The sequence below is a fragment of the Diospyros lotus genome, chromosome 4 (assembly GCF_014633365.1).
Source record: "Diospyros lotus cultivar Yz01 chromosome 4, ASM1463336v1, whole genome shotgun sequence".
Lineage (NCBI taxonomy): Eukaryota > Viridiplantae > Streptophyta > Magnoliopsida > Ericales > Ebenaceae > Diospyros > Diospyros lotus.
Genome location: NC_068341.1, coordinates 18,399,745 through 18,543,923, shown reverse-complemented (window position 1 = coordinate 18,543,923; position 144,179 = coordinate 18,399,745). Strand labels below are relative to the sequence as shown.

General features: G+C 36.4%; 5 protein-coding genes across 17 annotated transcripts; 1 reads left to right on the top strand and 4 right to left on the bottom strand.

The window, feature by feature from the left end:
- Positions 1 to 26,729: 26,729 nt before the first annotated feature.
- LOC127798915 (probable serine/threonine-protein kinase At1g54610) lies at positions 26,730 to 30,206 on the bottom strand. The gene is made up of 7 exons (XM_052332560.1): positions 29,538 to 30,206; positions 29,068 to 29,352; positions 28,658 to 28,975; positions 28,216 to 28,437; positions 27,914 to 28,008; positions 27,580 to 27,685; positions 26,730 to 27,186 (listed from the first exon to the last, which is right to left on the bottom strand). The coding sequence occupies exons 1-7, from the start codon at positions 29,967 to 29,969 to the stop codon at positions 26,842 to 26,844; spliced, it is 1,803 nt and encodes a 600-aa protein (XP_052188520.1). The 5' UTR covers positions 29,970 to 30,206; the 3' UTR covers positions 26,730 to 26,841.
- A 10,833-nt stretch (positions 30,207 to 41,039) lies between these two features.
- Positions 41,040 to 52,370, bottom strand: LOC127800715 (uncharacterized). The gene is made up of 3 exons (XM_052335493.1): positions 52,206 to 52,370; positions 50,743 to 51,375; positions 41,040 to 41,616 (listed from the first exon to the last, which is right to left on the bottom strand). The coding sequence occupies exons 2-3, from the start codon at positions 51,294 to 51,296 to the stop codon at positions 41,547 to 41,549; spliced, it is 624 nt and encodes a 207-aa protein (XP_052191453.1). The 5' UTR covers positions 51,297 to 51,375; positions 52,206 to 52,370; the 3' UTR covers positions 41,040 to 41,546.
- Positions 52,371 to 55,857: 3,487 nt separating this feature from the next.
- LOC127799637 (uncharacterized) lies at positions 55,858 to 99,229 on the bottom strand. Of its 2 annotated transcripts, XR_008022655.1 has the most exons (4): positions 98,853 to 99,229; positions 74,576 to 74,653; positions 57,376 to 58,074; positions 55,858 to 56,186 (listed from the first exon to the last, which is right to left on the bottom strand). XR_008022655.1 is itself a non-coding variant. In XM_052333845.1 (3 exons), the coding sequence occupies exons 1-3, from the start codon at positions 99,009 to 99,011 to the stop codon at positions 57,670 to 57,672; spliced, it is 642 nt and encodes a 213-aa protein (XP_052189805.1). In that variant the 5' UTR covers positions 99,012 to 99,229; the 3' UTR covers positions 57,207 to 57,669. The 2 variants fall into 2 exon arrangements, 1 of the variants encoding a protein (XP_052189805.1); XM_052333845.1 differs by lacking the exon at positions 55,858 to 56,186 and having other exon boundaries at positions 57,207 to 58,074.
- Positions 99,230 to 111,105: 11,876 nt separating this feature from the next.
- LOC127800075 (UDP-rhamnose/UDP-galactose transporter 6-like) lies at positions 111,106 to 141,136 on the top strand. 11 transcript variants are annotated; one of them, XM_052334484.1, is made up of 11 exons: positions 111,106 to 111,382; positions 111,859 to 112,115; positions 113,624 to 113,808; positions 113,893 to 114,093; positions 114,395 to 114,556; positions 119,542 to 119,868; positions 130,636 to 130,789; positions 131,620 to 131,725; positions 131,810 to 131,867; positions 132,578 to 132,609; positions 137,841 to 141,136. In XM_052334484.1, the coding sequence occupies exons 2-10, from the start codon at positions 111,980 to 111,982 to the stop codon at positions 132,605 to 132,607; spliced, it is 1,359 nt and encodes a 452-aa protein (XP_052190444.1). In that variant the 5' UTR covers positions 111,106 to 111,382; positions 111,859 to 111,979; the 3' UTR covers positions 132,608 to 132,609; positions 137,841 to 141,136. The 11 variants fall into 11 exon arrangements, 8 of the variants coding, with proteins under 8 accessions (XP_052190444.1, XP_052190445.1, XP_052190443.1 ...); XR_008022718.1 differs by having other exon boundaries at positions 131,810 to 132,609; XR_008022717.1 differs by having other exon boundaries at positions 131,810 to 132,973.
- On the bottom strand, positions 121,275 to 143,074 carry LOC127800074 (protein GIGANTEA). Of its 2 annotated transcripts, none has more exons than XM_052334480.1 (15): positions 142,810 to 143,074; positions 141,567 to 141,920; positions 138,846 to 138,917; positions 138,620 to 138,674; positions 138,388 to 138,530; positions 137,893 to 138,149; positions 135,905 to 135,963; positions 127,782 to 128,019; positions 127,552 to 127,702; positions 125,453 to 125,662; positions 123,763 to 125,295; positions 122,915 to 122,983; positions 122,415 to 122,633; positions 122,129 to 122,221; positions 121,275 to 121,866 (listed from the first exon to the last, which is right to left on the bottom strand). In XM_052334480.1, the coding sequence occupies exons 2-15, from the start codon at positions 141,651 to 141,653 to the stop codon at positions 121,564 to 121,566; spliced, it is 3,489 nt and encodes a 1,162-aa protein (XP_052190440.1). In that variant the 5' UTR covers positions 141,654 to 141,920; positions 142,810 to 143,074; the 3' UTR covers positions 121,275 to 121,563. The 2 variants fall into 2 exon arrangements, with proteins under 2 accessions (XP_052190440.1, XP_052190442.1); XM_052334482.1 differs by having other exon boundaries at positions 141,567 to 141,888.
- Between the last annotated feature and the right edge of the window lie 1,105 nt (positions 143,075 to 144,179).

Here is a 144,179-nt window from a genome sequence, read left to right as displayed (position 1 = left end):
ATATTTTTTTTATATAAATAAAACTGAACTACATATTCTTGTATTATAGGAAAATTAAATAAAATATTAAGTGTGAAAAATAAGATTACACAAGCATTATCTATTATATATTATATAAACAAATATGAGATTTTGACTCATGAAGCCCAACAATAAACCACTTAAAAAGGAATTAAAGAGAAGAAGCTAACAAATTTTCTGTAATAATTATTCAAGTAAAAGGTGAAAATATAGATTCAAAAATATAAAATAAAAAATCTAAGGTAAGAATTGGATAGTCTAAGTCCCCTCTCTTTCTCCTTCTATCTTCTTTTTTCCACAAATTATATTTCTTTGTATATTAACCCCACGATTGTTTCTTACAGCCGGCTCACATTCTCAAAAATAAATTTACAAATTTCTTATGGAGATATAAAAAACTTGATGCAAAAGAACAATCGTTCTTTTGTTATCTTAATGATAGTTTGTATTATATGTTTTCGATTGATGAAAATAGATTGTTGTCAATCTTAAAGTATTGGGCCTTTACAGTGAAGCAGAGCATATCACCAAGTGCTTCAAGAAGTTGGTTCCCACCATGGAATTACAGCACCTTCAAAATGGCAGTTGCATGCAGTGGGATGGATTCTTTCACAAGTATTGATCTTTTATTTGGATATCCTTTTCATTGCAATATAGCTAGCTAGGTTGATTGTTTTGGTCTCATTTTGACAAAGATGTATGCATAGCCTTATAATTTCACTTTTGGTGCTTGGTGTTTAGTCTCTCTTTGATTCTATATGGGTCACACATGACAACTTTTTTGGTTTAAGCAAGAATTTTTATAAACATTAATTTGTAACTAATTATTGAGATTTTTTTTCAAAATATTTTATACCTCTTGTGTTTTTCCTCTATATCAAGTTGTTTCTAATGGACAAGAATTTATGATCTTTCTTTCGAGAGAGAAATTGTAGGTAAGAAACCAAAATTGAGGAGCTTTCACTGAAATCAAGGCACTATTTGAAGGAACCACAAGCACTTTGTTGAAAAGTTGGCACAAAATTAGTATTGCGGCATGTTATATTAATGCTAAAATTTAAATAGGATCTGTTAAATATTTTAATCTAGTCAAAGTGAATTCTTATTCTCTATCATGAGAAATTTGATTTGGTATATTTATACACCAAAAAGGTGAATGAGTCAATGAGAAATTGATACTCAAAATATATCCGTTGAGTTGAAAAAATATTAAGGGAATGCTTTTATTCCGCATAAGAAAAATAACATAGTCTCTTGATATTTATATAAATTTACATATTTTATGATGAGTGAGTTTGTTAGACAAGGGACTCTCTTTTGCGAGCGCATGCATGGGGGGTAGTAAATCTTAGACCCGACGAATCAAATTTGTGTGCGAGCACGCGAACTGCAAGTATGAATGCAACGCAAAATGAGTATCTTGGGATGGGCTATGTTTTGCTATTTTTCGATACTTGTATACTCTTTAATCTTTTAATAATGATATCAAGAGGGTTTTTTTTGTTGTATTAGCCTTTGAATAAGATACTTAAAAAGTCATTGTGTATGAAATCATCTGTCACATTTAATATTTTATTCAACTTCATTATACAATTATTTTTTATTTGTTATCTTATGTTATTTTACATTAATTTAAATTTTCTATCACAATTTTAAGAAAAAAGTTTCTTGTATTGAACAAATTCAGATTTATTTTTAGGAAAATGTGCGTTATATCTCTTGATATTGTGTGTTTTAGTTTTAACTTTATAAGCATAGTTTTTGAAAGATCACCCAAAAGAGAGGTTAATTGGATATGTTAAAAAAAATTGTTTTTATAATATAAAAAAATAGCATCAAGCCTTGTTTATAATGATGTTATTTTCAAAATGAAGTTAGAAATATGATGTATAGATGCAGGAATCACAAAGATCAATCTTGTTGTTTTAAGTTGCAAAATATACAAAAGGGTAGCTGCATTTTAAATGAGGAAACAAAAGCAGTTATTCAAACAAATACTTAGTTTGCTTTCTCTTTGTTATTTTTAAATTATTTTTATTTTTAATTTTCTAAAACAATGAAAGTGCGTTTATTTTGTCATTTTTAAAAATAAAAAAAAAAATTGTAAAGAAAATTCAAAATAACAAAATATTGTTTTCGTTGTTTTCAACTAAAACAATCTCTAAATTCAAAATATGGAAAACACAACCTATTTTTTATGTTTTGACTCTAAAAAAGAAAAATGAAAAAAAAAAGAAAAGAAGGAAAAAAGAAGAAAAATTTATTCTTAAATTTTAAAAATAAAATTATATATTTATTTAAAATTTTAAAAATATAGTATATCTATATTATAATTAAAAATATAAGATAACATATAGTATATTATTAAGTATATTGCACATATTATGTGTAATAATATTTAATATAAATTATCACTAGATGTTAATAATTTATTAATCAAATTTATTATTTTATTTTAATATTAAAATTTTATTAAAAGGAGTTAATTTATATCATTTAATAATAAAATTCATTGAATAAAATATTATAAAATATTTTTTTTCAAAATTCTAAAGTAAACGCATTTTTAAAATTTTTATTTTAAGAAATAATTTTTTAAAATAACAAAAAGAACACGTTTTTAGTTTTTTAAAAACAGACTATCAAAATAAAAAATTGAAAATAAATTTAAACTCAAAACTAAAAATTAAAAATGCAAAAAGAACGCAGTCTTACTTTTTTTTCAAGTGTCATAAATGACATATGCATTTGAAAAGTAAGTAGGAAAGTTGTAATGCTTAAAATAAAAATTTATACTTGTAATGAAGACGAAAACTATTATGATTTAAACAAATTAACTCAATTTATAACATGTAAACAATAAATAGTAAGTGAAAACCAATCATCATCAAAACATAATAAGCCATTCACAAAACACAATATTTATAGTGGTTCTATCAATCACCTACTCCATTACCTTAACTCCTCAACCATACATAGTTTTTACAAACTCAACTGAAATCTTCATTTTTCATGAGTTAAGTAAAAACTTCAGTTTTTGTAGAAGCAACCATAACCTTTACTTTTGCGAGCTAAGCAGCAATCTCGTCTTTTTCAAGTGACTCGATCGTAACTATTGCTTTTCAAGGATGAGGCATAACCTCTACCTTTATGGACAAATCAATAACCATACATACATTTTACGAGTTAAGGTAGAACCCTTACAAACACTTGTTGAAAGGAGAATTACAAAGTAAACTCACAAGGTTTTCCCTCGAAAGGATAACAAACAATGCTCACGAGAGTTATACCAGAATAAGTGAAAAGAATATGAATTAATCACTCCACTGGTAGGAATTATCTTCATAAGGCACAACCAGACTTCACTTGAGTTGATTGAAAGTTTGATTGTGAGAAGCAAAAACTAAACGAATAACTTGGCTGGAAAAACATATTCAGTTTGACTAGACCTCAATATAATTAAGCTCAACATTTTCAAAGATATGCCTAGAGTATCAACAACTTTATCTTGTACATTCCATGGCCTTATATAGAATCATGGAGTCTTGAATTAAACACTTGTTATCTACATATACTCACAACTTCTTTCATTTGACTGATAATAGTCAAATTAGTTCAAATAAATATGCATATTATTAAGATAAAGCATTTTACACACCATATGTAAGCATATTTATCATTCAATTATAAGATAATATAATCAGATCACATAAAATAATGAAATAAAGTTCAAATGGTCAAAACTGTCCTCTATGACATCTCTGAGGAATAGTGATTAGTGGTTAATTTTATAAAAATTTTATTATAATTATACCCTTCTTTTGATCTTAAAAATAGTTTAAATTAGATATTAATATATATTTTATGGTTATATGCAAGTTTAAATTGAAAAATGAATGAAATGAAATTTTAAAGTAAAATTTAATAATAATAATAATAATATATAAAATTATATATAATACATATACATCATTATGTGCATGCATGTAATATATATATAATATAATATAATATATATATGTGCCATGTGTAATACATATATATAATATATAATTTATTAATAACATTAAATTATTTTTATTTTTATTTTTTAGGCATGAAGAATTAAAGCCCATGAAGACTTAAAGTCCATGAAGAATTCAAGTCCATGAAGAAATCAAACCCATGGAAAAGTCAAGCCCATGAAGAATTCAAGTCCATGAAGAAATCAAGCACATGAAAAATTAAAGTCCATGAAGAATTTAAGCCCATGAAGAATTAAGGCCCAATTTGAGCAACCCATGGAAGATATTATTTGGAGAAGGCCCAAGGATTATTTTTAATCCTAATGAAGATTAAAAATCAATTTATAGAAATCTATTTTTATTTTTTATGTGAGAGCTTTATTAGGTGTGTTTTTTAGCTAAAATCCACTTAACTATTAGGTGGATATTATAGCTAAAATCCATTTAACTTTATGAATGCTTTATTAGGTATGTATTTTAGCTAAAATCCATTTAATATTAGGTGTGTATTATAGCTAAAATCCATTTAACTTTAAGTGTGTGAGTGCCCATTAGATATAATTATGTCTAGTTGAATAATTGAAATTGTGTGGTTTGTATTGCATCTTGTGGCCTATAAATAGGTCACTTGATTGCATTTGTAAGTGTGATTATTATTCTTGAATCAAAGTTTAGTTGTTTCCTTATAATTCTCTCTTTGAGAATTGTTCTTGTTCTTTCCCCTTTTCTTTAGTATTCTCTCTTGTGATCTTACTTCCTTCCTTTCTTCTTTTAAATTCTTATGTCATTTATTATTACTTTATTATTCACCGCCTAAATGGCCGGTTAATTTGTGCCTTTAAATTTCTGCAATTTTAATTCTTGTCATTTAATTGTTCACCGCCTAAATGGACGGTTAGTTTCTTGCCTTTAAATTCTTGCAATTTTAATTCTTGTATTTTAATTATCTACCGCCTAAATGGCCGTTTAGTTTCTTCTATTTTAATTCCTGTCATTTAAATTCTGTTATTTAAATTATGTCATTTAAATTGATGTCAATTAATTTAATAGAGATGAGTAGTTAAATCTAATCTTGGGTTAAGGCAAGGACAGTGTCTAACGCCAATGATTCCCAAAGAAAGCTACGCTTTAAATGAGTAACATTGGTTTAAACTTCAATATGAGTGTGTTTTGATTATTGAAAAATCACTAGGTTTGGATTGGAGCGTAAGCCTAACTTAGAGCTTTCATGTCACGCATGAGAGTTACTAGAACTGGAAACGCTATCATACCCAAACCCGGATGATTAATTTAGTTGTTTTGTGTATTAATTGTAATTGAATTTATGGTAGTTTCTTAAATTAGAATCCCGCATATCATGTATAGGGATTGCTTAAACTAGAGCTATCATTATCTTTAATTGCATTTAATAACAAATCCTCATATCTGAAATTAAATTAATGTTGCTAATCTTTTATGCTAATATTTGGGAATCAACGGGTTGGCACTGAAATTGTCTTAACTCAAGTACTTTCCAATTTCATATTCTCACGTTCAGTATTTATTTCAACTTCTGTCTTGCTTTATTTTCTAGTATTTGTTATCTAAAAAAATCATAAAAAAAATCATGTTATCAATCCATCTAAATGCGTGTGTGTGTGTGTGACATTCTTTTTTTTCTTTTACCATAAATAAATCTCTCAGTGGACGACCTGGACTTATCCAGAAAGTATAAATTTAAATTTGAACTACAACTGCACTCGTACACTGACGAGTATAAACCTCTTGCCTAAATAAATAAAAAAAATATAAAATTTTTATTGTGTCTTGTTTTGTGTTTTAATTGCAGGGTGAGAGTGCAGTCAAATTTTGGCGCCGTTGCCGGGGAGATTGAGGCAAAAACAAAAAGGAAAAAAAAAAAATATAAGAATAAGCATCTCCTGATAAATTCGGTAACTCTGTTTCTTTTTACTTTATTTTTATTTGTGCATAGTGTATGATACTTAGGTCAGGTAAAACTGTAGAAAATCAGTCACTCATGTCTCAACACAATGAGAACATGCCACTTCCACAGAACATGTCTGCACGTGGTAGTGACCACGGTGACCCTGATCCCATTGATCAGGAGATGATCAGACCCCTTAGGGAGTATCTTCATCCTCCTAGGCAGACAACCCCCTCATGCATTATTCTTCCCATCAATCATCATAGGTTTAACTTCAAACCTGGCACAATCCAATTGTTGCCAACTTTTCATGGCATGGATTCTGAAAATCCATATACTCATATGAAAGAATTTGAGGAAGTATGTAGCACTTGCATGGACCATACAGCAAATGAGGATGTCATAAGATTAAAACTCTTTCCATTCTCACTGAAAGATAAGGCAAAAATATGGTTAAGCACTCTTCCACCTAGATCTATAGGAACTTGGAGAGAAATGCAAACAACTTTCTTAAAAAAATACTTCCCTGCCAACAGAACTGCTACTCTTCAAAGACAAATCATGAACTTTGCCTGTAAACCAAATGAGAATTTTGCGCAAGCGTGGGAAAGGTTTAAAGACCTTCTTCACACTTGTCCGCACCATGCTTTTGAGCAATGGAGAGTGGTCAGTTTCTTTCATGATTCACTCACTCCCCAATTGAAAATGCTAGTTTCTACAATGTGCAATGGAGAATTCTATGAGAAGACTCCAGAAGAAGCTTTCCACTTCTTTGACACATTGGCTGAGAATACAAGGAACTGGGAAGTTGGTCCAACATCTGCTCTTGATTCAAGAGAAAATCCACAACCTAGAGGGAGATACCAACTGAGTGAGAGTGACGATTTAAATGCAAGACTAACTGCTTTAACAAAGAAAGTTGAAAACATGCAACCCAAAAAGGTGCAATCTGTTAATCAAGTGGAAGTAAAGTGTGCTGTGTGTGATGCAACAGATCATTCAACTGAAGAATGTCCTACCCTACCTGCTTTCAAGGAGGTATTGTATGGGCAGACTAATAACAATCATTCACACAACTTTGAGGGGAGACAAAATCAAAATCAGAGTGGAGCCTATTATGGGAATAATCAGAACTACAATTCATACCATCCCAATAATAGAAATCACCCCAATTTATCTTGGAGAAATGATTCTGGAAATCATTCTCAACCTCCCTTCCCTACACAACAACATACCTTCCAACAAAATCAAGGTTCTTCATCCAATACTTACCAACCTCCTCATAGGAGATCTTTGGAAGATACCTTGCACCAGTTCATCCAAAGTCAAACAGGTATCAATAATCAGGTTGCTCAGCTTGTCAAAAATCAAGACCAAACAAATAGAGCCATAGAAGACATTAGGAGCCAGTTGACCAAGATAACACAAACATTGAGTGTGAGAGAACCCGGAAGGTTTCCATCCCAAACTAATCCTAACCCAATTAGGCAAACCAACCAGGTAGAAGCTTCAAATAGTGAAACCAACACTCATGAACAAGTGCAAGCAGTGACTGCCCTAAGAAGTGGAAGAATAATTGAGAAACCAACTGATCCTAGGATAAACCAACATGTTGATGAAGAAAAAGAACCAAAAGATTATGAATCCACCGTGAAAAAAAATGAAAAAAATGAGAAAAATGAAAAACAAAAAGAAGATGAGAAAGAAATTCAATAAAGGCCCAAACTACCTTTTCCACAAAGGTTGAATCATTTGAAAAAAGAGCAACAAAATGCAGATATATATGAAGTGTTTAAGCAAGTGAGAATCAACATCCCGCTGTTGGATGCAATCAAACAAACACCTTCATATGCAAAGTTTTTGAAAGATCTGTGCACTGTCAAAAGGAAAACAAATGTGCATGAAAAGGCATTCTTGACTGAACAAGTCAGCGCCATTCTCCAATTGAAAACTCCTCCCAAATACAAAGATCCAGGCTGTCCAACCATTACATGCATCATAGGAAGTCAAAAGGTTGATCGGGCACTCTTGGATTTAGGAGCTAGTGTCAATTTGTTGCCATACAGTGTGTATCAACAGTTGGGATTAGGTGAGCTTAAACCCACTAGAGTGACCCTTCAGCTGGCTGATCGATCAGTCAAAGTTCCACGAGGAATTGTGGAGGATGTTCTGGTACAAATCGATAAGTTCTACTTTCCAGTGGACTTCATCGTTTTGGACACCCAGCCGCATCAGGGGCCTCAACCTCCTGTGCTAGTCATCTTAGGTCGACCATTCCTTGCCACATCAAATGCCATCATCAACTGTAGGAATGGTGTGTTAAAGCTATCTTTTGGGAACATGACTGTAGAAATGAATATCTTCAGGGTAGCCAAACATCAGGACACTGAGAGTGAAGTGGAGGAGGTAGACTTGATCCAAACACTGACCAATGACTGTTTTGAAGAGTTCATGAGAAGACCCAAAGAAGGAAATCAAGATCTTGAAGAAATAAAAGAAGTGGAAGTCATAAGCAAAGAAAGTGAGAAGCCTACATGGATGCCTGGTTTAGAGCCATTAAGAAACTTGGACAGTAAGCTCATGGCTCCTGATAGCCATCAGTCCACGCCTGAGAGAAAGCCATTGCCCAGTGATTTGAAGTATGTCTTTCTAGGAGAAGGGGAAGCATTCCCAGTGGTGATCTCTTCAAGTTTGACACCTCAGCAAGAGCAACAACTGATAGAAGTTCTAAAAGCACACAGGAAGTCATTAGGATGGACCATTTCAGATTTGCAAGGTATTAGCCCTTTGATCTGTACTCATAAGATATTCTTGGAAGAAGGAGCAAAACCAGTTAGGCAAATGCAAAGGAGATTAAATCCCAACATGAAAGAAGTTGTCAGAAAAGAAGTGCTTAAGCTATTGGATGCTGAAATAATTTACCCAATCTCTGATTCTAAGTGGGTAAGTCCAACACAGGTAGTACCCAAAAAGTCTGGAGTCACTGTTGTAAAAAATGAGAACAATGAACTGATTCCCACGCGCATCCAGACAGGATGGCGTATGTGCATTGATTATAGAAAGCTCAATTCTGTGACAAGGAAAGATCATTTTCCTTTGCCTTTCTTGGATCAAGTTCTGGAGAGAATAGCAGGCCAAGCCTACTATTGTTTCTTAGATGGCTACTCAGGGTACAATCAGATAGAAATTGCACTAGAAGATCAAGAGAAGACAACTTTCACATGTCCATTTGGGACATTTGCATACAGGCGCATGCCATTTGGGTTATGCAATGCTCCAGCCACCTTTCAAAGGTGTATGATGAGCATTTTCAGTGAAATGGTTGAGCAAATTGTTGAAGTGTTTATGGATGACTTTTCTGTTTATGGAAGTAACTTTGAGGCCTGTTTGGAGAATCTGAAAAAGGTTTTAGCAAGATGTGAGGAAACAAATCTGATACTCAATTGGGAAAAATGTCACTTCATGGTGAAACAGGGCATAGTCTTGGGGCACATCGTTTCATCTAGGGGGATGGAGGTAGACAGGTCAAAAATTGAAACAATTCAAAAACTCCCCATCCCTAGGAATGTGAAAGACATCAGAAGTTTTTTGGGACATGCAGGGTTTTATAGGAGATTCATTGCTTCCTTTAGCACCATAACAAGACCCTTGTGCCATTTGTTGTCTCAAGATGTTCCGTTTGAATGGAGTCCTGCCTGTCAAAATGCTTTTGATAAATTGAAAGATGCACTCATTTCAGCACCTATCATTCAGTCCCCTGATTGGTCCCTCCCGTTTGAACTTATGTGCGATGCTAGTGATTATGCGGTAGGAGCTGTGTTAGGGCAGAGGAAGGATAAGAAACCTCATGTGATATATTATGCTAGCAAAACTCTTAATGAGGCACAAAAGAATTACACCACTACAGAGAAAGAGTTACTAGCAGTTGTCTTTGCCCTGGACAAGTTTCGATCTTACCTCGTAGGGTCACTAGTGATCATTTTTACTGATCACGCTGCTCTGAAGTATTTGTTCACAAAGCAAGATGCAAAACCCCGTCTGCTCCGATGGATCTTACTCCTGCAAGAGTTCAACATTGAAATCAGAGACAATAAGGGAGTAGAAAATGTGGTGGCTGACCATTTGTCAAGGATTCCAAGTCAAGATCTCACACAATTTGATGAACCAATTCATGACAATTTCCCTGATGAGCAACTGTTTAAAGTAAATGTTATTCGTGCATCATCTGTTGTCCCTTGGTATGCCGACATTGCGAACTACCTGGCAACTGGTCTGATCCCAGACCATTGGAGTAAGCAAGATAGGCATAAATTCTTCAGAAAAGTCAGAACCTTCTTTTGGGATGAGCCCTACCTCTTCAAGTATTGTCCTGACCAAATCATCCGTAGATGCATACCCGATCATGAGCAACAAAGTGTCATCAATTTCAGTCATACTCTTGCATGTGGAGGCCATTTTTCTGTCAAGAAAACAGTTGCAAAAATTTTTCAGAGTGGATTTTATTGGCCGACACTGTTCAAGGATGTGTACAAGTTCTGTTCAAATTGCGATCGATGTCAAAGGTTAGGAAGTCTGTCAAGGAGAAACATGATGCCATTACATCCGATCCAAGTGTTAGAAGTTTTTGACTGTTGGGGTATGGATTTTATGGGCCCATTTGTCAATTCATTTGGTCATGAATATATTTTACTTGCTGTTGACTATGTGTCCAAATGGGTAGAAGCAATCCCGGCCAGAACAAATGACCATAGGACTGTCGTGAAATTTTTGAAAGAAAACATATTCAGTCGATTTGGGATGCCACGAGCAATCATCAGTGATGGGGGTTCCCATTTTTGTAATAAAGTTGTGGCAGGATTAATGAAGAAATATGGTGTACTGCATAAGGTTGCAACACCATACCATCCCCAAACCAATGGTCAAGCCGAGCTAGCCAATAGGGAGATTAAGCGCATATTGGAAAAGACTGTTGCTGCTAATCGTAAGGATTGGTCCTTAAGACTAGTAGACGCTCTTTGGGCGTACAGGACAGCTTAGAAAACAATTTTGGGAATGTCTCCCTATAGGCTAGTATACGGTAAATCTTGTCATCTGCCGGTGGAAATTGAGCATAAAGCATATTGGGCAATTCATAAGATCAACAAGAGTCTAACTGAAGCAGGCTTATCCAGGAAGCTCCAATTGAATGAACTTGAGGAAATTCGGAATGAAGCATTTGAAAATGCAAGATTAGCCAAGGTTCGCATGAAAGAGTTACATGATCGGCACATCATTCGAAAAAGCTTTCAGGTAGGGCAACGGGTACTCTTGTATGATTCTCGATTGCATCTATTCCCAGGAAAATTGAAGTCTCGATGGGTCGGCCCCTTTGTAATCAAGTCCATCTCAAGATATGGGGCATTTGAGATAGAAAATCTGGAGTCAGGACAGCTTCTAACAGTCAATGGTCATAGGTTGAAACCATACCAGGGTAGTGTTGAGGAGAATGAAGGAGTTGTGGATTTAGATGATCCATCATCATCTGATGAGTAGGGAAAGTTTCCTATCGTCTGGGAATCTGACGTTAAAAGACCACCTTTCCATTTAGGTTAAATGGATGTTTATAGATCTGAAAAAAAAATTAAAAAAAAATAATAAAAAAATAAATAAAAAAAGAAAAAAATAAAATAAAATAAAATAATAAAGAATTATATATATAAGTTGTTCATTTTCTGCATTACTTAATTAACTTTGATTCAAAGAGTGTTTCTCTGTGTGCAGTCTAAATAAAATTTTTTTGCATACAAGTTCATGCATTGAAGACCACCAGGTATGCCTATCTTCTATCCTTTTATTGTCGATTGAGGACAATGCGCAATTTAAGTTGGGGGGTAAGGTGTACTTGATTTTATTGGTGTTTGAAACTGATCCATTGTGCAAAAAAAAAAAAAAAATAATAAAAAAATAAAAATAATTAATAATAATAATAAGAATAAGAATAAAAAAATTAAAAAAAAAAACAATAAAATAATAATATAAAAAAAAAAAAAAATTTGAATTGAGAGACAGAATTGACGCTGGTGGTAGCTATCTTTTCTTGGGCAGTGCAATCACACTGCCCTATAAAGGATAAGGCACACTGCCAAATGTTGAAAAATGAGGCACCAAGCGTTGAAAAAGAGACGCCAAGCCTGACCCTGTAATTATGGCATGCCTCGAGCCGAGTGTAAAATAGTGATGGTCATTGCTCTATAAGAGACTCCATATCTGTATAAGGCAAGCCACCCTTCTTGAGCTCAGTCTTCTCTCCTTTGTGTTATTCTCCGATCAGGTACTCTCATCCCTTTTGTAAAGTTTATAGTTCTTTACTTTCTTCTTAGTATAGTTAAAAAAAAAAAAAAAAAAATGGATCTTTATCTCTCAAAAATTCACAAGTACTATCCATCTCTCCCGCAGAATGATTTGAAAAAAATTTATGTTGCTAGGTGTGAAAGACTTAGGTTGTTGATGCTTAATAACATCCCTGAAGATATTCGTTGGCTGATCGAAGCAAAAGTTCGATTAGCTGGTGAAACTTCACCTAGTTTTAAGCATTTTCCAGGCTTAGGGAAGAGTAGTTTTGCGAAGAAAAGAAGAGCGAAAAGAGTGAATGGTTGTTACAAATGTGCTCGATGGACCTGTAACACACGATGCAAATCTGTGGGGTTTACGTCCATAAATCGAGAAGATAAAATTAGTTTCATAAAGGATGGACTGAGTAAGGAGTCTCTGGATGATATCCGATTGACTCTTGAGACGCATCCGTGTGGAATAGTGCAAAGAGAACTTCTTGCTTTATGGACCCAGTTCAGAAGTGACCACCAACGCTATAGTCTTGGGAATCTGACTAAAAACGACCCTGTTTGCCAATCTATAAGAAAATTGGATGGGAAGCTTATCCCCACTTCATAGAAAGTGTTTAAGCCGTTTCTGGACGTAAAACCAGAGGAAGATGTGAGCCACAATCACAACTACTTATACATACGCATGATTTTTGTTTGTATTTATTTCTTGTTGAATTGTTGTATAGCTACTTTTGATCTCCAAACTTCTTTTCAGGACATACAAAAGAAACAAACATGGAAGGGCAGTTCGTTCGTCAAATTAAAACCATATGTGTACTTTGTGGCTCTCAACTTGGGAGTGATATTTGTTACGCACTTGCAGCGAACGAACTTGGTAAAAAATTAGGAGAGAAAAAAATTAATTTGGTATATGGAGGGGGAAGTCGTGGATTGAATGGTTATGTTTCACAAGCTGTACATCTTGGAAATTCATCTGTGGTAGGTATAATGCCAATCCCTTTAGCTGAACCACATATTTCCGGGATTACACGCGGTCAACTTATAGAAACGACTTCTATGTCTGAGCGCATGGCTTGTAAGATTTATTAGTCAGATGCCTTCATTGCTTTACCAGGAGGTTTTGGAACACTTGAAGAAATCTTTTGTATAATCTCCTGGGCCAAGAGTAATCTCCATACCAAACCCATTGGACTTTTAAATGTTAACCATTTTTTCGATGGGTTACTCTCTTTTCTTGATCAGGCTGTGGACCAACAGTTCATTTCTCGTTCAGCAAGAAAGATTCTCATTTCTGCATCCACCATTGATAAGCTGTTAGAGAAATTACATGCTTATGTTCCACAGTACGATCCTCATGAGCCTCGGATAGACTGGTCTAAGGCAATTAGTAACAAGCGCCCAAGGGGTCCGATTAATTTAGATTTATCACTGTGAGAAATGCTCTTTATTAAGATGGCTGAGTAAGGAGTACTTTTTGTACTCTTGAGACGCATCTAGTTATTGTACAACTTGCAGGATTTTTTTGGTTGTGTTCTTGAAAAAAAAAAAAAAAAACAAAAAAACAAAAAAAACAAAACTGTGGAATGTTGTTAGCAAAGTCTTTGATAAGATGGCTGAGTAAGGAGTACTTTTTGTACTCTTGAGACGCATTTTGCTTATCTTATGACTTGCATGAAATTTTTATTTTGGTGTGAAAATATAAATATATATCTATATGGTGTGCTCATTTGTTGTTTAAGTTTTAGCAGTTCACAGCAAATCTATGGACTTGTGGAGTTACATGTATTCCTAACAACCCTGATTTATTACTGCAATTCAAGTTGGGGGGTGTAAGGTCTAGTCATGAATCATCTGATTTATATTTAACTGTGAGTTTGTAATTACTAGTTTGTAGTCTTGTGGGAATTGATTGTCTTTATCTACTCTTATAAAAAAAAAAAAATTATTATGTGTTTTAAATAATGCTATTCCTAAAGCTTTAAAGTTATGCACTGATAGCCGGTTAAGTTTGCAATACGAAACATGAATGCATTGATTTCTCATTTGAAAACGTTTATGCATGAGAATAAGTAATTTACATTCATCAGGGATTCAAAATTTAGAAATTGGTTATCGGTCATAAAGTCAAAGGTAACAGTAATTAGCTGATTAGTACACTGTATGATCCCTCAACAGAAGTGGAGACTATTACCCAAGCAAGTGTTTGAGCCTAATAACCGTTAATTCTGAGTGAAATAACACTTACTCTAAATATGCTCTCTTGTTTATCTTATCTTTTCAATGGCTTCAAAATATCAATTCGCTTTGAATGTCTAGTATGATAGCGGATGAATTTGACTGGTTTCAAACTATGAATTAGATGACTGAGAAGCATGATAGGGGGATCAATTTCTTTCATTTTGAGCTTATTTTTTTTCTTTAAATCAACCTCTTGTTAGCCCATTTGAGTCATTTGTAGTACAACTTCTTTCGTTACCCTTGTTTAACCCATAACCATATGAATTTTATCCAATCTGGTGTGATTTTGGGAATTAGTCTGTTTATCTATTTTCATATTTAAAAAGAAAAAGAAAAAAAAAGAAAAAAAAAAGAAAAAAAAAAGTGAAAAAAAAGGGGGCAAATTCTCTTAGTTATTCAGCATAACTGTTTCAAAATGAATGCTAAAAAAAAAAAAAAAAAAAATTCCCGACACACCCTTTGCACACTCTACCTTTTCTTTGACAACCCGTATTAACCTTATAGCCCCATTACAACCCAGTCTGGTCCTTTTTCATGCTATAAATCATGTGATCTCAGAATTCGAGTTTGGAGTAGGGAATCATGTTTAAATTCAGAAGTTACTCATCTAGAGCATTATTCCAATCATGAAGCTATGTCAATTTCCTTGTTCTTTCATGAAAATACGTTCCTTGTATTTGGGATGGCACCGAGTTTTGAACTTGTTCTGCATTTACTCTTATAACGGTGCACCCCTTTGTGTGTACACCTGAGGAATCCTTTTTATTGGAGAGAAAATCCATAGTGAGATTTGAAGTCAAAACTTCGAGGGAGTAAGTCTGTGTGTTGGTTATCCTAATTTCCATTCCTGAGATTGTATGACCTTTAACCAAAAATCTGATTTAGAATGCTAAATTATTTATTTAATTTTATGCATTTCGGTTTCGAATTTGAAATTTTTACATTCATACAGTTATTGTGAATAAAGTTTGGCAGGTGTATAATCTGATTGCTAAGGGACTAGCAATGTTTAAGTTGGGGGGTATGATTAGTGGTTAATTTTATAAAAATTTTGTTATAATTATACCCTTCTTTTGATCTTAAAAATAGTTTAAATTAGATATTAATATATATTTTATGGTTATATGCAAGTTTAAATTGAAAAATGAATGAAATGAAATTTTAAAGTAAAATTTAATAATAATAATAATAATATATATAAAATTATATATAATACATATACATCATTATGTGCATGCATGTAATATATATATAATATAATATAATATATATATGTGCCATGTGTAATACATATATATAATATATAATTTATTAATAACATTAAATTATTTTTATTTTTATTTTTTAGGCATGAAGAATTAAAACCCATGAAGACTTAAAGTCCATGAAGAATTCAAGTCCATGAAGAAATCAAACCCATGGAAAAGTCAAGCCCATGAAGAATTCAAGTCCATGAAGAAATCAAGCACATGAAAAATTAAAGTCCATGAAGAATTTAAGCCCATGAAGAATTAAGGCCCAATTTGAGCAACCCATGGAAGATATTATTTGGAGAAGGCCCAAGGATTATTTTTAATCCTAATGAAGATTAAAAATCAATTTATAGAAATCTATTTTTATTTTTTATGTGAGAGCTTTATTAGGTGTGTTTTTTAGCTAAAATCCACTTAACTATTAGGTGGATATTATAGCTAAAATCCATTTAACTTTATGAATGCTTTATTAGGTATGTATTTTAGCTAAAATCCATTTAATATTAGGTGTGTATTATAGCTAAAATCCATTTAACTTTAAGTGTGTGAGTGCCCATTAGATATAATTATGTCTAGTTGAATAATTGAAATTGTGTGGTTTGTATTGCATCTTGTGGCCTATAAATAGGTCACTTGATTGCATTTGTAAGTGTGATTATTATTCTTGAATCAAAGTTTAGTTGTTTCCTTATAATTCTCTCTTTGAGAATTGTTCTTGTTCTTTCCCCTTTTCTTTAGTATTCTCTCTTGTGATCTTACTTCCTTCCTTTCTTCTTTTAAATTCTTATGTCATTTATTATTACTTTATTATTCACCGCCTAAATGGCCGGTTAATTTGTGCCTTTAAATTTCTGCAATTTTAATTCTTGTCATTTAATTGTTCACCGCCTAAATGGACGGTTAGTTTCTTGCCTTTAAATTCTTGCAATTTTAATTCTTGTATTTTAATTATCTACCGCCTAAATGGCCGTTTAGTTTCTTCTATTTTAATTCCTGTCATTTAAATTCTGTTATTTAAATTATGTCATTTAAATTGATGTCAATTAATTTAATAGAGATGAGTAGTTAAATCTAATCTTGGGTTAAGGCAAGGACAGTGTCTAACGCCAATGATTCCCAAAGAAAGCTACGCTTTAAATGAGTAACATTGGTTTAAACTTCAATATGAGTGTGTTTTGATTATTGAAAAATCACTAGGTTTGGATTGGAGCGTAAGCCTAACTTAGAGCTTTCATGTCACGCATGAGAGTTACTAGAACTGGAAACGCTATCATACCCAAACCCGGATGATTAATTTAGTTGTTTTGTGTATTAATTGTAATTGAATTTATGGTAGTTTCTTAAATTAGAATCCCGCATATCATGTATAGGGATTGCTTAAACTAGAGCTATCATTATCTTTAATTGCATTTAATAACAAATCCTCATATCTGAAATTAAATTAATGTTGCTAATCTTTTATGCTAATATTTGGGAATCAACGGGTTGGCACTGAAATTGTCTTAACTCAAGTACTTTCCAATTTCATATTCTCACGTTCAGTATTTATTTCAACTTCTGTCTTGCTTTATTTTCTAGTATTTGTTATCTAAAAAAATCATAAAAAAAATCATGTTATCAATCCATCTAAATGCGTGTGCGTGTGTGTGACATTCTTTTTTTTCTTTTGCCATAAATAAATCTCTCAGTGGACGACCTGGACTTATCCAGAAAGTATAAATTTAAATTTGAACTACAACTGCACTCGTACACTGACGAGTATAAACCTCTTGCCTAAATAAATAAAAAAAAATATAAAATTTTTATTGTGTCTTGTTTTGTGTTTTAATTGCAGGGTGAGAGTGCAGTCAAATAGCTAGTTAATGGCTATAAATTTTAATTTCAGTTCGCCGCTACTCAACTGATGAAAGGAAGTATTCAAGTGAATTAACATATTATGCAGATGATATTCTACTTGAGTCGATTAATTTCAAGTTCATTCGAATGGACAAATCTCTCACTCAATAACTTCATAGATTAAAAAAAGCCATTCTTTGTCAATTCTAATTCATTCGACTGAGACCAAAAATTTACTCGAATGAAATGATATTAGTTGCATATCAAATAGTTATCATTTGACTGGTAAAATAAGCATCATGAGAAACAATCGAATGAGGATTTCTGGTAAGTCAATTGAGCATGTCACCATTTGAATACTTATAATATCATTCATTCAATTGATGAATAAGATATAAAACCATGTTCTCTATTTCTTTCAAAGTATTCAATTGATGATAACACCTACGTTGATCCTTTAGGGTATGGTCGCTCAAGAGGGGGTGAAGTGAGTAATTAAAAATTTAATTATTTTAGGGATGAAAATTCGTGATAGATGATTTTATGAAAACTAATCTTGTATAAATATGTATAAGTGAGATTGTTTGATAGTGTTACTATTGCAAGCTATAAGATATAGCACTACAAGAAAATGAATAGTAATGGATAACACACAATAAATAGTGTATTTCAAACACTTAATCCACTCTCCCAAGACTTAACCACTCTTAGAGTTTCTATAACACTCCAAATTTTTCGAACATGTTATAACTTGGGATTTTAGAAATATAATTTTTTTTTCATACCACAATCATTGACATACATCACACAAATTCTCAAAAACCCTAATTTCACCTTCTCAGCCTAACAAACCCAATAATCGAATGGCTAAGACATGTGTTAAAATTTTAAATGCAGAAACTAGATCGAACCTGATATGATACATATGCATAACGCTTTATTTATCATATAGGAAATCGTTCAAGATGTCTACAAAAGATATTACATGGATATCATCTCTCGAAAGCGATAACTGAACGCCTCAAATATAACCAAAACATAATAAGGTTCGCATCAACTGAATTTCTCATACATACTTAAAGATATGCTAAACACATGCTACAAACAGTAAAACGAGCTTATCCTTCAACCATTTCTTTTCCCTTAGAGCTACTTGTCAAACCTAAAACGTTTGAATATTCCAGGGACACAGTCCAATTAGAAGATGAATATTCTAGTGAGAACTCCAAAACAGTTTATATAAATGCATGAACAGGTATAAAATGTTGGACCGGGAGGTGCTATAGCACACACCAAGAGGGGGGGTGAATTGGATATTTTACAAACTTAATTGAACTTTAAATCCTTTTGATGAAAAATTCGATACAAGTGAGGATTATTGAAATGCTTGAAATAATAAATGAAATAAAAGCACAAGCAAGAGATGAACACAAGGATTTATAGTGGTTCGGCTTAACCCAAGCCCAATCCACTACCTTAGCTCTTCACTAAGGATTTTGCAAACAATCCATTAAAATCCCCTACTTAAACCAAGTAGGCCCTCTAGCTACACAAAATAGGAAATACAAAAAGTGTATAAAAGAGAGTTTCTAAGAGTATACACTTTTAGTTTCAATGTCTCTCAATAAAGATAGAAGGCTTGAATAAAATGAAACAGATTTAGTACAAAGCCTTTTGAGAGAAAAGTTGAAGCATAAATGTAAATCGAGAAGTATGAAATAATCCTTAAGCTCACTTCACTTCATTCCCATCCATTAGCCTTTTCTTAATCATCCTTGAGTTGTATTTATAAGCATCCCAAGAGCCTTACCCAAAACTAGCCGTTTTGTGACCGTTGGAGAATGAAAAACTAGTTGTTACAACTTTCTGAGAAACAAACTGTCGACAGACAAAATAGATTAGTCGACTATATTTTCAAACAAAACTAAGGCATAGTCGACAGATGTTCAACCAAATCTACTGATAGTCGACAAATACTTTCACATAGTCGGCACATCCAAAAATACAAATGAAATTTATAATATCATACACATACATAATCGACATATGAAATTTCATAGTCGACAGAGCTTGCATAATAGTCGACAGAAGTTTGGGTATAGTCCACTATCCATAGGCATAGTCGACAGCACTTAGGCACATAGTCGACTATTCACAAGCATAGTCGACATCACTTATACACATAGTCGACTATCCATAGGTATAGTCAACAGAACACAAACACATAGTCGACTATTCTCTTTATAAAAACTGAACAGTTAAATGATAATATGAAAAAGAATATTTGAATCATAAAATTCTTTAACATTGAACTCTCTTAACTTTATTTCATCATCAAAATATAATTGTTTTTAATCATCAAAATTATATCAAAGGCAAAACATCATAAAACGTATGAGGAAACAACGATGACTACTCCGATGTGCCTAATGAACATGTTAGTGTCCTCCAACGAGAGCTTTCTCAATGGCACACACATAGTGCCTCTTGGGAGGTCCATAACCATGTCACCTCGGCCCAACCTCATAGAACTCATGCAAACACCACATCCGTTGTCCCTTAAACTCACGGTCTTCCTCACGAGAGCTTTCTCGATGGCTCACGCATAGCACCTCTCGAGGGATATCTGACTTTTGCATTCGACCAACAACATATAGGTATAACAGTATGGTCACGTGGATTTTATAATGCAACAGTTGAAAGCCAACATCATATATTTTTAGGAAAACACATTTCATATATGCAACATGATTTCATGCAAGAGAACAATAGGAGTTTGCGTATAGGAATCTCACAAAACACGTTTCATGTAATAGAAGTCTCACGTAAGAGAACAAAAATAGGATTTGGAGTATAGAAGTCTCACAAAACACATTTTATGTAATAGAAGTCTAACAAAAGAGAACAAAAATAGGATTTATAGTATAGGAGTCTCACCTTAAAGGTTTCTCTTGGAAGTTATGGTTTCACTGCAAACAACCTAGGTTTCTACAAAAACACGATTTTTGGTAAACCTAACCTCTAATATTATTGTATAGGGTTGAAGGGCATTAAATATGGGACATAACTGGAAAATTTCAAGGCAAGGGGACACCTTACGCTTCTTGGGAAGGTGGCCCACGCGCCTTCACGCGCAGCCTCTTCCCGACGCGTTTAATTCACATGTTGTTGTGATAACACTGCGTCACTTTTATATTTCAATCATATCTCCCTCATTTTAATTCCGATTTGACCCATGTTTGAACTTATGGGTCCCTTTCTTCCCCCTCTATAGGATTATTAAAAAAAAAATCAAACTTACCTTGCCCTTTTTCTAACTGTTTGGGGCAAACTCCGAAGAAGACCCGAAACTCCAGCAAGGCCCGTTCTCCTTTGCTTCTTCTCTGATTTCTTCCCTTCTTTTTGTAGAATTTTCTCAATTCTTTCAAGAATATGATCCTTACCTTAGAATCCCTCAATCCCCAACTCACTTGGAATTATTTGAGAACAACCCCATGGCCTTATTTATAGATTCCCCGGACCAATCACACATCACCACTTGTCCCTAGATAAGCTTTGGACTCCAAAGACTCAAAGCTAGAATTGAATGTTGCTTTAAATCCAAAACCATATTGGATTGATTTTTGAAATCCAAACTGACTCAAAACTATATTGGAATAAATCTTGAAATCCAAAGGGATTTATTTACACTAATGCCTCAAGCTTCTTCCAAATGCCATTTTGGCCTTGATTTCAAGTCCTCAAACTTTAATATTTTACCACATGAACTCCTAATTTCATCCTTATTTCTCTTAGGTAATTCTATAATTGCAATTACATCCTCAAACATCAAATTAATTTTCATTACGATACATAAAATGCAAAATTAATAACTCCAACCTTACTCGATAAGGACGATTTCATTCCTGCACCCTTACAAGACCTTTATTTCATCCCGAAACCACTTCAAGGTTGATCCTTACGTAAAAATGGAGCCCCCTCAGGGTTTCATTGATTTTTCGGAGGTCTCTTACGATCATTCAATTTTCTAGGTTAAATCACAGCTATACCAAAAACTGTTTCAGATTTGATTTCTTTCGATGCCATAAATCACGTCCCAAGATGCTTGTTAATGCCATACCCTTATCCTCAGGTATTTACGTCCGGGGCGCTCCCTGCTATCGATTCGACGATTTATTTTACTATTAAGCCACTTTTTGGATATTTTAAACTCACTTAAAATATATGACAACTTCACGAAAATATAAGGTATTACAGTTCCACTAAATCCAACACCAAGGTTTTCCCTTAGTTCACCTTGAAAACTATTACACACCTGGATTTAACCGGTTCTAGGCAACCAAACTAGTTCACAACAATGGTTTAAATGGATACAAATACTTGTCCACTCTTGGACACAAATGAAACAATTAATACACACAAATGTACAAGGCAATGATAAAAATTATTGCATTAACCTCAGTTGATGGAGATATTTGGATTTAGCTTGAGTAACTCTTCTTCACTTTGCCTTGAGGCTCTTGGATGAATGGACAATGAAGCTTGAGAGCCTTGGATTTGCTTGGAAATATGTTGAGCCGGGCTAGCTTAAGGCATAGGCTAGTTAGGCCTATGCCTAGGGCCCCCTAAAAGAGGGGCCTAATAAATATTTTTTTGCCAAGTTCAATAGTAAAATATTTAAATATTTTCATATTAAAAATATTTTTTTACTCAAAAGAGGCCCCAATAAATTTCTGATGATAAATATTGTAGTATTAAAAAGGAGCCCCAATAAAATTTTCATATTTTTTATTCTTTTTTAAAGGGACTCCAAATTTTAAATGGCCTAGGGCCCCCAACTCCCATGTGTCGACCCTGATGTTGAGAGAACTTGAGAGCTTGTGTGAGCTTTTAGATATTCAAAAATGCAAAAACTTTTCACAATTTTGAGCCCTAAATATTTATAGTTTATGCTAGACGATCTGTATAATGGTAAAATTTTTTGACCATTGGACTTGGAAAGTCGACTTTCCTAAATGAGAGTCGATTTCCATTTGAATGAGAGTCGACTTCCAAGATTGAAAGTCAACTTCTCCAAACAAAAGTTGACTCCTCAAAAGACGACTCTCAGTTGGATCGACTTTTCATAAAATGCTCTCGGCTGGGTCAACTAAAGTTATACAAAAGTCGACTTTTGGAAAACCTAGAATCGACTTTCCAAAGCAGAAGTCGATTTCTTGGTCCAGATTTTAGAAAAATATTTTTTTTATAAATTTTATATTTATTTAAAAAATAGTTTTAATGGAAAATAACAATTTTGATTATACATATACTATGAAAAAATATTTTATAAATTAATTAGAAATAATTAGGGTTTATAATTTGTATATTATTAAAAGTATCTTTTTTGAAAATCATCAAAACTTAAATTAGGGATTAAATGGAGTAAGTTGGCTCAACAACCTATTCGACTGAAATAGAGATACTCAAATGAGCACAAGGTGCTAGTCGATAACTACCATGATATAGAAAGTTTGGCACACACTAACCACTCTATCATTGGATTGGTACTTTTCTTATTTGACTGGATTATATATTATGCTATTGAAAAGTTTTATCAACCGATTGATGATAATGCATTGAAGCCTAAAGAATTTTAAACATATCATTCGATCAGAGGCTTTTTATCATTTGACTTTAAAACTTAATACATTCGATTGAGACATAATATCGAGCGATTGATATTTTACACAACATATTTTCTTTACTTGAAAAAAAGTAAGCCCAACACACTTCCTTACTTGATAACCTAATTCAAGTGATGGTTTGAAAGTTGAATAAACTAACTTGATAAGACATTCACTTGAATGACAAGACATTTCCTTACTTGATAACCTAATTCAGTCTTTATCAGCCCTTATATCTTCATTGGTTTTGAACTTGGAGAGAAGAGGAAACTCGAGAATGTGTCCTTTGTGGGGGAGACCTCAAATGAATCCCTGGCGTAGCTTCCTGGTAAGAGTCATCTTTTGGCACTCTTTTTAGAGTCTCAGGTGGCAGAGCTATTTTAGGCACAAACTTCCTTAAGGTTGATGACCACATACTGTAGGGAACCATGTTTTGCAACATCCAGGCCATTTCTCGAAGCACCTGCATCCCTTCCATATGTTGTTGTCAGGGCCTCATACTCTACCTAAGGGACCATTGGTGGGACTTGTTTCGATAAGCCTAGCTGATTAGAGAGGTATGTCCCATGTTGGGCATGTTATACATTGAGGTGTGAGACTTGAAGTTAGGTCTCCGATGAATGTTGCTGAGAGTCTTGTAGAGGTGTGTGAGTCTCAGCATTCGAAGAGGTCTATCTGTTTCTTCTTCTTCGGGCCATTGCGATTGGGTTTCTTGGCTTTTTGATCTTTTTCCAATGACGGTGCCAATTCTTATTGCTCGATTATAACAATAAATTTGTAATGCGAGAGAGTGAGATGCAAATGACCCAAAGAGTTGGGTATTGACCTCAATGATTTGGGTATGAGTCTTTTAAACTAAGTGAGCCAATGAGCTGGGTGGTGACTCTAATGGGTTGGGTAATGACCCTAATGAGTTGGGTGGTGACTCCAATGGGTTGGGTAATGACCTTAACGAGTTGGGTGATGAGAGAGTCCCAAAGTATCGGAAGAGTCCCCAAGTGATGAGAGAGACTCAAAGTGACAAGTGACCGGCAAGATGATGAGAGACTTGCAGGATGACAAAAGACCTGCCACTCTCGGGATGGCTTGTGGCTCTTGGGATGTCTTATGAGTCTCCTTGCGATAAGTGTCTCCCTTAGTGTCAAGAGTCGTGATAACTGAGAGACTTGAAATAACCGAGAGACTTGAGATAATTGAGAGACCTGAGATAACCGAGAGACCTACAAAAAAATAAGTAAGTTAGGGGCGCGAGTAAGGTTACCCATAGATCTTTTGATACTTAAGTCAGTCTAGCTCGAAGATGAATTAGAGTTTAAATGGCGTAGTGAGCATACCTTTGCTAGGAGGAAGAGTCTCATATTTATATAGAAAGAGGAGACTCGCACTTATTAGCGAGCATCTCGAGAGCTATTTCAACTAAGTCTCGCAGGGTTCGCATGGCCTAATTAGTATATGGATTAAATAACAATTAGTATATGGTTATAATTGAATGACCCCCCAACTCACTCGATTGGCTTCTAAGTCTTGTGTACAATGTTGTATAGTCATGTGACTTGACTAGGCATGGCTGGGGGATAGCAAGATGGCTTGGTGTGTGGCCGAAACAACTAACCAAGAGTGGGGAGTGGAGGAAGGTCACTCGGTTATAACTGATAATCCCTTGGCTCTTTACTTTTTCAGCCTATTTTGGTTGCTACGAAACCTCGAAACACTTCCATGGCCCACTTAACCCACTTGGTATTGGCCTTGATGGTCCACTCTAGTTCGAATTAATTTTTCAGCCTATCTTCGTAACTTGACCCGTCCTCTTAGATTGTAAACCCATTTTATCACACCCAAGCCAATTATTTGGCATAACGCACACTTTTTTTTTTTAAAGTAAAAGTAGGTATGGTTTTATTTATTTAATATTTTTAAGGTATACTTTAACATATTAGATATCTACTTAGTAAAAAAAACATACTATATTTTTTTAAGTATTATGAGATTTATGTGTAGATTCTATATATTTATTGGTTTATTTAAAAAATGTATATTAAATCTTATTATTAGAGGTGATCAAATTCTAATTTGGAGCTATAGGTTTGGTCTAGGATCTCATCTCAGGACTTCAATTTGGTCCATCAATCCTAATATTAACCACAACTAGTTTTTGGTCCAGTCCGATTCAGTTTCACTCTAAGATCGAAAATTAGTTATGGTTATTAAATAATAATAATAATAATAATAATATATTTTAATTATAATTTATAATAATAAATAATATTAAATATTAATAATAATTACATTAAATAGTAGTGCATAATATTTTGTATATACATAATACATATGATATTTTTAAAATATATATATATATACAAGAAGGAAAAAAAATATGGAACGATTTGAACTAGCACTGTCCCAGCCCTAACTAGCTAGTCAGATTTATTTTTTATTTTTTTTTTCTGTAAGTAACTAGTCAGATTTTTAGTCCATAACCTTTACAAATTTCAATCTTAGTTTGGTCTAACTTAAGATTAGTCTGATCTGGTCCAAACTGAATAAACACCCTCAATTATTCAATTGATTTTCAATTCTTAATTAGCAAAATAAATACATCAATTTACAATTTGGATCTTAATTAACGAATATGGTGCCCTTACTCATCCCCAATGGGTATTTTATATCTACTTTTATTTAACAAAAAGAGGTATATAAATAATGAATTGTTAAAACTATTTCTAAATTTGTATCAAATTGCACTCATCTTCATAATGATGGATGGGGTAATAGGCATTTGATGGATATCTATACTCGTAAATTTTATTCTAAAATTAATAATTTAAATATTTTTTGTTACTTTTTAATTTTTTTTAGGCTTTCAATCCAAAAAAAAAAAAAAAATCCATTTCAACCTTAAAATTAATATTATTAACAATAAAAAAATATAAAAAAAAAAAACAGAATTCAACCTAAAGGATCCTAGAGAGCATTCTCTAGAAATTGCAGTGTGCTCCCCATACACTCCAATTTGCCTGATGACTCGACCAATGCTCAAGGCTCATGGGATATAGAAAAAGACAACTTGTAAAGCTAGATTGTGTCATAACAAAGACCAATATCACAACATGCCAATATTTATCTGATTCTAAATGCCAAACTTATTGTGCTTGTTCCAAATTCATCATAGGGCGGGCCCTAGAGATGAATTGTGTCATTGGGTTAAGCCAGGCAAGGCAATGGGAGACGAAACCGAAGGGGCAAGGCCTAAAGACAAACAACAAAGAGTTGAAGGCAAAAGACAATCCATTGACATCTTTCAACAAGGTGAGATGAGATGAGATCCCGGACCCACAAAAAAGGCCAAGAAAGAGGAATATATTGCAGGCTCCAAACACCCGCAATCTGGAATGCATGATCTTTCTATGAAAGAACAAAAACCAGTATATATTTCATGCTTCAGTTCATTAGGTTGACACGAGAAGTAAAGAGAAAGGGAAAAATTGTATTGAATGAGAACATGATGATGATACAACAATTGACAAAATTCAAAGAACAAAATATTGGTCTGCTGTAGATAGACCATTACAAGGTTGCCTAATCGTTGGTGGCTTGCAGTTTGATGAATTCTCTTTGATCCAGCCTTCGGAAATCCCTTGTGGATATCGACCGCTGAACTTGACTCAATCTGTACACGTTGCCTTCGCCGTCTTTGCTTCTGAGAGTTCTTGTTTTGGCATTCGGCAAGGGAGGCCGGCTCTTGATGTTCTTCTTAGCATTTGGATGGGATTCACTAGAAGGAGATATCTTTTTACGAGATGTTACATCCGGGGAGAGCAAAGGGCACGCAATCTCTTCTTGCTGAGCTTGCTGCAGGCTAGATGAGCTACTAGGTCCACTGCTTCCCAGCTGGATGTTTGATTCTGTGATCTTCTCTAGCTCCTGAAGATGACATTATGTAGAGGTTTTATTGTTCCACCTTCATGTTCATCAGCTCCCCCAAACAAATGCAATTACAATTGCTTAACATAGTAGTAGAGAAGAGGAATGCAGTTCTAAATTGAGCCTAATACTGAGCCAAAAACTGACAACTCTTCGCAGTTTTAGGCATATATGACCATTTGATTGGCTTATTAGGAAACAAAATTAGACTGCATAGGAGCTAAATATATTGCAAGAAATAATAATAGAAAAGAAAAAGAAAGAAAATTGAGATGACTCATTGCGGCACAGGACAAGTAATGTTGTCGACTAGGGTATAGAACAGAATAGCTTAGCCTATGTTTTCCAAGGAAGTTAATATCAATTAGAGGCTTAAATGTGTCACATTTATACCTCTTTAGTAGAAATAGAATCTCCTATTGGTTTCTCCACAGCCAGATCCTCTTTCTGCCGCTCCCGTTGTGTTTGTAACCGTTGCCTCACTTTAAAACTGCGACGCCTACAGGAGAAACAAAGTCACTAAGAGACCTATTCTTGCATACTCAGGATCCGGAGGATGACAAGCATGAACTGTTCAAACAGCATGTTTCAATAAAGAGCATTCACATGAAAGTTCCCTACAATTACTCCGAAAATATGGTTCTTTTACTGTCTTGAGTTCTGAGTATAGAAGGCTGAACAGCTACAAGGTTGGATTTACCGCAAGAAAACCAGGGAATTAACTTACCTTCTTCGTTGATTGGTTTGAGTTGGTTCATCATCCTCTTTGTAGATTACGGGTAGTCCAGAGAGGTCACAACGCAGTGGACTCGAGGAAAAGAACTGCAACCAAAATGAAATTGTCAGCAGCATGTACGAACCACAGTATTATTCTCAAAAGATTATGTTAATGTAAGGCAGAAACATATGTATTTCAGTGTGCAGATTGGCATAGCCTCACAAGCCTGTAATTTACTAAACATTACCTAAATAAACCAACCCTATAATTTCATTCCCAGTGCACTAGTAAGGATTTAAATCTGCACTTACTTCATTTCTGAGAGCAGAAGCTGCAGTGCCTCGATATGCAGGATCGAGAGCAAGAAGAGACTTCAGCAGGCCTAAAGAAGATGCAGGGAAGTCCTGAAATACTTCCCGAAAACTAGATTTATATACATTTGGCGGTCTGAATGTCTTTGACGCCTTCAATTTTTTCCAATACTCTTCAGAGGGTGTGCCACATAGCTTGAATATCTTATGAATTTGCTCAACCTGAACTTAATTGAAAAACTGATCAATGGTGAGACTAGCCACTGGCAGTAAGATCATTAAACTCAATACCGTAAATGAAAGCCCAACAAGTGCTAATTTCATCATAACTTCAAAATCGAAACTTGAGTTGAATCTCAAGTTTGTTTCTTCCATGTGAAATTAGGATGAGCTAAAGTTGATGCCGAAAATAAACTCTAGATCATTGGTCAAACAGAATTACCTCGGTTCTACCGGGCATAAGTGGCCGCCCTGCAAACATCTCGGCCATGAGACATCCGGCACTCCAAAGATCGATGCCAACACCATACTCTGTAGCTCCTAAGAGCAGTTCGGGAGCTCTGTACCAGAGAGTCACAACTCGGCTTGTGAGACGCTGCTTTCTACGAGGATCAAAATAATTTGCAAGGCCGAAATCTGCAATCTTTAGCATCCCACTTTTGTCTATCAACAAGTTGGATCCCTTGATGTCCCGGTGCAAAATCCCCCTCTCATGGCAGTGTTGCAGACCTGAAAGCAGTTGATGCATATAACACTTGACCTGCATCGACATTCCAAAGTTAGCAATTAGGAAAATTTGTTAGTTTCTTCCAATAAAATTTTACCCGATAGCAAAACGAACAAGATTTTGACCTGTGGTTCGGTGAGCCTCTCCCCAGGCCGAGAGATAACTCTGGCTAGATCAGACTGCATATAATCGAAAACAAGATACAGACTGTACTGCATCCTCGACGTGGCCAAGCCTTCCAGCTTCACAATATTGGGATGATCTAGCTTCTGCAATATCATAATCTCTCGTGCCATGAACTTAACACTCTCGGGCTCCGAGGTATCAAACCGAACCTTCTTGAGGGCAACAATCTTTCCACTTTCCCTATCTCGAGCTTTATACACATTGCTATAAGTCCCCTCCCCCACCTGTGGAATCAACAATAATTTCTTTGCCTCAATAACAATTCAAACAACTGAAAAGCACTAAATTACTGAACATAAATGACTCTCCATAGGAAAATATACGAATACATCGTGTTCAACACTGCTAGCTAGTTAATTTGCCAATTTACTCAAATCTGTTATTATTTAAAAAGCGTATATATATACACCTTATCAATCTTGTCATAGCACTCTGCACTTCTTGGGATTAAACCAACCAGAGCCTCTTTGGGGATGTTATCAGTGAGCCATTTTGGCCAGCCATTGACTAGCTCCTCCTCTTCCATCAGCTTCAAAGATGCAGCAACCTTTTCTTTCCTAGTGATCACAATTTTTTCTTCTTGGCCGCCTTTACTTCCACGACTGCTGCCACCAGTACTACCACTCTGCCTAGAACTATTGCTATTATTGCTGCCAGTTTCAGGCCCGGCAACCAGGCCCCCCGAATCCTGCCTTGATACCCTCTGTCCAGTGGATCTCCTGGCCGCAATGATATTATTCTTTTCTTTGGCGCCATACCCATTTTCCATCTTCAACTTTGCCTTCCCCCGTGGAAGCGGCGGCGGCGAGCTTATCGACAGCTTTGCCTGAGCGCTCCCCATGGCTCAATGGAACTGCACCTGCACCAGCTTGAGGGAATTATTGTTGAAGATGGTGTTTTGGCAAGCGGGCGAGAGATACAAGAAGAAGGAAGATGGAATAAGAACAAGATGATGATGATCATTATGAAGAAGAAGAAGACATGTGGTGAAGGGAGAGAGGCTGGCTGGTGGTTGGGAGGAAAGAGATGGAAGAAGACGGTGACAAGGTGGCCGTCCTTGGCCGGCCCGCTTGACCTTGTAGGAACAATGCTATATTGTGTTTTTTCCCAAATCCAGCCAGTTTGAACTAATTATTTTCCAATAATTTTTTAAGCAACGGAAACTCTCATGTGATTCAAACCATTTCTATCCTTATCAAGATCGAAGGAATCATGGCTGTACCTGTGATACTGTTTTAATCATGCCAACAAATTTGTCGTCTCATACACATAATATATATATATATATATACATGCAAATCCCTTATTTTTATATATATATATATATAAAGTTTCTGTCACTAACAATTAATAGTTTTATTGTTTTACTGTCATGCATGCATAGTGGTATACAGTAGTGGCCGAGTCAAGATCATGGGTCGAAGGCATTACTTAATTGCCTCCCATCATTTTTATTTTAAAATTAACATAATTTTTTTAAATAATTAACATAAATTAAAAAATATAATAATTTATATACTTAACGTCAAGAGGCCAAACGACAATTTTAGAAGTTGGGGGGGCAATTCGCACCCTCACTTTATATAGTTCCGGCACTGCTGGTCTAAGTTGAGGATAATTTCCTTTTTCACAATGTCCTCCATTTAACTGACTACTCCAAAAAATCGATAATATATTTGAATTTGAACACACACACACACACACAAAATCGATAATATATTTGAATTTGAATACACACATATATATATATATTATATACAACTTCCATATATGATTTCAGTAAGAATAATGTTATTTTTACAGATAAGATTTTTACGAGTAGGTTTACAGATGACTTGAAAAATCATTTTACCTCTTTCTCTTTTCTCTCAATAACCATTTTGCCCATTTCCCCTCCAGCAACCTCTCCTCTTTCTCCCCTTTCTCTTGGCGCCGTCGCTGCAACCGACTGTCCGTCACCAACCTTTTTGCTATTGTTCTTCGCCTCAGTTGTCTCGCATGTTCTCAATGCCACCTCGTCTCCTTTCGTTGCTACAACATCGCTGATGTCGCCTTATCGCCTAGCCTCTTCTCCCTGTTGCAACCTTGTCACCTCACCGTTGTCGCCTCGCCTCCTCATCGCTACATCATGCAGCAATTAGCTCGCCTCTTACCATCGCCTCGCCTCTGCATCAGGGTTTCGATGTAGCGGTGAGAGGCGAATCGATTGCTGGAGGATGCAACGGTAAGGAGGCGAGGTGGCAAGGTTGTAGCGGCGAGAGGAGGCCAGGCGACTAAGGAGAAGAACGGCAGCGAGAGAGGCGACGACAGGCAGTCAGTTGTAACGACAAGAGAAGGGGAAAAAGAGGGGAGAGAGTGAAAAAGAAGAAGGTGAACAAAAATCGTGATATATCGCGATATTTTGATGTCAAAATATTGCGATATATCTTCCTATACACTCACTTGTCAAACTCTCTCATATACAAATAACATGATTCTTTGAGTAAAGGCCTTTAATATTAAGAACTGCTGGGAGTCTTTCCCTTATTCATAGTTGTCCCAAACTTAAATACAAAAAAAAAAAAAAGAAAAGGATACATTTTATAGATGATAATTAACATAAAACTTATTAAATTAAACGTCATAAATTTTAAATAGAATAGTAAATTCCCTATATACTTCCTAGTTTGGGCTCTTTGACCAAACACACCCTGTAATATATTTTTAGCTAAATAAGTCCCTATATTTGCCAAAATTGTCAAAAATCCCTTCTCTTATAACAGTAGTTAGAATCTAATTAGATCAAAATTATTCTTAATCTCTAACTAATTACAGAATATAAAAAGGTTTTTGAAAAAGAAAAACTGACACCTATTATCAAAATCCATTTAGTTTTTGTGATCACCCAAAATTTCTCACTTTTTCTTTTTTTAACCAGTAACATTTTTTCGTTAAGTAGTTGAAGTCATTATAAACATCGATATCACCATTTAGTTAACAAATTCTTTAAGGCCTACCCGCCCATACATCTAAAAATAGAGAGCACAAAATAAAATGCAAAATTAAGCTTATTTCTATTGCCCTTAACACAAACTCTCACGGATCTTTTAGTCGGGATTACTCTGTATACATAACTAACACATGTGAGTCAAACTCAATAGGACACGCCCACATTTATGACTTTTCTCTTACTTGGAATGATATGAAACAAATATGAGCTACAAGACCTAACAAGTATATACGTATATAATAAACGATAACAATAAGATTCAAAAAAATGACAGAATCAATAACGATAAGAGGCAATAACAAGGAATTTAGTTAACACAAGGGAACCAATAAGGAGAAAAACAATATGCTTTGCTCACTTTTATTGGACTCATCCATGACTTATCATACTCCATCGTAAACCCATACAAATTTATATTACATCATGTAATGATCCCTCATTATGTTCCCATATACCCTGTCTCATATCACATGCAATCATACCTACGTTATACTTTACAGCATTCCCCGTTCGTATGCATATGCTTTTCATCAAGACATATATCTATTCATTCCTGCCAATGATCTTTTTCTTATGGACCAAGTCCCACTTATCTAACCCCTTTCCTTGGTAGTACACACTTAGCCTACTCGAACGTAATTGGCATGGTCCGCTAGCAATACCCCCACTTAGTGAAGAGGTTCATATCATATACCAACTGCATCAACACAACCATAACATCATATTGTGAACCAATGTTATGCAATCCTCTGCTTGGAAACACACACCTAGCTCACTCGGACGTCACTGACATGGTCCGTTGGTAGTGTCCCTGGTTGCACTCTCACCCTGCAATTAAAACACAACAAAATTTATATTAGTTTTTTTTTTTATTTTGGTGAGAGATTTATACTCGCGCAGTGTTCGAGTGCAATTGTAGTCCAAATTTAATTTATTTTTTGGATAAGTCCAGGTTGTCCACTGAGATATTTATTTATGGCAAAAGAAAAGGAATGTTACGCGCATACACATCTGGATGAATTGGCAACATGATTTTTTGTGGATTTTCAGATAACGGATGCTAGGAACTAAAATAAAGCAGAAATTAAAATAAACACTAAATGTGAAAATATAAAATTGGATAACACTTGAGTTAAGACAATTTCAGCACCAACCCGCTGATCCCCAATTTTTAACAGAAAAGATTAGCAACATTAATTTAATTTCAGATATGAGGGTATTCTATTAAATGCAATTAGAGATGATGATAGTTCTAGTTTAAGCAATCTACATACATAATATGCGGGATTCTATTTTAAGCAACTATCATAAATTCAATTACAATTAATACACAAAATAACTAAATTAATCATCCGGGTTTGGGTATGATAGCGTTTTCAGTTCTAGTAACTCCCATACGTGGTATGAAAGCTCTAAGTTAGGCTTACGCTCCAATCCAAACCTAGTGATTTCTCAATAATTAATATACATTTATACTGAAATTTAAATTAATGTCACTCATTTAAAACGCATCTTTCTTTGGAAATCATTGGTGTTGGACATTGTCCTTGCCTTAACCCAAGATTGGATTTAACTACTCATATTCATTTGAAAGTTAATTGATAGGAATTTAAATGACATAATTTAAATAACATAATTTAAATGACAGAAATTAAAACAGCGAAAATTAACTGGCCATTTAGGCGGTAGATAATAAAAAGACGTGAATTAAAATTATAGAAATTTAAAAACAAAAATTAACTAACCATTTAGGTGATGGATAATAAAATAACAATAAATGACATGAGAATTCAAGAGAAGAAATAAAAGAAGTAAAATCATAAGAAAAGAAAAGAAGAGAGAACAAGAGCAATTCTCAAAGAAAAACTCTAAGAAAACAACTAAAATTTGATTCAAGAATAATAATAACTCTTTACAAGTGCAACCAAGTGACTTATTTATAACCCACAAGATGCAATACAAACCACACAATTTCAATTATGCAACTAGACATAATTATATCTAATGGGCACTCACACACTTAAAGTTAAATGGATTTTAGCTAAAAAACACGCATAAAATTAAATGAATTTTAGCTAAAAAAACACACCTAAAATAGCACTCATAAAACAAATATTTAAAAATAAAAATAAAAATAAATTTTTACAAGTTGGGTTTTGGGTCTTCTTTATATTGGATTTGGGCCTTCATTATGATTAAAATGCTTGGGTCTTCTTTGGGATTAAAATGCTTGAGCCTTCCTTGAAATTAAAATACTTGGGCCTTTTTTGGTTGGACTCCATTTAATAATTGACTCAATTGTACTAGATTTTGAGTAGTAATATTAGCCATTCGATTGACTCTTTAACATCTTCAATTACGCGATAAATGTTAATTTCTTCATATCATCATAACAATAGTACATAATGTGCATAATTATTCAAATTAAACGTTAATATAAGATAAAAATAGGGATATAATTTATTAAAATTTAGAAAAATTAACTCTTCATTAGTCCCCGTCTAGTGCGGAAGTGTCTATATATAATACCATGTATGATCACATGTTACCCAATACCCATGCTAATGTTTGAATGCATGTATCCATAATCATACTCTTATACATTTTCCACACGTGCCCTCATATGGCAATGTCTATGCATAATAATTTTCACTCATCATGAATCAATTCGTAATAATACTAGGCACCCACCTCAATGCATAAATGTACACTCATGAATAATTATAAATATTTTATCAATTTCCTCTCATAACTATACTTTTACCCCTCAAAAAATGTTCAACCATTATTATGATTAACACATGGACTACATCCTAGCTATTAATGACAATTAGGACCATATAAAAGCTTAACATAAATAATTAGTCAACAACCAAAGAGAAATCAAAAGTGCACGCAAGATATCAACAAGATCTTGCATACACTAGACCTTAATCAAGAAAGGCATCATTTCTTAAGAAATATAGGGTGAATCAAAACCCTATTAAGGCTTTTGAATAAAATACATCAAGTATTTAAGAAAATCAACAAGGTTAAACATCATCTCAATCATGGGAAGAATAGCCATCACAAAAAGGATTGATTAGGCAAAATTTAAAAAAAAAACAGATTTTGAATGGTAACTTCAAAGGCCTATTTCGGGCTCATATCTTAGCCAAATGTTATGAATAATATACTCAAATCGAAGCCCCGGATCTCTAGTTCCTGAAATGACAAATGGATTTAGAATCAGAAATAACTACAAGAAGTTATTACTCAAAAACTGAAGCAATGACAAATTGCACGAAAATAGAATTTCTAGATTTGAGTCTTTCACAGGGCATTTACAGACTCAATACTAGGCCAAAAAATTCAAATAATATATCAAAATGAAGCTCAAGAAGTCTAGTTTACAATGCAATAAATGGATCTCAATTTAGATATAAATATAAAAAGTTATAGCCCAAAAAGTACAACATGCGCAAGTTAGCCAAAAATTTAATAATTTTGAAACGAAGAGCGCAAAAAAAATGGAACTTACCTTGATTGATGATTAAATTTGGAGGAGAAGCAACCTGTTACATGCTGAAATTTCTCTTTCCTTGGGCTCCAATTAAAGAAGAAAAAGATGTAGTAGAAGAAGAAAAGAATAAGTAAAACAAAAATCATTTGGGAGGGAGTGAAAGAGAGAGGAATGAAGGGACAAGGGAACAAAAGATGAGGAAAGTGAGGAGGGATTTGTGGAATGTTTGTCACCCCACCCCCCACTTATGTTTTTCCAAATTTGCCCCTCCCACTTGCACGCACTCACATATATAACCATACCCCATTTTGTCATTTCACCTTCCTTTTCTTTTCTTTTCTTTTTTTTTTTCACTCCACACCTATTTATATATATATATATACACAATCTCATTTTTTAAATTTTGATTCCCCCCTCTTTTATTTATTTTTTTATTTTATTTTTCACATAAAATATTACCAACACCTTGCTAAAATAATAGCACATTTTTTTTTACACAAATTAATGACAAAATATTTTTACCTTGGCAACGAGTTGTTACAGTTTTAGCCATCGTCAGTGATAAGCAAAACCAAAAAAGCTTCGACAAAACCAGCATTGGAACCAAAGTCTTATCTATCCTCAATACAACGGCAACACACTGAGAGGAATAGGGAGAAATTGGATAGGGGTTAGAAAGAGAGCTCGACAATGGCTAGATTTGTAGAAGGGTCGTGAGCTAGGAGATAGATGATTAAAAAACCATTAAAGAGCTAGATTGTCAAAATAAAACCCTAATTACAGACCAAAAATACATCAACATATGATAGAAATTAGGGAAATGATCAAACCCTAGCTAAGTTGAGTAAAGGAGAAGATTCAAAATAAGGTAATAGGGAAACAATAATGTTGAAAACGTGGCTTAGCTGCTACAACAAAACTCAATCAATGGCTTTGCTAAAATTTCTCATTTTTTTTTATTATTTGCCATGTTCAGATTTGTTGACTATTTCATTGTTGCATTAGTTGATAGTTGTTTTTTAGGAGTTTGTTGATCATGTAAACATGCTCCATTTAGTTGCTTATTTCTCGGATGTATTAGTTAACTTTTTTCTGTATTTAAATTCATTTCTAGTTAATGAAAAAATAGACTCTTTGCATGGCAAATATTTTTGTTCTCTTAGTCTCAATTTTTCATCTTTTACTGCAACAAATTGGTATCAGAGCTTTTTCTTGAGTGACCTGTGAGATTGAGTGAGCCAAAATACAACCCAAAATAGTTTTCACCTATCCTACACAATACACAAAACCCTACAAACCATTTTAAATGGATTCAGAACCTTCATTCACTGCTCTTGCACCACCAATGTTTGATGGAATAAATTATCAAAGTTGGGTTGTTCGTATGGAAGCCTATCTTGAAGCAAATGATCTTTGGGAAGCTATTGAAAATGAATGAGGTTCCGCCTTTGCTAGCCAATCCAACAATCGCCCAAATGAAGAGTCACAAAGAAAAGAAGTAGAGAAAGTCAAAAGAAAAAGCAGGCCTGCTTGCAGCCGTCTCTTCTACTATCTTCACTAGAATTATGATGTTGAAAACAAGCAAGGAAATCTGGGATTTCCTGAAGCAAGAATATGAAGGTAATGAAAGAGTCAAAGGTATGCAGGTGCTAAATCTGGTTCGAGAGTTTGAGATATAAAGGATGAAGGATTCCAAGACAATCAAGGATTATTTTGGTAGACTTCTCAACATTTCTAATAAAGTAAGGATTCTTGGTACTACATTTGATAATTCTCGAATTATGCAAAAAATTCTTATTACTATTCCAAAAAGGTTTGAACCTACAATCTTAGCTCTGGAAAATACTAAAGATCTGTCAAGTATTACTTTGGCAATTGCTAAATGTTAGAACGGGAGATGCTATGGCACACACCAAGAGGGGGGTGAATTGGTTATTTTATAAAGACTTGATAGAAATTTGAAAATTTTTTAATACAGGTTGAAGTTTTAATGATTTAAAATGTGAAGCATATAAAATGACAAATGTGAATCAAGTGAGGAATTAAGGAATGCTTGGAAAGATAAAGATGATTTAAAGAACACAAGCACACAAGAACACCAAGGTTTATAGTGGTTCGGCTTAACCCAAGCCTAATCCACTACCTTAGCTCCTCACTAAGGATTTTTCAAACCATCCACTAAAACCCCCTACTTAAACCAAGTAGGTCCTCTAGTCCGAGACTAGGAATTACAACCTCCCACTCAAATGGGCCCTCTAGCTACACAAGCTAGGAAAATAACAACGATACAAATGAAAGAGAGAAGCTAAGAGTTAACACTCTTAGTCACAAGTTCTCTCACAATGAAAACTAGGCTTAAGAATAGATTTACAATGATAGAACGAAGCCTTGCATAGAAAAATATAAAATTGAAAGCACAGAGAACACTGTAAGCTCAAATAAAATGATTTTCAAATTCTAGATCATCTCGTTTCCGTCCATTAGCCTTCTCTTGATCATCTATGACATGTATATATAAGTGTCCCACGAAGTTGAAGAGAATATAGCGTTTGGAGCCGTTGGGATTTGAAAAAATAGCCGTTGGAGCTTTCTGCAAAAAGAAATAGTCGACAGAAGAAATATATAGTTGACTATTTTTATAACTAAAGCAAGAAATAGTCGACAGACAAAACGAATAGTCGACTATTTTATAACACAAAATTTCCATAGTCGACAGACACATTCCAATAGTCGACAGATGCTGAGATATGAAGAAATTTTTGAATTTCATGAACAAAAATAGTCGACAGATCAAAAGGCATAGTCGACTATTTTTACTCGATAGTCGACAGATGCTAAAATAGTCGACAGATGCTTAAATAGTCGACAGAACATTAAAAATAGTCGACTATTTTGAAGCATAGTCGACAGAATGATCCTGATAGTCGACTATTCTATAGAAAATCTTGAATTTTTAATACATCCTTATTCGATTTTTTAAAAACTCATTTTGATTATCTTTAAAGCAAGTTGAGATTATCAAAAGTATATTTTGAAACAAATCACTCTCAACAAGCAAGTTTTTCAAATCACTCTCAACCATACTCAATATTTCTTCTATAAGTTTTCATATCTTGCTTCAAAGCTTATATACTAAAAATTCATTTTCTCATTCATATAATCCACATAGTAGAAATTGATTTTCATATAGTCATTTATCAAAAACCATTCATATAGACATTTATCAAAACCATTTCATTTCCAAGAGATATTAGATATCAAAATACCAAGAGATAGTTTTCTAAAATGAACACACTTTCAAAAACATGTTCTAATTGGTCTTTTGCCTTAGAATTGTTTTGAACAACGATTTCAAGGAGATTCTTTTTAGATCTTAAAACTTGTTTATGCTAATCTCCAAATAATATAAAAGATCATAGATCATTTTAACAAAGCACTTTGAAATTGATTTTAGTTTCCAAACCATATGCTTTGATTGAGAGAAAATAAAAAGACATTTAAATTTTTCATCATCAAAACTAAACACAAGAGTAAAATATCACTAAATACTTTACAGGCACAAGAACAAAGGAGGCTTATGAGGCAAGAAGGATCTGTTGAAGGGGTTTTTTAAGCAAAGTCAATGAAGAACAATGAGGGAAATCATCTTATTTGCCCTCATTGTAAAAAGACAAATTATCCAAAGAGCAAGTATTGGTGGAGACCAGATGTCAAATGCAATAAATGTTGTCAATTGGGTCATGTGGATAGAGTATGTAAAAATCAACAACAAAATTAAGTCAAAGCAGCAATGAATAGCCAACCGGAAGAGGAGAAGTTATTTTAACTCTACTCAAAATCATATTCATGCCTATGCCCCATAACCATACCTATGTCTCATAACCACAAACTATAAAATGCCCATATGCCTATATCCAAAACATGCCAAAATTAAAAATTTGTAACCTCAAAATTAAGGAAGAGTGTTGAAAATGTGCCTTAACTTCTGCAACAAGACTCAAATCAACGGCTTTGTTGGAATTCCTCATTTTTTTTATTATTTGCCACGTTTAAATTTGTTGACTATTTCATTGGTGCATTAGCTATTAGCTAATAGTTGCTGTTTTTCTGGGAGTTTGTTGATCATGTAAATATGCTCCATTTAGTTGTTTATTTCTCGGATGCATTAGTTAACTTTTTTCTATATTTAAACTCATTTTCAATTAATGAAAAAATACTCTTTACATGACAAATATTTTTGTTTTCTCAGTTTCAATTTTTCATCTTTTACTCCAACAAATAAGGCTAAAGATTTTTTAGCATCTCTGGTAGAGCGTCATTGAAGATAAGAGCACATTTAACTCATACCACCATTGCTTGTACTATGTCATAGAAGACGAAGAGAAATAAGACTTTCAATTAAAAAAGTTTCCCTGTGCTGGGTCTTAACGATTGTTGAAACCCAACTATCAATTTTGACATTGATTTTTCTAAACTCTTCTTAAGTTAACTAGATGGGTTTTGACCAATTAAAGCCGAAAATCAAGTTTTTTTTTTTTTTAATTTGTGATTTTTATTTATTATTTTTTAATTAGTTAGAGATTTAAGAATAATTTTGATGTTGGTAACTTTTGACCCACTTGATATTTTTTTTTTTTATACTCAATTGTTTGATTATTTATACTCTGGTTTTTTAAAAAATATGATTTTTTGTTTTATTATCTTTTTAATTAGTCAGAGATTAAGAATAATTTTGATTTGATTAAATTTTAATCACCGGTGTTTCTAACAAAAAGAGTCTCTTGATAATTATGCTAAAATACAAAAATTTGTTTGGTTAAAATCAAACGGCATAAGATGTCTAAGCAACGTAGTGTATGGGCAATTTACAATAGACAGAGGCTTGGGATTGTGATTCTTCTTTTGTTAAAAAAGAAAGGATAAAATATGACAGTAAATATCTTCTGCAGAGAAAATATCTGATCTTTCACTATGACAAAGGCACATATTAATATGGCTTCAAAAGAGACTTCGAAAGAGCCCACATAATTATCAAAAGTTCTAGGGGCATAAAATTCTACAATGTTGTTGGGGGGGGGGGGGGGGGGGGGGGGGGGTGTTGTTGATAGGGGCATAAAATTCTACATTATTAGCTTATCAATCAATCATCCTCTTCATTTTGATTTCTTTTGTATTTTCTAATTTTGACAGCCAAAGTTGGTTAAGGAGGTTGACAGGGGAGAGTGACTCCGCCAATGCTAGCTTAGCTAGTAGCTTGACAGGGGAGTGCGATTTTGTTCATCTTTTTTAACGGGATGACCATCACCATCACAATTTGTGTACTTTCGCCGGTCAAGGCCACGGCCCACACCCCCACCCCCAATTTAGAGAGAGAACTTGGAAATGCATTGAATGTTGAAAAACCATGAAAAAGGAAGACAAGAGCATAACTAGAAGTATTCCCAGGAAAACAACAAGAGAAGACACGAGATACAATTCTGTCTGAAAATGCCAAAGACCAACACCTACGCCCACCATAGGAACTTCCACATAAATCTGTTAAACCTTATAGACAAAGGTGAAACTGAAATATAGCACAATAATAATTACGATGAAACAATGGCCAACCCAGTCACTGTATAATAGCATGAATTTAAAAAAAAAATGATAAATAAGAAAAGGGAAAGACCAGATTAACAAAATTGAAATACCAAGCAATGGAATATGGACACGAATGGCCATCATTCTGCTGAAGCCAGCCCTGACCAGAAATCCTTGTGATGGCTGTTGTCCCACGAACTCGGCATCCCATTTCTTCTTTACTCCAAACTTCGGCATAATAAGGGGGAGATGAAGCAAGCTCTGTTAATGGTAACTCTTTACCATTGCGTTGTTCATGGACTTCCAGTAGAGGAAGAGCTCACAGGCTGCTATAGGAAATGCTGAAACTACATTATTTTGCACGAACAACTCTTTCCAATCTCATTATCAAATTCATCATCTAATCCACCTACATCACTGCCATGGCACGGAATCACATTAGACGCGACATGTAATAAGCATACATACATGTGTCAAAAATGTTGTCAAACTAACAATTTACAACAGTGAGATATCAAAGCAAAATTTAAAAGAGAACAGACTTGAAAATAATTGTTTATAACATGTTCCTGATTAGGAGAAGATTTTCATTCCATCTCTTTAAAAAAAAAAAATCCAATTAAGGGCTGTGACAGAAAACTTCCAACTGGAAATGTTGACTGTTCAGTTCTGCAATTACCATGCCTTTCACTTCTTATTCTGTGTTAACTGTTCTGCTATTAAAAAAGCCTAAGTTTCTTGGATATCAAAATTGCCTACAGGATATTAAATCCACAAGTCATTTTCCTATTCACACCAAAACTAATAAATTATTTTTTCTTTCATCAAAACACATTTACATATACGTGTGTGTGTATCTATATATAAATACATATACACACACATATGTGCGATATATAGACATATATGCGTGCATATACATTCATGCATAGATACACACACACACATGTATACATATATACATATAGCTAGTTTTAGAAAATATTTCTTTCTGCCAAATAATGAAAAATATTCTTTTGGAAAATATTTTAACATGTAAACCAACCAATGGAAAATAAGATAAAAATTAAGGCTGCATTCTTTTTGTTGTTTTCAGCCTGTCTTGAGTTTTCAGTTTTTCAAAATATTGAAAACGCATTTACTTTACTATTTTCAAAAACGCATTTTCGGAAAAAAAAAAATTGTAAAGGAAACCTTGTTGTTTTGGGTGTTTTCTGCTAAAACACATTGAAAACACCAAAATGCCCCCACCCAATCTCGCAGATCTCGTCTCTTCCTCTCTCCTCTCTTCCTTTTCTTCTCAAGCCTCAGCCATCAACTGCGCTTGCCATCTTTGTCACCTCCATGAGTCGCCGTCAACTGCTCCCGCCACCACCATCACTGTCGCAAGCCGCCGTCGACCGCCCCCTCTCGTTCATTCTTGCTAGTTGTCTCCTCTCTCCTCTCTCATCTTTTTTGTCTTGCTAGTTTTTGGGTATGTTGGTCGATGGGTCTTTGGGTGCCAGGTGGTTGCCTCTGATCGCTGAAAACCACCAGCCACGATGGCCAGTGGCAACTGGCAATGCATATATAGGCAGGTGTTAGGTTTGGTCAAACGTTTAAACTTAGATCTAAGGAGATTTGGCCGTTAGATCTTGCTGATTTTTGGATATGTTGGTCGATGGGCCCTTGGGGTGGTCGTTGCCTTTGATCATCAAAAACCACCGACCACGGTGGCCGGTGGTGACTAGCAGTGCGTTTTTCACTTGTGACCAAAAATTAAAAATTAGATCTACGAATATCCAACTGTTAAATTTAACTTATTTTTGTGTATGTTAACCCCCTTGGCTTGGAGTTTCTAATGATAAGCTTTGATCGTGTGAATCTTCGGCTGACAATGGTTGTCGATGGAGGAGAAGATGCAGGGTGCCGGAGAATAGATGGAAAGAGAAAAAACAAAAGAAGAAGAAAAGAGAAAAGAAGAAAAAAAAAGAGAGAAAAATTTATTCTTAAATTTTGAAAATAAAATTATATATTTATTTAAAATTTAAAAAATGTAGTACATCTATATTATAATTAAGAATATAGGATAATATATAGTATATTATTAAATGTATAATTTAATATAAATTATTACTAAGATGTATATTAACAATTCATTCATCAAATTTATTGTTTTATTTTAATAGTAAAATTTTAATAAAAAGAGTTAATTTTATTATTTAATAATCAAATTTATTGAATAAAATATCAAAAAATATTTTTTTTCAAATTTTTAAAATAAACACGTTTTCTAGTTTTCTACTTTAAGAAATAATTTTTTAGAATGATAAAAAAAACGCATTTTTAAAAATTTCAAAATAGACACTCAAAATACAAAATTGAAAATAAATTCAAAACTGAAAATTGAAACACGAAAGAGAATGCAGCCTAAGATTTTGTATAAAATATTTCTGTATGTAAATTAGTTTCCAATGTAGACATTTTATGTCGAGCCAAATGGAAAACTCTCGGCAGTCTCTGCTAATCCCAGTATAAAAGTCAAAACCTTCCCCCACCCCACCCCTAAAAAAAAAATCACCAAATCAAACAAACTTTCTCAAAAATACTTAAAAAACATGCCCCAAATCATGATAAAGCACTGGAGTTTTCCCAACTGCCTAGCTGAAATCCCACTTTAAAGACAACAACAGAGGAGAACCATCAAACTACACCCTCCTCAAAGCCCTCAAAAAGATCCCCTGGACTGCTCCATTCAGTAACGTGATCAAGGTCTCCATAACAAGGATGAAAGGCAACAGCAATTAAGGGCAAAAGGATCTCCTTATCTCAAATCTTAAATGCCTCAGAAAAAACCACACAGGAGATCTATTCACCAAACTAAGAGTTTGAAAAAAGAGATTAAAAAATCTCTTCATCTGCACCAAGTTTGACCTAGACCCTTACCAATATAAACAAGAAGAAAACACAGTTAACTTTTTTTCAATGTCCAACATTTTTCTATATCTAACATCCAACAAACAAATCAAACCAGCATAGCCACTGTGAATGTTCAAATCCAACTTTCAGTAGCACCGACTTGAGGCTGTAACTGGCTGGCTAAAAGCTTAAAATGCCCCCGCTCCCTTCTCTCTCTCTGGGACAGTGAGGCCAATGGAACTATTCAAAGTATTCGAGGAATTGCAAACTCAAAAAATAAAGAAAATACTCAACTTGCTGAAAAACTATCTCCAGATAATGTTGAAAGAAGGTAAGACATCGTATCTAGACTTAGTTTTATCTCCATTAAGTTCTTTCCACCCAACAAGTTCTTCCTCTGACAAGACTGCTCCAATCAAGCTCTTTCCTGTAAAGATATCTGATTAAACACAAACCTCATGGTTCTGAGCAGATTTCCTTATTGAAACAAGCAATGCCGGCCTGATATCCTCTTCCTCTGACAAACATGTCAAAAACGAAAAAAAAAAAAAAAAAAAAAAAAGATATTCGATCTTATTACCCTTGTAGGGTTTGGATGAATATATATACAAGATATTCTACCACAATAGGCAGCTTCCAAATCTAGATTAGGCAGTTTCCTAATCTAGATTTGAAAATATATACAATTTAGGATACAACTGAAACATATATCAAGAGATAAACTTCCGGAAGATCTAGCATAGAAATATAGAAAGCAAGATCAAGCATATCAAGTCCAAAATATAGACAAAGAATCTCAGGTAGTTTCTAACACTTCCCCTCAAGATTGTGAGTGAATGTCGTGCATTCCAATCTTGCTTAGTAATCTTTGACACAACGCTCCCGATAGACCTTTTGTCAAAATATCTGCAAGTTGATCACTCAAAGGTACAAATGGGGTGCAAATCAGTCCACTCTCTAATTTATCTTTAATAAAATGCCGATCCATTTCAACATGCTTTGTTTGGTCATGTTGAACTAGATTGTGTGCAATACTAATAGTTGATTTATTATCACAGTAGTCTCATAAGTGTTGTCCAATTGATCTTAAGATCATCCAATAGTATCTTAAGCCATAGTAACTTAGATCCCTAGGGCCATTGACCTGAAAAGTCACAATATTTTGCTTCTTACTTCTCCAAGTCACAAGATTATCCCCTAGGAATGTACAATACCCTGATGTAAACCTTCTATCCACCATAGACCCTGCATAATTAGCATATGTATAGGCTTCAAGACACATGCCTTCTCCCTTTTTGAATGGTATACCTTTTCCGACAGTCCCTTTAAGTAATGCAAGATCCTATAGATTGCTTTTAGGTGAGTCTCCTTAGGGTTGTGCATGAATTGACTGACCACACTTACTGCATAAACAATGTTTGGCCAAGTATGTGCTAGGTAAATGAGCCTCCCTACTAGTCTCTGGTAGGATCATTTGTCTACCACACCATCCTCTGGGACCTCTCCTAACTAGTGATTAGGCTTAATTGGTGTGTCAACAGCCTTGCTTCCTAACATTTGTTTCTGTTAATAGATCAAGTGTGTATTTTTGTTGGAAGATAAAAACTCCCCCCTTAGAATGAACCATTTCTATTCCCAAAAAATATTTCAATCTACCCAGATCTTTGATTTCAAACTCCTTGATTAGACATCCTCGCAATGTTTTCATGCCCTCTATATCATTATCGGTTACAATAATGTCGTCCACATACACTAGTAATGTTGTCACTCCCCATATAGTTGAGTTGTGTACAAATATGATCACTTTGACTTTCTTTGTATCCCATACCGAGCATAACTTTTGTAAAGCAGCCAAACCATGCTTTTGGTGACTGTTTCAGTCCATACAGAACTTTTTTCAACTTGCACAACCACATTTTCCTTAGTCTTTGGCCCAAATCTTGGTGGCAATTCCATGTAAATTTATTCCTCTTAAGTCACCATGCAAGAAAGTATTCTTGACATCAAACTATTGCAGTGGCCAGTCTAAATTAGCAGCTAAGGACAATAGCACCCATACTGTATTTAGTTTTACAACTGGAGCAAAAGTATCCAAATGGTCTACCCCATAAGTTTGTGTATATCCTTTGGCCACCAACTTTGCTTTGTACTTGTCCAATGATCCAATTTATATGTATTTTATAGCAAATACCCACTTACACCCCACCGGATGCTTCCCTTTTGGTAAATTGACCAATTCCCATGTTTGATTCTTCCTATTCTCATTACCTATTGCTTCAGAAAAGGTCTTTGGAATGGAAATTATGTTCAGGCTAGTGAGAAAGGCTTTATATCTAGGAGATAATTGTGAATAAGTCAGCAACAAATGTAGTGGGTGTTTTGTACAGGTCCTTGTTCCCTTTCTAAGGGCAATAGGAAGGTTGAGGTCACTAGTATTAGGTGGATCATGGTCACTTGAATCAAATACATCAATAGGTATAATAAATGATGTTTCAAGTTTAGTAGGAGGAATACCTAGAGAAATGTCAGTAGCAGGACTTAGATCAGATGTTGTAACCTGCACAGGTGGAGGAACTGGTGCTTTTCTCCTTGAGCATATCTGTAGTGGATAGGAAGTAAGTGGGAGTCTTCCCTATCATACCTAGTGAGTCCTTTGAGGTAGTAGAAGGGAGAGACGAAGAAGGTAGGTCAAGGAGGAACAAATCCCTATTCCTATCTTCTGGGACTAGAGTCTCCCCATGAGGATAAGGCCGAGTAAAGTAGGAGGTATCCTACAAAGGTAACATCAGCCAAAATAAAAAACTTCTTGGTAGGAGGATAATGGCACTTATAGTCTTTTTGAGTGGAGGAATACCTAATAAAAACATGGTTGAGGGCACGAGGATCAAGTTTGTCTCTATTAGGAGTATGAACATGGATAAAAGTGAGACAACCAAACACTTTGGGTGTAAGACAGTTAGATGGATTGAATCTAGGAAAGGTCTTTGTGAGAAGTTGAATTGGACTTTGGGAGTCAAGACTCCTAGAGGGTAGCTAGTTACTAAGAAATGTGGTTGTTAACGCTGTTTCTTCCCAATAATGTTTTGGAACATTATTGCAAAAGAGAAGAGCCCTAGTAACAACTAAAAGGTGGCCATTCTTCTTCTCAGCCACTTCATTTTGTTAAGGGGTATGAATGCAAGAAGATTCATGGAGTATACCCATACCCCTTTGTTGAAACAAAACAGATAAGAATTGATTGAAGTAGTCTTTAGCATTGTCAGATTTAAACCTTTTTATTTCAACCCCAAATTGAGTTTTAATCAAATTGTAAAACATTGGAAAAACAGTGCACACTCCAGATTTAGTCTTTAGCAGATACAACTAGACAACCCAACAACATATGACAAGCATCCATATCCATAATATTACAATAAATCTCATCACAATATTTGCCTATTGAAAAGGGTATCTTACAACGTTATGTCACGTGGACCTTCTTTGCTGCTTTAATCCACTCAATAGTATAAGGAGTGGGATGTTTCTCAACTGGTATCCACAAGCTCTCCATAGTCTGTCTCCCTATAACGTTCTCCTCGTTGTCACTATCAATGATAACATCAAACACCCAATCCTTGATGTACCCCTGGTTCAAAACAATTGATGATGCTGGCTAGGATCTTCTGTCTTAGATGCCAGCATTGTTCGTTGGACCACATAGGTCAAAGCAGTATCATCATTGTCATCTTTGTATTCAATATCCTCTCCATTGGGATTGCATATATCTGCATCATCATCATCTTCACCATGCTTAACCACGTGGACTGCCTTCCTTTGAGGACACTCATTAGAACGATGTTCTGGTTGGTTACACCTAAAACATTTCCCTGATGTAGGTCTAGTATAGGGGTTAAACCCTTTTGTGTCTCCTTTGCTTTTGTGACCTTCTGCTTACCTATAGCCTTATCCTCCCTATATTGATCAACATGGGCTTGGTTTCCCTTGGGACTGTATTGCATTGTCTTTACTTGTTGGTGCTTTATGTTGATCAGCATACGACTTATATGAATAATCAGTCAACCCTTTTTCCTGTAACATCAACTCTGCCTTCAACACCTTATTCTTGGCTTTTGCTAGGATCCACAATACCTGTATGTTATGATCCACTGCAAGGTATGAGACTTGTCCCACATTGGAAGTTTAGGCTCTTAGTGTAGGGTTTATAACCTCTTGGGAACCTTCCCCTTGACAACTAGCTTTTGAGGGTGAGTTCTACCCAAAGGGTGTAACGTTGTACCCCTATACAGTCTTTGATGGCTATTTTTAAACCTTCCAAGTACATAGCCACCTGTTGTCCCTCACTTTCTCTTAAGTCATTTCATTTTGACAGTCTCATAAATTTAACAGTGTATTGATGAACAATCCGTTGTCCCTATTAACATCTTTAATATTGCCGAAACAAAATCTGACCATAATCAAAAGGAAGAAAATTTCTTTCTAATAATTGCTTCATTCGAAACCAGGTTCAAATTGGAGGTCTACCCTCTACCCTCTCTTTCCCTTCAATTCTGTTCTCTATTCCACCGAGCAGAAGCTCCCCTTTTTAATCAAAACACTACTAATTTCACCCTCCTATCTTCAGGTATTTCCATATATTCGAAGAACCTATCAATTTCTACAATCCAATCTAAGAATTCTTCGATATGTAGATTACCACTTGTTGTGTCATAAGTAAAGCCCCATTAAAAGTCCAAGAGCCCAAAACGATATTTTGGGCTAAAAGGCATAAATTTCCCACATGTGGGGGGGTCTCACACAAACGCACAAACAAGATAACTCTATTTCTCCGAGAAGATAATCAACTATCCATAAAGAATTCTGATTCTGAAATGATTTTGGAATATCAAGATAAAAATCATCTATAAAAGATGTCATCTATAACAAATCTTACTCTCATCCAGATTAGGATTAATCAAGATAAGCGTTATCTAAAAGAATTCTAATTTTGTTACACTTTAGATCACTTCATATTTCTTTATAAATAAGCAAGCATTCATTCTTGAAAAGGTACAATAATGTATCTGATACTAGTTTCAATACAATTTTTTTCCTCATACTCAGTGTCTGACTTAAGCAACATAGTGTTTGCACGGGGACCTCCCCGAGCCCTCTGATTATTTTCTTATTTTTGCAGATTCAAATGGCTTGACGACGACGTTTCCAATCAACTAAATTCATTGTCGTATCCAGGCAACAACACGACTAAAATACGAAATATCTACCTTCAACTTGAACTTGTCTCTATCCCCATAAATGTTTATACGGTAACCTCTATTGTACTGATCATTCTTGCGATAACCCCTTACAGGATCCCCCAAGAATTTGTCTTTTGTATCATCATCATAGATAGGTTGTCTACGATGATTTGTAGGACAAAGTTTGCCAAAACAACCACCACTCGCACAAGCAACATCATCTCCTGCAAGTAGCGCATTGTCATCTTGATCTCTATTGGCACCTAATGCCAGGCATCTAGGCAATCTGCCATCTCTTCAAAACGTTGCTCTAGACGTTGGAATAAGAGATCCATCCTATTATCCTTGGCCCTCAATGTCGCCTCATGGTTTGAGGCCTCAGTTTCTCGATCATGGCCAAGAGAATCGCCACCGCCAACGTTGTCATCACTTGCCATCGGATTGGGCGAGTTTGCCTTCTTTGATACCAACTGACGCAGCGTGGAAACATAATAACTAATTTCACATTGAAACTAAGAACGAACCAATTTGGGAGAAAAAGTCTGATATTATTCAAGTTGCTATAAACTCACAATAAGAGTATTTATAAGCTAAACCCTAAACCATAATTAGATTAAGAAAAGGAAATCCTAATTAAATCAGGAAAAGGAAAACAAAAGAAAGTCAATCCAAATTTAAATAGAAAACCCTAATATGTATCTATTTGGTCCAAATAATCACTTGCAAGACGTTCAATGTCATATAGGCTTCAGGATTGCGGTCAAATGCCAAAACGCCATAGATTTCCATTAGACATCAGACACTATAAGCACCTTTGAGTATTATTTACCCATTCTCATAAAGAAATAGGAGCCAAACCCTCTCTTTTCTTACTTTGCTTTCAATCTAAAAAGAAAAAAGAAACTATGCAAAAAATTACCTTCCAGTAATAGCAATGCACAAAATGTACAAGATATGTAAATGATAGCATGGAGTTGTTGAGACTTATAGAAGCAAGAATGCAACTAGATGCCTAATGAGTGGTGGAAAGCATGAATCAATTTGAAATCAACATTAGATGTCAAATAAATATGGATCTCAACATAAAATTATGTGCCTAACATTTTTTTCTTAATTTAAAGAATCAGAAATTTGAGACATTGAATCAAATTTTGTACCATCTTATTTCAGTTTTCCATAGACATTAGTAAAATACAAGAAAAAGAAATGGATATTGAAGACAAACAGCCATTGGAACAGCATATTAAAGAAATTCTTTGATAGCTTACACATGCATACATTTTTATGCAGGCAAAATGATATAAATATTGTACCAAAACCCACACACCACTGAGAAGTAAAGGAAACCCAAAAACATTGTTGTTTTCAAATTATTTGTCAATATTAAGTTATAGACCCAGAATATTCATACCTAGGCTCAAATTCCCTTATCTCTGCAAGCTCTCCTCCAAAAGTATCTGACCACTGCACTTTTCTCCTCTCCGTATCACCAGGGATATCACCTCCCTTCTTGCATAATGCTTCATGTTCATTGACACCATCAGAAATTGGAGTTGCGTGTGTAGGCTTCTTCAAGTTACTCTTAAGAGCATGCTTTTTATCGTTGTCACCACCAACAAGATCAGTGGTATGGATATGATCCTTTCCTTTGTGTGGAATAGGGGATCCAGGCAGGGTTTCCTGCTGTTGGGTAGGGCCTACTTTCAAAGGAGAAGGACTCTCAAGTCCTGTGGCAGCATGACCAAGGCAGAGAAAGGAGGCGCACCCGCGGACAAGCCGGTTCTTCCTAGAAGCCAGCTGGAGGTCAGGGTCAGGTTCTTGGTCCACCAACTGGTATTGATTCCACGGCGAAACTCTCATGGGTTTTTCTTGGTTCTTCTGACCCAAGAGAAGAAGGGTCAGACCCTTGCTATAGCCAGAAGCTGAAGCAGAGAAAAACCCTCCTCCTTCGACTGCCAATAACATCAGATTTGCTCATCTGGGCAACATACAATTTTCATACAGCTTTCTCTGGTACAAACAAATGAAGCCACCAGCACCACACCTGCACAAGACTCTCATAGATGGGCCATCCAACAATTTCCGGAAACACTAAAGAGACGGCAAAAAGAAAATGAAATATTTGCAAGGTCCCTTGTCAAATATCAATTCCAGTTCAAAAAAATTTCGGACTACACAAGAAGACATTCCTCCCATAACAACGGTCAGGGAAGGGGAAAAAAATTGTTTGGGAGCCTTCTGCAGGATTTTGACAAATTTTTCCTTTACTCGCCTTATCCCCAACAGAAAAGCAGAGAAAGATAGAAACTGCTTTTAAATTTAGTAGCAGATTTGGACCACAAATCAAGCACATTGCAGTAAAAACCCAGACAGAAAATACAGATAAGATGACGACAATTGCATGACTTAAAATGCTTCCAGAAATACATTTTAAGGAGGAAAAGAATCACGAAATAAGAGGTCGATGAGGGGAAATCGCTGTCAGCTATCCTTTGACATCTAGGATCAACAATATATCGCGAATCTTCAAAAGTGCTCCATTGACTAGAGTCGATCGAATTATCTCAGAAATCTATAATTAGGGGGATTAAATAAGACGCCGGTCGAATTCAGGAAGACCAACTTACTTTTTATACAAAGAGTAGAAATTCCACTGTATATATACATATATATAACTATGCATGTTTTAATGTAAGCAAATCACACAGAACACAAACGAATTCAAAGATCTCGCCATTGGAAGAGGCAAAACCTGAAACACAACCGAATTAGCTCGAAAATCCCTAGTTATCAGCTCTGACCAGTTCCACTTCCGAATCAACCACTACTAATCCTCATTCAACAGCAACAGTCCAAGAGCTAAAAGTCACGTACCTGGAAGAGAGCCACTTCAAGGATCCGAGAAAGAAAGGGAGAAGATCTCCGGCTAATCACACGACGGCGACACCTCACTCGACCGGCGACTTCGTTATCTCCGAGTACAGTGGTCGCCGAGGAATCGGAGAGTCGAGAAGTTGGGGGGCTGAGAGTGAATTAAATTAAATAAATATATCTGTTTTTAAGTAGAGTAGAAGGATAGCGACCTCATGGCGCATGATAGCGACGGGCAGCTGTTTCAATTAATTTGTTTTTCTTTTAATTAGACCGAAACCCTTTGACTATTATTCCTTCGCTTCCCACCCTTCAAAATCATTAACATTACAATTTGACCCCTTACCTATAAAAAAATCAAATTTATGTTGCCATTCTCTAGCAAAAACATGAATTTAACTAAATCTATAACTATTTCAAGTTAAAATGTAGATTGGGTCATCAAGATAGTTTTCAAATTCCTTTCCTAAAACATATTATTTTTCATGTAAGATATTTTTTTTATTCATTATGTAAAAGTTACATTTATTAATGTTTGATAATAAATATAATATTATTATTTTTTTTGTGACTAGAAAATTATTTGTTTGAATTATGAACACAATTTACTGACATAATGTTTGTTAAAATGAGAAAGATAAGGTTATATTAAAATAAGATTAGAATACTTTTCAGATCAAAATATGAAATGGTCGAAATAAGATTAAAAATTATTTTAAAATTTTTATCAAATTATTTATTAATTTTTTTGAATGCATTAAAGAACATATATCTCATATTTTCTTATCTGTAAAGTCTAAATAACATTTTTGTCCTAAAAATGTAGCTTTAGACTTTGTATTGAGTTGTGAACTAACACTAGATATTGAATGCCACAACTTTAAATTATTTCTTGAATAGTCTTTATCAAATATTTAATTAATTTTTTTAACAATAATTATTGATTTTTATTAGAAAGCTTTAATACTATAAATGAAAGTTTACCTTCAAATTAGTAATACTTAAAAATTACAGTTTTGTAATATTAAAATTCCACTTACCAACACTTCATAATAAATATGAGATTATAAATTTAAATCATTTCAGACCTCATAATATGAATATTTATATTTATTTTACATGTATTAAAAAAAGGACATCCATATAAATCAGTCACATAGCTTTACAATGCAAAATTAAAGAATAGACAAATAAAAACAAAATTAATGTCTTTTTAGGTAAAGTAATATTTTATAATTCTCAAAAAGAATTTTGTACTAAAAACAATAGAAAAGGCAATGGTTTCTCAATGGTGCAATTAGAAATTGAAATGATTGTTGATTTATCTACTTGCATACCCATTTAATAAATGTTTAAAATATGTTTTATGTTTATATATTTTTAAATTTATTTTAATTTTAAATAAGTAATTAAAGCATATTCTAATAAATATTTAAATAAATTTTATTTCATTTATTAACGTATTATCATTTTTAAACATAAAAATTGAGAGAAAAAATATTTGTTTTTCTTAAAAAAGAGATTAAGACTATGTAAAAGAAATGAGCCTTACTCAATTTCTATTTCACTAAGAAAGTTAGGGTTAATTACTTGTTGTATTTTAAATTCTATCAATACAATCATTAAATTTTGATTTCTATTAACATTCGATCACTTTTTTATTTTTTATTTTGTTAAATTATATTAATAGAAACTGACATGACGTTCATTAATATAAATTACAAAATTATTTGATATTAAAATTAACTTAAACCCTATAATTAAGTAATTACGACATTCATATTAATATATGCGATACTAACTTTCTCTTAACAGAATTTTAAAAAAAAAATCAAAGGATAGATTGAATTCTAATAAAAATCAAAATTTAATGACTATGATGACAAAAATTAAAATATAATAATTAATTTGTCAAAAAAATATAAAATTCACTAATAATGTAATTGATCCATTTTTAAAATAATATCAAAATGGCGAAAAGCGAGCAAGTTATGCCATGATTCAAAGAAATATTGACCAAAATGTTGCTTTTATGGTACAAAATTGTGTTGCGAGGCATCTTCTTCTTTGTAGTCTATTTTAAAAAAAAAAGCAAGTTCATTATAGATTAATTGAGTTGAGTAACTAGTTTTTAGAGCACTAATTAAGTGGTTGAACCATGATAAACTGAGATTTGCATTAATAAGTCATAGATTTGATTTCTTATTCTGCGCAGTGAGGTAAAGTCTCTACCTACAATTTATCTCATTTGTCAAAATTGAGCACATGAGCAACGAAAAACTACGCAAGAACAATAATCCCAAGTGAGTTGAATAACTAATTTCGTCTATGATTCTCAAAGTTGTTTTTGGGTTCCTAAATCAAATGAGCCGCAAAATTTGCTTTGATGAATTTATACAGAAATGTCATCTCATATTTGTGATGGCATTGGCGTTAGTGCAATAAGATCACTAAGATTATTCTTTTGTGATTTAAGGGCACAATTTGAATTATAAAAAAGAAATACATTTTTTTAAAAATGAAAATAGAATTATATATAAACACGATTATGGCAAAATAAAAACATTATGAGACACCCTTTTATTCAATTTCACAAACAAATCAATCTTCTAGATTATTCATAAACTTCTTATTCATCATTCCTTTCCAATTTCCTTAGGTTTAGGCCATACAATGATTTGAAAGCTCTAGTACAAACTTTTTCCTTTTGGTAGGAGAATCGATAGAGACATGCAAAGATTTTTTTTTTTTTTTTTTTTCTTGTCATGTGTACTTAGCGAATAAACAAAATCATACAAATTTTATGCAAAATAATGTGACTCACTAATCACTATGTATTTTAAATACAACACATCATGATGAAAAAGCATTAATGTTTTGCATCATTATTATATATATATATAAAGGATGGCATTTTCCTTTCTCAAATGCATCAAATTAAAGTGTATTGGTCCACATATTGTTGCTTAAACCACCCATTAGAACATATCATAATTGTAAAAATATGAATGTTACATCATTCCAACATATTATTTAAGAAAATTATGGAAAAGATGGCATTTTCCTTTCTTAAATGGACCAAATTAAAGTGCATTGGTCCACATATTGTTGCTTAATGGAGAACATGTGAAGATTCTAAAAGAAGACTTTATCAAAAGAAGAGGAAAGTACATCATGGTCATCTTTCTTTCCTTCACAATGAATGCAGAGTCATTCACCAAACAAACCCATGACCAAATATTCCCATTTTTTATGGTCCAATCTTTTGTTTTTCTTTTTCATCACGAAGTTTGAATTTTCTTTGCATATTATATATGGCACAAAATGTTGTTATATTCTACTAGGATTTCACTGACAATATCGATCTTAAGTGATCCAACAACCCAAGGATTAGCTTGGATTATTAAGAATCAAACTCACAAATTTTAAACTTGTAGTAGTAAGATATATTTTTGAACTTTCTTATCACTAAACTAATCACTTTAGAAATTACCTTTTTGATGCGCCCCGCCCTCTTACAAAGTTACACAGACTTCACATATTAAGGGACAAAGTTTGAGAGATTTGTTGGGTTTCCTAAACCCACTTAAATATTAGTATTTGATTGATTATATTTAATTTTAGCATTTAATAAGTAAATTAAAACCAATTGAGTTCCCAAGCAGTACCCCAAATTAAATAGTTCTAAGCTTTTTTGGTCAGTACGACCTTTGGAAAGGCAAGTGTCAGCTGTTGGAAGGTATAATATAAAAGCCGAACATGTTGGATGCATGATTGAGAGGGGAAGAAGGCTGACATTGTCGATCCAACTTCACATGCTGATTTTGGATCAGAACAAGCAGTATCCAAAGCGAGCTTGACATGGGTTTTTGGCAAAATACAAGTCGTGGGTCATCACTCATAACAAGCCACATTGCATGTTGCCAACTAGAAAACAAGGCATAGGAACTGGGGATGTGAGTCCAAGAATTTGAATTGATAATCCTGAAATTCCACAAGATAAAAAAAGAGATTATAACAGTTTTTATTTATTTATAATAATTAAATTTTAAAATTCTTTTTGGGAATGGATTTACATGCACGAATAATTTGTGAATTATTGTGTGTCTTGTAATTAAATTTACCTAACCTAAAAATTTTATAATTACGAACTCTGTCGACAACAAAATTAAGAAAGAAAGAAGAGGTCATCATGCTTCCCTAGGGCACATAAGGAGCCAACATGTAGGCATGATAGGTAGGTGGGCTGCATTTTTCATTTCATTTCAAGATGGGGCTCAGGAGGGCTGGACTGGACCCCAACAACCTTGTCTGATATTGGGTTGCATAATTGCAATTTTGTTTGCAGTTTTGTACAGAAACAAGTTTATGATACAGAGAAGACAAAGTCAATACAAATCTACCCCTTCAAATGCTCAACGCGTTTGTAGATTAGTCTGGCATGTAGGGTTTGGTGGAGCATACTATCTTGTTTCATCCTCCTTCCCCCAGTTTCAAGGGTTTTTATTATTTTAAAAAATTACAGAACTATCAAATAACATATTCAATCTTCATCTTCTCAACGAAACACAAAAAATTAAACACTAATAAATCTGTCAGAAAACCTAATTCATCGTTATGATGTCCAAATTCCAAATGATTCTAAAGTCTGCAAAAGTACCAAGGAAATCGAAGGTATGGTCGGTTACACAGTTACGGTTTGGAAAATTAATTTTTTTCATTTTCATCTATTTATTTGGTTCAGCTCAATTCTCAAATCTCCAAAGGTCTCTAAGATCAAACTACAAAATCAAATATGCACTTTCAGATTATAATCGAGAGCTTTCATTCACCCCATACCCTCCATTCAAAATAAGAACAAGACGAAGAACACGACCATGTGAATGTGAATACAGAGAGATCCACGCACAAGAGAACGGGCATAGTCATAGATGTGCTTCCTCCTTGGCAAACACTAGAATATTCTAATTATAAAAACTCAGATTGTTTGAGCAAACCCATCAGTTTAAACAAAATACTATTTTTTGTGGTCGCATATAAAGCACAAAAGTAACAAATCTGCAGTGAAAATTGTAGCGCAGATGGCACATATCACAGAAAGGGAGGAGAAAAGAAAAAGGGGGGCAAATAACAATCCAAATATTTGCGTAACTTACAGGAAAGAAATACTTACTATAAAACATAGGAGACCCAGAGAAACTGAGTGACAATGAGAGTCAGATTTGATAGGTTTGGTGCCATCGTAATGCAATCTGCCTTGCGAGGAGAATCACTCGATGACTTTCTATGGACACACTTCAACAAGATGCTGTAATTTTTCGTTTATTCTTGTATGAAGTAACCTTGTCGACATTGAACCGCCGTTTGTTGTAAAAGCTGTGCTAATCTCAAAAGCAACGGACTGAATAGCTCCCAACACTTCTATAAGCATGCTGACCTTGTGACCAATGACCATACTCAAAAATCTTCAAGGAGTAGACTCGTGACTGGGACTATCTGCATGCATGTCCATTGAGGCATCGTTGGAGTTGAAGGAATCAGAATCCCTGTTCTGCTGTGCAAAGCTAGGCTCGCTGTTCCTGAATCCATTTGCCGGCTGAACACCGGCTGGATAGTAGCCTCCTTGTGAAATATGATAGTTCTGAAGGCTCCGGCGAATAGGACTTGAGAGGGCATTTGAGAAAACAGAATTCTTGTTCTGCTGTTCGCAGTGTTCTGTCCGAAGGCCAGGTCCAGCATTTGGTGCACCAGATGAGCCTGATGAGACAAAGAAGCCTGAATTGGTTACATGCATTGTGGTCGGTAAGTGCTGGTTTAGGGGTTGTGCTCTAGGTGACATTGATGGCTCTTCTCCACTGTAGTCCAGCTCATTCTGCATGGGGATCTCTAAATAAGTTACCACTCAGAGCTAAAATGAATTACGAGGGAAATTAACAGTAAAATAGTGAGAATAAAATAAAAAAGAATAAAAAGGTCTTAAGGAGCAGTAAAAGACAAAAAAAGAGATTTCATAATCAACATCAACAGATTGTTAGCTACAGAAAACTACCAAGAATTGATGATTGCAAAGAATTCAGATAATGCAACTAACGATAAACAAAATATCAATTTTAAAGCAAAGTGACATTAAAAAACCAACAATTCTTGTGTGGCCAAGATCCTGGAGAAAATTATGTCATTTATAGAAAAGTGAACATGCATTGGCAACAAAGTATCTCAGATTCTCAATAATGTCCAACTCCAAACTTTTTTGGGCCAACAAAACATAAATTCAGTTCTACATTGGTTGTGGGCAGAGCTCAATTATAATCATTTTATTTTCTCATAAGGAATATATCTGAACTAAATTATGTTATTGTCCAAGCTTAAACTCTAGACATACACTTTTGCTATGGTGTTTGACAAACCTTTACATTCTCATTCCGGCTTAAACTCTAAATATTAATGTTTACAAGGGCATTTGACAAAAATTCTACCTATTTGACAAAAATAAAAATCCATGATCTTCGGATATCAAAAGATAAGTTCAGTAAAAATGTCACCCAAGCTTAATCTGTAATTCTGTATGGTAACAGGCAAACAGCCCTCTGTTCAAAGAGGCCACAGGTTTTAAATTCCCAAATTCACAACAGGACACCAAATATCATATGAATAACATAAGCCCATAAGAGGCTAAGTATTCCTCCCTTCCACATTAGACAAGGTATCAATTCCAGCTGTATCTCAAATGCCACTATCTGCTGAACGTGACAAATTTAATATAATGGCTGGAGCATTTAACTCCACTTCAAATTCTAAAAGCTAAACATACAAACCATCCCATCTGGCATACCCACTTTTTTCACACAAGGATAGATTACTTTCTCAAGGATGACATCATCTGGAATAGCTAGTCCAAAAGATATTACTGCTAGAGATCTAGAAAAACATGCCACATCATGTTAAACACGATTCACACTTTTTAATATATTTCAGAAACTTCTCTATATGTATCATATTACTTTTAAATTTTTTCTGAAACAAGAAGCTCTGTGGGCACTATGGTAATATTTGTCCCTGGTAGAATTTTGTGTCCCTCACTTAAATGAACAAGATTATGTAAAGGTGTTTTTTTACTAGAAATAAAATAACATAGATTTACATTCATCGACCTTCCCTCCTTCACTGACCTCCCTTCCAGTCAGCAATTGCCTGGATGTGGTAGGTCAGTGGATTCAGCTTTCCCTACACTCACTACGATGATGTTAACTGACGTTTTATTAGTTAGATTAACCATTAGCCAAAAAAAAAAATCCCTTCTTCAAACCTTTTAATAACAAAAGTTTTTATGTCCAAACTTTCAGAGTCTTTTATAAATATCCTACTCCTAATCATCATCATCGTCATCACAAGTTTTAATGACAGTAGGTTAGATTGGTTACATGAAGTCTAGCTCTCAAATCATCTCTATGTAAGGCCATATTTTCTGCAAGGTCATTATATCCCATGTTATGTCCAGTAGTATCTCGCTAAGTTTTATTTGGATGTCCTTTACCTTTTTTGCTACAAACTTTTTTCATTGCTCCAACCACGCTGCAACTCACCAAAAGTAGCCCTTTTTGCGTGCCCAGGTTCCTGTTGAATCCTGATATTTCAAGTTGCAGTTACTTTGTTATTTTTGGCAGCCAATTCCAGGTTTTGTGTTGTTTCTGTTCTTGGTGGTGACTGCTGTTTGAGTTGTAGTAGTGTTTTCATTTTCTGATCTGGTTGAATCAGTTGGGAGAGATGTTGATGACAGCCCAGGAACTAGAGTTGGAAAATGGGCAGGCCGGGCCGCCTCCCGCTTGGCACACGAAACGGGTGGGCCGGGCCAAATTTGGCCCGCGAGGGAGGCAGGCCAGGCCATTTTGGTGGGCCACCCCCATTTTTGGTGGGTCAGGTCAGGCTGGGGCCGCGGACCACAAAACACTAGCCCAGCCCGGCCCATTTGCTACAGTAATGAGCCAGGGCCGGGCAGGCCCATGGGCCGCTCGGCCCATTTGCCAACTCTACCAGGAACCAAACACCACTAATGCTACCAAACAAGTGGCTGCTAAGGTCAACACTGTCATTTCTGATGTCATTCCTATGACAACAAAAATCACAGAGCACAAACTTAATTATAGGAACTATTTGGACCGGAGCAAAACTGTTCGGGTATATCTTCTCAGCATTGAAAGAGATGACCATCTCATAGATGAACCACCATCGAATGCTGCTGCAAAAAAGGCATGGCTGCGTGAGGATGCCAAGATATTTCTGCAGATTCGAAACTCTATCGACACCGAGGTAATTGGCCTAGTGAACCATTGTGAATTCATTAAGGAGCTTATGGATTACCTAGCCTTGCTATACTCCGGTAAAGGTAATGTTTTGAGCATCTATGGTGTATGTAAGGAGTTTTACCTCCAGAAAAACAGGATAGGACTCTTACCGAATATTTTATGGATTTCAAATGGGTGTAAGAGTTGAATTATCTTCTTCCCTTTAGTACTGATGTAGAAATGCAGCAATCCCAGCTTGAACAGATGGCTGTTATGAGCTTTTTGGCAGGCTTACAAGCAGAGTTTGATGCTGCCTACACGCAGATTTTGTCCAGCCCAGAGCTTGGATCTCTTTGTGATGTCTTTACTAGGGTTCTACGAGTCGAAATTTCTCATCCTCCTCTAGGTACCAATTCAGCCCTTGTCAGTCGCAGTAACTAGACTGCAAATGAACATCATGGTGGAAAGTGTGGTCGTGGAGGAAAGCATAATGGTCATCCTAGTGGAAGTGGGGGTCGTGGTTTGGACACTAGCAATAGACCTACATGTTATCACTGCGGTGAAGTTCGTCACACTAAATGCACTTGTTGGAAGCTTCTTGGGAAACCCTCATAGTCGTTTGTTGCCAATATTGCTACTCATGATAAGAGCCCTTTTAAACAAACAGTTCTAATCTCTGCTAATGAATATACTCGTTTTACCCAATGCCAAGCCTCTAAATCATCTATCAATGCCTCGATAACCATTAGTGATAGCTCAAGTAATCCTACTACATGTCTTATGTCATCCTCTATCAAATGGGTCATTGATTCCGGTGCTATAGATCATACGATCAGGAACCCAGGTATTCTCTCATCCTTTGATTCCCAACTTCTTTCCCTAATGTGATATTAGCTGATCCATCGCATCTATAGTAGGCTTTGGGCTTGCCCATCCTACTCCATCTTTTTCATTGTCTTCTGTTTTATGCCAACCTGATTTCTCTTTTAATTTACTCTCTATCAATAAACTTACTTGTGTCCTTAATTGTTGTGTCTCATTTTTTCCTACCCATTGAGTCTTTCAGGATCTTATGACGAAGAAGATTATTGGTAAAGGGTATGAGTCTAGTGGCCTGTATCTTCTTGACACTACTTCTACGCCTTCAGTTCCACAACTAGCCGCTTGCTCCAGTGTCCTCTCTCCTCTTGATCTCCACTGTCGTTTGGAACATCCCTCTTTATCAACCTTGAAGAAGTCGTCTCCTCATTTTTCTTCTTTATCTCATTTAGAATGTGAGTTATGTCAGTTTGCTAAACATCACTGAGTGTCTTATTTCCCTAGCATTAATAAACGCACTTCATCCCCTTTTATGTTAATCCATTTTGATGTTTGGAGTCCATGTCTAGTACCTTCTAAGTCTGGATATCGGTATTTTGTAACATTTGTTGACGATTATTCTCGCGCTATGTGGCTCTAATGAAATCTCACTTTGAATTATTCTCTATATTTCATACTAATGTGCGTGTTTTACGTAGCGATAATGCAGCTGGATATTTTTCTACTCCATTTACCTCTTTTCTATCACAACATGGCATTCTTCATGAATCATCTTGTGTTGATACCCCCACCCCCATAATGGTGTTACTGAAAGAAAAAATAGACACCTCTTGGAAACTGCTTGTGCTTTTTTTTTCCACATGGAAGTTCCAAAATCTTTTTTAGCTGATGCATTCTCTACTGCCTGATTCTTACTTAATTGCATGCCTTTGTCTATCCTTGGGGGGATATTCCCTACTCTATCTTATTTCCTTCTCAATCTCTCTTCCCTATTGAACCTCATATCTTTGGTTGCAGTTGTTTTGTCTGTGATGTCCGTCCTCACTTGTCTAAGTTGGATCCAAAGTCTTGTAAGTGTGTTTTTCTTGGATACTCTCGTACTCAGAATGGTTATCGTTGTTTTTCTCCTACTCTTGGCCAGTACTCAGTCTCTGCCTATGTTACCTTCTTTGAACCACACCGTTTTTTCCTATCTCCACTGAACATGAGTATGACGATATTTTGGTCTACACTGTGACCACTCACAAGGCTTTGGCTTCACATCCTCCATTGGCTTCTTCTTTGTCTATGGATCCTCATACCACCACGACTACCCCTATTCTTCCATCTCCGGATTTGAGCCTTGACCTTCCCATTGCTCTTTGCAAAGGTAAATGTCAATGTACTCATCCTGTATCTTCTTTTGCTTCTTACACACATTTGTCTTCCTCCCTTAGTGCTTTATTTCATCTTTTGATTTGGTCTTGGTTCCTAAATGTTTATCCAAAGCTCTTTCAACACCAGTTGGCGTGAGACTATGGTTGATGAGATGTGGGCCTTGGATGAGAATATAGTACTTGGGATCTAGTTCCTTTACTTTTTGGGAAGACGACTATTGGATACAAATGGGTCTTTGTTGTCAAAGTTAATCCTAATGGTTCTGTGGCTCGGCTTAAAGCTCGTTTGGTTGCAAAAGGGTATGCTCAAACCTATAGTTTTGGTTATTTTGATACATTTTCTCCAGTGGCTAAACTTGCTTTTGTTTGCTTGTTTGTCTCTATAGTTGCTACTAATGATTAGCCCCTCTATCAATTTGATGTAAAGAATGCTTTTCTTCATGGTAACCTACAGGAGGAAGTCTATATGAAGCAACCACTTGGGTTTGTTGCTTAGGGGGACTCAGACAAGATCTGTAAACTTCGAAAATCTCTATATGGTCTAAAACAGAGTCTTCATGCTTGGTTTGGGAAATTTAGTGAGGTTGTTCAAGAGTTTGGGCTTAAAAAAAGTTCCTGTGATCATTTTGTGTTCTATAACAATCAAAGGCTGGTATAATATTGTTAGTCATATAGGTTGATGTTGATTGATTCACGAGATTATGGGAAAATTGGACTATGATCTCTTGGCCTAATCTTCCTAAATTAGCACAGATTCAATCTTTAGTGTTTAGAAAGAAGTTATTCAGATTTAGATATTGCATGTTCTTGTTCTTATATCTTTGATTTTTTGTATAGTGTACAACTTAACTTTCCTTACTGTTTATCTTTCCTATATTGTATTCTTTGTCCCTATTAATAGGGAGTGTAATATTCAATTCAAGTTATTAGGAGAAATATAATTCTTTGTTCCTCCTACACATCTTTTGATCTATTTTTTGCATGGTATCAAAGCCTATTCTCTCGAATCATTCGTTGTGAGACTTCATTGCCACAATTACTCTCTATTTTCCCTTTACTGTTTTGTTGTAATCTCACATAATGTTTGAAATTTCTAAAACGACTTCTCCCATCTCAACGAGAGAAACAATGCCAATCAAACAACCAATCGGTGGTGCCTCTGTTGGTGAGCTGCTAGGAATGCACCATTCATACCGCCTAGATGGTGGGAATTACCTTCAGTGGTCTCAGCTGGTGAGAATGTTTCTGAAGGGTCGGGGGAAGATTGCTCACCTTATTGGTCTAGCACCTAAAGCCTCAAATCCGACGCTTGTTGCTTGGGATGTAGAAGATTCAATGCTGATGTCATGGCTTTGGAGTTTAATGCTACCCAAGGTAAGCAAGAACTATATGTTTTTATCTACGGCTAAGGACATTCAGGAGAGAATTAAGAAAGCTTATTCTAAGGTGTAAGATGTTGTCACGACCCTAGGGTTATAATTGTAATTGATTGGCATTTATCTTGTATGAGTCGTTGGGGGCTAACTAAAAAGGGTTAGGCTATTAGGTATGTTAGTTAGGTGGTTGAATTAGCTGATGAAGTGTACTAGAGGCTCTATAAAGAGACCTACACAGCAGTAAGGAAGTATCATCGAGAATAATGACAAGTCTTCCCTTCAATTCTCTCTCTCTCGTTCTCTTTTTTCCCCTTAATCTATTCTGTCTCTCCCTCTAATTCTATTTTTCTTCTTCTAAATTTCTATTCAAACCCTAGGAACCCTAGGGTCTTAACTAGTGGTATCAGAGCCAACGTCTGGGTAGTTGGCGTCGTGGGTCTGTTAGGGAAGCTATCGCCGACGGAATAGGCAGTGGCCGGTGGGGTCATCGATCCGAGTAATTGGAAGCCAACGTCGAAGGGATTGGAGGTGGCTAGTAGGCTCATCGATTCAAGAATCGGAAGCGTACAGGGTCATCAATCCAGGTAATTGGAAGCTAACATTGAAGGGCTAGGAGGTGGTAGGTGGGTTTGCCAATTTGAGAATCGGACGCGTACGGGAGTGTGACGGCAATGAACACAAAGCTGGTATCTGGAGTGGTTGTGAATTTTGCTAAATTCGGTTCCGGTTGGTGAATTGCGGTGATTCCAACAAACTCGAACAAGCAAGTTGAATACGGAGTGGAGTAGCCAACCAGAATTTCTTGTTTGACTTTGGAAAACGACTTGGCCAAGTGTTTTGATGGTGCTTCCGACGACTCTTAAGAGCGAGTTTGAAGCTATCAGAACCCATCCCAAATTCCGTAGGACTCCAGTTAGAATTGTGGTGAGCGATTCTTACTGTAGCGAGAAAACGAGGTAGACCCAAGGAATTCTGGCAAAATTCCTTTGACCCAAGAATTGGGCGATCGCAATTGGGTCCAGCATGGTGAGACGAGCGAGCCCAACAGTGTTCTTGGCATCAAACGAGGTCCAAGAACGGATCTTGGAGGCAAGAGGGTGCAGGCGACTCGGTGCAGTAGGTGAGCCAAAACAACGGTGATATTGGGGAAAATTCAAAGCCAAACAATCCTCGACCACTGACTTGGATCTGGACAATTCAATGAATTTAGAAGTTAGTGGTCGAGGATCCAAGTCAGTGGTCGAGGATCCAAATTCTAATTCAATGAATTTCATACCACTGACTTGGGGCAAATTCTTGGAAATTTGTCCTGGGCTATTGCTGTGAGGTAATTTCGGACGGAATTTCGATGAATTTAGAAGTTGATAATAGGTCAACTTGAAGGCAGTACAAACTCGATCAAATTTGGGAAAGGAAGTTACGCATAGGAAGTAGTTTTAGAAGCGAGCCATGGACACAAAATTTGAAGAAACATGCACTAAATCAATAGACAGTTGGATGAGATTATAATCGTGGTGGCCAAACAATTTCAAATTCACCTTCCAGCTGAGTTACTTTCTAAGGAGTATTGGGATTCGATTATTCAGAGGAAGAGGTTAGAATCGACGACAGGTGGAGGTCTTGACATTACTCGTCCATGGGGTTAGCTTTTAGAGATAAAGGAAAGCCCTAGATCCACAGTAGGGCCAGTTTGAGCAAGCAATGGAAGCATACCTAATGCTTTTAGTTGGCAGACAGTAGATGGAGTAAAATTAAACCAGGTCAAAGATTAGAGATACAGTGAAGAACTCAATAACCTAAAACAAGAAGGCTCTATAATAGATTACAAGGTCAAGTTTGAGGAATGAAAAGTGCTGATGCTCAACTCCCATCCAATCTTGAATGACTCTTACTTTGTGTCGAAATTCACTACTGGTCTTGACGATGCGCTAAGGCTTAACGTGCAAATATGTTGTCCTACTACAGTAGAACAAGCTGCGGAGAAGGCAAGGCTGCATGAATTGGCACTGGAAGCCATTTACAGAAAGTATGGACTGCCACTGGATAATTACCGTAAGAGAACCTTGCAAGTTTGTAACGGACCACATAAAGCTAAAGGAGTTTTGACGAAACAATCCGAATCAAAACAACTTTACATAGGATCCAAGGAAGCTGATATTGAAATTGTTGAGGGTGGACAGGTAACCGATGAGGATTCAGACCAAAGACAAATATTGGAGGCAGAGGGCATGAATGGTTCTAAGGAAGCAGATTCTAAGAGTATAGCTTCTTTGCCTTTGGTTTTGGAAAAGATTGAGGAGTCACAGCTTAAGATAATTCCAATCGAAGAAAATCTCCTTGCTATTTTTGAGTAATTTTGATCCCAGGCAATATGATGGTATTGCTGTCATGTCACCTAGTGTAGCCTAAATTTGGAAGATGAAGGAAGAGAAGGGTGTTGCCATTTGGTTCGTGAGCTTTGATATTGTGGTAAAGGAGGTTGCTATTTTTTGGTTCGGGAGAAGGGAGCCTTGACATAGCGATCCTTGGAGTCTACATTTTATTTTTGCAAGAAAAACAAAAGCAATAGAGGTCAAGAGAAGACGGGCCAAAGCTTCGAAGGAGAAAGAAAGCAAGGAGAAAGAGGAGAAAAATAAACCAGATTGTTAAGGCTTGAATTGGTTGAAGAACAGGGTCAGCAGCTATCAATTCTTGGGGACAAGAATTATTTGAAGGGAAGGAGATTGTGACGACCCTAGGGTTTTAATTGTAATTGATTGGCATTTATCTTGTATGAACCGTTGGGGGCTAACTAAAAAGGGTTAGTAAGTTAGGGTTTTTATCTAACGGTAGCTAATCAATTAAGGGTATAATCAGTATTGTCATACTTGGTTATTTCCATTGTATTGTCCGCCCCTATTGTTTATAAATAGAGGGCTAGGGGTAGTCGCTTGTGCATGATGTGAATGAGTGCAATTGTGAGAGAAAAGACTAGAGAGATAGCCTTTGTAATCTCGGTTGTTTTTGTACTTGTGAGAGACTTGTGTACTAATTCATTCAAGTTAGTGAAGGAATATTGCTCTCGAGGATTTAAGGTTGGATGTAAGATCATCTCAATAGATGATCTAAACCAAGATAAATATGGTGTTCTCAGGTGGTTTGCATTCTGTTTTTTGTTCATTTCAATTTTGTTGTTGATTGTTTTGTTTCTATATATATTGTTATTTGCATGTGTGTGTATTCTATTTGGTAAATTGAGTGCATTCCAGTGCTCCCAAAACAACAACTTCGTATCAAAGCACGGGTGTTTGATCAAGAAAAGCCAAGAATCTTAGATTAAAGACAACCAAGTAATAGTAATGGCTTCAACCGCATTTGCCACTAGATATGATATAAAGAAATTCGATGGGCATAATAACTTTGGCCTATGGAAGATGAAGATAGAGGGCTTTGTTAGGGAATCTTGGACTGGAAGAAGCACTCAAAGGGGAGTCTAAAATGCCAACCTTGTATTCCACATAAAAGAAGAAAGAAATAGGTAAGAAGGCTTTCAATACGGTAATTCAAAGCCTAAGAGATAAGGTGTTGCGAGAAGTCTCAAAAATGAAGATTGCAGCATAAATTTGGCTTAACTTAGAGAGTCTTTATATGACTAAGTCATTGTCTAGTAGGTTGTATTTGAAGGCTAAGTTTTTCACATTTAAAATGACTAAAGGACAAAAGTTGCAAGAACACATAGCTGATTTCAATAAATTGTGTCTTGATATTGAAAACATAGAAGTAAAATATGATGATGAGGATAAAGCCCTAGTGTTGTTACATTTTTTACCTAAATCCTATGACACTTTTGTGGATATTTTGAAACAAGGAAAGGATACATTAACCTTAGATGATGTAATAGGAGCCCTAAACTCAAAAGAATTATAGGCTTTACAGCATAAGGTAGAGGGAAAGAACACCGCTGAAGATGCTCTTTCGGTTAAGATAAGGCCTGATAGGAGAGAGTCGAGAGACCCTAGAGGAAGGAATAGATCTAGGTCAAGATCTAAGAATGGCAGGAAGATAATTAAATGTTATCACTGCCATGAGGAAGGCATATTAAAAAGAATTGCCCTAAGAGAAAGAAGTAACCTTGAAATTTCCTCATCTATTTGTGAATTTGATTATGATAGTGCAGATGCCTTAGTTGTTTCTGAAAAGGCAGATAAAGAGGTATGGATTTTGGATTCAGGTTGTTCTTGTCATATGTCACCACATAGGCATTGGTTCTTGAATTTTAAAGACATGGGTGGTGGTAAGGTTTTGTTAGGAAACAACCAAGAATGTTGAATTGTGGGAATTGGAGATATAAAAATCAAATTGCATGATGGATCCATTAAAACTCTAACCTCTGTAAGATTTGTTCCAAATTTAAAAAGGAATCTAATCTCTCTTGGTGAATTGGATAAGAATGGCTTCTCCTATAGAGGAGATGGTGGAGTCCTTAAAGTGTCTGGAGGGTCACTTATATGTATGAAAGCAGTCCTTCAAAATGGAGATTATGTGCTGCAAGCCTCCACATTATGTGGTGAAGCTGCAGTAGTAGAAGATAAGGCCTATGAACAAACTAACTAGGCTTTGGCATTTTAGGATGGCACATATTAGTGAGCAAGGACTTGAATTAGATAAATGTGAATCATGTATATTTGGCAAAGCTGTAAAAGTGAAATTCTCTAAGAAAGCTATCCATTCCTCCAAGGCCCCTTTAGATTACATTCATTCGGATTTATGAGGCCCTACACAGGCTTTGTCTCATGGTGGAGCTAGGTATTTCTTGTCCATAATAGATGATTTCTCTAGGATGGTTTGAGTTTATGCATTAAAATCAAGAGATCACAATTTTGAAATATTTAAAAACTGGAAAACCATGGTAGAAAATCAAAAAGATAGAAAATCAAAATCATTAGGATAGATAATGGTTTGAAGTTTTGTAATAAAGAATTTACCCAGCTTTGTAATGAAAATAGTATATCCTAAGACACCTAACAGCCCCAAGTAATCCAAAGCATAATGGCCTAGCTGAAAGGATAAATAGAACCTTGCTAGAGAGGGTTAAATGCATGATATTTCATGCTAGATTACCAAAATCTTTTTAGGGAGAAGTTGTAGCCACTGCAGCCTATGTGATAAATAGGTCCCCATCTGCTGCTATAGGTTTTAAAACCCCCTATGAGATGTGGTCAGGTCATAAGCCTAGCTTAGACCATTTGAGAGTGTTTGGATGTTTAGCCTATGGCCATGTTAAGCGAGGAAAATTACAACCTAGGGCAAAGGGGTGCTTGTTTATAGGATATCCCACTAGGGTAAAGGGATATAAATTGTGGAACTTGGAATCGGGTATGCCTAGGATAACGGTGAGTAGAGATGTCACCTTTGATGAGGGATCTACTATTAGAGACTTTGAGATAAGTGACCAAAAGGATTGAGAGGACAAATCTAAGGCTATGGAAGTTGAACAGCAGGATGAAACCCATGATAATGTCTTTGATAGTGCACTTCATCAGGAAACTGGTGAACAAGAGGAGAATGAAGGTACCTCTAGTATAGACAATCAGCCTGACCATGGAAGATACAATGTAGCTAGGGATAGGCAACAGAGAATCAGCAGACTGTCGGTTAGGTATGGTTATTCGAATTTAGTATCATATGCACTGTCAAGTGCAATGGAAGAAGCAGGCGAGGAACCTCTTACTTATGAAGAGGCAATGCACTCAAAAGACTCCCAGAAATGGCTAGCAGCCATGAAATCTGAAATGAAGTCTTTAATGAAAAATGAAACTTGGACCTTGGTAAATAGACCCTTAGGTAAAAGGGTTGTAGGCTGTAAATGGTTGTTTAAAATTAAGGAAGGTGCTGGAAATGAGCAAAAACCTAGGTACAAAGCCAAGTTAGTAGCAAGGAGCCTTACTCAAGTTACCGGAATAGACCTTAATGAAGTTTTTTGACATACTTCTATTAAAGTCTTACTTGCTATAACAACACACTTAAACCTAAGCCTAAAATAAATGGATGTAACCACTGCTTTCTTGCATGGTGAATTAGAAGAGAATATTATAATCGAGCAGCCCAAAGGGTTGGTTTGAATTTAGAGGAAAAGGAGAGCAAGTATGCTTGCTGAAGAAATCCCTCTATAGATTGAAGCAAACCCCTAGGCAGTGGAATAAGAAATTTGATATATTCTTGTTAGCCCAAGGGTATAAAAAGAGTGCATTTGATTGTTGTGTTTATTTTAAGCATATGTCTAATAAGATCTCTATCTATCTCCTTCTATATGTGGATGATATGTTGATTGCTAGTCAATCAGTTGAAGAAATTTAGAAATTAAAGCTAATTGAAGTCAGCCTTTGAAATGAAGGAATTAGGAGAAGCAAAGAAGATTTTAGGCATAGAAATCTCTAGAAATAAACAGCAAAGAAAGCTCCTGCTATCTCAAAAATCCTATCTTGAGAAGCTTGTTAAAAAGTTCCATATGCTAGATGCAAAGGATGTGAATGTTCCTTTTGCTCAGCATTTCAAGTTATCCCATGAGCAATCTCCCACTGAGGAAGTGGGCATTAGAGAAATGAGTAATATTCCCTATTCTAATGCAATAGGTAGCATTATGTACAATATGATGTGTACAAGGCCGGAGTTAGCCCATGCTATGAGTGTAACAAGCAGGTTTATGGCTAATTCGGGTAAGGCACACTGGAATGCTGTGAAATGGATTTTTAGATACATAAAAGGAACCATCAATATGGCTTTGGTTTATGGTGGAGCAAATTTAGAAGAAGAGTCATGCATTTTAGGGTTCACTGATGTTGATTATGTAGCAGATTTAGATAAAAGATCCACAGGGTATGTTTTCAAGCTATGAGATTCAACCATTAGCTGGAAAACCAATTTGCAATCTATGGTGCCTCTTTTAACCATTGAGGCTGAGTATATAGCTATTACAAAAGCTATTAAGGAAGCTCTATGGCTCAAAGGTTTAGCTAGTGAATTACTTGGGAAAGATGTGAAGGCAAACCTAATGGGTGATAGCCAAAGTGCTATACACTTAGCTAAACATCAACCTCACCATGAGAGAACCAAACATATAGATGTTAGGTATCATTTTATTAGAGAAGTTCTTGAAAAGAAAGAAGTTAATCTAGTTAAAGTTTCAAGAGAAGATAATGCAACTAATATGTTTACCAAAGCAGTTCCTTTATCCAAATTGCATCATTGTCTATAGCTACTTAATATATTTTTATGTGAATGATCAGGTATTCATGCAAGTCCTAAGGAGAGCAAGATCAATCTTGAAGCTTGGGTTGTACTCATGCAAATGGTGGAGATTTGTTGTTTAGTTTGCATCGAGTAAGTCTTTAGAAATTAATGAAGACAAGTCAAAGTCTCAAGCAGCAAGTTAGTAAGTTAGGGTTTTTTCTAACGGTAGCTAATCAGTTGAGGGTATAACTGGTATTGTCATACCCGATTATTTCCATTGTATTGTCTACCCCTTTTGTTTATAAATAGAGGGCTGGGGGTAGTCACTTGTGCATGATGTGAACGAGTGCAATTGTGAGAGAAAAGACTAGAGAGATAGCCTTTGCAATCTCGGTTGTTTTTGTACTCGTGAGAGACTTGTGTACTTATTCATTCAAGTTAGTGAAGGAAGATTGCTCTTAGGGATTTAAGGTTGGATGTAGGATCATCTCAATAGATGATCTGAACCAGGATAAATTTGGTGTTCTAGTGTGGTCTACATTCTGTTTCTTGTTTGTTTCAATTTTGTTATTGATTGTTTTGTTTCTATATATTGTTATCTGTGTGTGTGTATCATATTCGGTAAATTGAGTGCATTCCAATGCTCCCAAGACAACAGAGACTTTACATTTATTAGGAAATACAAAATTTGGAAATATTTTATTACATATAAAACATATAATTTATTGTTTTGTACTCCCCCATCATATTGTGTCCAAAAGATTTCATAAACTGCAGTGTCAAAGTAATAGTATTGTGTCTGTGTTGAGTCCATATAGAGAAGTATCCTCTGTCCCATGTGTCCAAAAGATTTCCCTGGTGGTCGGGGACTCAGGTAGGGGGATCCTCTGTCCCCCTATCTCTGTCCTTGTCATGCAAGTTCTCCATAGTATTGTCTTCTATCACTTGCATGCGGATGACTTCTGTTTCCATTGGAAATGTGATAGTTTAGACATTGCCATGCTCATGTTTGCTAATGACCTCATGCTTTTTTCTAATGGTGACCTAGCCTTTGTCCGCATCCTAAAGCAATGCCTTGATCACTTTGCTGAGTGTCTGGGTTAGAGGCGAATCCAACAAAAAGTGATTGCTTTGTATGTTGTGTCGACCCCGATCTTCTTGCTTCTCTGGTGCAAGAATCGGGCTACTGTAGGGAGGGCTCTCTTCCTATTCGTTATCTTGGGATTCCCCTTATCTCGAAGTAGCTCACCTATGTTGACTGTCGTCCTATCTTGGACCGTGTTCGCTCTAAAGTTGCGTCTTGGAGGGGTCGCCTTCTTTCTTTTGCGGGGCGCCTCCAGCTTGTCCAATCGGTCTTATCTACCATTCATGTTTATTGGGCGTTGATTTTCGTGTTCCCCAAGAAAGTTCATAAGGAAATTGAGAGAGTCATATGTGCTTTCTTGTGGGATGGTCCAAATTGTCTCCCCATAAAGCTAAGGTTGCCTGGTCTGATATTTGCTTCCCAAAAGACCAGGAAGGCCTCGGTTTGCATCCCCTCTATATCTGGAATCTAGCTCTTGCCGCCAAATTAATCTAGCGCCTCATGCAGGCTTCTTCCAAATCCCTTTGGATTCGATGGATTCACTCGTATCGTATTAGGGATTTTTGCTTCTGGCTTCTTACGCCTCCTTACTCCTGTCCGTGGTATTGGCGTAGGATCCTTAACCTTAGAGGCAATGTTTGTCCGCTTCTCAGGTGGAAAATTGGTAATGGGCATCGTGTTTTTCTCTAGCATGACCAATGGCACCCCTTCGATATGCTAGTGGATTACTTCTCCCATGGTCTTCCTAGAAGGACGGGTCTCCCCTCTACAGCTAGGGTTTCCTCCATTATCTCTCAAGGCGACTAGTCGTGGCCCCATGTTGTTTTTTCAAGGGAAGCCCAGCTGATTTTGGAGAATTTGCCGAGTCCCCCTCGGTCCCTTTCCCCTGACCTCCCTTGGTGGGTCCCTGCTCCTAATGGTTGTTTCTCGACCCGCTCTGCTATGAGTGTTTTAAGAGGCAGGAGAGCTTGGGTCCCTTGGTTTCAGTTAGTCTGGAACTCCTCCAGGGTCCCATCCTATGCTTTTATCCTTTGGCTTGCCATTAAGGAACGTCTTTCTACTCTGGATCGGTCAAATTTATATATGACGTTTCCTAACAGGTGTTTCTTGTGCAGGTGCGCGATGGAGCGCCATAGCCACTTATTTTTTAACTGTGTTTATTCTAGACAGGTTTTGCAGCAGTTTAGATGGCATGTGAAGTTTGCTTGGCCTTGGATGAGTTGGGAGCGAGGTGTTTCCTGAGCAGCTCATTGGTTGCGCGGTAGATCCCCGTGGATGGTGGCTCAGCGACTTACTTTTCAGGCAGCTATTTACTTTATATCGCGCAAGCGTAACAACCGTTGCTTTCGGGATAGTGAGCGGCCTTCGGGCCAGCTTGCGTACCAGATCCAGCAGGCGGTTTGGGTGAGGCTGGCCTCCATGCAGTTTTCTCAGTCCCTTCAGAGCATTGCCCTGGTTCATTTCTGGCGACTTCCTCATTCCTGTTTCAGCTCATGTCTGGGTGCTTGATCTTCTCTCCCATATTTATGCCTTTGGTCGTGTTCTCTCTCCATGCCGTGTCGTGCCTGGGAGGTCTCATTGTTTTTTCTTTGTAGCTTCGATGGTGCAACTTCACATGGTTCTGTTGTTTTCAGGTGTTTTGTCTTATGTGACTCTTTCCTGCCTCGTGTGTTTGAGGTGGTGTTTTTTGTCCTTATCTTTGCCTTGCGTTGGCTTGTGATGTAGTTATGTTCTCTACTCGGGGTATGCCCCAACTGTGTTTGTAGTCGCTCTTGCGCTTGTTGTTTGTTCTATATAATTCTTATTTATAGAAAAAAAAAAAAAAAACCTTGCAGATGATAAACCTATGATTGGATTTTGAATATGTCATTAAAAGAATGGTGAAGTATCAATACTATGTTCAAGAATCTCTTCATAAAGGAACTACTAGAGAGATGATACAGGTTCCTAGGAATAATATGTGATGATGAAAACACATCAAGGAATATTTATATAGTCTTCACTAAGTCAGAGCAATTTCCCAGGGAAGATTTGATAATACCATTTGAGACAGATATTCCCATGAACAAATAGAGTAAATGTCAATTCATAGAACTTTTAGGTCAGGTTTACCACCATAAAACATTCACGACATAATGGCAACTTAAATAATTCAACTATATGTTAAATATGATACAACAAAGACATATAGAAAGGCTAAGATATCAGTCAAGGACCAACATAAAACCTGCAAGTAGTTGAGTATGTCTACACTGTTTACTCTCAATCCACCCTCTTGTCTCAAAATCCATTGATAAAGTTTCTCCTGTGAAACACAAGATTAAGTTAGAGAAGTGTCACCTTTAGCTCCAAATTCAGACGTTTCAATTATTAGATTGCTGAAACATAAAGACCAAATGCATGAAGGGAAAATACAACTTAATTAAACAGCTAAAGCTCAGGCAGAATTGCCACCACATCCCACAAAAAAGGTTCCAACTAAACTTAACCAACCATGCTTAGTTTTCAATAAAAGGCAAAAACAATATAGCTAAAATATAGCACAAATATTTAACCTCGCCTCCACTAATATAATATATGTATATATATATGCTAAGAAGTCCATGCAAGTGTTTAGGATGCAGAAGAATTTTAGAGTGGACCTGCAATGCCACACTCCCTACAAGAAACCCTTTTTTTCCTGTTTGGTGCTTTGATAGCAGAGTCATGTACAAGAACTCATCTATGAAGCCCATGAAAGAGGGAATAACAAAAATGGAAATCCTCCTTCGACCAAATAATAAGGGAAACTTAAAGAGTTCCCTTCATAACATACCAAGGGCTCTCCATGTAACATTCAGGATTTTTTTAATAACAGTGGCATTTTGATAAATTGTGGATAATTTGTCACATAACATCAAAAATATATAAACAAATCTAGGAAACGTCAAAAGCATATTGAATTGAGCTTTAGAGAGTTATGAGAAGGATGGAAACCTACGAAGGTCCTCAAAGATTGGCCTCAAACTTTTGGAAAAGGAAAACTTTGCCCCCAAAAAATTCTTTCTAGATAACCAACAATGAGGTTTGGATGGAAAATTTGGAGAATTGGGGCTACATACAAATTTTGGGGAAAAAAAGCCTGAAAACAACAATAACAACATATCCAACCTTTATCCCACTATGTGGGGTCGGCTACATGAATTCTAGACTTCCATGTATTTCTGTCTTTTGTCATATCCTCATTTAGATCCATATATTTCATATCAAATTTTAATGTCTCTCCCAAAGTCTTCTTGGGTCTACCTCTACCTCTTTTTGTGACTAATTGTTCCATTTCATCAACTCTCCTCACAGGAGCGTCTCTTAGTCTCCTTCTCACATGACCAAACCATCTCAGTCTAGTCTCTCTCATCTTTTCCTCGATTGGCACTACTCCTACCTTATTACGAATAACTTCATTTCTAATTTTATCATTTCTTGTATGTCCGCACATCCATCTTAACATCCTCATCTCCGCTACACTCGTCTTTTGCTCATGCTGGTATTTGACTGCCCAACATTCTGAGCCATACAGCAAGACTGGTCTTATAGCTGTCCTATAAAATTTTCCTTTCAATTTTAATGGGATTTTACCATCACATAACACCCCCGATGCATTTCTCCATTTTAGCCAACCTGCCTTAATTCTATTGTCATGTACCGTGGGGGTATAAGGGTGATTTTGTAATAAAATGTAAGTGAGGGACAAGTTAGGCAAGAGTTAGTTAGCTGCTGAGGGAGTAGTACAAAGTTTGTTGCAGCTATTCAAACTTGTACATTCCCTATAGCTGTAATATGTTACAGCTTGTGAGAGAGAATCCCAGCTATATAAGGATTCTCTCCCTTCCGTTAATGGCATTGAGAAATATTATCACTATTCCATTGAATTCTCTCTCTCTACTTCCTTACTCCTCCCTTATTCTTTCTGTTTTCTCCCTTCCACTCTCTAAATTCCTAAGTCAGTCCCTCGGGACCTGACATTCTGGTATCAGAGCATCCTTCTTGGGCGTCGAGCAACCACCATAGCAGACGGGACAAGAATGAAGCAGATGGAAACGCAGCTACAACAGACGACGACAGCCATAGCGGAGGTACAGAACCGAGTGGCATCACTGGAACTATCGATTGGAGCGGGAGTCGATTCCAGAATCGACCAGGCAATGGAACGTTGGAGGATGGAGAGTCGTGAGCAGAACACTCTCTTTCGGGAGCAAATGATGGAACAAATGCAAATGATCGTGCGAATGTTCACTCAACAGCAGCCATTGAGGCTATCTCCTGAATTTCCTCCGCGAGACCGGACGGAGCCCATATTTCCAGGAGTAGGGGTAGAACCTCGACCAGGAGGAGCGTCGGAGTTCGAGTTCGATACGGGACATAATGGGAGAAAATGTAAGGGAACGGAGACCGGGAGTAACGGCCCATCGACACCATCCGAACTATCCCACACTGAAGCTTGAGATTCCTTTATTTGAAGGAGAGAATTCGAGGTGGTGGTCGAGAAGGTGCGAACGAGTATTCTCCCTATATCAAATTCCAGAACAGCAAAAAGTCACCATGGCTTCAGCTTACCTGAATGATACGGGAGATGCTTGGTATCAAGGGTGGCTCGCGGTCAAGGAAGGGAGCCCTTGGAGTGTGTTCGTATAAGATTTGTGTGTAAGGTTCGGAGATAAGTGCATGCGGGACATTATCGAAGAGTTTAACAAACTCAAACAAGAAGGAACGATACGGGTATATCAGCAAAAATTCGAGGAGCTTAGATCGCTGATGATGATACATAATCCTCAGCTTTCCGAGGAGTATTACGTCTCGAGCTTCATCAGTGGTCTAGGGGATGAAGTTAGACCCATGGTGAAGATGATGCAACCGCACTCGGTGAAACAGGCAGCCGAGAGTGCAAGGTTACAGGAGATGATCGTTGATGCCATAACCAAGAAACAAAGGAATTCGACGAAAAGGGTGATCACGGGAGGTTGGCAAGCTGGAAATAGGTTGCCACCCAGAGAAGGTGGGTTCCAAGGAAGAGGTGTATTGGCTCTACCGGCCAATAACTCCGCTTCCGCCCAAGGAGGAAGTCTGATGGAGCAGAGGCACGTAGCTGGCCTATGCTACAAATGTGGAGACAAATATTTCGTAGGCCACAAGTGCAAGAGGCAACTACTGTTGTTGGAAGGGGAAGACGAGGACAAGGAGGAAGAAGAAGAACTTTCGGAAAATGAGAAGGAGGACCAAGGAGAGATTTCGCTGCATGCTTTGAAGGGGGTTAACCATAGTAAGGTTATCAAGGTTGAAGGAAAGGTCAATAGCAATCCGATTATGGTCCTCATCGATAGTGGGAGTACTCACAGCTTCTTGGATGAAGCTGTGGCAAGAAAATTGGGATGTAAGGTCAGTCCTTCACTGCCATTGTCAGTCACAGTAGCGAACGACAGCAAGGTGTTGAGTCAGTCCGCCTATAGGGATTTCCATTGGGAGATGAATGGAGAAAAATTTTCAACTGATTTGAGGTTGCTCAAGCTAGGAGGCTGTGATGTAGTGCTGGGGGTGGATTGGATGAAGGGAGTCAGTCTAATCAGTTTTGATTTCAACAAAATGGAAGTGACTTTCGAGAAAGATGACAGCAAGAAGATTCTAACGAGCAAACCAGAGGTGGGAGTATGCAAAATTATCTCGGGTAAGAGGTTACAAAGGATACTCAAGAGCAAGTTATCACAGGTGGCTCATCTATTTTCTATCCATACCATGGGTGTTACCCTCGGGGAGGAAGAAGAGGAACTTCAGCGAGCGCGCACACTGAGCAGCACCACCCATAGTCCATGGCAGGTACATGAACTTGACTCCCTTAACATACTGCTAATTGATTATAAGGACCTCTTTTCTGAACCAAGTTCCTTACCTCCCGAGCAACCCTATGACCATGCCATTAATCTGAAGCTAAATACTGAACCAGTAAACCTAAGAGCATATCGTTACCCACCCAGACAAAAGACTGAGATAGAAAAACTCATAACAGATATGCTAAAGAAGTCCGTTATCCAAACCAGCCATAGCCCATTTGCATCACCTGTATTGCTTGTTAAAAAAAAGGATGGGTCATGGAGGTTTTGTGTTGACTACCGTCAACTTAATGCTATGACCATCAAGAACAAGTTTCCCATCCCAATTGTGGAAGATCTCCTTGATGAACTAACCAATGCTTCAGTTTTTACCAAGTTAGATCTCCGATCAGGCTATCACCAAATTAGGATGCGGCCTACAGACATTCCTAAGACAGCTTTTACCACTCATCAAGGGCATTATGAATTCCTTGTAATGCCCTTTGGCCTAACTAACGCTCCCGCAACTTTTCAAGCGTTAATGAACAAAATTTTCGAACCATATTTGCCCAAATTCATCCTAGTATTCTTTGATGACATTCTAATTTACAGTCCCTCCTTTGCACAACACCTAAGCCACCTGAAAATCACTTTTGAAGTCCTTAGAATCAATAAGCTATATGTTAAGGAGTCAAAGTGTACTTTTGCCAAGCAACAGGTTGAGTATCTTGGGCATATTATTTCCGGTTCAGGGGTAAGCACAGATCCAAGTAAGGTCACTGCCATGGTAAATTGGCCTCGGCCTCAAAATGTGAAGGGGTTGAGAGGATTCCTAGGGTTAACCGGATACTATCGCCGGTTCGTTAAAGGTTATGGTATAATCAGTCGGCCTCTCACTAACCTACTGAAGAAAGATGGATTCAAGTGGGATGATACGGCTGAGGAGGCTTTCTGCAAACTTAAGCAGGCTATGGGTGAAGTACCCACTCTAGGATTACCTGATTTTAACAAACTGTTCATTTTAGAAACTGATGCCAGCAACAATGGGGTTGGAGCAGTCCTGGTTCAGGACGACAGACCCATAGCCTTCCTCAGTCAAGCCCTTGCTCCAAGACATCTCGGATTGAGCATATATGAGAAAGAACTATTGGTAGTGCTAATGGCGATGGAAAGATGGCGACATTATCTTGAGGGAGGAAGCTTTGTAATCAAGACTGACCATGAGAGCCTCAAATTCTTGTTACAACAAAAGCTGCATACTCAACTACAACGCAAAGGGATGACTAAGCTCATGGGTTTGAATTATGTAATCTAATATAGGAAGGGGAAAGAAAATCTTGCAGCCGATGCTCTATCCAGATGTCTTGAAGAGGGAAGTACAGCAGCCATTTCAACCATTGTTCCAGAATGGTGCCAAGAAATCGCTGCTAGTTATCTCTCAAGTGATAAAACCCGCGAACTTTTACAGCAGCTGGCCGTGGATCCTTTATCTAAACCAGGCTACACTTTGAGTAATGGGATGATTAGACACCAAGGGAAGTTGGTGATTGGGGAAGAGGAAGCTCTAAAAAAGAGAATTATAGAGGCACTCCACGCCTCTCCTCTAGGGGGACACTCGGGTATTGTGAACACTTATCATCGAGTTAAGCAACTCTTTCGGTGGCCAGGACTCAAGCAAGATGTTATGGAGTTTGTGATTAGGTGTGACACTTGTAGGCGGTGCAAACTAGAAAATGTAGCGCCACCTGGATTACTTCAACCCCTAAATATTCCTAGGGGGCCATGGGAAGATATTTCAATGGATTTTATAGAAGGATTGCCAAAATCAGAAGGCCGAGACTGCATCATGGTAGTTGTGGATCATTTTACCAAATATGGGCACTTTATGGGACTGATTCATCCATATACTGCCCAGGAGGTTGCCAAAATATTCCTAGACCAAGTACTGAAACTGCATGGAACACCCAAAGCCATAGTTTCTAACCGAGATAAAATCTTTACTAGCCGGCTGTGGAAGGAATTGATGGGGTTGCTGGGAGTAAAACTGAAGATGTCTAGTGCATACCACCCAGAATCTGATGGACAAACCGAAAGGGTTAATCAGTGTTTAGAAATGTATCTCCGGTGTGTTTGTTTCCTTCAACCCAAGACCTGGCACAAATGGCTTCCACTAGCCCAATGGTGGTATAATTCCAGCCACCATTCAGCCATCAAACGGTCCCCATTTGAAGCCCTTTATGGTTACAAACCCCCACTTCTACCAGCATTGGCTGATCACTCAACAGTGGCATCCCTAGACGTATACTTACAGCAACGGCAGCAAGCTTTGCAGGAGATTAAGGAAGAGTTGGCTACTTCTCAAAATCGGATGAAACAATTTGCTGACAAAAGGAGGAGTGAAAGAGAATTCCATGTTGGTGATGTTGTGTATCTTAAGCTGAAACCAGGACACCTAAGGTCACTACTTCCCAATCCCAGCTCTAAATTGCATCCAAAGTTCTATGGACCTTTTCCAGTGATTGGAAGAATAGGATCAGTAGCTTACCGTTTGCAATTACCAGAGGGATCCAATATACACCCAGTTTTTCATGTCTCCCTTCTCAAGAAAGCAATAGGGGCACAACCAGCAAGCTCTATCCTACCAAACCTTCCCCACATTGAAGCTCCTCTCCGAGAACCTATAGCTATACTGGATAAAAGAGTAATTTACAGACAAGGTGCGCCAATTACTCAAGTCCTCATCAAATGGACTGATCATCACTTCGAAGATAACACGTGGGAGTATCTGCCGGACATTCTGAACCAGTTTCCGCGAGTGGCCAGCCTTCTCCATATTTCTTGTGGACAAGAAATGTTTTGATGGGCGGGGTAATGTCATGTACCGTGGGGGTATAAGGGTGATTTTGTAATAAAATGTAAGTGAGGGACGAGTTAGGCAAGAGTTAGTTAGCTGCTGAGGGAGTAGTACAAAGTTTGTTGCTGCTATTCAAACTTGTACATTCCCTATAGCTGTAATCTGTTACAGCTTGTGAGAGAGAATCCCAGCTATATAAGGATTCTCTCCCTTCTGCTAATGGCATTGAGAAATATTATCACTATTCCATTGAATTCTCTCTCTCTACTTCCTTACTCCTCCCTTATTCTTTCTGTTTTCTCCCTTCCACTCTCTAAATTCCTAAGTCAGTCCCTCGGGACCTGACATCTATGTGCGACATCCTCGTGGATTTCTCCATCTTTTTGAATCACTGATCCCAAATATCGAAAATGGTCTTTTCTTTGTAAGATTTGGTCTTCTAATTTTATTATAACATCATCCACTCTTGCATTTTTACTAAATTTGCATTCCATATATTCTGTTTTCTTTCTACTTAATTTAAATCCCTTAGATTCTAAATTGTTTCTCCACAACTCAAGCTTAGTGTTCACTCCTTCTTTTGTTTCATCCACCAACACTATGTCGTCTACAAATAGCATACACCATGGCACATCTGTCTGAATATCTTTAGTGAGTTCATCCATTACTAAGGCAAATAAGTATGGACTTAGTGCAGAACCTTGATACAGTCCTATTGTAGTTATAAATGGTTCAGTATCCCCTCCGCATATTCTGACCCTTGTCTCTACACCATGATACATGTCCTTAAGGGCTTGTATATAGACTATTTTGACTCCTTTCTTCTCTAAAATCCTCCATAATACTTCTCTAGGGACCCTATCATAGGCCTTTTCTAGATCTATAAACATCATATGTAGGTCCTTCTGATGATCTCGATACCTTTCCATTAGACGCCTCAATAAATATATAGCTTCCATTGTTGACCTACCAGACATGAAACCAAACTGATTTTCTGACACCTTTGTTTCCTTTCTGAGCCTCTGCTCTATTACTCTCTCCCAGAGTTTCATGGTATGACTCATTAATTTAATTCCTCTATAATTTTCACAGTTTTGAACATCTCCTTTGTTCTTGTATATAGGAACCAAAGTACTCTTCCTCCACTCATCTGGCATCTTTTTTGATTTAAGGATGGCGTTAAATAGTTGCGTTAGCCAGGATATGCCCTCTTCTCCCATGCATTTCCATGCTTCTATTGGTATATTATCTGGTCTCACTGCCTTATTATTTTTCATCTTTTTTAAAGCTTGCCTTATTTCATTTGAACTTATGCGTCGATAGAATGTGTAGCTCACATTCCCTTCGAAGTTACTAAGATGTCCCAACCTAACTCTTGTGTCACCACCATCATTGAATAATTTTGTGAAATACTCCTTCCATCTCTCCTTAATCGCTCCCTCATTTACTAAAACATTTTGATTGTCATCTTTTATGCATTTCACTTGATTTAAATCCCGTGTTTTTCTTTCTCTTGCTTTAGCTAATTTATATATATCCCTTTCTCCATCTTTTGTATCAAGTCGTTTATATAGATTCTCATATGCTTTTGACCTTGCTTCACTAACAGCTCTTTTTGCTACCTTTTTTGCTTCTTTATAATTTTTTTGATTTTCTTCATTGTTGCATTGATATACCGCCTTATAGCAAGTTTTCTTATTTTTAATTTTCAATTGTACCTCTTCATTCCACCACCAAGACTCCTTAAGGTTAGGGGCTCTACCATTTGTCTCTCCAAGGACTACCTTTGTCGTGCTTCTCAGAGCATTAGCCATTTCTTTCCACATTTGGTTTGTCTGTCTTTCTCCATTTCATTCCCTTCTACCCCTTAATTTTTCTTTGAAGATTAGTTGTTTCTCCCCTTTTAAATTCCACCACCTAATTCTTGGATTTTGTTTTATGTGATTTTTTCTCTTCTAATTTCTTACTTGAACGTCAAGTACTAGAAGTCTATGTTGAGTAGTCAAACACTCTCCCGGTATCACCTTACAATTCCTACAACATAACCGATCCTCTTGTCTCATGAGGAAGTAATCTATTTGGGTGCTTGAGGTGATATTTTTATATGTGATTAAGTGTTCGTCCCGTTTTTTGAACCTAGTATTGGTTATAATGAGCCCATATGCCATAGCAAAATCTAGGATAGATTTACCCTCATTATTAATTTCCCCGAATCCATACCCTCCGTGTACCTCTCTATATCTATTTTCGTCTCTACCCACGTGCCCATTTAAGTCACCTCCTATAATCACTTTCTCTCCTCTTGGTATCATTTGTATGAGTCCCTCTAGGTCCTCCCAGAATTTTGCTTTTATCTCATCACCTAACCCCGCTTGTGGTGCATATGTACTAAAGATATTCATAGTCATTCTTCCTAGACTAATCTTCACCATAATAATCCTATCCCCCATTCTCTTTACATCCACTACCTCATCTATTAAGTTTTTATCCATAATAATTCTCACTCCATTTTTTGCTCGATCAGTTCCTGTGTACCATATTTTATATCCAGCTTCTGATAAAGTTTTTGCTTTTTTCCCTACCCATCTCGTCTCTTGAAGGCACATAATATTAATTTTTCTCCTAATCATCACATCCACCACTTCCATAGCTTTGCCTGTTAATGTTCCTATGTTCCATGACCCAATTCTTAATCTATGATTTTGTTTTTGGCCTTGACTTTGGATTTGATTTTGTTTTTGGCCTTGACTTTGAATTTGATTTTATTTTTTATTTTGATTTTGGTTTTGATTTTGATTTTGGACTATCTTCTTTACCCACATCCGTCCAAGCAAATGCGGGAACCCTTGCTCATTTATCACTACATCCGGGCGCCGATGCAGCGGCCCTAGCTCACTTGTCACTACACGGGGGCAGTGTAGCGCGTCGCTATGAAGGGTTACGCCCACACCCAAACGATTTTTCATAATTTGTCTAAAGTTCATGTTTTGGATCTGACTAAGTTTTACGTTGGCTGTCAGCTACCTAACACAACCCTCCTAAATAGAGGGAAATTTCTAAAATGTGAGAAATTTCCAAAAGGGGTTTGAGGTGGTGAATATGAAATTTTAATTATTTTGAATTTCCTGGATGCTTTCAGAAATAAGGAAATTTGATGTTTGAAAATTTGGAGAACATCTAGAAAATCCCAAAAAAAGCTTCCAACAAAGTTCCTAGAGAAGTCTCATGGAGAGTTTTAGAGGAGGAGTTTGAATTGCTTGTATACAAGTTATCAAAGATAGAAGACGTGTATCATGGAGCAAAAACATGCGGAGAAGATATGGAGGATTTTCAAGTACAATGGATTACATCAAGAATCTACATTAAGTCCTTACCTATTTGCCTAGTAATGGATGAATTCACCAAACAAGTCCAACCAAAGGTTCCCTAATGTATGCTATTTGCAAATTACATTGTGTTGGTGGATGATATAAAAAAAGGCATAAATACTAAGCTTGAGAGGCACACTTTAAAATTTAAAGGTTTTAGGTTGAGAAGAGTAGGAATCAAATATATGGAATATAAGTTTAGTAAAAATGTAAGCATGGATGTTATGATAAAACTAGAAGATCAAATAAAACCAAGAAAATATCAATTAAGATATCTTGGATCAATCACTCAAAAAGACGGGGAGATTAATGAGGAAGATCACCCATTGATTAAGGGAAGATGGTTAAAATGGAAAAGTGGATCTGGTCTTTTATGTGATAGTAAGATTCCAGTAAAGCTAAAAAAAAAAAAATTATAAGACCAGCTTTGTTATATGGGACAAAATGTTAGATAGTAAAACACCAACATGTGTAAAATATGAGTGCAATAGAAATAAGGATGCTAAGATGGATGTGAAGTCTTACAAGAAAATATAAAAATAAAAATCAGATTATTTGTAACAAGGTTGGAATTGCTCTTATTGAGGGTGTCAGATCAGGGTGATTTGATGAGGGAATTCTTCCAAATTGAGGAAGAAGAATGAATGCGGGGGGAAGAAAGGAAGCTAGAGATCGGAGAAGAGAGAGAGAGAAAAGAAAGACAGAGAGGGAGAGAGAGAGAGATTGAAAAATGGAGGGAAAGGATTTGTGGCATAAACCTCACATACTCCCCGTCCTCGCTAGAAGTTTCTTATTTTTAGGGGGATTGGTTACAACCAACGCTCCTTCTAACTACATCCTTGTCATGAGTCACCAAGTGGCCATGTGCCACTTGGAGGCTAATTACAAATGCACCCTCTCCCCAATTATAATATTATCCTCTTCTAATTACATACTTGCCCTTGGGCTATGACACTCCCCTCCCCTCCCCTTCCCTTGAATTATTTCTTATCTCCAAGAAATCAAAGAAGGCTAGCCACCTTAGGATATTGTTGCAGGAGATCCAATAAGTACTCCCAGGTTGCATTGTTGGAGTGCAGGTGAGTCCACTACATTAACACTTGTGTGAGCGACTGGGAATCCTTGTAGATTACTCTTCTATCCAACACTGCCTTAGGCTCCACTTCTACCACCTGATCTTCCTTCAATTCAGGGGCCTCACTGCTGACTACTTTACTAGCTCCCACTGCCTTTTTCAGGAGTGACACATGGAATACCAGATGCAGACCTACTCCTTCTGGAAGTTGCAGTCAATAGGCTACTGGTCCCACCTTGGCCATGATTCGAAAAGGGCTACAGTACTTGGGGCTGATCTTAGTGGTAGGCCCCTCATGAAATAGATGTTGTTGAAATCACTTGACCTTTAGATACACATCCTCCCCTTCCTCGAAGTTTTTGTCAGTGCAGCATCGGTCAACCCCCTGCTTCATCCTCTGTTGTACCATACTTAACTCCTTATTTAAGACTTGCAATGCCTCCTACCTTGCTTGGAAGTAGAGGTCAACTAAAGTTTCAGCAGGGGTGTAGTGCATCACTGTCGGAATGATAAGGGGAGGGTACCCGAACAACGCCTCAAATGGAGTCCTTCTGTGGGCGGTGTGGAAATTGGTGTTATACCACCATTGAGCCAGTGATAACCAATGGCTCCAACTCCTGGGCTTTGTAAAACATAGGCACCTAAGGTATGTTTTCAGACATTGATTCACGCGTTCTGTGTCCGTCAATCTCTAGATGGTAAGCAGATGACATTTGCAGCCCTATTTCCAGCCATTAGCACAAAGTTTTCCAAAATTAGCTGGTAAAGATCTTGTCCCAATCTAAGACCGTAGAATTAGGTAGCTTGTGTACCTTAAAACTCCATCCATGAGCTTCCTTGCCACCTCTATGCCAGAAAAAGGATGTGCTAGGAGGATAAAGTGGTTGCACTTGGTTAGCCTATCTACCACCACCAAAATAATATCAAACCCCTCAAACCTAGGCAAGGCCTCGATGAAGTCCATGGATATCTATTCTAGGCTTGGGAGGGAATTTCCAACGACTAGATAAGGCTAGGATGGGGTACCTGCTCATACTTGCACCTCTGACAAGTGATGCACTGCAACACATATTTAGTTACATCCTTCTTTAAGCCTAGCCAATAAAATAGTTGCCTTACCCTATGGTATGTCATGTTTAGGCCCGAGTGTCCTCCTATTAGTGAATCATGTAGGGCTTGCAGGATTTTCCCTATCAACTGATCATCTTCTCCTATAACCACTCTGCCCTGATATCTCAACAATCCCCCTTTAAAGGAATAGCCAGCCTCCCCTTGGGGTTGCACGGTCAACCTAGTTATCTTTTCCTTGATCCATGTTGTGCTCTCATAGCTGTTAGTTATTCCTTGCACCCATTCCAGTACCAAAGTTGAAATGGTATGACAGCTCACGATATCCTCCCTTCTTGATAGGGCATGTTAAAACTGGAACACTAATTTTAGGTCCAATATAACACACACACTCTTCTTGATATAAGCTATAACCAGAATATTAAATAGAGACATAATTGAAAAAGGAGATGGAACAATCAAACCACAAGAACACTAGCAATTTTATCCTAGTTCAGACTGCATGAATTATCCTACATCCAGCCTTCAATCAGAGAGAGCAATCCACTAAATCTTGATGAAAACAATACAAGATTATCACTCGCACAATCCCTCTTCCCACTTTGACCTACAAGAACCCTCACTATGAGATTACAAGGATACTTTCTCTAGCCTTTCTCTCACAATACAGTTCTCGCACATATCAATGAGAATGATCAATCACAAGTGTCTGGCAGATTACCCCACGTCTCTTATTTATAGACATAAGGGCGTGAGTTACAGAGGACATAACCGGGACATTTCCTTAACTACCCCTCACTTAATATAACATTTAGTTAGCCTAATTTACCTAACTGCCACTACCACACATATAATTCTAAATGGGAAGTCCGAGACCTTCTAATCTTTCCAACCACTCAATGCAAAACTCAAATAACAGGGCATCTGCTACTAAGTTTTCCTTCCCCTTCTTGAACTAAATGACATAGTCATATCCCATCAATTTGGTAATCCCCTTTCGCTACAACTGGTTGTGGGCTCTTTGCTAGGATAAGAACTTTAAGCTTTCATGGTCTGTCCGTATAGTGAATCTCCTGCCTTCTAGGTAGTACCTCCACTTGTCCACAGCCATCAATACCACCAACAACTCCTTATCACATATTCCCATGTCACAGACATCCGTCTCCAACACAAACTCCTTGGAATAGCCCGAGAGGGCCAGCACTAGGGATTGAGTCATGGCCAACTTCAGCTTCTCAAAAGCCTCATCTGCCTCTGGACCCCAATGGAAATTATTCTTCTTCAGCAAGGTTGTAAGAGGCTTACTTATCACCCCATAGCCTCTAATGAACCTCCTGTAATATCCCATGAGGCCTAAGAATCCTCTCAACTCCTTTGGTGTCTTAGGCCTAGGCCAATGCTTTATAGCTTCCACTTTCTAGGGGTCTGTGCTAACTCATTGTCCTGTTATAATGTGGCCTAGGCACTCCACCTTTGCCTCTGCAAAGGTGCACTTGGATCTTTTCACATAGAGTTGATGATAGCTTTTGAGGATTTTAAATACTTGCCTGAGGTGGGTTATGTGTTGGTTTAGGTTTGAGCTATAGATTAATATGTCATCAAAAAAGACCAATACAAATTTTCGATGGTAAGGGGCAAAAATGTGGTTCATTAAGGCTTGGAAGGTGGCAGAGGCATTAGTAAGCCCAAATGGCATTACCAAGAACTCATAGTGTCCTTGGTGTGTTCGAAAGGTTGTTTTGTGGCAGTCTGTGGGATTCATTCGAATCTAGTGGTATCCCGAGGTAAGGTCTAGTTTTGAGAAAATGGTTGCTCCTATCAATTCATCTAGGAGGTCTTCAATGATTGGAATTGGGAATTTATTCTTTATGGTCAGATAGTTCACGGTAATCCACACAGAACCTCCAGGAGCCGTCTTTTTTCTTAACTAGGAGCATTGGGGAAACAAAGGGGCTTTGACTCGATTGGATAAGGGATTTGTCCAACGTGTCCCTAATTAGTTTCTCAATTTTTGCTTTTTGGACAAGCGACTATCGGTAGACCCTTAGGTTAACAGGTTCAACATTGGGTTTGAGGTGTATGGAGTAATCAAGGAATCAGTAGGGGTAGGCTAGTGGATGTGGCAAACAAATCCTCGAACTCTATTAACAATAAGTGAATAAGGTCTAATGAGTGTACCTGTGTGATGCGGATCTCTGAGGATTTGGCTTTTGGCTGGCCTCCTTTCTTTAGCCTGAGGCCTTCTTGGCCCTCTCCTTGGTCATTGGCCCTCTCTACTGCCCTATTGAAGTTCCCCCTTTTTCCAGCAGTTTCTGCAACCTCTTCCCGGTCATTGCCTTGCACTCCCTTGTTTCCTGACACCCTTCCAAAGTAATTCTCTAGCCTCCCTTATCAAAGGTAATTGCCAATGTGTTAAAATCAAACACGAGGGAGCTCACCGTTCGCACCCAGTCCACACCCAACACAATGTGGCATCCCCCAAGCCTCAGGACCCTCAGGTCCACTGCAAATTCTTGTCCTGCCATCATCCACCAAAATTCACTGCACTTGTACTAACTCACCATCCTACTTCCATTGACAATCATGACTGATAGAGGGGTAGTCTTTTGCATCTCACACTGCAGGGCCAATGTTGTCTCCTCATCAAGGAAATTGTGAATGCTACCACTATCGATGAGCACCACAAGATTCCTCTTCCCTACTGTCCCCCTTACCTTTAACACTCTACCCGATGCATGACCTTGTAGCGCATGCATTGATATTTCTCCACCTTCATCCCCTTCCATCTGCTCCTCCTGTTCCTCCACTCCTTCATTCTCAATTTCCTCCTCCCCTTGGCCCTCCATTGTGAGTAGCATCCGCCTTGCATTGGTGTCTAGGGTCAAACTTCTCCCCACAACGAAAGCATAGTCCCATCTGTCGCTTATGATCGATGGTTAGGGCTTCAGTCGGGACTAGAGCAGCCTGAGGCCTCCCACTTCTTTGCCATACGGAATTGCTACCCTTACTCCCAGCCCCATACAAACCTTCTTCCCTACTTCCTTTAGGGGATAACTAGTGCCTCTTGGCAAAGGCCTCCAAGGCCATCTCATGCAAGTAAGCTTGTTGGGTACAACATCTTGACCGTGAGGCAGATCTGTTCATCTAGCCCACTGATGAAGCTAGATACGAAGTATGCCTCATCCAAGGAGGGGTGGGCTAGAGACAACAACGACCTCAGTTCTTCGAACTTCACCAAGTACTACTCTACCAACCTGCTTTAACTTGTTGAATTCCTCCATGACGTTGATCCTCATCTTCTGCCCAAACCGATTGCAAATGTCATGCACAAACCCCGACCAACTTAGTTCTTCTCTTCCCCTGCTCCAATTCTAGAACCAGGAGTCGACGACATCATCAAGGTAGGTCGTGGCCATATTCACCTTGTCCCCCTCCACTACTCTATATTCATAGAAGACCTTCTCGCATCTCCTAATCCACCAATGAGGTCGGTCTCGTTCGATCAAGGGTATGTCCACTCTTAGTCCTAGAGGATTGGGGTGGTTACCTCCCATTCCGCGGGTTATGTCATCATCTTCCGTCTCCACCCTATCACCTGTTTCTCCTTGATCGTGAGGCCTTTGCCTTGCCCTCGATGTCATCAGAATTGGTGCCAAGGAGGCCCTCAGGGGAAAATTGGTCAGTAGGCTAGCATGAGGTTGTTAAGCAAAAATGCTCAAGGTAGCACTCAATTGCTGGCTAAACCCAGCAAACTCCTCTCCAATCCCGCTAACAGTCTGATCTATGTTGGTCATATTGTAATGAACCCCTAGGTACAGAGAACAAACAGGACACGAGGAGAAGAAGAATACCTTGAGAGAATGTATTAAGAATCAAGAATGAAAGATAAAGATTACAACAACAATGAGTTGTTATATATATAGCTCATAACATAACAGAAAAGAACCGCCTCACAACTTAGGTACTAATGCAAAGGCTACTAGGTACCAACAAACAATAACAACTAAAACACACAGTCAAATGTAATATAGCAATACAACAACCATAACAATCACAACAAGACATTAGGTGCTTCCACACTCCCTTTCAAATCAGACTCCGTAGGCATCAGGAATTTGGTCTTAACTAGTGCTTCCACACGCCCCTTCAAATCAGACTCCACAAATGCCAAAGTAGCCGTAGAGGAACTGGTACACACAAGGGACATCTGAATACCAAGCTTAGCACATAAGAACTCAAACCGAGCCTTAGGTAGCCCTTTAGTGAGCATGTCAGCCACTTGATCGGAGGTAGGAACATATCTAATTTCCGCGTCACCCTTTTCAACCTTTTCACGCACAAAGTTAACATCAATCTCCACATGTTTAGTTCTAGAATGGAAAATCAGATTTTCAGCCATGCCCTTGGTAGCAAGATTATCTCTCCAAACAATAGGAGTAGACAAACAAGGATACCCCAGCTCAGAGAATAGAAATTTCAGCCACATGAGTTCAGTTACTCCAAGGGCAACAGCCCGATATTCTGCCTCACCAACAGAGCGAGCAACAACCGACTGCTTCTTGGATCCCCAAATAATAAGATTCTAGCCAAAGTAGACACAAAAGCCACTGGTGGAGCGCCTAGTGGCCTTGCAGCAAGCATGGTTGGTGTCAGTGAACATTGCTAGAGTCAAGTCATCTAATGAGGGTGTAAAAACCAGCCCCATACCGATAGTACCTTTGAGGTACCACAACAACCTTTTGCAAGCCAACCAGTGTTGGATCTTAAGATTAGACAAAAACTGGCTCAATTTATTGACTGTAAAGGCTATGTCTGCGTGTGTATGTTAGATATTGTAGTGAGCCAACTAAAGTCCGATATAGGGCAAGATTAGGAAATGACTCCCCATCATCAGTTAATGAAACACCAGCAGCCATAGTGGTGCTACATGGCTTGCAATTTGGCATGGCAGCCTTCTTCAACAGACCAACCACATATATGGACCGAGTGAGATACAAACCACTGGTATCTCTATAGGCTTCAAACCCTAGGAAATTATTCACTGAGCCTAGGGTCTTAAGAGTAAATTGAGTGTCCAAATTACGAATATGAGAGTTAAGAGCTGTGGAATCTGAGCCTGTGAGGAGGATATCATCAACATAAACCAAAACAAAAAACACATAACTGGTTGTCCGTTTAATAAACAACGAGGCATCAAAAGTAGACCTCACGAAACCCCAATTTTGTAAGGCTATTCTCAACTTAGAGTACCAAGCCCTGGGGGCTTGCTTAAGCCCATAAAGAGACTTATTTAGCCGACAGATATGATGAGGAAACCACTGATCAATAAAGCCCTCAGGTTGAGCCATGTACACTGTTTCAGTTAGGTCCCCATTAAGAAAGACATTATTTACATCCACCTGTTGAATGTCCCAACCATAAGTAACGACCAAAGAGAATAGGACACAAATTGTGGATGCCTTAATCACTAGACTTAAGGTTTCTTCATAGTCCACACCAGGGGTTTGATGAAACCCCTTGGCCACCAACAGAGCCTTATATTTTATGATAGAGCCATCAACATTATATTTAACTCGGTAAACCCACTTGCAGCCTACTAAATTCATGTGTGATGAAGGGAACCAAGGTCCAAGTATGATTCCATTGCAGGGCAATGAACTCCTCCTCCATGGCCTTAACCCATCGTGAATCTAAGAGTGCCTCATAAAGTGAGGTAGGTTCTAGGTTAATCACTAGAACATGAGGGGAAAAGTTTACAAGTTGTTTGGCCTTTAATCAGGTAAGCATAGGATGGATAGAAGGAGTTGGGACAGCTTTAGGCTTAAGAAGGTTGGAAACAGGACTAGAGGAAGGAATAAACAAATGTGGGACTGAAGAAGGTGGAGATGTAGGTGTGGTTGAAGGGTCTAAAGAAATTGACTGAGAGTCAGTCAATGTTGGAGCTACAGAAGATTGTATTGTCCGAGGACACTTTGAAGAAGAAGAAGCAGAAACTGCAGAGCGAAGAAAACTAGTAGAAGAACCCAAGGAAGGACATAGATACTTAGACATGGTAGGAGTAGGAAACAAGAGAAGAAATGGAAAGTCATTAGCATTGAACTTCACATGACGAGATATATACACTCTCCCTGATGGATGCAAACACTTGTAGCCAGCTTGGGTATAACCAATGAAGACACACTTGGTAGAATGAAAGGCAAATTTGTGTTTGTTGTAAGGACGAAGGTAAGGAAAGCAAGCACAACTAAAGGGTTGCACAGTCTGATAGTTAGGTGTCTTGTGATAGAGCAATTCAAAAGGAACTGAAAACTTAATTGATGTAGCTAGTAGCAGATTTATCAAGTGAACAAAAGTCTAAAAGGCTTCTACCCAGAATTTCAGGGGCATTTAGGCATGAGACAACAAGGTTAATCCCATCTCTTCCACGTGTCTATGCTTTCGCTCGGCCACACCATTTTGTTGATGAATGTGGGGGCAGGTAAACCTAGGCTAGATGTCATTAGCATGAAGGTAAGGCAGGAAGGCTTTAAATTCACCTCCATTGTCTGTTTGTAGGGCTCTAAGCTTAAATTAAAATTGAATTTTAGCAAATTTATGAAAGGTAGTGAAAACAAATAGGGCATCAGATTTGAGTTTTAAGGGATAAATCCAAGTGTATCTAGTGTATGCATCCACAAAGATGAAGTAGTACCTAAACCCTTGAACAGAAATATCAGGTGCAGGCCCCCAAAGATCAGAATAAACCAATTCTAATGGTGTAGTAATTGTGATATCAAGACTGGAGATAGGAAGTTGGCTAAGCTTGCCAATCTTACAAGAATCACAAAAAACCAAATCAGAAGAAGAACATGATACACTAATTTTATTCAACACACGATTGAGAACATGGAAAGAAGGATGGCCCAATTTATTATGCCATTCCTGACAAACATTGGTGCTTTGAGCTATGTTTACGACATTGGACACCTCATGACTAAATGAGTTCTGTCTATTACATGTTTTTCTAGTATTACATGTACTGAAAGAAAACATAGCGAAAGAAACAAGTAAGGACGCTAGAGGTTGGGCTGAAACACTGTTAGTAGCAGGCCAAGATGCTGGTAGCAACTGCTGGAGCCTTAAGGTGTCCCCGAAGCAACACTTGTCATGTAGCTTTGTCCTTAATCATGCAAACATCTGAGTGAAATTCATCCATAGTATTATGGCCTCGAGTTAATTGAGAGACACTAAGTAAATTTTTCTTCATACTAGGTACATGGAGAACATTAGGAATGGAAAGAAAGGTAGTAGGTTTAAGATGAGTACATAAACGACTAGTAACAACATGAGTAATAGGCAGTTTCTTACCATCCTACGATAACTCTGTCCCCACCATTATAAGGAGTATGCAGAGACAAGTTGCTCATATTAGAGGTAATATGATTGGTTGCCCCGGAGTCAACAAACCAAGAGGGATATGAAAAGGAAGACTGAGCAACAAGATTATCAGAAGAAGAAGGTTTAGGAGGATGTCCATAGGGAGAACCTAATATAGAACCAGTCTCACTCATGTAGACGCCATTACATTAGAGTCACTAAAGGCAACCATATAAGCCCTTGAATTAAGCTAATTATCACCATTGGACCGACCAAAACCACCAAAGCTCTGGTTAGGAACTCGCTGAAAGTTTCTGTCAAACCGATGGAAACACCTATCCACAAAGTGTCCTAGTTTCCCACAGAGATGACAGTAAACGCGTATGTTAGATACTCATCCTCGACCTCGTCCTCCTCTATTCATGTAACTAGTCCCTCTCGTAGTGTTACCTCCTCTACTGCTATTACCAAAACCAGTACTATTCCGTGTAGGAACATTAGCAATATTTGCAACATGTGCCTGCATATCAGAATTCAGTGAATCAAAAGTAACCATAGACGATGAATTCTTAACATACAGCCTTTGTTCATGCATTAAGAGTAAGTATTGAAGTTTTTCCAAATCAATCTCGTCCATTTGCTAAGTCACTAGACTCACAACAGTCTTGTATTCCTAATCTAGTCCATTTAATATGGCAAGTAATAAGTCCTTATCAGTTAGTGGCTCGCCTATTGCTGCCAAAGCATGACTGATTGTCTTGATCTTAAGAATATAATCATCTATAGAGAGATCATCCTTCTTAATTAACCGTAATTTTTATTTCAATTGAAAGGACTTAGCTATCGTTCGGCGAGCATAAAGATTCTCTAAAGAAAGTCATACATCGGCAGATGATTCACAGTGAATCACCTATGCCAACACCTCTACGCCAATTGTAGAGAACAACCATCCGAGCAAGAGCTGATCCGAATGCATCCAACTTAGGTACTCAGGATTGACAACGGACTCGCCTCCATCCGAATCAGGCAAACTCTTTGGTGGAGGTGGCACCTTGTTGAGGAACAAGACCAAGTCGAACGCCCTCACTGTGGTGAGTATTTGAGCCTTCCAGAATATGTAATTACTGGAGTCAAGCTTTATAGGAATAAAGCTGAAGGCCTTAGCTACTGCTACGAAATCGGCCTGAGAAGCAGAGGATAAGGACGAGGAGAGGGAGAGGAGAACGAATTGCGATCTTGATTCGAGGCCATCAGGACAAATGATTGGCTCTGATACCATGTAATGAAACCCTAGGTAAAGAGAACAAACAGGACACGAGGAGAAAAAGAATACCTCAAGAGAATGTATTAAGAATCAAGAATGAAAGATAAAGATTACAACAACAGTGAGTTGTTATCTATACAGCTCATAACATATCAGAAAAGAACTACCTCACAACTTAAGTACTAATGCAAAGGCTACTGGCTACCAACTAACAACAACAACTAAAACACACAATCAAATGTAATACAGCAATACAACAACCATAACACTTAGCAATACAGCAACCATAACAATCACAACAAGACATTAGGTGCTTCCACGTGTATAACCAACAAATTCCACTCAAATTCTGCCAACGACCCTCTCCAGGCTGGTCGTACACTCCGATCAGCTCTGGTTGACCTCTTCTTGAGTGTTCTGGATGCCTAATTCCAGAATGTCCAGGCGATCCTCAACCTACTCTTGGTTCTAATGTATCCCCACTTCCATGGCGTCCAACCTCGATTCTGTCTGCTTCGCTCGCATACCTTCAGCCATCCTATCAACTCTAACAGGTCGTCGGCTCTAATATCAAATGTCAGATCAGGGTGATCTGACGAGGGAATTCTTCCAAATTGAGGAAGAAGAATGAATGTGGCAGGAAGAAAGGAAGCTAGAGAGAAAAGAAAGGCAAAGAAAGGGAGAAAGAGAGATTGAAAAATGGAGGGAAAGGATTTGTGGCATAAACCTCACATAATCTCCATCATCGCTAGAAGTTTCTTATTCATAGGGGTGTTGGTTACAACCAACGCTCCTTGTAACTACCTCCCTGTTGTGAGTCACCAAGTGGCAATGTGCCACTTGGAGGCTAATTACAAATGCACCCTCTCCCCCAATTACAATATTATCCTCTTCTAATTACATACTTGCCCATACAATATTATCCTCTCCCCAAATTACAATATTTTCAAAAGTCGTCAAATAGTCGACCATTTGGAAGATCAATCAATAAATAATGTTCTTTGGTTTTGTCATGAACCCAGGGTTCATAACGGGCTGAAATTGGCAATCGGAAGAATTTGATTGAATTAAGGTCAAGAACAGAATATATAGAGGGAAAATTGAAGAAGAATGGGGGGAGAAATAAGAGAGAATTGAGGGAGAGCAAAAGAGATAAACGAGAGGGAGATTTGAGAGAATTCTTAGAGAGAGACTGAGAGTTTCATTAACAATTCAAGCATAAAATTCTCTCCTCTTACAATATCCTAACAGCACCCATGTGCTTCTAACAACTTGTAAAATATCTCTAACTAACTATTATACCCTATTACAATAATACCCCTTTATTGCTCCTAAGGTCATGACAGGTTTTTGTCCCAAGATGTACCTCAGAAGACTAGGAGGAGTAGCAATCCATCAATCAACCGCTCATATCACTGGTTGAAGCATTTGAGTCACTAGAATCAACAATCAATCACAAGTTGACTCTTTGAACCTCATAGCCAACCTTCCAAGAAAGCTTTCTCACTCATGCACATGCTAAGGCACTAAAAGCCAACTATTCAAAGGAACAATTGATCTCTTCTGCATTCTATTTTACACGCTACATCTATTCAATCCATGAGACTGATTTGGGAAGCGCGCCCTAACCAAAATTTCCTTATAGAGTCAACTTCAAATGTATAAACTTATTTTCAAAGGTTTTTTGAAGAACTAGAACTAAAAACTGTCTCAAGCAATTCTCATTATGTTTCAATCATCTTCAATAACACTTACTGCAATATTGCATATACTCAAAAAGACTTCAAGATTCACTGAATGAGAACAAGAATTCATCTTCAAAGTGCTGATACCTCATATCCAAAAGAACCAAGCCTACCTTGGTTCTTTAGAAGGTTGTAATCTCTTTTATTACTTTTATTTCCAAGTTTTATTGCTTCATCTTTGTCGAATCTGCGGACATTGGTTGAATTTTTTAAACCTTATTCTTGTGATATTGTTAAGGCAAATGAGTGCTTATTGAGGTTGTGTAGAGGCCTCCTAGTGCCTGAGAATATGGGGGATTCATTTTACAACTTTCATAGGCAATCTTGGGTGAGAAATAGGTGCAAAATATTAGTGTAATTAAGGTGATGATATCACGGTAGATGTGAAACCATACAAAAAAGATAAAATAAAAAACAAGATTATGCATAATAAGATTGAAGCAGCATGATATAATGACCTTAAGAGGATATGGTCATGGACAAAGATAGGTAAGAAAGAGTTCTAGAATTCATGTAACCAACCCCACTTAGTAGATTTAAAACTTGTGATTGTTGTATTTTTGAAAGGTCTATGACCATAACTTTTTGTATGCTTGTAAACTGTTCCAAGATGCTGAATCTATATTAAATGTGTCTTGTAATTCACCAGTGCTAACTCATGGAGGCTGCAGCAAGCCCGTTCTTCAAGCCCCACTCCTACACCTTCACCTACAGCATTGGCCCCTTGTGCACTCAATGGGGCTTCTTCAACAGCTTGGGCTTTTAAAGGTTTTTTGTAGCTTTTTTTTTATAGTTTTGTTTGATCTGGGAAAATCCCTGAGTTCAGCTGATTGGTCTTTAAATAGCCTACCTATCTATCAAGATCTGGGAGAATCCCTGAGTTCAGCTGATTGGTCTTTAAATAGCCTACCTATCTATCAATTTTCGTTATCTTCATTCTATGCAAAAATATACAAAATCTCAATTTGAAACTTTCTATCAATCCGGATATTTTAGCATTATAAAATGTTATTAGTTGTTTACATGATTATGAAGATTTTGGAATTTAGGCTTCATGATCTCTTAGGGCTTGGCTCAAGGTTCTTGGCCAGTCATGCTACCCAAAAGGGGGTACAACATTACTTCTTTATTTTGATCAATAACAATACCTTGACTAACCCATCCAAGGAATAACATCATTACTGTTAAAGGCAGTATCTTCCAGCTATTTTCTTCTTTTAACCTTTTCAATTTTGACAAGGGTTCCACTCAAATATATCATAAACAATCCAGCACCTTACTGCAGTTTTGAAGGTGTCATAATCATCAGACTGGAAAACAGTTTAGACAAGAACAATGGAAACACACCCCAGGTCTAGAGAGTTAAAAACTCAAACCACATTACATAACAGCGCTTGCATAATGAACATAAAAATATGGTAGTAAACAGTTTTAAGCTTAGATAATGTTTGTATCGCTTACTATTTATTCTACCACCAAACAAAAAGGTCCAGACCTACTGCTCAATAAGCAAGGAGACGTTTGGCTCACCCTCAAACTATAAACTAATGGCACCTTCAATTATTCAACACAAAGAACATAATAACGCAAAGGAATACAGTATTCCTTCTACAAAGGAAACACCCAATAGCACCAAGCAATTCACTTCAAAGAGCACTATCCAAGATTAAATAAAACTAAACAAAACAAGCGCAACGTAGTCAGTCCATCGAGTAGCAACCTAACAAGCAAACAAATAAAAAATTTTAAATCGAATAGATCTATCATAAAACACATCACAATTTGGTGGCATTAAGAAATTAATTAGAGAACTATTAGAGCCAAAAACATCTTTTTACGAAACAAACCCACATCTTCTATGTACGCTTCTTCCCTACATAACTATTGATCGATTTTAAGGGAAAGAAAATAGAAAACAAAAAACAAAAAAGTACCAGTCCATGGCGTTCACCGGCTTGAAAGGTGAGTTTCTGCTGGTTCATGGCCTGCGTGTACAACTGAGAGAGCGAGTTCGCGGCGCTGCAGAACGTGGAGTACATCGTGCGATCGACCTCGTCGAGGCTCGTGGCCACGGACTTCCTCTTCTTCCCCATCCAGAAGCGCGAATCGAATCGTCAACGACCGTCTCTTTTCTCTCTCCGATTCGATCCTGGCAATCGGTGGGGCAGATAGCGGCGAGATTGGTGCCGGAGGTTTAACCTGAAACAATCGGCGAAAATCAGAGAGTTATCGAGGGGACCATGGTTGGAGAAAACCAATGGTTTGCGCGTGTGGGGCGTGGCGTGAAGTTACAGAAGCCGGTGCATGCTAACCATTCTGCTCGTCCACAACACGTGATAATTAAGCTCCTTAAATTGGGAAAATTATTTTCATGTGTAAATTAGTAATTTGCTTTTGTTGATGAACTTAAATTTATAAGGAATTTTTATTTAAATAATATTATTTTAAAAAATATTATCGAAATAGTATTGACCAAAGTTATTTAACAAAAGAATAGCCACCCATGTAAGTATGCCATGGGAGCATGGGGTGTGCATGGTTGGGGAGAAAAATGCTATTAAGAAGAGGATTTAACGTTTTCTTAGTTTTGAAAGAAATATTCTTCTTATACTTAAAAGAATCCAATTAAAATAACTCTTCTTTGTTTTGAATAGAGATGCTCTTCACAAAAGCATTTTTATTTCCTCACTAAAAATGCACACCATACAAGCATTTTTGGGTCAGGCCTAAGCAATGTCATTTGGTTATTCTCTTAAGGTACAACGTACGACCTTCATTCTCTTCCTAACTTCTCAAACCTTAGAATTGAGCATCAATCTTCATAGACAATGGCGACCAACTCTGTGTGATCAAAGGTGACTATAGGAACTAGCAAATAGCAAAAGATAACAGGTGACCGACCATCAAACAAACCCTAGCAATCTTGTCAATCTCATAAGATTCGACAAGTATATAACAATTTGTTGATTTTTTGGTCCATTGTTATCTAGATTAGTTTAAGGTTTGATATGTGTATGAGCGTATATATAGATATGTATAACTGTGTACATTATGTATATGATCTTTTGTACACGTGTGTGCGCACGCGTATATAAACATATATGTATATACATATATATGTATAGAAAAAAGAATGTAAACATACATACATATGTTAATGTGTGTGTATATTTGGGTGTGTTAATTTATATAAGTTTGGCCAAATATATATTTGCCTTTGTACTTTCACTTCTTTTTTTTTCATGTGGCCACCTGAACATTTGAATGTTTTAATTACATCTCTAAACTATACATTTTCGAGTCAGTTGCACATTTCAGTTAGAGAGTCAAACTCACACGCGCTAAGAGACCCAAATTACTCCTCACTCGTGTCCAAACCAAGCATTGTCTCTACTACAACTTCTTCATTCAATGGCAGGCGACAAGGTAAGGGAATGGGCAAATGCCATCATCATCAATGGTGGAAGGCGGAGGCATCGACAGTGGCAGAAGGTGCATAGTCGATTAGGGAAAGGTATCGACGGTGGTGAAAGGTCGTTTGTTGGTAGGGAAAGGCAGAAGGTGAAGAGGAGAAGTTGTATGTCGATCAGGGAAGGCAAAATGTGACCGACTTCACCTCTTCGCCTTCCATCTTCCTCGACCAACAGACAACCTTCTACCACCATTGATGACTTCGTCTATTCGTCTTCTGCATTCCTCGATTGACAATGCACTTCCAGCCACTGTTGATGCCTTTACCTTTTGTTTTCTGCCTTTTACCATCACCGACAACAACCTATGCACCTTCCCCTTCCTCATCGTCGACTATTGAAGGAAGAAGTTATGGCAGAGATGGTGGAAAATTTACACGACGTGAGGTGAAATTTGGGTATTTTAGCTCGCATGTTGCTCTCTAACTAAGGTGTGCAATTAACTCGAAGATGTATAGTTTAGAGGTGTAATTAAAACAACTAAAAGCTCCAGGTAGCCACGTGAACAAAACATGAAAGTATAGGGGCAAAAATATGTATTTAGCCATATAAATTCACATATATGCACACATATGATGTATCATGCATAAATTCACATTTATGTATATTTCTATATTTGGATGAACATATATGTGTTCGCATTTATATACATGTTTATATATATGCATATTACACATTTGGATGAACATATATATGGGTGTATTTATATATACATATATATGTATGTACATATATCATGTATCATGTATAAATTCACATTTATGTATATATGCATATTTAGATGAACATATATATGACCACTTATATGTGTGTGTTCATTTATACATATATTATAAATTTTGAACATCTTCAATTCTTATGCAGAATGATGCCCAAATGGTAAGGGTTGTGCATTATTAGAAACGATGATGGGAGCATTTTTCCTAACTTGGTATGATGTATGTTTGGGGAAACTAGAAAATGCTTAAAATAAGGAGGGAATTGATGTATGAAGAACTACTTCAATTATCATGTGGCAAGGTGGGGATTGACTTGGAGTTGGAAGAAGTTTTGATGGTGTCAATATTAACTCAAGTTGACGGAACTTTTGAGGATATGACAATACATGATGATTATTTGTTGGATATGGCTATTAAGGTTTGCAATGAGATGTCTTTAAAGTTTCTACTCATCTATTTGACTAAGAAAGCAAGATAACCTATAAGAAAGTCAAGAATTACCAAAGTAGAGAGTTGTCCAACAACACACACCGCAAATAATGTGCTACTTTGTACCTCAAATATCAATCCCATAGATTTGTGCAATAGTAGATCACCTACCTTAAGTATTAAGGGATCTACACCACATGTGAGTGGCATAAGAATTGATACTAGTAAAGATTGTCATGAAGACATTGATGTATACCATAGTGTAGAGGAGATGGTATGCCAAGAAGACGATTCTTCAGTTGACATGTTATGGTTAACTCGAGACAATATTCTTGACGATGACCCTAATGACGAGCATAAGGATATGGATGCTATGTTAGAAGTCTCAGATGATGACAATGAGCCTATATATGAGAATGAGGATTGGGGGTAGATTATATGTTTGACCACGTGGAGGAGGCAGGCATAGGGTCGGGTGCTAGCCAACACACTACTTGTCAAACCCCTTCATGAAACATTTCAAGAATAAGGAGGTAAAATAAATTTTATACCAAACTATGACTTAGGATCAATTATGGAAATTTGATTTATGCATGAAATTATTAGCGATGAACCATTTTGAAATGTTTGAATGGATTAGACAATTCTTAATACGAAAGTGTTTAAAGGAACATGACGAGGGTCATCATTAAGGACACATGAACATTAACCTATCAAGGGCATTCAATAGTGTGCTTAAGGGTCCAAGAAACTTATCTATGAGCACACTCATTGAGATGGTGTATTATTGTGTGGTAAATTTTTTTCTCATAAGTTCTAAGATGGCTTGATTAACAAGGCACATGACCATAAACAATTGTAAACACTTATGAGCCAAAGTTTAACTACCACATTGTCAATAATGTTAGCACTGTAAAAATTTTATTTGAAGCACGCACGACCAGACCAGACCCCAAGGGAATACTGACAATGATAAGGACTTTAGGAAGCACAGGGTTAACTTAGACAAGGATACATGCTCTTGTAAGAAGTGGTCATTAGAAAAATATCCTTGGTCTTATGTCATTGCAATGTTTAATTACTTGTGTATGGATTAAAAATGTCATGTGAACAAATATTTAAATGTTAACACCCACTCAAAGATCTATAAGTTGATGTTATTTAGGATAAGATGTATTAGCTTGCACACGAAGGTCCCATGGTGGTGTCATACCCCAATACGAGAATGGACAATAAAAGTTACCCATATTTATCTAAGATCCATAATTAGATGAATGCTAGTAAGGGTGGAGCCCAAGTTAGGTGCAACTTTGTCAAGCAAAAAACAATTGGTAGAGATGCCCATGTAGACAAACTTCTAGATATTTTCATTTGCAGTTTGATACTCATCTTGCTTTGTAATACATATTCTACTAAATTATTATGCTCACATGATGGTTATAGGGAACTTATTGATGTATACTCTTGTTTTCATACCCATGTTTTGTATTATTGCTCCCCCAATATAGATTGTATTTGTGTCTAATGTGTTCTATGTATTTTCATAACTGCACTAGAAATTCATATGTTTAGTGAACATTTTATTTCCTTTGCTAAAGTTTACTAATCAATGTTTAATGTGTTTTCTATAGGGTTATGGATGCCCTTAATGATACATATGACCCTGGCTTAATCGATGGGTCTGTGTTATATTTTCAACATCAACACAGGTCAGAGCTTGTGTGGGTGAGGGAGCCTACGACCACATTACTAGGTGCCCCATGCACGAATTCTACAATAAATTAACATGGCTAGATTTGACCACATACATCGAGTAAAGGTTGGGGTGAATTTGGACTTAGCCTTTATTACAACACTAGTTGAGAGATGGTAGCAAAAGACACACACATTCCACCTAGTAATTGGTGAGGCAATCGTTACATTACAGGATGTTACTATTATCATGGGGTTGCGTGTAAATGGTCATTCAATCACAAGGACCATGAACTAGAGGTATCCAGAGTTATGGGTATCCAGAGGTATTCGGAGTTATGTTACTAGAGTTATGCTAAAGTTGCTCGATTAAGTACCCCCACTAGAGGCCTTGAGTGGTTCATCGTTGAGATTCACTTGGCTATGGGATTAATTTTTTGTTCTTCCTAATGATGCTATCGAGGAGGATGTATAGAGACATACATAAGTATACATTTTGTGGGTCATTGGAGCATTACTACTACCTAATAAGTCAGCAGCAAAGGTTCAACTAATTTATCTACTTCTTTTTTAAGACTTCAAGCTCTATGGTAAATTGATTTGGGACAAAGCCACTCTTACTTACATCTACAAATCATGGTGTAAAGCTAACCACCATAAGATTGGGGATATCAGTGACCCTCTATTGCTACTACATATATGATTTTGAAAGAGGCTGCACATGGGACAACCCACGAAGTTAGAGGACAAAAAAGTTTACCCTAATATTGATCCTATTGTAGCCTACTGGTAAGGTAAGATTACATCTAATGAGAATCCATGCACACATGTTTTGCAATTATACTATGACTAGCTCGACTCACAGAGGGAGCACCAGGTATGTGTTTGTATTGATTTCATTTATTTCAATTCTAAATAGCAAATGGAGCAATATGTAATCCATTTGTTTATATTACGTATGATAGATTATATAAGACTCATATAATACGGACATTCTCTATTGCCTACCTCCTATTTGCCTTGAGAGAGAGGAAATTTAAAGAGTAAATGTGAGACTTATCTGTTTTGACATTGTTTAATGACACATTTCATCTCAATGCTTGAGGCAGTTTGGTATGGTGCAGGACATCCCTCCCACCATAGATATGGAAGTGGCATTTACACAACGAGGATAGACAAGCACTATTGTAATTGGGAGCACCTTCACCGCAAATTGGTAGACTTGTGGCACGACTGTCATGCATCTATAGTTCATAGTCTCCCAAGCCCATTCCATGAATCACACTTTGGGCCATAAATGATTGTTGGAATAAATGTATGAAGATGTAAGTAAATTTAAAAATTTTGGCACAACAAACATATATAACGGAAGTCATAAATATACACACCTTGGGTATTTAAGCAATACGATATTTCATCATATGAAATACAATATATAACATACCTTGTAGCCTGATATCAGGTGGAGTGTAGAAACTGTTTCTACACTGAGACTAATTCCATCTCAAATCGTGGTGGACCTAGTCTTATATATGTTAGACGTCATCCAAATCCAACATTAGAGCATATCACTAACAATGACATGGTATATATATGCGTGTAAAGAGGTGATTCCCGTCTCCTATTTCCAATTCTTAATCAATGGTATTCCAATCGAAGTGTAGATCTATTCATGCCATGATACGAATACATTTCCACTTAACTTTTTTTTATTTGTATTCTTCCTAGTTCTTTAATATGTTTATTTGTTTTTTACATATATTTTTATTTATAAGATGATGGTATTATGTGTGCATATACGCAACACTTTATCATGTTGGATGCCTTGGATGGCTCAACATGTGAGGGGGCATAATAAGCTATGTTAGGCAGTTAGCACCTTTTTATGGCAATTTTTTAGGTGGATGTGAGTCACTCGATTTGTAGATGATATCAATTCAATCATACAATTGCTAGCCACACCATAACCACAACAACAATCACAGTCGCCTATCACCCATGGTGATGATGTCCATGTCGATGTAGATGGTGACGGGATGGATCAACAAGAGGGTTAGCAAACAATATGTGAGATGGACACATAAATGTCTCTGCTACTATTGACATACAATTTCCACCGACACTTAAGCCTTTAGGTTCCATTTGATAGATGTATAGTCACAACTGACTTTAAGGGGTTAGCATCATAAATTCATTTGTCTAGTACCATTAGATTGACACATCATAGATGGATGACATCAAGACTGATATATTGAAACTGTAAGAAATAATATACACCCAAGAGAGGATGAATTTGGTGTTTTAAAAACTTTTTCAATTTTAGTCTTTTTATGCAAAGAAAACTTTTTGACCTTTTAGAGTTCTTGAAAGATAGTTATAAAAGATTTTATTGAAAGTTTTAACTCTTGGAGTTTTAAGAAATAATTATGCAAATATGACTTAAATGAAAGTGAACTTTACAAGATCAAAATATATATAGCTATGACTACAAACTTTGAATGTTGGGAAAAAAAAAAAAATTGACTTGCTGAAATGAAAGGTAAAAATAAAAAATGTAGCACACAAATTTTGTAGTGGTTCGGCTCAACCAGCCTACCCTACCCCCTTGGCTTCTCACTAAAGATTTTAACAATCCTCATAGCTTTTTGCAGAATTAGCTATAACCTCAGCTTTTTGATTGATAAACTGTAACTAAATACACAGCTTTGTAAAGATTAGCTGAAACCTTTTAAAAATGTTTTTTATGGGCTTAAGTACAAACCTTTTAAGCTTTAAACAAGATAAACGAATGTACAAGATAAAGCTCAGAGAAACTTTTACAATGTATGTAGGCGCCCCTAGCCAGGGACCAACAACAAAGATGACATAAATGCTAAAACCCATTAAAACATTACACATCTTCCTTGATATTAACAAGGAAAACTACTCTCATACATTATTACCCATAGACAAACACAATAGTGTCCTCATGATCACATAAACAAGAGCAACTCAATATTACACCACATCAGGGTCCATAAACCCACCATATCCGCTCAGGGGTACAATCTAAAACAAGCCAAGCATAATTTAATATTATACAACACAAAACACCCCTAGGGACCTTTGATTGAGACGGTTCTGTACACACTGCTACCCCATGGATCCTGATTCACTTGGCTCGCCCTCTACTTTAGCCTTACCCTTACCTGGAATGATGCAAGCAAACATGAGCCACAAGGCCCAACAAATATAACTAGAAGAAAGCGAGCATAAGAGCCATGAGTATCAAGAAGCAACAGAGACATGAATGCCATTTAAGGTACTTTCACATGATAAAATGATGAAACATGCATCCATGCTAATATGCAGTACTTTTTAAAACTATAAACATGGGACCGAAGTCCGAAACCTTGGACCGAAGTTCATAACATAAACTTGGGACCGAAGTCCAACTTTGAGCTCAACACTTTCTCTGCAGATATATCCCGTGGACTCGTCCGTTGCGCGTATCATGAGGCCTTTACATATTTTTAAAAAACTATTTTCATGTATATGCTTCATGCATTAGCATAACATGCATACTCGTAATAACTTTTCATAAATAACTGACATGCAATTAACGAAGCAATATGCACAGTAGGGCAACATTCATGGAAGACAATATCAAACTCTTACATGTCCACACTAAAGCATCATTCTCAAGGAAAGATAGGGTGATACAAAACCCTATTTGAGATTCAAGAGGTATAAATGTAAATCATGAATAATTTACTGGCAAAGGGGAAATAACTTGTAAAATAGGAAAATAACATGGAATTTAGAAAATTAAGAGGTAAAATCTTGCAATGACAAGAGTTAGAAAATAGAACTTGTAATTTAAAACATAACTTGAGAAAAGAGGAACTGAACTTATAAAATAGGAGAAGAACTTACAATTTAAAAGATCAGGAACTAAGAGCTTGCATATTAATAAGGAAACTGAGATCTTGCCTCTTAAATGGAACAAAAGAGAAGAAAAACTTGCCTTAATAGGAATAAGAACTTGCAAATTAAAAACATGAACTTGAGAAGAGGGATAAATTGAACTTACAAAAACTAGGAAGAGAACTTGCCTTAGATATTCTTCTTTAACCTTTACTACGAATCAATGTTGCTTATGTCACGGCCCAAACTTACACAGACAGAATTTCCCTTAATTTCTCCCAAAATTCTCCCAAACTTTCCTCAAACCTTCCCACCCCAAAATCTCCTCATTCACTCAAAGCATAGCCTATTTATAGGCTAAGGGGTAGGGGAGGTCGTAGGGCATATAGGAGAAAAATTCCATTTTTTTGGGGAAAATATGGATGTTGGACGCGTGGCTGCAAGAGGCAGCCACGTGGGCGCGTAGGGCCCTGCGTGGCGCACTCGGCCCGCGGCATGTGACCCGCGTGGCTGCGCGCGCTTGGCCACGCGGCCCGTGTGGCGGGCACGCGCGCTCTGGGCCTGGGCTACTCTGAATTTTTTTTTTTTTTCAAAACACCATAAAATTATTTTCTCTAAAATTTTCTCATATTCAATAATATCCTCAAATAAGTATTTTTTTATCCCAAAAACATACCAAATTTAATAATTTCATTAATCTCCATAAAACCTTACATAACTCGATAAATTACCCTAAAACCCATAAATTAATTATTTTACTTAAATCCTCAAATCACTTCAAATGCTGAAATTAAAAATTGACAATTATCTCAAATTTCGAGATGTTTCAATGTATCAACTCAACAAGTAAGATAGCTTATCGCAAAGTAAAGAGATATTAGAAGGATAAGAAAACAAAAACTCTTTTCTCTCTTTTTTTGATAGAAGATGAAAACTTGAGATATCTTTTTGGCTTAAGGCAGTACTAGAATGAATTCAAACAACACTTAGTTTCTTTATCATCTTCTCCTTTTATACTTGCTATAAGATATGATATCTACATAAAAATAACTTCTCTTTCTCAAAATAATCATTAGAATATTCAAAAATTAAGATAAAAGAATGAGAAAAAATTTAGAGTAATTTTGGAGGCTTAACAGTCAAAACTGTGTATTAAATACACTTGCAATGACTAGTAAAACGACTATATTTTTAACCTTCAGCATATTTTTTTACTCTAGTACAAACTACTTGACTAAGTTTGATCTTTACTCGACTATATAGATTTTGTAATCGACTAAGTTTTGTTTGTACTCGAGTATAAATAAATTGTAATCAACTAATTTTGAAGTTTACATCGATTTCAAATATGCCGCAGAGACATGAGTTAATTATTCGATTACAAATCAAATTTAGTCAATTACACACCAATTTTTACTCGATTACAAAGGAAAAATACTCAATCATAAGAGAATAATACTCAATTATTTTTAGCACTTACTCGAGTGGATTAAATTGAAATCGATTAAACATAAACTCTTACTTGATTACAAAAAATGAGTTTACTTGAGTATAAATAGACATTTACTCGATTATAAACCAAATTTACTCGAGTATACAAAGATGCTTACTTGATTATAAATTTGATTACTCGATTACTTTTTATCTAACAAAAACTTGCAAGATCTACTCGAGTACAAAAGTATATTTAGTCGAGTACAATCTCATACTTACTCGAACACATTATAACTTATACTCGATTATATACAATACTAAATTAGCTTACTCAATTACAATAGGATCAATACTCGATTAAAAATGATTAAATCAAAAACTCGATTACTTAGATAAAAAGATTACTCGAGTAACTTGGAATTTGTACTCGATTAAAACTTTGATACACTCGATTGAATTTAAACTTTACTTGATTAAAATTCTATCAACGATGATCTTTAATATATTGTTTTAAATATCAAAACAATTTTCTCATCAGCACCAAACATGTAGCTTAACATAAATATTAAGCTCAAATATTTAAGATATTAAATACAAAAGTATTGTTTGTGAAAGTTAGGTAGAACTAACTTTCCAATCATATTTAATTAATTTATAATATTAATTTTAATATTATAATTTAATTTATAATTTCTTTAAATTTATTTTCTTTGTCCGTTTCTTGCCAAAAAAAAATTCAAATTATGTAAAATCATATAACCTCACACTTTAAATAGAAAAAAATAAAATAACTTAAAATCAAAATTAGATAAAAATACATATAAAATTAAGTCCTATCAATGTCAAGGTGATGAAACACTTGCATAGCTGCAATAGAAGAAATCGCAAGGGAGGGGACCTTAACATTAATTTTCTAAATTTTAAAAATATTAACATCTGAACTAAGAAAATGGGGAAATCTTGATGATATCAAAGAAAATAGAAAAATCCATATGAGACAAAGTGTTATGTCTCCAAATCCACATTGGAAGTGAAAGCACCCAATCAATGCACAAGTTGATCTCAAATGCCAATTACAATAAGAAATCTGAATCTTAGTTAATTATACTCCCTAATTACTTGGAAATGAGCGATTCAAAATAACCTAGTCCAAGTAAAAGATGGGCATCAAAGTATATTCTTAGTAGAGTATAGATAATATTCACAAAGCACATTTCAAGCAAAAAAAAAAAAAAAGGTATCGAAGAACTTATCTATTAAGTCTTCATTTAGAGGTTATTCCTATAAAATAAGCCCTTGCCATAAGGCAATCCTTACAAACTAGAGAACATATAAATTCAAGCCTAGTATGGAGAAACACTGACAGAAATTTCAAGTCCTCTTGGTGCCAGATGTCCTAATTTTCTCAAACCCAATGCAAGATATACCACATTAATTTGATAAGTCCAATCCAAATCACTCCCAAACTTGCAAAATTATAAGAAATCAACTAATTCTCTATAACATGGGTAAGGCCAACTAATTCTCCTCATAATTCTTATTAGATACTCAACCCAAAAGATATAAAAAAATCTCAATAGGTGAGTCAAGACAATGAACACTTACTTTTCAAGCTTATAAGTTGTCTCTAAAATTTTTGTTAACTTAAGGCATCGGAATGACATTTTCTTGGTCAAGCCATGGGATTGTTACTCTTATTTCACATATGCAAAAATTTCTAGGCCATATCAGTTTGGGACGTGATCCAAATCTTGTAAGAAGTTTAATAAATTTAATTGGTGAACGATTCTTATGTCCTCAAGTCAAGTATTATTTTGATATTGCCCTTAGGACATAGGTCGGATGGTCTGGTAAATAATATGTTGGTGTCAATTTGATGGATTGTGAATTCGATCCTCTACTTGTGCAAAGATCAAAGATCTTACCTGCGATTTACCTCTTCTAGCGTAATCAAAAGCACAAGTACCGAGAGTCGCGCAAAGACAGTCATCCCAAATATTATTTTGATATTCTTATAATAATTCTAAACAATGTTGATGATTTAGCTTAAGAAGTAATATCATTTAATTGTTCATGGATTTAGTTTGTTCAAATTTTATATAAATTTATATTCAAACTAATTATAAATCTAAACTTTTGGATATAAAATCGATTAAATGGTAAAGATCAAATCAAATCGATCTAGTTTTAATTAAATTCAAGGTTGATTAAGTTCATATTGGTCTTGTTTCCTTTTTTTTTTTAATGGATTGGTCATAATTAAAAAAATTGTATGATTAATTCAAAATTTTATAATTTCTAATAATATGAACGTCTTTTATTAAAAAAAAAAGAAAAATCATGTTAGTATGGATAAATTTTTTAGTTTATATTTTTATCCAACACAATTATTTTATCTTTAATTAAGTAAATGATGAATTAGTAAGTATTAAATGTTATGGTGGCATATGTGCAAAAATTAGTATCATTGTAATTTAATTTTAGCTGTTTATATAAAATGATAATTATCAATCAATTGGAATTTCAAAGGAGCAAGCAATAGCATTGCAGGAAAGACAAATCCAAACCCATTTGTCTATCTTCATTGGCTGCATGAAGAACGGAAAACTCGCCCAATTCTCTACGCATTCGATCAAACTCTCGTGAAGGATTTCCCTTCCCTTCCCTTCCCTTCCATCTCCGATCTCTCTGTATATACATGTACATATACAGAGCACGCCTCTTTCTGTGCATTTGTATCGTATGAAAGTTGTGTAAGTTCGACACGGTGGGAGAGAGTAGGTCCGTCCCTTTCACGCTCGTTATCCTCCAACGGTAAGCATTTAAGCTATTCAATTATTCCGCATTGATTGTTTCTTAGATCTGCTAAAAATCTATGTTTGATGTGAGATTTGTGATCTTCCATGGGATCCAATTGAGACAAGGGCTCGAGGTATGGCTCGCTGTAATCGTGGTTGAATTGGGGGAGTTTTTAGGAGTTCTCGACCTAGAAATTCGTGGATCTGGGTTGCCGTGGTCAATGCAAGTTTTTGGTCTTGAAAATTGGACAACCATGAATTTTCTTTTTTACTTGAATCCAATCAATTTTGAATGTTTTCTCTCTTTTCACGTTTGATTAATGAATTTCTCTTTTTTGGTTGCTAGTTTACTAGAGTTTGTTCTTGGTTTTGGACTTCAAGGATTGGAAATTCAACCAGCTAACAATGTTTGCTATCGTAATGTTCACCGTAGATGAAATGCTTTTATTTTGATTGGATCGAGACTCACTGATTTCTGATGTGCTTTTTCAGAGATTTGGGTGCTGAAATGGACACAAAATTTGGACTTATTTGCTGAAGCCTAAAAGTTTCTTATGGAGGGGCGGAGATAAAACGATTTTCCGGCAATATCAACTATAATAAATATTACCATATGAAAATGGCTCCAGCTAGCAAGGGTGACAAGAAGGCAGCAACAGATGCGGCTGCATGGATGTTCAATGTAGTAACATCTGTTGGGGTTATTTTGGTGAATAAAGCCTTAATGGCCACATATGGTTTCAGTTTTGGTAAATTTCCTTCTAATGTATTATCCTTTATCTTCAATGAAGTGTATAGCACTACAAGACTTCTCCATATTCATTAATCATCCACTTGCATCACTTCCATGACTTGTGTAAACATAATAACATTTAAAACACGGGTTCGTCTTTTCTTCTTTTTCCCCTCTATTCTTTTTTAAATTATTATTATTTATTTGTGGGGTTGGGGGAGGGAACTGGCGGTGAGGGCATAGTTCATCTAACGTTTGGAAATAAATTGCCAATGCAATGGTTAAGAGCTTTTCAGGACCTTGTAGTTCACTAGGGCATCTTAGAGAGGATGAAAAGATGCTCAGTCATACGTGAAAGGCTAAAGAAATCATTTCAGTTTGGCAGCAACTAAGTTGCATGGTTTTCCTTCATTTCTGGAGGATTTTCCCAACTTCAATTAAATATGTTGTCTAACATCGTCTATATGAATTGGATGAAAGATGAAGCATAACTAATCCAAGAATTGATTGTAAGGGAATTGCAGAACCTGATTTTTTAAAGATAAACAGCCATATTTCAAGTTGTAATGACACAACCTTATTCTGGTTAATACTGGGATATACATATTTCCCAAGGATGGGAACTTTTGCTTCCTCACATGCTTTTGGAAAAGTTTACTGTTTTGTCCCTTCAGTAATCAACCTCCTGTATGTCTCTTGACTGTTTCCATATCTCAAGAATCAGCCTCCTGTATATAGCCATTTATAACCTATACACTAACATTTCAGCTTTGATGATGGTTATAATTTTGTATTTTATGTAATTTTAACTCTTTTGGCATCTCTAGCAATTTTGGTTGGATATTTGCATTTTAATTTTTGAACTTAAAGGTCCTGATTCTCAAAGTAAAATGTTGAGTAAACATTGGCTAGAATTTTAGTTGGATATGACTCCAAGCTAGAAGTGTGTCAATATTAGTCTATTCATCAACTTTCTCTGCCTTGTGACCATGGATTATGAACTTAAAGATCTTTTCTGTAACTCTTGTGCTTGAGATGACAGAACGCTTTTCGATGAGCTCAGATAATGGAATAAAGTTCACTAAAATAATTGAGTATTACTGCAACCCAGGTCAAGTCAAGATAGAATATATATGCAGTATATTCTATGCATATTGACTTAAAATAAGCGAGGATAAAATTTAAAGTAGTTGGGTAGACTTGAGCGTTTCTTGCAGTAGCTTTATTAAACAACAAAAGAGGTACCTATAGATCATGCAAATTAGTGCCAGGAGTCAAGCTATGGCTTTGGATCTCTGTGTGAGATGTAATTGATAAATGTGCTTATCACTATAAGATGGAGTTATAGGGATGTTATTCATGCAGACTTGTCTGCACATGGCTTACCATATGATGAGACAACAATGATAATGACAATGGACTCCTGTCCTAGAAAAAATTAAGAGGACATCTACTTTATTTACTTTAATTTAAGCTATTTATAGTTATCTAATTTTTAGCTTTTGATTGCTATGGCCCTTGCAGCTACAACATTAACCGGTTTGCATTTTGCCACCACAACCTTCATGACGGCTGTTCTTAGGTGGCTGGGGTACATCCAAACTTCTCATTTACCCTTTCCCGAGCTTCTGAAATTTGTTCTATTTGCAAACTTCTCTATTGTTGGTATGAATGTTAGTCTGATGTGGAATTCAGTAGGATTCTATCAGGTAAACTTTGATCTGCTCTGACTTTTGGCTATCACCATAGTAGAATAGTCTCAAAAGTTATATAGTCTTCAACATTATTCTCAGATCGCAAAGCTGAGTATGATCCCTGTATCATGCTTATTGGAAGTTGTTTTCGATAAGATTCGTTATTCAAGAGACACGAAGCTCAGCATTGCAGTTGTTCTCCTAGGTGTTGCTGTCTGCACTGTTACTGATGTGAGTGTTAATGCTAAAGGCTTCATTGCTGCCTTTATTGCAGTGTGGAGTACTGCCCTACAACAATATGTAAGTTATTTGTTCTCTTTAAGAGTCTGAATATTTCTTCAATGCAAACCATATAGCTTTTTATCATTTTTCTGGAATTTGCCTCAGTTGTCTTAGTTATACGCTCATGTAGAGACACATACATATTGTAGCATAGTTAAGAATCTTAATAAAGAGCAGGTCTTAATGTTTGTTATTTACAGTGTTTGTCTGGTAGTGCTATCTATCAGACACTCATGTTTTTTCTAGTCTGTATAATTCCCTCAATGTTCTGTCTGTCCTCTTCAAAGGGCCTGTCTAGTGACTGTTTATTTCTATGCAGTATGTGCATTTTCTTCAACGGAAGTACTCGCTCAGTTCCTTCAATCTATTAGGACATACTGCACCTGCTCAGGCTGCAACTCTGCTGCTACTAGGCCCATTTGTGGATTATTGGTTGACAAACAGGAGAATTGATGCCTTCGACTTTAGTATAGCATCTTTGGTGAGTATGACTATGGCCTATAGTCAAGTTCTTGGATCAATTGGGTTCATCTGTTCATTTTTTCTTCTTTATAATCAATGTAATCATGGTCCAAGCTTCTGGTCATATGCATGTGCTTGTCAATTGTCTCTACTTGTTCGTTTATTGAGAAGTAGAAAAATATGAAAATCTGTCTATAATTTTTTGGCTTTTGACTGGTAGCGCTGGTGACCCCATGGATTATTTTCATCCGTCTCATTATTGTTAATATTCCTGTTTATCTTGTTCTTTGGTATTACTTGGTATTTGTACGCTCTAACTTTTGGCTGTTTGAAGATTTCTTTTGATAATCATTAAGGAAAAGAGCTATATAAAAAGAAACACCACCTGAAAGGTGGTGCATTCTTTTACAGGTATAAAGAAATGAAAACTTTCTGCTAAACATTATCCTGAAAAACTTCCAAAGGTGAAGTTTGCATAACCCTTAAAACCCAACAAGAAAAGAAACAGAAAAAGAAAGACCCCAAATACCCTTATTAACTATACAATACAAAAAAATGGTAATGGATTCCCCATCCATTTTGCAAAGAAGACATCAATCTACCACCATCTGCCCTTTCCTCTTTAGATTGTCAATAGTAAGTATTGAGGCTGCAAAAGCTAAACCAAGAAAGAAAAAAGGATGCTGGAGGAGCTTTCGATTGACAAAGAAATTTCCATAGGAACCCTCTGCTCTTGTCCCTAAAAGCATTAGTTGCACAGAAAAGGTTCCTTAGATAGGTGCCAAATCTACCCATCCTCCCCTTGCCTGATCAATGGATGGTTGTGCAATAAAGCTTTCAACAACACACCAAACCTCAATTCCAGTAGGTGGGTTGGCTACATGGATTCTAGTTTGCCAATCCTCTATCTTTGACCATATGTTTTATAATACCATTATAGACAACATCTTACTTAAAGAGTTTTAACCAGAATTTTCTTCATTTTTCTCTAACTTTCTTTTGTTATGTACTTTTTCCATCCTGCCCATTCTCCACAGTGGAACATCTCATGCACCTTATCTTCAATATTAGCCACTACAACCTTGTTATAGATAACCTTATTTCTAATTCTAGTCTTCTTTTTTTTTTTTGGTATGGCCACATATCGAATGTAATATTTTCATTTCATCTACTTTCATATTTTGTACATATTGGCGCTTTATTGCCCAACATTTAATGCTGTAGAATAGAGTTGATCTTATAACCCTCTGATAAAATTTCCCTTTTAGTTTTAAAAGGATTTTACACTCAAATGGGGCAATGAGCAACCCCCACCCCCCCAGTGGCAGCAAAAAAAAAACAGTCAGCGCCTACTAGAGTTAGAGAGGAACAAAATCCAATATGGCATTCTTGTCTTAGCAAATTAGCAGTATAAGAAAATGTCTGAAAAAAACTCGCAAAGTCGTTTATGACCATACCAAGAATCATGCCAAAAACTTCCTTACAGCCATTGCCAACTTCAAACGAAATGCAATTACATAGATCATTCCAAACCCTTCTAATCCATCGCCACAACTAGCCACCTAGCCCAGAAACTTCCATTGCCTAGCAGATCTCCATATTCATTTGCCCAATATGGCTCTGTTAAATAGCCCTGCCCTTCTAATGCTCAATCCTCCCTCTCAGATAAGTAGGCATACCATGTCTTGACCATCCAAAAGATATTTAACCTCATCCACTAACCTGCTTCAAATGAAATCTTCCTCCAATCTCCTACCACTGAGATAGGAATGGTGAAAATAGACATTCTACATGAAGGAAGGTTAGACAAAATGCTTTTAATCAACTTGATTGCCCCCTCCCCTTGACAAATAAGATTGCCAAATGTTTATCAGCCCTCAAAATAGCACTAATTGAACAATTTTAGTTTCAATGGGTGAACCAAGCAAGGCTTTTGTAACCAGAAGATAGGGCTCCTTTACAACCTAGCTAGTCTACTAAATATGAAAGTTATAGAAAGCCCCACATGAGTTAATTCACTTTTGGGAAGACTGATCTTAAGGCCAGAAACCAACTTAAAGCACAATAGAATGCTACATAAAAAACTTTAACACCCTAACAATCGGCCCACAAAAAATTGCAATATCAACTGCAAAAGGGAGATGAGAGATATGCAAACTGATCCATCTCTAATTGGCTATTTCTAACTTAAAAAATCACTAAACCAATCCAATTTAACTGCATCATAGAGACTATGACTCATAGCTCTCCATAATAGGATCAACAAGATCAAAGATGATGAATATCTGTATCTCAAGCTATGTACTTTCAAAGTCTTTATAGAATGCCATTGATAACACTAAAAACCTAATAGATGCTTAAAACCAATGATCCGAGATCACTATCTTTGCCTTAACCCTAATCTCTCAAGCACATATGAAAAGAAGCTCCAATGCACATGTCATAGGCATTTTAAATGAATCTTTCTGAGGCCAAGAATATCAAGGCACTCATTAACCGACAGCACAACATTCTGGTGGCCCCAAAAAGGTGTTCTTGAAGTATTATATTACATTCCTGCTGACATACTTTATTCTTTTGGATAGAAATTTACTCAAAATTTTAGACACTGCATGGGCGACTGATGGGCCCAAAATCATTATGACGTACCAAATGATGGGGTCCCACAAGATAACTAATGAAGTATGTGATTAGGATTGATTTTGTCTTTATGTATTTTTCTTTTTTATGAATACCTTTAAGATCTTATGATAGAATTTAAGTGATTAAGTGATATTAGATTATCATCACAGTTAGAATTAGTTTTGGAAGAGTTCTAGCTGTCTTAGGAGTATCATCAACCTATATAATGAAATCATAGTTTTTGAGTATAATTAAAAGTTAGATATTTGATAGAGTTTTTCTGTCTTTCCCCTCCTTCTATTCTTTCCTCTCTTGACTACACTGGAAAATATAGGGCTGTTTAGTTGTGGAAAACAGTCCCAATTTTCCAGAAAATTACTCCACAGAAGACGGGAGACTAAAAAATGTGTCCAAGTACAAAAATTTTCCAAATGGAAATTGGAGATTTGGAAATTGTGGTTTCCAAAATTGAAGTAAATTTGGAAAACTCCTAAAAATGAAATTTCTATGTTTTCCTTATTAATTTGGAGATTTAGGAAATGTGGTTTTCCGAAAATTGTCCACAAAACATCTTCATCTCCTTCTCTAATTCAAGTTGCACAAAAGAAATTATAACATCTCTACTTTTATGAACATATATTCTAATATTCTAAATTGGAAATTAGTTTCTATATTTTGAACATTAGAACTCATTTTCTAATTTTCTATAAAAAAATGAAAAATAGAGATTTTATAGAAAATTGGTGATGGAAAACTAGAAATGATTTTCCACAACTAAACAGCCCGCACCCTCCCCATTAGTAATCTCTTCCTCTTCACAATCAATATTTCCATAAATTCCTCAATTGGCGTTGGCCATTTCATAAACGAATCTATTATTTTTTATGACCTTTATAAAAAAAAAAAAATCATTCTAGATTTATTTGTCTCTTAACTTCTTCCAAAATCAAAGACACTCATTTCCTTTCTTTTTACTGGATCTGTTAAAATTTTTTGCATCCAACAATGTTTGCCTCTTCTCCAAATGATCTGAAATCTTGACATCCACAAGCGACTTATCCCAGTCCTAAGATTGCTAAACACTTATTTGTTCCACTATTAAGGTCTTCATGAAGAAACTTTTAAGTTCCATAGTCAAGCTGAAACTAGGATTGTCAAAGATCTCATAGCTTCCCCACTCACCCACCCACATAAGCCACATATTTTCATTCTGCTCTCTAACAAGGTAGGAACATGACTGGAGACAGATGTATCTGACATTAGGGAAATGCTCCTTGCTCTAATTAGAAATAAAGAGACAATCAGTGGGTGTCACTGAAGGAGGATCCAAAGATCTAAAATACATATCCCCCTTATGAGACAAGTCCTAGTTCCTGACACACTCTGAAGTTAGAGAAACCCCTCAATAGAACTGGTAAAACTTTTGTACGTTGACTTTCTTATGGATATCTAATAGCAACACAATTCCACCTATGGATGAGTAATCCCCCCAACACTTCTAGTGTTGAAAGTTATCCTTTTTGTCACAGCTGATTTTAAGCTCAGATAAAGGGGAAGGGCTGTGTTGGGTATCCAACAACCATGAATTCTAGATAGTTTGAAAAACGAGAATTTATGTAGCTGATTACAAGGCTTTTGATGATGATGAATCCTGTAGCAAATTGGCCCCAATCTGGGGAGGAATATTTGAAAGAGCCTTAATCTTAGTTATACAAAAATCAGGGAGAAAGGATTCTGCAGGGGGTTTATAGTCTGTCCCCTGCCATTGCTATCTTACCTTCTCTTGGTACTTAAAAACACTATCAGTTGAAGGCTGCTTTTGGACATCCTTTAGTATTTTCATGGTCTTGTAGTTACATATTATGGATGCCAACTTCTTGTTCATCTTGCACTGGTACTGACTACTGAGGGGGACCTTTTTTCCAGTGAGGCTGACAAACTGAATCTAATAGTTGGTAACTTTTCACAAATATGCCAGGTTTATCAGCTATAAGTGTACTAGGGCTCCTGTTAGGCTTTAGCCTTTTAATTAGTGACTGGGTTTGTAGTAAGTCATAAGTGTTTGTGTGTTCTTAAGATTATGCCTGTTGAGAAACTTTATGAAAATATGGATTGCTAATTTTTCTTTAATATATAATTTTTTTCCCTCTTTTATCACTATATAATATAATGCTGCTTTATTTTTTGCCGCCTCAATTATAGTATTGCAGAAACATCTATCATGTATAGGACTTCCATTGTAATGCATTCATGTTGTTTACTTTCATGGCTCAACACGTCCACCGGAATAAAAGCATGTGTGAGCTTACTTGAAAGGTTGAGTCGTGCATTGGCTTCAAAGTCATGGTGACAATCAAATCTATGCCGTCTTTTTCTCTGCAGGTATTTATAGTCCTATCTTGCACCATTGCAGTCGGGACCAATCTCAGTCAGTTCATCTGCATTGGCAGATTCACAGCTGTGTCGTTCCAAGTTCTTGGACATATGAAGACAATCCTTGTATTGATCCTGGGTTTTCTATTCTTCGGGAAGGAGGGTCTAAATCTACACGTGGTCCTAGGAATGGTCATAGCCGTAGTTGGAATGGTTTGGTATGGAAGTGCATCATCCAAACCTGGTGGAAAGGAGCGCCGGAGCCATACATTACTGCCTATAAGCGGACAGCAGAAACACGGCAGTTTATCAGAATCTTCGGAATTCGATGACAAGGTATAAGCTTTTCCCAAGTTCTACTAGCTTAGCATGCAGGGCAACTTATACAAGGATTTTTCTTCGTCATCTGAAGCTCGATACACCCTCCAAACACAGTTATTATCAGATTCCCCCTGACTTTGTAACTCATATATTTAATTTTCTTGATATTAAGTTCTCTTCCAAGAGAGTGCATGCTTTGGTCTTGATTTCCCTGAGAACTCTGCTTTTATGTTCTATGATCATAATTTATATAGTGATGATTTTTGGCTTCTTGGCATACGCTATCATTGCTCCATGTTTGGTGCCAAGCAAAAATAAACCTTGTTTCCAGCCAAGAATAGATAGGTAGAAGGGGCTGAAATGTTTTGTTCATTTGAGAGCAAGGAGCAAGAGGGGTCAAAGATGAACAATTCCCAGCCTTCTGAAGTAAGAATATGATCCTTTTACAACCATTTCTTTTGTTTATGGGCCATGTTCTTAGGACCATAGAAAGCTGGAAATGTTGATGAATTTAAACACACATACAACTGGAAGGCTAACTTGGGAGTTGGGATAGGGTAGTGATATATAAATGGATTTTTACCTAGAATGGTACATCTCATTTAAGATAGTTCTTAATTGTGAAAATGTTATTAAAAAAATGTTATTTTTCTTATTTTATCCCAAGCTTTAATTTTTTTTTTCTTTGTTGAGTCTATAGAGGGATTTCCTTTATATGATTTAATAATAATTTAACCTATTACTAGTCACCTTGTTCAAATACCTGACAGTATTTAGGGCATGTTCGGTATTAATGTAAAATTTTAGTTGCGAAAATTATTTGTTAGGAAAACTTTTTTTTTTTTTTTTTTGAAAAAATATTTATGATTGATTTAACAAACAATTTTATGCTTTGCCTTTTACTTCTCTTTCACAGTAAAAGCTAAAATGTACAAAACGGAAGGGACTATTGCAAGTGCCACCAAGTAGTGAAATATGGGTCGGGCAAGCAAATACTTTTGTTATATAATTTTTTTCTTTTTCATTTATTAACGATTTTTAAGTGAAAAACATAAGATTATTATTTAACAATTAGAAGATTTAGCGATGACTCACTAAGATCAGCATCAGGTGTGAATTGAAATGGACCATTTTTACATACACCCATGTGAATTAAATTGTGTTTCTAATCCATATAAATTTTGTTATGTTGGTTTTCCCTAAACAACCTGTGCCACTAGGTAAACAACCAGAAATACTAAAACTAACTAGACGGAGTTGTATGCCACACGGGAACAGGCTTTGGCTTGCAGCTCAAGACCATGTAGATATGATGATGATGAACCAACCACGACTACATTTGCAGGACAAGTAGAGCATTGATTTGTTTGACAAGAAAGATAAGTTGGGGTGAATGTTGAAACAGCTGGGGCAACCTGGTCTGGTTGGAAATGGAATCCATTGAAATCCAGCACAAGTTAGTTGACCAGATTAGATCTGAGCATCACATAATCATCATCCCTATTCATGGAAAAGATCGTTTTCGTCGCCGTCTACGACCTCACTATACAACCCCAGTAATTTCTTCCCAAATCAGATTCTACTACAAGAACTTCCCTGGTCTACCTGTTGTATGCTCCAAGCAAATCAGTTTCCTTTTCTTATGAGTAGTCCTCACTTGGTAATTGAATATGCAAGTGAACTAAAATACACTCCCAAATGCTAGAAATGTCAAAGAGATATAGTACATCCCAACTCCTTAGCAGCAACGTCCAGAAATTCTCTAGGCATCCCGGTTGCAAGTCTGCGATGAGCTTCCCATGTTAGACACTTCTCAATGTCGGCTTGCCAATCAATGGTGCCTGCCACTAGGTACTGGCAAGCGGCATCATGTATGCCGTTTATGTCTACTACTGGTTTCGGGCTAGATTTTATTGAACCTGTATGCAGGATGTCACGAAGAACTGATGTGCTGAGAGCACGGACATGAGCACTCGGATGAGAGAGGCATCGGACTGTAGCTGGAACACGGCACTGCATGCGTTCATGAAGGTAAAATCACATCACTACATGCTTTGCAGTTTATAAATATATACTTAAAAGAATTAAACTTCATAAAGCAGATTATAAAAAATAAAAAAAACAGTTGGTAGAATGTGTTCAAGCCTAAAAATGTGCAATCCTTGCCCCCAAACGTGAAGGGCTTCGCGATGGCATCTAGTACATGCAGATTCACTAATTCTATACTACTTGATGCTACATGACATTAACATCTCCAGTGGGGGTATTTAAGTACCTTTAGTAGGTTTGAAAGGCCGTCTGCAACTCCCACTCCCGATTCACCCCACTCAAGAACTGGTTGAATTGCTCTGGCTGTTGCTTCCAGTAGCTGCACATTTCACATTTTTAGTATAAATATTTATTCGCTCTGAAGGTGTTGGAATGTCACATATGATGTTAAGACTAGTTTTTTCAATTTCACATCACATTATTATTTGAAAGGGACAGATATCATAAAACTCAGATTTGACTTTTAACTCTTGATAATAATAATAATAATAAATAAATAAAACATATTTTACCTCCAGCTGCGGTAAAGTGCATGCTTCTCCATCCACTAGCATCCCATCTGTAGCACGCAGAAGAAGATCCGAAGCACTAGCCAAAATTACCAACGATTCTGGGGTATCATGGTTTCTCATTAACTCCACAATCAGTTTCACTATTCGTTGGTTGATTCTCCACATCTTTTGTCCTTGATCGTCATCTTTTGCAATCCATGGCTGCAATTCCCTTTCCGCCTGACAAATCATGCAAGCCAGAAAAGTGACTAAACAAATGGTATTTGCACAATTTAACTTAGAAACTTGCTAGGTAGCAGACCTACCAAAATCAGGCAATTTAAAAAAACAGTTGGTTTCTATATAATTTTGCAGTTAAATAATGGAAACTCACATTTATTAATCATTTTCAAGTCTAGCATAAATAAGTGACATTAAATGACTGAAAAAGTGAAGTCGATCCTTCGGCTTAGGAAAAAACAAAGCAAAAAAAGAAGAGATAAGATGAACAAAATCTGGACCTGAAGAACAACAGCTGTTGCAGCTTTCATTGGTGTTGCTGATACGACATTGCATAATGCATCAACCACCTACACATTCAAATTAGTCAACTGCTTACGTTTTGACATACATAAACACAAGTAGATCAAATGAAACATTGTTCTTTAACCAAATACATTTTATCCTCTAACTGAACTTGCTGAACTAGCATGAAGTTTTGTCTACCACCCACAGGCCCATGTCATACAAATAAATGTTTGGATAGTGAAAAACGAAAGAAGAATACAACCAAGAGATGTCAGTCAGTTATCTATCATGAAATATTCAACTTCAAGGTGGAATGTGCGGGCATTCTATTTAAATGTTAGTTCACCAAAAACAAGTAAGAAGCATGCCACATCATGTTGGATTTCCCTTTAGTTAAAGTACATTGTTGAAGTGGCAGAAATTTGAAGTTTTCATATGCTTGATCTTCCATGGGATGTTTCTGCTAGCATAAGTGGCATAGAAAAAGTGATTTTCGTTAACCCTTACAACATATGCTTGCACGCTGGGTAGGGGCTGTAAATATTCCTACACTAAAAATCAGATGAATCATAAAGCAATTCACACTTTATTGAGAGAGAGAACATGATTCTTCACTAACTTGGTTTGCAACCCACATTCTCAATTCACTCACACATGCAAAGCCACCAGGTAAGGGGTGTTTTAATTGTATGCAGGTAGCAAAACACAAGATTGAACATGTAGAGATAACTCGTGACATTTTCATTTTTGTCCTCAGTAAAGGGATTCCTTCTTCTAAACATGATACACGGTGACATATCTAATGGCTATCATGTACCAGAATTGAGTTATTACACATTACCTGTCTCCATCCTTGTTGGGCAGAAGTGCTTTCTGCACTAGGTTGTGTCTCAGGTGCTGCAATCAATTTGTACCAGAGCAACGAAACAACAGAAAAACATAATTCTTGCTTCTCAGCCAGTATCGATCTCAGAAGAACTTGTGCACTGCAATTAAATCCTATATGCCTATCCATTGTGAGGAAGTTGGCTAGGTCTGAAGCATCTAGTGGGAAACTTGCAATCCCTTTGCATGAAAGATTTCCAGTGCCTTCAGCTGAAGGTGAAACTTTCTCACTCTTAAGTGAAGTTCCTGATTCTTCTGAATTAATGCACTGTACAGAGGATGGCTCCAGCCTAGTATTAGCACGCTTGTTTTGGTTTCTGCCATCAAGACAGGCAGTGCTATCTTTCCAAACAGGTCCATGCATCAAATTTGCTTCAAGTGGCTCTGCTTTGTTGACTATAGATGCAACAGCTTTACTGTGAATATCAATAAGGTTATATAGTGAAGATGCCCTGGAGTGAATTTCATGATCCCACTTGCAACGCATCAGCACAGAGAGAGCATGCATGCAAGCTTTTGAACGCCTGAATAGGTCAGAGATATGAGCTGCAACCATAGCTGCAGCAACTATCTCATTTGAACTGTAGCTCCACGTGGTGCCGACCGAAGATGGTTTCAGAGAAAAAAGTGCCTCCAAAATTGCCAATATTCTGTGAGTATGCCGAACAGCAGAGTCAACACTGCTCTGGAATTCATCAGAAGACCCATTTATCTTTGCAGGCTTTGCTACATCCTGCACATCTTTGAAATCTGAATGATTACTCCCTCTTGAAATCAAAGGGAACATTTGTAGTTCACAGGCAAGAGCACAGACAGCGGCTAGAACATAAGAATCAAATGCAGCTACAGGGCCCTGTTTTTTAGTTCTCCTAATTCTCAAATCTCTCCGGTTGGTAGGCACCAATTGCAAGTCCCCACTGATTTCTTCAGGAGGGTAATTATATTCTCCTCTAGGCCTTTTGCTGCCACAGGGCTGAGCTTCATGGCTGACACACACAGTTATTACAACAAAAAGCAAGCGTGAAGCAAGCTCCACAGAGGCACATGATTCTAGAAATAGTGAGTGCACCATTGTACGCAACTCTGCCACGGCAAGATTCTTGGAGGCAGACCCAACACCAAAATAGTATCTTGTTTTCCTGATTTCTTCCCTGGAGGACTCAGGTGGAAATGTTCTTTGAAGAATTGCTTCAACAGTTGCAACAAAAATTTTCATGAGACATGCTTCAGATGGACTTCCACGAGGAAGATACTCAAGTACCTTAAGAAGAGGTATGTATAAATTCCATGAGAGCATGGGAGGCTGCAAGGGGGTTGCAACTATGATTTCAGGAAGGTCAACAGCTGAAGAACTTAATGGAATCAGACCATAAGCAGCTTCCCATATGGTGCATATTCTCCATTCAACCTCAGGCCCATGTGCACAAAGCATTGATGCAATCCCCTGAGCAGTGGCCTCAATTGTTGCTTCAGCAGCAGGTGCTTCAATCTGATAAAAAAAAAATTGTATGCAATTAAGTTAATATCTGTAAGCAATCTTATTACAGAGGAATCCAAATTCAAAAGCATCACTTAGAAGATATGTTCCTTAGTAGCAGCAAGAAACTGAATGAAAAGTAATTAAAATAATGATTGATGCCTAGTACCTGCTTCTTGTAGCATGAAATATAACCACCAAGAGGTTCATGTTGAACTTCAACACCTTCAACTTGCCTAAGTGGAGGAAAAAGCAAAGCAGGCTGTGAAAGCAGGCGAAAAAGCAATGCTGCGGCAGTATCTGCAGCTATGCCTGCTCTCATTGACATTGCAGTCCCAATTGCACGCAAGAAATGCAAATGCATCCAGTTTCTTGGAAGCTACATGAAGAACAAAATGATTAGCCACACAATTTACAGGAAGCAATTATTGAATTAAGAAAACTAATTCAGTACTGTATAGGAAATGAAGATGAACCCTAGCTTATTCACCACATTTTTCTGGCTAGTTTTTAACCATATCAATTAGTGAAAAATTAGCTCTTAATATACCTTTCAGTTAGTTGGATCTGGATCTAAACTAAAATTTTGCACTATCAATGAGCTTTTTAATTTACTCTTACACTTGGACATCATGAAGCCTCTACAACTTGTCCTCCTTTCATACAACTTGTTCAATGTGGAATCTGTGGTCTGCGTGGAATAGTAATTTCTTTCTATAGGGTAGATCCTTACTAATAGTTAAAAGAGAGTGAAGAATCCTATTTCCCTGTTTTTATGGTTGATGGAGGACTGCATGTTTTGTTTATAATGCAGTTCTTAGAGAACCTTTATTTACCTATAGACCAGCAAGTCTTCTTTTGTTTGTTTATTTTCCTTTTGTATAAGATTTTCCCCATTAATGGCAATCTTCTCTTTTTGATATTTTTTAGTTATAAACAGAATCTTCCTTTACCACATGAAAAAATTCTGAAACACTTTTCCATTTTTTTGCTTCCTTATTACTTCTCCATCTGAGCTTAGTTGAAGGACTAGTAATCTTGCTTAACCATACAAAATCTTTTATTGTTCAAATGTGAATGTTTATACTAAGGTAGTATTTGTTAAAATTAGTAAGATAAGACTCTATCAAGATAACTTATTTGTAAAGTTCAAGATAAGTTATCCGAAGAGGGGGAGGGGATAAATTTATCTTGAAAATTCAAGATAAAAAGTCATGTGATTTCTTTGTAGAAAATTTAACAAACACAATGGAAAACACTTTTGTCCATAATGCTTTCCATATCCTACGTTTTTTGGTCTATATCTTGGTTAACAAACGCTACCTAAGTGAATAGTCACTAAATGATTTTCTTAGGAAAAATTACTAAGATGAAGTTCATAAATCTTTCTCTAGTGAAACATTTAGGAATTTAAGGGCCTGGTTTCTGTGTCCTAATTTTCTTTATTTTCATTGCTTTCAAAAAATACCTTTATTTTCATGTGGTTTCATTTATTATAGGATTTTTTTGTTTTTGCTGGTTATAGGATAACAAATTTTGGAACCAGCAAAAATATCTTTTTGTTATTTTCTAAAATTGGGATGTTGTAGGATACATTTTTTGAAAAGAAGTTTTCAAAACTAGATTAACAAACAAAATTTCCTGAGTTATGTGAACCCAAAACCATAAAACACTTTTTGAAACCATAACCAAATGGGCTCTAATAATTCCTGCATCTTCCAATCAAATGAAAGATCAAGAACCACCAGGTGATCAGAAAATTTTAATGACATTAGGATTTTGGTTATTCTAAAGTTCTATATTTTTCTAAATTCATCCAACAAGATTAGAGAATAAATTTATCAGAGTGGAGCCAAACTGAACTATCTGATGACACTACTTCCAGAGACCAGGTCTTCCTTTGACATCATCTTTTTGAGTTTATAAATATTGTTGTCTACCTACCTTTTTATGTATAGAGCTACATAACTTGTTCATTTGTGTCACTACATACTCATTCGCATGAACAATACATCTAATGCACATGTAACTTATTGACATGCAGCACCAACTTAGGTTATTACCATGGAAATGCAACTGAGATGCCTGGCCAAATTAAGTGAATGAACTCAGAGTTTCCTACTACAAATGAAATTTAAAACCAAGATGTAAAATGTGAAATTAAATAGATTCAATTGGACACTTTGGTACCAATGTTCCTAGTTTACACATTTCCCAGTAGTAATGCAGTGCAGAGTAAGCAGGTGAAGTCAAGATGATCCAACTCACCCTCATGCCAGAAGCATGTTCTTCAGCTGCTCTAAGAAGTTCCACAAGTTGTACAGCAGCATCAAGTGCATCAGGAGCCCATGATGGTGGTGCTTCTAGAAGCCCAAGAAGAAGCCTTTGGGTGGCACTTGGCGTTGCAATTGCATAATAGCTAAGCCCGAACAAAGACAAACTTCAGTACTATTCTCAAGTACATTAGAGTAGATTGAAGTGAGAGGCTGGAAATTTACCGATGAAATAAACGTGCATATGGCTCAAGAGCAGGTAGCCCTGCAACAAGATGTTCATCCATAGCTGTTGTTGGAGGAGGAAGCAGAAGTGCAGGAACAGCAGCTGCAGTTAAAGTAGCAGTCTCATAACGAGCAACTTCCTCGTCACAAACGCTTAGTATAACACCAGCTCCATTGGCAACAGCCCACCTTGGAGTTGATGGCATGAGCTGTGGATGCTTCCCTGACCCACGAGATGCTGAATTAAGAAGAACAAACAAAACTCAATTAATTAGTAGTTTATTTTGTTTTGAACTGTAAAAATTTATATCAGCTTTGTATTAATAATAAAGAAGTCAAACATAGTATGAGGTGCAAATAGGGTCTCAATGTCAGGATAAAGCAAGTACAATGAGCTCTATACTGAATATACCCAGCCTCAGGATTAAACCAGCATTGTTGGAGAACCAAAGCATTAAGAAGCATAATACATAGACAACAAAACTTCGAACTATTATTCTCTATCAACTTGCGTTGATTGACAAAAAAGAGTTTTTGTCGAAAATAAGCAATTTATATCAGAAAAGTGTCAAAAAGGGGCACCCATTTAAACTAGGTGTAAACAAAAAGATCACCATACAATGTCTACAGGTGATAAATCTCCAACGAAATTAAAAAGTAAAAGAAGATTTTACAAAAAAATTCATCAGTGTTAATAGCCTGTGAAGAAGACCAAGACGGAGCTGAATCTATAGTCTTAGCATTAAAAGCTAGTTGTTGAAAATAAATAACATAAACAAGACAGAAACTTGTAACAGCAAGAAAGACCATATGTATTATTACTGTCAAAGGCAACAGCCAAAAACAAAGGAAACAAATACTGGTTCCAACATTCAAACAAACATGGAGGATCCTCGTTAACATCTACTAACAAAATACAATCAAAGTAATATGGATGTATGCTGAACTTTCCTCAAGAGAGTGATGGCATCTATAGTTTCTGGAAAAAATAGCAAGTCCAGAATTTGTGCTAATATTAACAGAAAAAAAGGTATGTCCAGCAGCAATGCATAACAAAGAAAGAAAAAACTCTGGCATTTTAGTGTTGGTAGTGTTAATGCAATTTATTGTCAGAAAAACCTAAAAAGCTTATACACTGGCACATAGCCAGTGTGCTGGCTAATGACTCAGTTGCTTAGATTTATTTCTCTTTGCTTTATGCCTTTTCCTCAAAGCCTGCTGTAGCAAAGTGGGTTTAGAAAATTATTCCAGATACTGCCATAATCTTTTTATCCTAACAAGTTTCTTCTTTTTAATTAATAATCATATTCATAACAAACTTATAGTATGTGTTAAATTGTTAACCACCATTTCATCTAAAAGCTTAAACTAGTAGACAGAGAGTTAACTTATCTTTTCATATTATCATTTTTACTTTCAACATGTCACATCAAGTGTGGCCAGGCTTCACAAGCATTGATTTCTTGTTGCTCTTTTTCAAATTCCGCTGTTGGACTGTTTTGCACCCTGATTTCTGATTTCTTGAGTACACTGATTATTTGTGGTAGTGAGTTAAAACTGTCATCTGATTCAAAATCAATGATTCCTGAGATAATCTCAGGAAAGACAAAAGTTAACCAAGGTCATAATTATCAACAATGGAGGAAAATGATTGAGAATAGTCTTATTGGACATGAAAAAGAGGATCATCTGAGAAAACCTCAAAGGGTATAAAGAGTAAGGAGAAAACTCCATGGGTAAAGCAGGTGCATGTATTCACAGTCAAATCATGGATACGCTTGCACCTCTTATTTGAGTGTACTCCTGTAACCCATATAGACACTGTCATGAAATTGCAGGATTACTTCAGCGAGCTTTATTCTGGGAAAGATAATTTATCTCTTACCTTTGATCAAACATTAGTTTCTCAAAATTGAACAAAAGGATAGGACAGTATCACAATACTATGCTGATTTTAGACATTTGTATGAGGAGTGGAAGTTGCTTGTGCCTATACCTTAGATATTCAGAAAATGGAAGCCCAGCAAGAACCAACCAGCAGTGATGATATTTCTTGAGGTTTGAGGGGTGAATTTGAAACAGCTCACCCTAGATCCTGTGAGGTGCAGAGATTGCTACTCTGTCTGATACATTTGTTCGTGTTCAGAAACATTCTAGGAATCCAGTTAAAGATAGTGGGATGATTGACATGTCTGCCTTAGTGAGTCATGCACCTCAGACTTAGAGGATTGGTGATGCCCCTAATCATAAAAATTGGGGTGGTGGACGAACTAGGTGTGATGGTGGAAGTAGTGGTGGTCCTGGTAAAATATCTGTTACCACTGTGGTGAACCAAGGCATCTACAGTGTTAATTGTTGGAAACCATATGGTAAACCTCCTAATAAGTTTGCTAATGTAGTCTATTACAATGACTGGCCTTCCCAATCACAACCACATGCTGAAAGTAAGACTATCACCATAACCAATGATGAAAATGCCCAATACATTCAATTTCAGATCTCCCAACAGTTAGTTGCTCCTTCCATTGCCACTCTTGTCCAGACAGGTATACCTACTGCTTGCATAACCTTGTCTCAGGGCACATGGGTCATGGATTCTGGTGCATCTGATCCAAAGACTGCACGGGTATTTTGACTTCTTTCATTGCATCTTCCACATTACCTAGTGTCATCTAGCAAATTGGTACTCGACCTTAGTGTGTGGTAGTGGTCAAGCTCATTTGATCGCTTCTCTTTCACTGTTTTCTTCTGTCTTATATCTTCTTAAATTTCCATTCACCTTCTTGTCTTTTCCAAACTTACTCGTGATCTCCAATGCTCTGTCTCATTTTTTCCTAATCATTGTTTGTTTCAGGATCAATTAACGAAGACGATTATTGGTAAAGGTCAAGAATCTGGTGGACTGTACCTCCTTGACAGTGAGAGTATTACTTTAGTGGCCTGCTCTGGTATTTCTTCAGTATCACCTCTTCAGCTTCATTGTCATTCAGCGCATCCCTCTTTGTCAGGTTGCACCAGTTATGTCCTAGTTTAGGTTCAATGTCTTCATTAAATTGTGAGACTATGATTATTCTTGAAAAACATGGTTATATTTAATGAAAACTCATTCCGAATTGTTTGATATCTTTTCTGCTTTTTGTGCCAATATACAAACACAATTTGGGGCACCTATTTGTGTCCTTTGCAGTGACAATGCAGAAGAGTATTTTTCTATTTCTTTTTCCACCTTCATGACTAAACATGGTATTAGAGTAGGGAAAGGTCCTCCCAAGTTCAAATCTCACTATTGACCCAATATTTAAATAGTTTCACATGTTTGGATCAGTTACGCAGTGAAGTCTAGCCACACAAGAGGGAATGGGTCAAGAGTAAACATGGCACGTTGCATCAATTCTCTGGTCTTACCACACCCTAACAAAATGGTGTTGCTGAAAGGAAAAATTGACACTTCCTTGAAGGGATAAGAGCTTCATTTTTTCAAATGCATGTTCCTAGAATTTATTGGGTCAATGCTGTCTAAACTGGTTGTTATTTGATTAATCTTATGCTTTCTTCTTTTTTGAAGGTGAAACTCCACACTCCATTCTATTTCCTTCTCTCTTTCATGTCACTCCTAAAATCTTTGGATGTGTGTGTTTTGTTCATGATGTGCGTCCAAGTGTCAATAAGCTTGATCCCAAGTCAATCAATGAACTGTGTTTTTCTAGCTTATTCTTGTTCTCAAAAGGACTACAAATGTTTCTCGCCTGGGCTAAATTGATACTTAATATCATTTGACATGACATTTTTTGAGTCCTCTCCTTTTTATCTGATGTGTTCTGGGTCCTCTTTCCTACAGATTCTGCTGATGATTTCATCGTACTTTATGTTTCTTCCCTTGTTCCCTCATTCCATTCAGATTCATCAGTTTATGTGAATGTGATGCATCCCCCCCAATTACTCAGGTTCACAGTCACTGCCCTAAGATTTCTGTGGTTCCTGCTGGTTCCCCAGATTCTTATCTACTGAGACTGCTTCTCCATATGCAGATTCTACACCCTCTTACCTATCAAGTCAGACCTTGTGTTCCAATTGCTCTTCATAAAGGTAAACACACTTTCCCCTCCTAAATATCCCATCTCTAATTTTGTCACTTACTCTGGCTTGTCAACTTGTTTGAGTTCTTTCTTGTCTTCTCTTGATCGCTATTCCATCCCACAATCTATTAGTGAGGCAGTAGAACATCCTGATTGGTGGATGACAATAGAGGAAATGACAGCTCTCTAGCATAATTCTACATGGGATTTAGTTCCTCTTGCCCCTAGTAAAACAGCTATTATGTATTGGTGGGTGTATGCAGTCAAATTGAATGTCGATGGCACCCTAGATCAGCTCAAAGCTCAACTTGTGGCTAAAGGTTATGCTCAGGTTTATGATATTGATTATTCTGATACTTTTTCTCCTATAGCTAAACCTGCATCAGTTCATTTACTTATCTCCCTTTGCACTTCCCATCATTGGTCTCTTCATCAGTGAGACATGAAGAATGCATTTCTTCATGGTGGTCTCCATGAAGAGGTTTACATGGAGCAATTACCCAGATTTGTTGCTCAGGGGGAGTCTAGTTATGTTTGGAGACTGTGCAGGTCTTTGTACGGGGTTGAAACAATCTCCATGTGCTTAGTTTGGGCAATTAGGTGAAATGGTTCAAGAGTTTGATCTCCAACATTCATGTAGTGACCACTCAGTGTTATATAGACATTCTATTTCTGGATGCATACTCTTGGTTATTTATGTTGATGACATTGTTATCACAGGGAGTGACAACTCAGGCACTGAGAAGTTGAAGGTATTTCTTCTGTCCAGATATTGCTTCTTTGATAGTGTATTAAGTCAGTTTATGTACTCGTTGTGAAACAACTATGAGGACTGAGTGTTACCTCAAATGGACCTTGGTCATGGTATTCTCTATTGTGATTGAGATCATCTCAAAATAGAGGGTTTCTCATATGCTGATTGGGTTGCATCTCCATTAGAGAGGAAGTCCACTACTGGTTTTTGTGTGTTTGTTGGGGGAAATCTGGTATCATGGAAGAGCAAGTAGCAGTCTGTGGTTGGTAATGTAGTGCGGAATCAAAATATAGGGTGATGGCCAAATTGACTTGGGAATTAATGTGGATTCATCAACTACTTAAAGAATTGGGATTCAGCAGGTCAGTTCCTATGAAGTTTTGGTGTGACAGTCAAGTTGTTATTCACATTGCATCTATTCTGGTATTTCATGGGCGTAGCAAACATATTGAGGTGGATTCTTAATTCATTCAAGAGAACTCCAATAAAAGGTTACTGATACATGTTATGTGAGAACTGAAGATCAACTAGCTGATGTTTTTACTAAGTCGTTGAATGGAACTAAAATGAGTGTTATCTGTTCCAAGCTGGGCATGCATGATAATTATGCTCCAGCTTGAGGGGGAGTGTTAAGAGAATTTAGGAATTTCTCTATATTCAGAATTACTTTATTGTAAATGTACGTATGTAGCCCTTTTGTTGTTATGTATATATATATATATATTGTGATTATCCCTAGTTAGGGATAATAAGATTCTTCCTCCTTCACTAATCTACTCCTCAAACCTACAGTATTTAATTAGGAAGTTATTTTCCTTTGAGCAGGATATAGAAAAAACAAAATAAAAAACAAGCTCATACTTCATAAGGTTAGAGTGGTAGTATTGAAGATATGATTCGGGAGTCACAACTAAGGTGGTTTGGACATGTGAGAAAAAGACTAATAGAAGCACTTGTGATGCAAATGGATGAAATGGAGGAAATTTGTAGTAATAGAGGGCGAGGAAGATCAAAGAAACTTGGTGGAAAACCATTAAACATGACGGCTATAATGGCCTTATAGAGGATATGGCCATGGATAAAGAAGGTTGGCGGTCCAGAATTCATGTAGCAAACCACACCTAGTGGGAGCAAGGTTTGTGGTTCTGGTTTTTGTTGTTGTAGTATTCTCCTTTAAGCATGAGAAACTTACTTGCACATTAGTCTTTTACATGTGTTACCCTAACATAAGAAAAGTCACTGCAGCAATTGCATTACCAGATTAAAACAACAGCATCAAATTCCAGTGCATCAATTATTATCTAGTTGTACAACATAAGGTTTGGTCGTTAAGGTTGTGATAAAAAAGAATCAAGATTTAGGCAAAGAAAAAGAATAATCTAAGAAGATTACAAAAACAAGGATTTTGTTTAAAGGATTTAACTATTATTACTCATATTTAAACTTTCACAAGGTATTTTTTTTTCTTCTTATAAGTAAAAGTAGCTATTAGAAAGGTGCCAAGGGGGATTAGCTATTATTTCCTATGTACAAAAGAGTGGATTAGCACAAACAGAAACTATTAAAGGATACTCAGAAAACTGTACAAAATCTCAATGTTGGTCTAGGTTGGCTTCGTACAACCTGATAACCAACTATACATAAAAGAGAACCATATACCTTTAAGAGGAAATGTACCATCTACCAAAAATATCTTCCTCTATGAAACAATGATAGTAATATCATATACACACACACACACACACACACTTCTAGAGTAGGATATGGACATGGATAAAAATGGTTGAAGATCTAGAATTCATGTAGCTGACCTACTGGGATTAAGGTTTTTATAGAGTATACTGTTAGTGAGTGCCAAAAAAGCTACATCTCCAGCATAAGGGGGCATAGAGGGACCAGTCTAAGTTCACAGTTTCTATCCCCTGAAACCTTAATACAAGAACCAGAAGAAAAAAAAAAAAAACCCCTCAGTGAAGCCAATTCAACAAATTGCGTGGTAACCTGCTCTAAGCTGTGAACAGGTAGTAATTATTCAAGATGCAGTTACTAAGAAGAGACAACTCTTACTAGATTCTATTTTCAATAATGTTCAAGCCCAGTACAAGACAGTTTCTTTCTCCTAGGAATAGGAAAAGTCTCGATTATTTTTAGAAAGTGTTCTCACTATGATCTATGGACCATAAGATAGGCTTGCAGGCTTGTTTAGAATGTAGGAACCCAAATAAAAGAAAGACAGAATGAGAGGAGTCTTTGACAAAACTTATGAGTGGCCTATGTGAATAAGAAAACTTTCTTCAGATATTTCGATCAAATCGGGTTATGAGTATGGGCTTTTCTCCAAGTAGAGGAGACCGGCACTTCTGGGCGTCAAGGGTCATGTGGACCACAAGTTGCTTAGGTCCTGATCAAGATATTGGTAGATCACCAATATCGAATTGATAGTGAATGAAAACCAAGTCGAGAAGGAAACTAACTATTTGCTTGCCTGGCACGACAAACTACAACTGCTACGAAAGTTGCCACAAGGGAGAAGGCATGAGTGGGAGAACAAATAGAACTAGATGCGCTTGACCTAGCTCTTGATTGCCTAAGAGTAAGAGAAGAAGTCTTGATTGATACAGGCTTTCCTGGATCTCTAACAGGCTTGCATGTGAAATAGCCTAGTACATCTATTTGTTGCACTGCACAACGCACACCATGAAGACACAATTACCAACCAAATGCTAGTGACATAGATCACCATGAAGACACAATTACCAACTAAATGCTAGTGACATAGATTGAAAAGGAACTAAAAACTCAAATTTCATACAAATGTTTTTTTTTTTTTTTGGTTTCATATCATCCTCTAATTGAAATTAACAACTTTCTTTAGATTTTGAGTGTTTCTTTTGATAGTTGTTAAGATTGGTGCAACCACTGGCAACTCAGTGGGCAATCAGGGCAACATACATAAAACACCGTGTTTGCAGATGATCTTTACTGAATGCATTCTCATATTACTTTGACATTATCATTTATCAAGCACTTGCAATCACGGCCGTGTTGTCCAATATCCACCAGATCTGAGTTTAGTTGGAATCTAGTTGAAATAGTCTGGACAGCCAAATTAAATTGCAGATTATATATTACTAATTTACTATGATATGACTTCTCGATGTCAAAGAAGATGGTCAACGACCACCTGAAGCCAAGACTCAACAACATTTTGGATATTTAATAATTACACCTTGCAGAGAACAGCTATATATTGAATTATGGTCTAGAAATTCCAAAAATGGAACTCTACTTACTACTAGCTGAAGGTGGTTTAAGTTCTCCAGCCGCATATTTTCCCATCACTCCACCACACCTGTTAATGCATGAAAAAGTCCATCACATTGGGAATAAGGGAATTATAGTGTAGTCAGTCAAAAACAATTCTTAAGGAATGAAATAGTAACCAAAACATGTCCTCTTACATTAATTAGACATTTCCAAGCCATATGAAAGTCATAATCTAAGACTGCCTTCCTACAGTTGACAGTATGTGATGACCATTTCATCAACATACAATTCAAGCAAATATATGTTAAAGTTATTAATGAAATGCTGCTAAAACAAAACAATGGACGGCTGTAACTTGCTTGAGGTTCAAGTCTCTAACAAGAGATGCACAGTTATAAATAGAAGTAAAACCCTTCACTTCACATGCAAACTAAGCACAAAGAAAATCTTTGCTTGAAAATGTACATTTCAAGTATCAGCTTTAGGCAATGTAATCAGTCAAATATCTACTAATCTTGAATAGGGGAAGAGAAAGAGGAACAAATTCAACAAAATAGGTTCATGTAACCAGAGATGTACACCGAGTCCAGCACATTTGTGCAGCAAGTTGAAGGGAAATGAATATAGAAGAAATGACTTTATTCTCCAACATTAATTATAAAGAACATAAACTACTAGGAACCAGAACCACTAGCATGATTCTTAATTTAAAAAAATGCAAATAAAATCAAAGTCATGAGCATTAATGTCATCTCTTCAAAAACTACTAAAAGTTAATAAATGGTAATGAACACATTTCATATCGCTATCATTATACTGCACATAATCCATTTAATTTAGGTCTTTAGCTCTGATAATGCTTCGGCAACCTCATTGATCTAACTCTGATATTCAGCGGAGTAGATTTTGAAAATGCTGATATTTTGATGTGAATTTATGTAAACCTTGACACCTTAGAGCACATATTTTCCTCTCTTCTTTTATCAATAAAATAACACAGCCACAGGTCTAAGGATTTTATTGAAGTTCAGTAAACCTCTTCTTTCAGCTTCAATTCTATCACATAAATCCTAATCACTATTGGCTCTTCCAACTAGTACCAAAACTTTGTTTGTAATAAATAGCACTCAATACCTGCCAGTAGCACTTGGCCTGACATCAAATCTAAAAATCCAACACCTGCCTCCCAAAATCAAGCTCATCTACAACTTTCTGATCTCTAAACAAAATTGTCTTTTTTCTACCTTTTAGAAATTAATCTTCAAACTTTACAAACCTTTTTCACCTCACATCTGATTATCAATGGCCTTGGTATGAACTTTGTACAGATGTCCCACATCACGGGGCAGAAACTCAAATTAAACAAAACACTAATGGTCTATAAGAAGTCCCTTGTTCACCTCTTCTTGCATAATCACTTTGCCTTGGTTAGCTTGTCTTTTAATGTACTGCACTAACTCATCTAACCATGCAAATAACTCATAGCTCAAGTGCTTGTATTCCTAAATTAGGCATATACTTATTCAAGAGATCAGCAGATTAAAACGTCACCTTCATTAATCAGAACAGAAAATTATCTACATATATTTACAGTAACTCTGCTCATACTGCAAATCATGGTCGTGTAGCTTAGGTCCAACTTGTACTATACTCGCTAAAATGACAAAAAAAAAATCCAGAATGATAAGGGCAACTGCACATGCTTGGAAAGATACATTAGAACCAATTGTATTAACAAGCGTTAAAGATGAACACAATGCATATGGTACATTGGTATTGTAGGTTGGAAATGGGTATCTGATCCTCTTTGCAATACAACAAAGCATTATACTCATGACAAAATTTTCGTCGAATGATTATACATATTGCATTGATTATACATATTGCATTGGCTACTGTACTTATAAAACAAAATATCCAACTACAAAAGCACATAACTGATAGATTCATGCAATATTGCAGATCAGATGAGCTGAAAGAAAATTTGAAGCCAAGAAAGAAGAAACAGACTTACCAACGAAAGTAGTCACTTCTAATACCTAGAGGTGCTGCCAATAATATATCAGTAATCCATGGGGATAAAGGCCTTAATGGCTTCTTCTCATGTTGCGCATCCCCAGCAGTGGAGCTACTTGTTGTAGCAAGGCTGCCACTCTCACTTCTTTCTGCTTCACTCTGCTGCCGCTCAACCTTGTATATTGGGCGATTGTAATGAGTCAAAATTCTTAAAATCTCTCCACATGCCAGAGCCCACTGTTCGGAGTACTCATTCTGAAAAAAAGATATTAAGATAAAACCCTTAGTTTGATTGAGATGCACATTGCATAATTTATTCAAAATTGCCATATGTTACAGGATGCAATTACAGGAAAGATGGAAAGGGAAACCTCTGAAAGTGATGTTCAAATTGCAGTTTAGTAATTAAAAAAAAAAAAAACAGGTTCTCAACAACATTATGGTAAGGAATTCCAATTTTGGCCCACATGAATTCTTGTTGGTGTTCTCTTACCTCACTACTTGGGCAGACCAAAGAAATGAAAGAGGCAAATGGAGGACTACCACGATCATACTCCAGTGTGCCATCAATAATACATGAAATAATTGGAAGAATGACAGCATGCCCATGCTCTGGATGATGAAGGACAAAGATTGCTACAAATTTTACAATTACACAGAAGATTTAGCTTCCCAAAATCTCAAAGGAACAACTTCTTGTATGGATCATGGGTGTAAATTGATACCTAGCACATCATCAAAAAGACGTCTTTCTTTCGACGGATAACGATTACGAATCAGCTGCTCAAAGAAAAGTAACAAAATAGACATCAGTTGACTACATATGTAACCAGTATTTTGACCATTCAGCAAACTTACATAAGATAACCCCTAAAAAGATTTGAGTCAGAAATAATTCTTTTGCAATGACCATAACAGAGCCAGCGGCAAAAGAGAAAGAAACAAAATTACCTCAGCTATATCCTCTGGAAATTGTTCTGATGTGAACTGACCAAAGTATTCAACATAGGCAGTAATTTGAGCCTACAAATGAGATAAGAAAAAAAGAAAAAGATAAAAAAAAGGAAAGAAAGAAAAGAAACTGGTCCATCAATCATCGTGAGAACTAAAAGGGATAGAAATAATATAGACTTCAATACCAATTTGAAAATTTGAGATAACATTAAACAATTCAGTAACAGTCATCCAAAGAAAATATTATACAACTTATAATTACCATCAATTCATGTCTGTAGAACAAATTATCAGTGCCATCACCACTTTCCATCCATCCACTCTTCTCACAGGTAATGTATCTTATCATTGATATGCACCACATCAACTTTATTATGGATAATCTCGCTTCTGATTCTGTCTTTTCTTTTATAACCACACATCTTCTATAATATTCGCATCTCAATTACACATCTTTTGCACATTTTGGTGCTTAACTGCCCAACATTATGCACTGTCCAATAAAGATGGTTTCATAGCCATTTGAATAATTTTCATTTAGTTTTGAAAGGATTTTATAATAGCATAAAATGTTTGAATAATTTTCCTTTAGTTTTGAAAGGATTTTATAATAGCATAAAATGTTGGACGTACTTCCCCATTTTACCTATATCTCATTGATTTTCTGAGTAACATCCTCAGTAATCTTTCCTTCTATTTGAACAACTGATACAAGATATTTAAAAGTTTAAAACTGATGTTGTTTTAGAAATAATTTGATTTTCAAGTCTCACCATGATGTCATCCCCACTATTTTTTTTTTTAACTAAACTTAAAGAGTTTATTTTTTGTCCCACTAACTTGAAGCCTTTGAATTCTGAGGTATCTATTTATTGTTCAAGTTTAGTATCTAGATTTTTTTTTGTCTCACCTACCAAGATAATATCGTCTACAAATAGTGTACACTATGACAGCTCCTCTTGGTCGTGCATTATGAATTCATCCACCACAATAGCAAAGAGGTAAGACCTCAACATAGATCCTTGATGTAATCAAACTATAATTGGAAAGGTCTAAATATAACCTCTACAAGTCCTAATACACGTTTCTACTTGATGATACATGTCTTTAAAAACTTCTCTATAAGCAATTTGAACTCCATTCAAAACTCATCATAAGACTTCTCCATAGACTAAGTGTTTTCAAAGTCTATGAACTACCATATGCAAATCCTCTTATTTAGCTCTAGGCCTTTCTATTAGATGTCTCAATAAGTAGCTAGCGTCCATTGTTCATCTACTAGGCAAGAAATCAAGTAAACCTTTGCTCAATCACTCTCTCCTAAAGTTACATAACATGGCTCATTAACTTTGGGCATCCCCTTTATTCTTGAAATGGATGCTAGAGTGCTCTTTCTCCACTTGTCAAACATCCTCTTTTGATTTAAGGATCACATTAAATAATTTGTTAACCATAAAATGCCTTCTTCTCTCACTCAGTTTCAAGCTTCTATTAGGATGTAATCCAGTCCAACTGTTTTACTGTTCCTCTTTTTTTTTTTTTTTAAAGTTTGCTTACTTTGTTTGGACATGTACATCACAAGTAGTTCTTATCTTCTTTGAAATTACCAAGATGTCCTAACAAAATATTCATTTCTCCATATTTATTGAATAGCTTTTTAAAAATACTCCTTTCATCTTCCTTCAATTGCCCCCTAATTTACTAGCACCTTTTAGTTTTCATCTTGATGCACTTTATTTAGCTTAAATCCCTTGTTTTTCTAGCTCTTGCATTACCCATGTTGAATAGTTAACCACCTAACCACCGTCTCATTTAAATGTTTAAACTACTAGATAGAGGGTTAACTTTATCTTTTTTATATTATTATTTTACTCTCAACGAACCAAATTATAAAAATTTCTTTTCCCAAATTTCGTGTCAAGTTGATGGTACAAATTTTCATAGGCTTTTAACCTTGCATCATTGACTACACAACAACAACAATCATAAGCCTTAATCTAACTAGGTGACTCGACTGCATAAATTCTAGATCTCCATCAACTGGTCATATCCTTTGTAAGACCATTGTATCCTATGTCATGTCTCAAGGTTTTCCACCAAGTTTTCTTTAGTCTTCCCTCCCTCTTTTGCTACAATTTTGTTTTTGTAATTTCATCCGCTCCCGTCATGATACGCTCCCCTCCCCTCATGAATGCTTTTATTGGTCCTCTTCTCACATGTCCAAACTATCTTACTTGCGATCCCCTCATCTTATCTTCAATTGGCACCATTTTGATCTTATTACATATGATCTCATTTTTTATTTTTTCCTTTTTTATATGGCCGCACATCCATTACAGCATTCTTATCTCAATTATTTTGCTTTGCATACAACTAGTACACAAGATTGCGCACAAGAACTCAAATTCCACAGCTCGTATTTCATATGCTTAAAAGCATCTAACTTGAGTTGGTGCAAGATAATGTGTTGATCAATGGCTTTTTTGCGACAATAGCATATCAAGCCTTTATCCTACTATATGGAGTCAACTACATGATTCTAGCTCACCAGTCATTTCTAGCTTGTTTGCAATGTAAGAACAAAGGCAGTTCGTTTGGCCAAATAATCAGGAAAAGGAGGACAAAGAAAAGGAAGGAAAAAATGAACCCAACATATTTTCAGAAAAAACAAAATAATAGATCTTTTATATTCAAGCATTAGTTTAGAGACGGTCACACCTTTCTTTGCTGTGCATCTTGTGGAGGAGGCCAGAAAAGCGATGAGAATTGAAGACCATCAGTCCACCTCTCACACGAACTAGCCATAAAATGTCTTCTGAATATGAACTGAGAAGCTACAAACTTGAGCTTCAACCACAATCAATGACCAGAAAACAGTATTCCAGCATTCTCAAGGCCGAAGAGAGCACCAATTTGCTATAAGCTGCCAAGTTTATCTACTGAATGGATATGAAAAAAATGAGCTGCTGTATCTCTCACTGAGAGCTTCCTGAATTGAAGGCTTGTACGGATGACAGTTTGATCTTCAACCAGTTATGTGCTTCAATATAATTACCAGGAGTTTCAGTGTCTCTACAAAATCAATACATAATCATGGGAACACCATAAAACATTTATCCACTAATCAAACAAAAGGAATCAACAAATGAAATTAAACAGAGAGAATAGATTGACAAATTAAAAAAGGGTGGGGATAAAAGGTTATAATCCACGCCCAACTGCTAGAGATTTCAGGAAGGACCAGTTTAGTTTAAAGAAAATTTATAGTCACAACATTTAATAACATGAAAAATTGCAAATATATAATAAACAAAATACAGCAAATAAGCATCAGTTCGGTTGCTTAGAAATAAAAAGAAAAAAGAATATTAAGTATTTGAAAGGGAAAATTAATTGATAGAATTTCAATTGAATTAGAACAAACCAAATTCAAGAAGAAATTACGGAAAATTTGGTGTATTCAAAATATCTAAAGGAACCAACTTGCTTTAGTTTTGGAATAACAGAAACCAAAACGTGCCCTGTAACATATAATCGTCAATAAATTACAGAAGTAACAAAACCATGAATTGAATCATCAGAACCTCCGTTGGTTACTGAGAAAACATAAAAACAGAGGAAAACCCGTTGTACCTTTTTGTTTCTGACAATGATTAACTCAACAGTCAACCCAGAAAATAAAAACAGTTCAAAAATGATAAAATCAAATTGTGTTGCTCATATTCTGATCTACTAAAATAATAAAAAGTTAAGGAATAAAACCCTTGATTTCCCTTATTTTCCCACATTTTCCACAGAAGCCAAACAGAACGAGATAGAAAATTTCACCACAAGCCATAGCATCAACTTACCAACTACAAACACAAACCCACAACTTCACTACCCAAATACACATAAATTAAAAAAAAAATCTAACAAAAATCCGGGGGGGGGGGGGGGGGGGGGGAGAAAGAGAAAGTACCCGGTTCACCGTTGTGAGAATTTTTGTTCTACAACAACAGACCTTCCAGTTTCTTGGTATTTCTTGTCAATCTGTTCCTGTGATTTTTTGGGTATCGCAATGAGAGTGTAAAAATCAGATCTCTGAGGTATTTTTTGTGAATATGTAGGCTGGTAGAAGTTGCAGATTTTGGGTGGAGAGAGTCTAGAGAGAGAGAGAGAGAGAGAGAGAGTGCGGAAGGATTGGGGAGAGAGCGAGAGAGAGAGAGGAGATCTTTAGCTGCTCTCTCTATGTTCCTACGCTGCATACGTGGCAATGATATTTTCCTCTCGCCTTAGAGGCCTATTGATTGTGCACGTCATGTCAGATCCATTATCATCCATCCATACCCATCCCATACATACAACATCCATACATCCATACATCCATACCATACATAAATATAAAAAGAATTAATTCATGATTACTAAAACATTAAAAGTTAAAACTAAGTAAATAATTTTGTGGAGTGGGGTTCACTTTTTTATGTTTTTAACTTAAAATAATTTAACAGGCAGCTTTGTTATACCTACTAATTTAATCTAAAATATTTAAACTAAATGGAGATTATATGTCATTTTTTTATTACTTTTCAATAAAATTGTCAAAATTTATTTATTTATTTTATATTTGACTTCAACCCACATCAGAGAGTTTTTTTCTTTTATCAATTTTGAACTAAGAGGTGATTTTGCACATAAAAAAGATGGGTTTTTTTATTAATTTTTATCTATAAAAATAAATACATATAAATATATACATAAAATAAATTAATTATCTTTTAGCTGTTTGATTTTAGAAAAATAAAAAATACAATATAAAATCAATTCATTTGAATTTGAGTATTTCTAGGGAGGGGTCTAATTTATTTATTTGGCAAAAAAAGGGGGCAAACTCCACCATACCTTATGAGAAACAGTCAATTTTTTTGTCAAACCAAAGGGACAGACAAATTTCTCGAAATGGGCTCAGCATTGCTTAAAAGGCTGTGTTTGGGCAAAATAAGGGCCATTATTGTAAAAATCGAGACTTGAGAGGCATGTGGGGATGTGGGGCCATGTTGGTGAATATAATATGGGCATGTGGGCTTGAGATATTTTTCAGTCACTCCTCACTTCACAGATTGTCCCTTACGATTCAGAGGGGAAAACTTGAGGCCTCCTTTTGGATTCCCATGTGAATTGCTTTCCCTAAATACTTAATCATCCAACATAGTTTAGCAATTCTCATGGGATAGCTATCTTTTTTGAGTCTTTTTATTATTTAAATTATCATATATATATATATATATTATACGACCCTTGATTTAAAAGTAAGATTAAAACCAATTAGAAAATATAATTAATAATTAT

Coding starts and splice junctions, on each gene's coding strand:
- LOC127798915 (XM_052332560.1), bottom strand. CDS start 29,969: ATGGGGAGCGCTCAGGCAAAGCTGTCGATAAGCTCGCCGCCGCCGCTT. Junction 27,686..27,913: donor CAAACCAATCAACGAAGAAG/GTAAGTTAATTC, acceptor TTTCTCCTGTAG/GCGTCGCAGTTTTAAAGTGA. Junction 27,187..27,579: donor ATTCTATTTCTACTAAAGAG/GTATAAATGTGA, acceptor TGTCATCTTCAG/GAGCTAGAGAAGATCACAGA.
- LOC127800715 (XM_052335493.1), bottom strand. CDS start 51,296: ATGTTATTGGCAGTCGAAGGAGGAGGGTTTTTCTCTGCTTCAGCTTCT. Junction 41,617..50,742: donor ATAAGGGAATTTGAGCCTAG/GTATGAATATTC, acceptor GTGCCATGGCAG/TGATGTAGGTGGATTAGATG.
- LOC127799637 (XM_052333845.1), bottom strand. CDS start 99,011: ATGGGGAAGAAGAGGAAGTCCGTGGCCACGAGCCTCGACGAGGTCGAT. Junction 74,654..98,852: donor CCGGTGAACGCCATGGACTG/GTACTTTTTTGT, acceptor TGTGTTTCACAG/GAGAAACTTTATCAATGGAT. Junction 58,075..74,575: donor ACATACTCAACTACTTGCAG/GTTTTATGTTGG, acceptor ATCCCCATGCAG/AATGAGCTGGACTACAGTGG.
- LOC127800075 (XM_052334483.1), top strand. CDS start 111,980: ATGAAAATGGCTCCAGCTAGCAAGGGTGACAAGAAGGCAGCAACAGAT. Junction 114,094..114,394: donor GTACTGCCCTACAACAATAT/GTAAGTTATTTG, acceptor ATTTCTATGCAG/TATGTGCATTTTCTTCAACG. Junction 119,869..130,635: donor CTTCGGAATTCGATGACAAG/GTATAAGCTTTT, acceptor TGTTTGTTTCAG/GATCAATTAACGAAGACGAT.
- LOC127800074 (XM_052334480.1), bottom strand. CDS start 141,653: ATGGCTAGTTCGTGTGAGAGGTGGACTGATGGTCTTCAATTCTCATCG. Junction 135,964..137,892: donor AGAAGTGACTACTTTCGTTG/GTAAGTCTGTTT, acceptor ATGCATTAACAG/GTGTGGTGGAGTGATGGGAA. Junction 122,222..122,414: donor GCACTTTACCGCAGCTGGAG/GTAAAATATGTT, acceptor TGAAATGTGCAG/CTACTGGAAGCAACAGCCAG.